Here is a 144,179-nt window from a genome sequence, read left to right as displayed (position 1 = left end):
TTGTGACTTTGTCCTTACCCATAACTATTTCACATTTGGGGACAATGTATACCTTCAGATCAGCGGCACTGCTATGGGTACCCGCATGGCCCCACAGTATGCCAACATTTTTATGGCTGATTTAGAACAACGCTTCCTCAGCTCTCGTCCCCTAAAGCCCCTACTCTACTTGCGCTATATTGATGACATCTTCATCATCTGGACCCATGGAAAAGAAGCCCTTGAGGAATTCCACCATGATTTCAACAATTTCCATCCCACCACCAACCTCAGCCTGGTCCAGTCCACACAAGAGATCCACTTCCTGGACACTACAGTGCTAATAAACAATGGTCACATAAACACCACCCTATACCGGAAACCTACTGACCGCTATTCCTACCTGCATGCCTCCAGCTTTCACCCTGACCACACCACACGATCCATCGTCTACAGTCAAGCTCTGCGATACAACCGCATTTGCTCCAACCCCTCAGACAGAGACAAACACCTACAAGATCTCTGTCAAGCTTTCTTACAACTACAATACCCACCTGCGGAAGTAAAGAAACAGATTGATAGAGCCAGAAGAGTTCCCAGAAGTTACCTACTACAGGACAGGCCTAACAAAGAAAATAACAGAACGCCACTAGCCGTCACCTTCAGCCCCCAACTAAAACCCCTCCAACGCATTATTAAGGATCTACAACCTATCCTAAAGGATGACCCAACACTCTCACAAATCTTGGGAGACAGGCCAGTCCTTGCCTACAGACAGCCCCGCAACCTGAAGCAAATACTCACCAACAACCACATACCACACAACAGAACCACTAACCCAGGAACTTATCCTTGCAACAAAGCTCGTTGCCAATTGTGCCCACATATCTATTCAGGGGACACCATCACAGGGCCTAATAACATCAGCCACACTATCAGAGGCTCATTCACCTGCGCATCCACCAATGTGATTTATGCCATCATGTGCCAGCAATGCCCCTCTGCCATGTACATTGGTCAAACTGGACAGTCTCTACGTAAAAGAATAAATGGACACAAATCAGATGTCAAGAATTATAACATTCATAAACCAGTCGGAGAACACTTCAATCTCTCTGGTCACACAATCACAGACGTGAAGGTCGCTATCTTAAAACAAAAAAACTTCAAATCCAGACTCCAGCGAGAAACTGCTGAATTGGAATTCATTTGCAAATTGGATACTATTAATTTAGGCTTAAATAGAGACTGGGAGTGGCTAAGTCATTATGCAAGGTAGCCTATTTCCTCTTGTTTTTTCCTACCCCCGCCCCCCCAGATGTTCTGGTTTAACTTGGATTTAAACTTGGAGAGTGGTCAGTTTGGATGAGCTATTACCAGCAGGAGAGTGAGTTTGTGTGTGTATGGGGGTGGGTTTTTGGAGGGGGGTGAGGGAGTGAGAGAACCTGGATTTGTGCAGGAAATGGCCTAACTTGATTATCATGCACATTGTGTAAAGAGTTGTCACTTTGGAAGGGCTATCACCAGCAGGAGAGTGAATTTGTGTGGGGGGGTGGAGGGTGAGAAAACCTGCATTCGTGCTGGAAATGGCCTAACCTGATGACTACTTTAGATAAGCTATTACCAGCAGGACAGTGGGGTGGGAGGAGGTATTGTTTCATATTCTCTGTGTATATGTAAAGTCTGCTGCAGTTTCCACGGTATGCATCTGATGAAGTGAGCTGTAGCTCACGAAAGCTCATGCTCAAATAAATTGGTTAGTCTCTAAGGTGCCACAAGTACTCCTTTTCTTTTTGCGAATACAGACTAACACGGCTGTTACTCTGAAACCTATCAATACCTATATTGATTATTCACAATGTTTTTATCTTTGTTGTACTGTTCCTTTTGAGAAATAAGAAAATAGAGTCAAAGTAAAATGTACTTTTTCTCCCAAATCTATGTGCCATTCCTGATCTTGATTGAACAGGGGAGAGCGTCTTTCCTCTGGATTAAGAATCCAGCTGAGACAACTACCCCAGCCCCACACATTCTACAAGGGAATCCAAAGTCAGAGCAGTGGCGTTCAGTCAAGGGTAGCTGCTCTCTTTGAACATCCTGATAGATGAAATAAAGGACTGGGGGTCATCATTAAAAGTACCTTAAATGGGAGCTCAATCCCCAAAGCTATGATTGCCGAATCAGGAAAAAACAAGAAAGTATGTCGTCTCAGGGATTGGCATATTCAAGTTTACAAGAGAGACGATAAAGACTGGCCATGATGTAGAAAAATCAAAATTCAAGTTTGCCAGTAAGAAAAGAGCCTGAGTAATAGTCAGCTAAAGAATGGAAGGGACCAGTTTACCCAGGAAGTTACAAGAGCCTTTATTAAAATGGAGAGCTACTTTTGTCCTTCTGTCTGCTTGCTTCTGGCAAAGGTTGACTCAGGAATAGAGGGGGAATCTCTTGGGGTCCAGCAGCTCTGCTGGCTTGGGAAAGTGTGCACTGCATCACCCACTCCTCCCTGTGTGAGACAATCTCTGTGCCTCTGTTTCGACAGTTCAAAACCCTTAAAAATATCTTTCTTTACAGCTCAATACAGAAATTGCCAGAACCTAGTCCTCTACTTTTTTCTTTAAAAACAAACAATGAAATGGGGATGTTTGCACGACAATGATATGAACCGATGTCTGTATTTTTATATCTTTAGACGCCCAACAAATACATAAAAATCTGCATGAAAATAACAATTAGTAAGTTTGCAAAACTGAGCAATGGAAAGTTCGGAAATGCCAGGATTCAGGGAGTCTGAGTACTGTGCACGTGCATTTTGACACAGTCTTGAATTGCACAATGGTAGTATTTTTTTCCACAGGCCCCTCATTCAGTGACCATTGAAGTGTTGTTTGTTGTTTGCCTTCCGACACTGTGTACATACTTCTGCAACGTGAACACATCAAGTCAGGTTCCAGGTCGCAGTCCTTCTCTTCCAGGGGCTCAGTGGCCAGGGCCCAGTATATCTAAAATATCAGGTAAATCCCTGGGATTCGGGGTGTGGCTGACAGGGCCTATTTCTCAGGCACCATGAAGTGTTCTACTCTAAGGATGAGGCTTGTCTGTGCAGTAGATAGAGCTTTCTCAGGGGACAGTCTGTGACAGGAGAACAAACTCCCATGTCATTCCGAGGCTATTAGAGAGACAAGGTGGGTGAGGGATAGGGTGACCAGATAGTGAGTATGAAAAATCGTGATGGGGGTGGGGTGGGATTGATAGGCGCCTAAACCCCGAATATCTGGACTGTCCCTATAAACTTAGGACATCTGGTCACCCTAGCTGAGGTAATATCTTCTGTTGGACCAACTTCTGTTGGTGAAAGAAATAACCTTTCAAGGACCTGAAGGAGAACTCTGTGCACTCCTTTCACCAACAGAAGTTAGTCCAATAAAAGATATTACCATGGCAGATGTGCGTCATATTATTAATGTACTAGAGCAAGCTACTCAGATACTTCATTGATGAGAACAGTAGAAAAACCTAGATAGAATAAAGTGAAGGAGAAAGAGAGAGCCTCTTTCTGAGATTATCCTTTTCCTTCTCCCTAATGATCCTATTTGCTAACAAAGATATATATTCTTAGTGCTGTTGTGGCTTTGTGCAGAAGTGTGAATTGTCTCAGTAGATTCGGATGTATTTTATCTTTTAGGCAAAGATATCGAAAATAGGGAATACAAACAACACATGTTATGCAAACCCGCACCACTAGGTGGAAGCAGATATTTTGAGTTGTCATTAATTGAGAAACCGTTTCAAAAAGTGAAGTAATGTTCTTGGAATTCTGCTTTAAGCCACAAGGCACACAGCTAAGCAGAGTCATCTTTTGAGTGCTGGATCTTTAATTTTTTTTCCATACGAGAACCTGCTTAAAATCCCATTAATAAACTGTGTTCTCTTCACTCTCCTATTTGTCTGTGCTGTGACGGAAAAATATAATTGTCTGTCAATAATGGCTTTTATTTGAAGCAGAGAGTTAGAAAACATGTGTGTAAAATGCTTTGAAGAAGAAAATCTCTCTAGAAATGCAAATTATTATTATTGTTGTTATTGGGTCAAATTCTACAGTAGGTATTTAGGCTCCTAGCTTCCACTGATTTCAGACAGACAGAGACAGACACAGACCCTTTGTTTTTTCTCCCTCCTCCCAGCTTTTGAAAGTATCTTGTCCCCTCATTGGTCATTTTGGTCAAGTGCCAAGGAGGTTACCTTGAGCTTCTAAACCCTTTACAGGTGAGAGGATTTTTCCTCTGGCCAGGAGGGATTTTAAAGGGGTTTACCCTTCCCTTTATATTTATGACAAATGCATTTTCTGTATTTACCAGCTTTGTTTTCTTGCATCCTCAGTCATTTTGGGCCTTGTACATAATGTGTATAAATGGAATATTTATCATCCTCTCTGACTGTAATGTGTTTTAAGTGATGGTATATTGTCAAGCTGCATTCAGTATGGGTTAATCTGTTGATCCTCATTAGTGAGAGAAGTGTATGAATTACGAGCCCAAGCAGGATCCCGCTGCTCATTGCTGCAGCTCAACTTGCACTGCTGCAGAACACTATTTGTGTGTGTGCACAAGGCTTGTGTTGTGAAAACCTTGCCCCCTGTAAATACACTCAAAGTCAACCTCTGATCCAGCTCTTGTCAAATGCAGCCAGTTAACATCACAGTGACCACGGGTGTAAAGCTGTGGCCTCCTCCTTTTGAGGGTCTACTGTTGCCCAAGTTCTAAGTCAAGCTGTGGCAGTGTTTGGGTGATGATGTGCTAATTTATGAGCTCCTTGATGCCTGCACAGTGTTTGTCATGGTTTTGCCACACATACTCTTGTTCTGTTCTTGATCTTAATTTGTTCTGTGGCATGACATAGTTCATGGTGTTACTTGTCACATGCATGAACACTCTTCCCATCACTGGTCCATCCATAGTGGACTTATATGTGGATGCCTTGCCCGGATGTTAACAGCTGCAATGAGCAAGCATTCTTACAATTACTTGTGCTCCTACCTGATGCTGCATTTTTGAAAGGCCCGACTTTATGGAGCCAGGTGTAGACTGTGAGGGGTGCAGAACACCAGCACAGAGACAGGCAAACTCTCTGTGCTGACCATGCCCTTAGCTTCTTGCAGAGCGACCTGCTGTTTATGTACTAAAAATGGAGTAGGCCTCAACTGTGTGCCGCTGGATACTTTCCATCTTGTGCAAATGTACGAGTCCCCAGTTTACACAATGGCATGGAACAGGGGCTGAGTCACATCAGACCCTGACTCAGGAAGAAAGTTCCCGAAATAGGTAGCACTATATTAGTTATCTGCTGGTACCTGGTCAAAGGGGGCTTTTTGCTTGCTTTATTATTCTCTTGTCTGTTTGTTGTGCTGTTAAGATGTGTTAATTAATTAATGACAGTTAAGGACCATCTTGTTCTCTGTTTGTACAGGTCCTAGCGCAATGGGATCCTGCTCTGTGACTGGGACTGTGGGGCAGTACTGCAATACAAATAATCACATGCTGATCTCCAGAAATATTTTTATAGCGTGGCCATCCCCACTAGCTTAAGAGATTAGTCACGGAAAATGGAAGTATGTGAACCTGACATCTGCAGTTTAACTCAGTCCCCTTGTCTCCTGCACTGAGTGTTCTTTCTGCTCAATACACACTCAATGGTAGGCATGCCCACAGAATAGGGTTATGAAGATGGGTCTCTGGGAGGCTTTGACTTCCTCTACCATGGGATGCTATTGCAGGAAGGAGGTTTGCTGGGAAGAGATGGGGTCCGTCTGACCAAGAAGGAGAAGAACATCTTCATGCACTGACTCACCAACCTTAGGAGAAGAGCTTAAAACTAAGTTCAGAGGGGGCAGGTGAAAAAAGCCACCAGGTAAAAAAAGGTGGCCTTAATAGAGAACTAGCTGTGTGGGGAGAAGTAGATGTGGAAAATTGCAGTAGAATTACAGGAGAAACAAGAGGGAAATCCATGGGGGCATCCGCTTAACATCTTAGATGTCTGTACAAACAAGCAAGGAGTAATAATAATGGGGAATAAACAGTAAGAACTGGGAGTTTTAGTACATGAATCTTAACTGAGCTTAACTGCATCACAGATACTTGATGGGATAAATCTCATGACTGGACTATTGGTATAGAGGGCTATAGCTTGTTGAGGAAGGACAGGCAGGAAAAAAAAGAGAGGACATATTGCATTGTAAACCTGTTCTGAGGTCCAGAAGGAGGTGAGAAGCAGACCAGTTGAAAGTCTCTGAGTAAAGATAAAAGAGGGAATAAACAGGGGTGAGGTCCTGGTAGGGGGTCTATTACAGACCACCAAATCAGGAAGAGGAGGGAGACGAGGCATTTCTAGAACAAACAACAGAAATATGCAAAACACAAATCCTGATCGTAATGGGGGACTTTACCTACCCAGACATCTGCTGAAAAAGGAATATGGTAAAACCCAAAATTACCCAATAAGTTCCTGGAATGTACTGGGGACAATGCTTTGTTTCAGAAAATGGAGGAAGTAAGCGGGGGGACAGCCATTTTAGACTTGATTCTGACCAGCAGAGAGGAGCTGGTGGTGAATGTGAAGGTGGAAGGTGATTTGGGTGAAAGGGATCAGGAAGGATAGATTTCATGATTCTAAGGAAAGGAAGGAGTGAGAATGACAGGAGAAGGACTGCCAAAAGCAGACTTTAACATCCTCAGAGAATTGGTAGGTAGCGACCCATGGGGAAAAAGTCTAAGGCATAAAGGAGTTCAGGAAAGCTGGCAGTTTAACCTCCAGGAGACAATATTAAAGGCACAACTGCCAATGCAAAGGAAAGACAGGAAGAATAGTAAGAGGCCAATGGCTCCATCAGAAGTTTTCTAATGACCTGAAAATCAAAAAGAAATCCTACAAAATGGGGAAACATGGACGAATTACTAAGGAGGAGTACAAAAGAATAGCATGTCCGTGTAAGGGCAAAATCAGAAAGGGTAAGGCACCAAATCACTTATACATAGCAAAGGACACATGTCATTGGAATTCTTTTTCCATATGGTTTACTGCAAAGAGTGTCATCACTCTGAATGCTTTGAAGGCAACATCATCTCCAAAATCAAGTGTGGCCTCTACATATGGCCATACAGATGACACCACACTGTATTAAACACAACAAAAAATAATTGAGTTGATTTGTTTGGCGGGACATGGAAATGAAGAATAAATTTCAATTCATTGTAAAACAGTATAAAATCAATATTTGTAATACAGTCCAATAAGATTTCATCAAGCTTTTTAATCAACCGAATTAAAAAGCAAAGGAAACCAACCACCCACACTCAAGTGTCACTGTGCATTCCAACCAACCAACCACACTCAAGTGAGAGTGGGACGGAGAGAGGGACGGAACCAAAATTCAAAATGATTTCGAGCGAATGAGAAATTCTACACTGGAGCAAATTTAGCCACCTATTGGACTGCGTACATGGATGGGCCCAGATATTGAAATGTATTTAGGTTCCTCACATCTATTGATTTCAGTGCGAGTTAGGAGCCTAAATCCCTTTGAGGCTCTTGTCCATGTCATCACAGCACCTACCTGGTCAGCAGCAGTTTATGTGCTATGTCACAGTCACAGCGATGTCATAATAGTGCTTGCATAATCTGATCTGGCTATCCTGGACAGGACAGGACAGGACAGCCTGAGAGGCCAGCTGCCTATCAGTACTGGAGCTCTTTGGAGAAAGGACTGGAGGAAGTGTTGAGGAAAGATTAAAACATGAATAAATTTGTGAGTGAGCAGGAGGTAACCGACAGAGGTAAGGGTCAGCATTGTATTCTCTATATCCATTCTATATTCACACACACATTTAGAAAGCATAGGCATACAGATTAGCTGTAATGTTCTCCTTTTGTATGAGCAGAACCTCAGCTGCTGGAAACCAGTGTCCCTCTGTTGACTTCCTTGTAGCTGTGTTGATTTACACCAGTTGAGGAGTTGGCCTGCAGCCTCTGGACCTGGAAACTTTCCTGAGAATCTGAGTTTCTAGGGAATGTTATGGGGGAGGTCTTCCTTCTTTTCTCCCCGTTGTTTTATGTTTGTTATGGGCCCTCATTTTGTGTCTTCTGCATCCATGAAGCCAACTCCATCAGAGAGAGGGGAAATTAGAACAAAAAAGGCAGAAGGACTTCTCCTCTAGCTGTCTAAATGAAGCTCTGCTCTTATCTTAAATGCAAGAGAACAAAGCATGGGGTCACATTTCTTAGCAACACGAGTGCTCCTCATCCCACACGGATGGGCAGTGTAGGTTACAGTTATGATTCCGTTTGCATCTGGGTGTTACAACTGAAGGATGCAATTTGCATAACGGATGGGCAATCACCTAACCTCAAGCAGTCTTTCCTGGGAAAGGGAAATCTTGTTAGTTCCTCCTTCATGCTTGGAATGCTGTTACAATGGAGACAGATAAATACGGCATTTCAGATTTCTTGTGAAATATTAAGTCTCCTGGAGAATTTCTGCCCAGAGCGAAGAGATACATGGGAGATCAAATCCTGATTTTTTTCATACAGCAGCTATTTCATTGTTTCCTAGAGTTTAAGGCCAGAAGGGACCATTAGATCATCTAGTCTGACTTCCTGTATTTCACAGGCCACTAAATTTCACCTAGCAACCCTACCCTGAACCCCAAAACTTGTCTTGGACGAAAACATTTCAGTCTTTAGGAGACAAAACTGTTGTGTGCCATCGGCAGAGGACAGGAGAGACTGAGGTTCCACCAATGCCTGAGGCCCTTGCAATGGTCAAGAATTGATTAGGTCAGATATACTCAGATTATCCTAGCAGGTGATCAGTGCCCCATCCTCCCACACAAAGGTCCCTGCCAATCCGACCAGGGGGAAATTCCTTCCCACCCACAACTCTGGAGATCAGTTGGACCCTGAGCATGTGAGCAGGACAGCTAAGGAAACAGATTCTCTGAACCATCTTAGAGCACTGGTCCACCCTACCAGGTGTCCCATCTCCTGCTATGGTCAATCCCTGACGCTTCAGATGAAGGTTGGAGGGACTCACCCCACCCCACCCCACTCACAGCGTACACCTCGCCAATTGTGCAGGGGGGGGGGGGGGGAATTCCTTTATGACCTCTACAGGCAACTGTACAGGGGGGAGGGATAGCTCAGTGGTTTGAACATTGGCCTGCTAAACCCAGGGTTGTGAGTTCAATCCTTGAGGGGGCCATTTAGGGATCTGGGGCAAAAGTTGGGGATTGGTCCTGCTTTGAGCAGGGGGTCGGACTAGATGACCTCCTGAGGTCCCTTCCAACCCTGATATTCTATGAACTGGATGAACTCCGTTCCATGAGTCTTCTCTGCAAGTATTTAAACTACCATAAAAGAAGATTGAAGGCTTTCTTCAAAACAAGGGGCCTAAAGTTAGGCTTCTAAATTCATACTGAGCTCTCCAACAGTGGCCTGAATTTCAAGAGATACCGAGCCCCAAAAGTTCCCAGCATAGCCAATAGGTACATCTGGGTGCTCAGGATTTTTGAAAATGGGCCCTGACTCAGCAAAACTCTTAAGCATGTGCTTAACTTTAGCTCTATTTCTTGGCTTAGAGTTAAATTATTACTCTGTATGCTATCAAAACTCATCAATTGACAGTAAAGAGGGAAAGGAAGATTATTTTACGGGGGGATCTACTTGAAAGGAGCATATTTGCTTCATTATGATTTCCCCCCAAGCACACTGGGTAGTTCAGCAAACAAACCTGGTCATCAGGAGGAAGGAAGAGGATTTCCAGGATTCCCAGGTCTACTTCTCACAGTGTTGGGGCTCCTGCAGAATCTTTACTGGATAGTGAATTCAAGAGGCCGGCACCAATTTCTGCTATCCTTTTGTCTAATTTCAGGTGTTTATAATGAGGTTGTCTCCCTCCTGGCACATATGGATGATCAAGATAAGGGCAAAATTGCCCTCAGGATTGCCTTTATAGCCGAGACCAAGCTGGCTATCGTTCTGACAGTTCTGCTCGAGAAACTGCAAAAGGATGAGGTAGGGCAGTTTCATGAAATTACATCCGCTTTCCAGGTGTCCACACCAAATTCTGCCTGACTTCATGGGGGTACAGGGGACTGCACGGGGATAATTCAGTGTAGAACTTGGCCTGGCGCACCATCAGGAGAATCAGTATTCGCCCTTCTGTCCTCAGGCGTAAACTCATCATGCAAAATGCTGTTCTTACAGATCAGGATGATATAATGCTCTATAAAGAGAGCATTGTCCTTTTACACACAGTGGAGTACATGGGCTGTAGACAGTAAAAGTACACCATCGGACTAGCAGTAATCTCTTCTAATAATATTTTGCCCTTCTTTCGCATCTTCATCCAAAAATCTCAAAGCACTTCCCAAATACTAATGAATTAAGACTCACAGCACCCTTGTGAGAATGGGAAGCATTATCCTCATGTACGGATGACTTGTGTCACAGGGAATTAAGTAACTTGCTCAACACCACTTAGCAAGTTAGTCAAAGAATGTGAATAAAACCCAAGTGAACTGACTCCCTGCTCTAAATCCTAGCCAACACTCCTTTATTATGATGACATATTATTGAGATTATAGCATTGAAGGGACCCTTATCTATATATTTTCTACGGGGGGAATTCTGCAAGAAAAAGATAAAAATGATGCGTACAATATTTTAGAAGTTCTGCAAAATTCTGCATATTTTGTTTGTCAAAATAATACAATATAATTACACCCGTTAAAATTATTTTTGGTTATTTATTTCAAAATACCTATCAGCAAGTATGTCTGTATGAATACAGACAACAAAAAGGATTCAGGAAATGTTTTTTGACAAACTGATTCCTTACTATGCCTGTTAATACAGAACTCAGAGTAATAATTCATTTAAACTCAATACAGAACCATATTTCTTGCACCCCTTAGGCGCCGTGCAAAGGCTTGGTAGAGTCAGGGGTAATGGAGGAGCTGAGGGAGAGGGAAGTAAATTGCTGGGAAGGAGCCTGGGTGTGAACTTGGAGCATTGCTGGGTATGGGTGGGAAAAGTCTGGAAGAGTTTTTTTGGGAGGGGCGGGGAGGAATTGTTAGGCAGCTCCCCCCATGCAGACCCTGTCTGACCCCTAACCTCTCCTATTCAGTAAGGCACATCTGCCCCTGTCTCCATGTGTTCCTGCACACCCATGGGTCCTGGCACGCCCTGTCCACATGTGTCCCTCCACCCCCACTCAGAAACCCACTCCCGTGTAGATCTAACGGCTGAGCTCATTGCCCCTGGGAGCGGCTGAGGACTTACTGCAGGAGTTGGGTATTTTATCTTCCACATTTACAAATTCTGCCTGGAGTGGCTAGAGCAAGGGCAAGGTGCTCATTTTTATTGTTTGTTCTGAAGAAATGAAACTAGAGAAGGGGGCAGTGAAGGGCGCGTCCTCTGGCTCTTTTCTCTCCAGGAAGATTAAACGATGTCAGTTGCTCGGCTGCTTCTGAAGCGCTGCTCAGTGCGGTGCTTGTGGAGGGCCGGGCACGTTTTACACCAATTAAGCCACCAATTAGGGCAGGGGCTTATTAGCCACATTCCTGTCTGGTCGGCAAGAAAGAGTTTTCCCAATTCTTCTCTTTTATGTTTTGTCCCCAGCAAAACAGAGTAGACATTTACTGTGTCCTGGAGAAAGTCTTACAGCAGGACACCCAGGGCCTGGAGAGAAGGCTTGCGAAGAAAATAATAACACTAGCCTCAAACCACATGAGAGAGACTCAGGTAAGTTAGTTCTCCCGAGATACCAATCAAAGGTTCCAAAGCTTTAACTCATTCAAACTCTCTTTTGGGGGGATAAACTACATACTGAAATGAAAATGTATTCTTCTGTTAGAGGCCCACACCTTCCTCCAGACCAAAGCCCAGGTCCTAGACAGCACTTGTGCACATGCATAAGATGGGACAACTCACATGCTGAAAGTTACACATGTGCTGAAGTGCTTTGCAGGATCAGGACCTGAGACACATGATCTCAGACCCAGAGACAGGCCTATGGTGTCTTAAGGAGCAAGTCTTTCCCGAAGTCTACTCAGGATTTCATTATTGAGACTGATTTTATGGGGAAGGCGCTCTGATACTGTAGCGATAAGTGGCAGTATAAAGCCCCAAGACAGACAGAATCTGAGCTATCTCCAAAAGAAGCAGCATTGGATTTAGAATATAGTTTGCCAGCAGGAAAACCCATGGAAAAATCCCTCTCTTGTTCCAAAGGAAGTCAGTCTCCTTTTGGGGGACAGTTTATTCCAGGAAAGCTCTCGGAATATCTTGAAGCTGCCCAGTCTGTGTCTCACTTACCGCCTCAGGGAAGGGCAGGGAAAATATCATGTGACTATGGTGACCAGTCACCCACCACAAGTAGCTAACAGTGAATAGGCTAACGAAGCAGCTTGCAAGCAACTCGAAGGCTGAAAACTGTTTAGCCAAGTGACTCAAGGAATATTTATGACGAATGACTCTACCCTCAGAAAGTTGGGTTGGTTCATTCACAACTTGTGCACAGAAATAAGGACTTGACTCATGTAAACAACTCTGGCTAGTGCAACCGGCTTCAGTCACCTCAGTCTCTCTCTTTTGGTTTTTGTTTTTAGGAAGCAAGAAATGAACTAAAAGTGGCAGCTAGCAACACCTTAGTGACTCTGGCACGCTGCTATTTCAGTGATGTCATGTTAGAGCTGATGTATCATCTGGAGCTGCCTGAGGAGTTTATTTTCATTACGTTGGGCAACCTGTCATCCGCCTATGGTATGGTCACTTCCCTCTTTTCTTTCAAAGTGATTGTTTTTCATTTAAGGACAGGGGATTATCTCTCTCCCTAAAAATGTTACCGCTAAACAGAGCTCTGTTTGAGTGTGTGTGTAGAAACACAAGATTAACTGCTGTTGCTAGTTGTGGCCTCCAGATCATGAGCGATCCAGCCGGAGGTGAAAGCTCTAACTTATGCCCCTGAGTGAAGTACCTGAAGGATGGGAATGAGTGGAAGATCAGGTCTAGTGGAGCTCTTCTCCACCCCACTTCCCATCCCGCCCCAGTGCTCTCTCCCCTTACTCTGGGAGTGAGTTGGGCATTGGGCACAGCTGTACACTTGTGGAGGATTCCCCTCTTCAGGGTGACTCCCCCACTGGCTTTCAATGGCTGCTTTAAAGCCATTCTGCTCTGCTTACGCAGCGCCAATGGCCTCGGAACCCAGAGCATCCTGCCCCACAGTGTTTCTACGTGTGTTGTAAGAAGGCAGAGAGCAGCTGATTGTCTGTCTTCCTTCTCTTCTGGCCTTTCTCTGCAGCACTTAAGTGTATCCCTTTTGTGGGAATGATCCTGAACGTCATGATCTCCATGTTGGAGTTAGTCGAGGACAGCAGGATGAGACAAGCATTTTGTGGTGGTAAGTGCCAGCACTTCCTGTAGGTGCCCCAAATGGATCATAGAATAGAATATCAGGGTTGGAAGGGACCCCAGAAGGTCATCTAGTCCAACCCGCTGCTCGAAGCAGGACCAATTCCCAGTTAAATCATCCCAGCCAGGATATTTAGGGGGTCTTGGTACAGATTTAAGTGACTGACCAAGTCTGCAAACAGGCCCTGAACTCTGCTCCCTTCCCTGGATTGCACCAGGTGCTGCGTTCCTTGGCTCCCGTGGCACTCAGTGAAGTTGAGAATGCTCCTTACTTTGCAGGAGGTGCTGAGCATTTGTAAGTTCAGGCTCTTTGTGACTCACGCATATCGTTTAAAATAAACAGACACAAAGGCTGAAGCTGCCCCTCTGCCAGGAGGCTTCTGCGGGAGGAGGTGAAGGGAGCAGATTTCATTACTGTACATTTAAAAATCCCCTGTTTCCCACTCCTCCACCCATTCTCTCTCCTTAGTTTCTTCATCATCATCATCATCTCCTTTCACCCTCTTTCTCTGTCTTCTCTTCTTCTCCACTTCTCTCTTCCTTTGCTTTTCAGGTGATGCTCAGTAAGGGGTTAATCCTGTGCCCTTGAGGGAAATGGGAATTTTGCCATCCACTTCATAGAGAACAGGACTGGGCCCTAATTCGTCTTAGCAAGGACACTAGATACACCTACTTTTAGGGCAAAGTGCTCCCCACTACCTTCAAATCCCACTAAAGCCAATGGCAGTTAGGGGCACTGAACATCTTTCAAACAAACTGTAACTCAAGATGAAATCATACAGTGTTCGGGTTGAATAAACAACAACTGCAGAGGACGCGAGTCTTCAAATGATGGTAATTGAAAAAAGATGGAGAGATTTACAAAGAAAAAAGCCTTTTAAGAAACAAGAAATGGAATGGGGGAAAGAGAAATAGCTCCAAATTGATATGGGATTTCAGCATCTAGTCCTGATAAGAGCTGCCATGGAATTGGAGTAAACGATAGGCCTGGGTGTCTTCTCTGAGAAAGCAACTTCTCCTCATTATTGCTATGTCCTTTTCACATTGCCTGTCTTCTCTCCTTCCGTGCAGTTCTGGAAAAATGCTCAAGGGCAGTGAATGGATATTTTATGAACTGGGAAAAGTGCTCATTCCCCAGAATGGGTGAATCACGATTCTGCAATCAAATTCTTCCCTTATATTGTCATGTGACCAGCAACTGGCTGACCTGTGAGGAGCTGGAGGTGAGAATTGCTGACTTTCTAAACCTTTAGCGGAAATTGTGATGTTACATTCTGTGTGTCTGGCACTCTTTGTGATGATGGCATTTAATGGTAGGTCCTTTTGGATGGAACAGAGTGTCATGTAAAACATCGAAAACCCATACGTTTCTAATGTCACCACATCATGGAAATTCGGTCTGTACCTAGTGTACATGGATTCTAGTTTTGTGCACCTAATGTGCAGATGAACCCGGGATAGTGGGCTAAATTAATTCCTGGTCTAAGTCCATTCAGCCCCAGTGGAGTTACAGCAGGGATGAGTTGGCCTAGAATGCATATTAATCTGGGGAAATATTTTACCTGGTCTAGTTGTGAGGTGCATTAGAATATAATCCTGACACCAACCCTACGAGTCCTGGTTCTTTACCAGGAAATATTGGGATAGGACCGTTCCGACAGTGGAACAAGGGAAATTGCACTCATTAGAGGTAGAAAAGGTGTGCCTATTGGAAGAGATTGAATGAATTCGTAGGAACATAAATTCTGTGTCTCATCTATGCAGCTCAAGCAGGCCATCATCAAAGCCCTTGGTCCCATGATGGGCATCCTACTACACAAAAAGGAGCCACCAAATCCGATATTTAAGGAGATCTCATGGCTCCTTGAGCAATATAAGGAGGAAATTGATGTTTTTCACGTCACCAAGGTGAGGTACCACTCATTAAGGTAACTGTCTCTGTGTGTGCATGTGTGAACTGCAGGAGGAATTTGCTACCAGTGGGGTTTCCTGGTCTAGATAGTGACTTGTTAGATAATAAAGATGCACACAAGTTCTGGCTTTATACACATGGTGACCCAGGCAACAAGATTTGTAGGTAACTGCCTCTGATGAAAAGCATCCTCTGTTTCCTGGGGAGGAGGAGAAGGAGATAAAAAAACAAAACACCTGCACAACAAGATACTCTCTCCTTGTGATTTCCCAAAACATCCTGTCAACTCTGTGTCTCTCTTTTAGATCATAAGCTCCTCAGAGCAGGGGCTACCATCTGTTGTCTCTGGTCGGTACCAAGTCAACTGTCAACGGTTGAAAATTAATAACAAGGAGGCTTGAGGGTCATTGCTTTGCACTGCATAACTAGATAGATATAAAATCATTGCCTGTCTGTTTCATCTACCGTTCTATGCAGTGCTGTTGTAGCCATGTTGGTCCAAGATATTGGAGCGACAAGGTGGGTGTGATAATCTAATTGAAGATATTGTCTCACTCGCCTTGTCTCTCTATTTCATCCACCCTCAGTAGCACATGAGCGAGAAGTAAGGGGCCATATTCTGTCTTCAGTGGGGCTACACAGTTGTAAATGAAGTCATGAGACAGCTCTAACTTCTTGGTAGTGATATTTACTCACCGTCTATGTTGGTTGAAGCTTTCTAGTACAGAGTATGTGGTCACTTTGGGGGTTGAAATACCCATGATTTGGAGGGAACCAGTGTATCATGGACTTGTTTGATAGCATCAGGGCACTACACAACTGTGTAAACATAGTAAAGTATGTAGATGGCATCCGAGACATTCTGGAAGCTTCAAGCAGCAACAGAGAAAAGTGTGTTAGATGCAGGAAGGAATTAGATTTTCACCATTTTTTAATCAATAACCTGGCAGAGGACATAAAATCATCATCGATAAAGTTGGCAGATGAGATAAAAATGGGGGAGTGGTAAATAATGGAGAGGACAGCTCACGGATTCAGAGTGATCTAGATCACTTAGCAAACGGGGCGCAAAGAAACAATATGCCTTTAAATATGGCTGAATGTAAATGTATGCGTCTAGGCACAAGGGATTTAGGCCAGACATACATGATGGGGGATGCTGTCCTGGGAAGCAGTGACTCTGAAAAAGATTTTGGGGGTCATGGGGCATAATCAGCTGAACATGAACTCATGCTGTGGCCAAAAAAGCTAAAGCTGGGATGCATCAAAAGGGGAATCTCAAGGAGGAGCACAGTGGTTATTTTACCTTTAAATCTGGCACTTGTCTGATGACTGTTGGAATCCTGTGTCCAGTTCTAGTGCCCACAATTCAAAAAGGGTGTCGCTAAATTGACAGACGAGCCACAGTGAGGAAAGGATTAGAACATATGCCTTACAGAGGGAGAATCAAGGAAGTCAATCTATTTAGTTTAATACACAGAAAGTAAAAGGGTGTGTGATGGGGTTTACCTACCCCGCATTGGTTCAGCAGGGGTTAATCATGCTTTGTGGGCCGAGGAGGTCATGCCCCCTCATCTCTGCTCGGCATGCTTCAGCTGGACCCAGGATACAAAAGAGAGCCGCTCAGCTCAGGCTGGGATGGCTGCCAAAGGGAGCAGAGGCGCATTGAAGGCTCCTGCAGAGAGACTGCCAGTGCTCCAGGATTCAGAGGCCAGCCGGACTGTGGCTGCAGCTGACCCCCAGCCACCCAATGCCAGAGATGGAGGAGAGACCCCAGAATCCCTGAGACTCCCAGCTGCGGAAGAACGGGTGGGAAGTAGCCTAGGTGGACGAAGCATTGATCCACTTGAGGTAGCAGGCTTGACTCAGCATGCTTTGGAAGGATCCCCGCTGAGTTGGTGGCAGATACCCCTGCGCCCTGGGCTGGGACCCTGTGGAATAGGTAGGACCCAGTGGAGAAGGGCTCACCACTAGGCAACACTAACCTGCCGCAAAAGGTGGTTCTATCGACTCTGGCCACTAGGCCGCATTGCCCTGCAGCCAAGGGTGGGTCTACTGACTTTGGCCACTAGGCCGCACTGCCATCCCGAGAAGGGCAGCCCAAGTGACTCAGGCTGTTGGGCCGCGGTCCCTCACCCAAGGGCTGCTGCACTGATCCCGACCATGAGGCGATGCTGCCCTAGGAGCCCGGACTGCTGTGGTGGCTAGGGAGACTAGGCCAGTTGGGCCGCTCCAGATCTACTTCAATTCCTCCTCAACCTGATACCACCCTGACGGGGTGGACCTATCCTGTGACAGGGTGACTTAATTACACTCTATAATATCTTACATGAGGGACTCCTATTATCTAATGGGCTCTTCCGGCTAGCAGAGAAAGGTGTCACTTGATCCAATGGCTAGAAACTGAAGCTAGACACTTTCAGACTGGAAATACGGCGTACATTTTTAATGGTGAGATAATTAACCATTAGAGCCATTTCCCAAGGGCCGAGGCGGATTCTGACGATTTTTCAATCAGGATTGGTATGTTTTTCTAAAAGCTCTGCTCTGGGAATTATTCTGGGCAAGGTCTCTGGCCTGTGTCATACCGACCGGAGGTCAGACTAGATGATGGCAAGAATCCGGTCTGGCCTTGGAATCTAGGAATCCCCTGAATCTGCTTCAGTCACTACATATGGCTCCTTTGTGTGCCCACCATCTGACTTTCGCCCTCTGTTGCAGAGTCTGAGCCAGCTCTTGGAGGTCTCTGTTGAATATAAGATCCCTCTACCTAAAGGGAAGTTTCAAGCCATCTGCAGTGCTCTGCACAACCAGGTGAGGGGTGGTTTTGCTTGGATCCCTTCAGCTTAGGCACAGCAGATCTGAAGCATATTAACACTAAAAAATCAATGGAATGATCGTGCAGAGCCTGGGGACCTCCTCATGCCTTACTGATTTCTGCAGGCTCAAGAGTAAGCAGGGAGCGGTCTCATTTTCTTAGCTACTATCCAGCTCAGTTTGTAAAGCGATTTCACCATAAGCCGATTACCAGGGGGAGTCAGAGTTGTAAAGTAAAAACTGTGGCTGTGTCTTGATTAGGTCAGCTCTGCTGCTCAAAACACTTTAGCTTCTCTTATCTAATGTATTGGTCATTGTCTTTGAGTCTTGCTGTGCATGCAGGACCATCTCCCTGGGGTTCAGACCTCTAGTTGGACAAGCAGGACGTGGAAGCTTAGAAATGAATTGAACATTTTTCTTTTCCATTGCTTCTGATTAGTTTTTCTTTCACCATTTCCCTTCTTCCCACAGATCTGTTCTCCAGCTAAGCAGCTCAGCACAGAAAACCACAAAGAGCTGTTCCATTGTGTACTTCTGCTAGGTAAGGGGAAGAGACTCTGAGTTACACAGTGGTTTCTTTGTAACTTCCTTACCTTTGTGAGGTACGGTAAGAATAAGAGTTCTGCAGACAGTGAGGATGTGATTTCTTCCCTTGCAGCCCGTTCTTCTCCTGATGATCTGCTAGCATTTCTACACAAGCAGCTGGAGATTGAGCATGAGGCCGTTCGTGTGGCGTCTTTAGATTTCCTGAGAGCTATTGTTGGTGCTGACTGTAAGTAACACAGGAGCAACTGTGCCAGCTGCCCTCTTGGCCGACATACTGAGGGTTGAGTTGAGGACATCCAGAGCTAAAAGCTTGAGCTACTAGAGATTGAGCTAAAGAACCAAGGCTTTGTAGGCACGGCAGGGCTGCAGCAGACTCATCACCTCTGCAACTGGGGCACAGAGGCTCTAGAACACACAGTCACCAGTGGTTTGGAGATCCCCTAAGGGACCAAATGCTGCCCTAAGTTACTCCCATATGGCCACACAGAAATCAACAGGTTCAACTAAGTGCTGAATGTAGCCCAAGATATTTGTCAAGGTCTTTTTCAACTTCAAATACAGAAGTTAACTTGGGGCTAATGCATGTTAACAATAATCAGATAAAAATAGAATAATACTCCTGACTCGAGAATCCTAAGTATTTTACACTCTAGACTAGATTCTGAGTTCTGTTATGCCGGTGTAAACACAGATTAACTTCAGTCACCCCAGTCTATCAAACTCCTTTATAATATTTCCATCATGGTAGTAGGATGGCACTATTTAGAGAAATGGAATTACTTTAGATTTATACTGGTGCAACTGAGACCAGAATCTGGTCCTATGTCTTCCCCACTGATTCTGTAGAGGAGAGAAGCTTGATGCTCTTCTTAACTAGGGCCCTTTGAAATCCAGGATTAATTCCAATGTGGAAAGTGAGTGTGTGTGGAACAAAGAAGCACTGTTCACCTCTCCTTATCTTTCAGTGCCTGAGACAAGAGTTAAAAAGCTTCTGATTGTGAAGGCAGTGAAATCCACTCTCAGTGATCAGAATGCTATGGTAAGATTGTGTGTGGAACAGTGAACTATTTCAACTTTTTCAGTGTTATGGGATGAATGGATATCTGGGTGGAGCTTTCATTCCGATCCAGATGAGAGACTGCAGAATAGAGAAGGCATGTCATTCTCCTGCCGGTGTTAAATATATCCATGTTTCTAATCCAAGGAGACAAAATCAAAAGCATAAGGACTCTCATATCATATCCTAGCTCCTATTTCAGGCAGAAGGGCTAACAAGAAGTGCTGTGTGTAATCTCTACCCTTGCAGGTGAGGAAGGCAGCTCTTCATTTCATCAGGACGCTGCTCAGTTCAGGAAGTGTGGAGAATTGTGCAGCATGGGATCTGGTAGCATATGTTTTCAGCGAGTTCAGTGTGTCCTCCAGCAAACTGGTAAGGAGAGTTCTTAACACTTAGGACTCGGTCCTACCATTCTTGCATGCTGATTGCTCCCCTTGACTTCAGTGGGAGTTTTGACTCCAGGACAGCTGGACTGAATGAATAGAGCCAGAATCGGATCCGTTATATTGGTGTAAAGTCAAGGTAACTCCACTGACTTGAGTGGTGTTACTCTGGATTTATACTAGTGTAACAGAGACCAGAATCTCACACTGGGTATTTCCATCTAACAGAGTTATCTATGCTGCTCCAACCTCTGATGAGTCATTGAACATTCAGAAAACACCATTTTTCAGTGAAATGTTCCTGTACAAGGAAGCACATCTTTTTGTTTTAAATAGACTCTCCAAAAAACGGAACGATGCCCCGTTCTGTGGGTGTCAAAGCAGACCTAAACTATCAGCAAAACACTCAGGTTATGCAGGTTGCATAAAAATATCTTCAATCCGTATTTCTATCCATGGACACAGCCCCGGGACCCAGACACTTTGTGCTCCATGACTGAATCCGTGATATGTATGAACATAAACAGTTCAACTTGACAGTAAGTTGTTGAAGATCTTAGCTCTGCCTGGCCCCTTTTCGACAACGTTGGAGCTTGTGGCAATACACACTCACACATATATCTTAAAGAAGGCTGCTTTTTCTCATCAGGCCTGTTTTGGTCCCATTGATAGAATCACACTCACTACACACAGAATGACCAAGCTGGTTGGGGCATCAGAACAAAGAGATTGGATCCCCCTGGTTCTGCAAATTTATTTCCCCTGGGCAGAAGCGGAATGGTTTTCCTCAGAGATCAAAAGATGAAACAGTTTTTCAAATTTTAAAAAATTGAACACTGTTGGGGGAACTCTTTTGTGTTCAGTGAATCCTTCCCTTCATTTTCGGGTTTTCCTAAGCCTGGGATCTGACCCACCAGTTCGGAGTTTCTATTATTCTCTTCCCTTCAGACGTTTGTGCACTTCCAGTGCAGTATAAAAGCAGGCAGAGGTCAATGCTCAAGATGGCTTTGTAAGAGAAGGACACTGGTTCTATTGCCAGTGTCTTACTACTAGCGAATAAGTTCTCTGTAGCTATCTCACAGCAGGGTACAACACTTCTCACCCAGGATGTTGAGGAAGAAAGCACGATCCAAACCCTGTGCATTGACATCCTGCAATGTCTGGACACCTCAGTCAATGGAATGACCCAAGTAAGTGACCTCTTGCTACTGCTTCTTGAAATAGGGACGTTCTTCCTTACGTTCCTTGTACCCCTCCACAAGGAAGCCTTCTGCACAGTCAGCATAATGGAGGATCAGCATGTCAAATTCATGTCAGGGATGATGTGACCCCTTCATCATGGAGTAAGCGGTTCACAGTAGAGAAAAGATATAAAGCAACTTAACTGGAAGGAATCATGTTGCAGAGATCGTCTCTTAATTCTTTCCACTGTCTGAGTGCAACTTCCCCTTAGATCCCCCATGAATACTTCTGAAATGTAGAGTTGGTGATCCTAGATTTGAAGAGATATTGGGGCTGGGACTGTGCCTTAGATAGGTCTGTCAAGTTCTGAGTAAGCTTATGTTACTATCTAAATATCTCCATAATGCTCTAATGCTGGGAAAGAGGCTTCATCTCTGGGTGAGAACCCAATTGCTCACTGTTAGGGGGCTTATTCCTTCACCCACTCACTTCCCTGGTCCTTCTCTCATGAACAGAGAGCAACAATACCCGAAGTCCAAAGGTGCAAACAATTCGATGTTTATTGGGGTGAACTTTCAGCAAGCATGATTCCAGTTTCCTTCCTTAGTATCCTCCTTCCCAGCTCTGACACCACAGAGCCTTACACCTGTGTCCCTGTTCCCATTCCTGCCCTTAGCCAAACATGATTCCAATTTCCTTACCCCCATTCCCTGTTCCCATTTCCCCCACCCCCCTACTTCCTGATTGACTGCAGACTATATAGTAAAACTTGACTTCTGCTTTGCTATACCTTAACCAATCATGTTCCTGAAATTTAACTAACCAATCCTAACATATTGTAACATGATTATGTAACCAATTATATCCCACCACCTTCATTAGTTTACAGCCAGCAAAATTAATTATACAGCAGACAGGAACAAGCACAGAACCAGACAGAGATTATACAGACAAACAATAGCAAAGTGGGAACTATAATGGGGGGAGGGATAGCTCAGTGGTTTGAGCATTGGCCTGCTAAACCCAGGGTTGTGAGTTCAATCCTTGAGGGGGCCATTTAGGGATCTGGGCCAAAAATTGGGGATTGGTCCTGCTTTGAGCAGGGGGTTGGACTAGATGACCTCCTGAGGTCTCTTCCAACCCTGATATTCTATGATAATGACAAGACAATACAGAAGTGAGGATTTCACATCCCAGTATTGATAAGTGAGTTCTTGCCACACAGGATGCTATCAAACTAAGTTTCCTTTTACATCTTCTAGGCCCTTCCCTTTCTCTGGAGGTGATAGGCACTATCAGGACAGGATTGTATTCCTAACAGCCCAATAGCACCTGATTTCAGTGTGACTAGTTTGGAATGTGAGGATGTGACTGTTCGCTTCCTAGCTTATGGCTGCCTCTGCTGCTTAGCCAAAGGCCTTAGCCTAAGAAGAGGGCCTCGGACTGTCACAGTAAGAGAAGGCTCTTACACCAGCAGACAGTGATTTTGATTCTTTCTTTTATACCTCTATAACTAGCCAAGTGATAAGAATACACCTAAATTCTTAAAGTACAGGCCTTTGCAGACAGGCCTGAATATCTATATCCTAACACTCACCAAACAAGATAGTGTCTTTAAAAGACAGAGTGAGGGGGCACCAGACAGGTAGAGTGAGCTAATGGGGAGAGAGAGATGAGGTGATAGGTTAGGGAAGGGTCCGTGAGGAATCAAAGGAGAAGCTACATGACAGGGAGGGATTCAGGCAGCAGGATACTGGAGGTGGGGGAACGGAAATAGCTCAGTACTGAACAGTCTCGCTCTTCTCTGCAGGTGTTATGGCCAAGGCTGCTGGAGTATGTGGTGCCAGCTCAGTACACGGGTACTTTGAAGCCTCTTTGCAGATGCCTGAGGGAACTGGCTGAGAAAAAGCAGCAGGAAGGAGAAGCAGCTGCTTGCCTCGACTACAGTGGACGAGGTTTATAAGAGAAACTCTTTCATTTCTTCTCTCCAGGCACTATGAAATGAACAGGTTCAGTCTGCTCCAGTTCTCTCATCTGCAATCAGGAGGCTAAAATGAATGAGGGATGGTCTTGGGATTACAACACGGCCATGGGAGGGAGCTAGAAAATGTGGGTTCTGTTCCTAGCTCGCCACCAAAATTCGGATGTGACCTTGGGGAAATCACTTGATCTTTCTCTCTCAGCTTCCCCACTTGTGAAATGAAGGAGTAATTCATGCCAACCTCACAGAGGCGCTATGAGGTGGAATTCATACATGTTTGTAGAGCATTCTGAGATGCTCAGACTGAAAGCACTATGGAAATGCAAATTATTATCAGCTGTATTCAACATTGGTGGGCATGTTGGAAATGGATAGGTGAAGAACATCAGTAGGACTCTCTGCAAAGCCTGGCATAATTAACGCTATTCTGTTTCTTTCCCTAGTGCAACTCCCTACACCCCAGGGGCTGCTGGCGCGACTCCTGGTGAGTAGACCATGAGAATAGGTTTTCTGTGGAATGGGACAGTTAACTATACAAATTGGTTTTGTAGCTAGATGCTAGACTTAGGCTGAGGAATGTGTATGACTGGGTCTCTCTCTCTCTCCGGCCTCTCCTGAGACACACTGTCCTGCATCCTCCTACTAGCTAGGATGCTTTCTTCTTCAGGAAGGCACTGCAGTAGAAGCAACAACTCTCTTGGATTGTCTCCACAATGAGAGTCTCTGAACTATTCCCTCCCTCAGGAACAAACTGGTATTGTGCTGACAAAACTTAGCCTGTTCTTTCTCTCTCATTGACAGGTAGTAGCCTCATCCCCTTATGAAAGAGAAGGACACGGATGTGCTGCCTTGCAGTTACTAAAGGCCCTGCACCAAACCGTCCATGCAGCAGTGGGTGAGATGTGGGTAGTAAAGATCCCATCTCTGCTGCAGTACATTGAAGGTAAAGTGTTAGCTAGGAGGAGTGTGGTCCATGGAGAATAGAAGGGAAGCCAGAAAATGCAGCTTCGTATTGACATGTGTTGTGCCATTCCTGTTGCAGTACGGGAATTGAAATGGGGCTTCTAGGCCCACACTTTTCCTTCCTCTGGATAACTGTGAACCACTGAGGCCAATTCAAACAGGGCAGAATTAGGCCAGGAAGGTTTCAGCTGAATGGAAATTTCATAGCACTTTCCCCCACACCTTTGCTAGGTTATTTTTTGGGAAGGTCAATACGCATGAAGCTGGAGGTTAGTGAAAGATTTTGGGGTTACATATAGAGTCTGATTTTGCAAACGGACTTTTTCTGAAAATTAAACCCCACGTTTACTTTCAAGGGGGATTCAATTAAAAAACCCATAAGAAACCTGCGCCATAAAAACTAGGTTGGCCAAGTGGGTGCCCTAGGGAGAATCTAGGTATTGTGGGCCTAATAGTGTCTTTCACCAATTTTACAGTGGTATGACTCTATTGACCTCCATGGAGAAAACCCTTCAGTCAGTGCAGGCTGCGTCTACACGATGGCGTTATGCCAGCAGAGCTCCAGTGACGTAGCTGCGCCTGTCTAGTCTCTGTGGAGCAGGACAGACCCTAAGTGCAGCACAAGCCCGCTATGTTTCTCATGAACATCGAACCCCCCCATGGACAAGCGGGTTTGATATTCCAAAAAAGATTTTAAAAAATGAGCTGTATCTTCCCTCCTGGCTGCGGCTGTACAGAGTCCCCAGCACGACACTGTGCCGACATTAAAGAAGGCTAGGTTAGAGCTGGACACTCAGAAACAGGGCCAGATTCTCAGCTGATGTAAATCAGTATAATTCCATTGACTTCAGTGAAGCTACACCGATTTACATCCAGTTCGGATCAAGTCCGGAATCTCTGATTCTGCAGGAAAAGTTTGTATTCCTACTAAACCCAGTCTTCTGATGTGCTGAAGAGTTTTGTGAGGTGCTCAGCACCCTCAGCTCCCATTCAAGTCAAGAGGAATTGGGAGTGCTCAGCATCTCACTCCTGGTGGGTTGACGGACCCTGAATAAAAATGCCAGCAGGGTACGTAACATCTGACGAAGTGAGCTGTAGCTCACGAAAGCTTACGCTCAAATAAATTTCTTAGTCTCTAAGGTGCCACAAGTCCTCCTTTTCTTTTTGCGGATACAGGCTGAGACGGCTGCTACTCTGAAACAGGACATTTTCTGTTGGTCCAACAAAGAACGTTGGCGCAGGTCCCTGTGACGGCGCAACGACTCACCCCTGCAGCGCCTCCTGCTGGCCATCTGGGAATTAGCTCTTTCCAGCACAGAGCACCCTCTGCAGGCCCGTGTCCCTCTCAGACCCCGGTGCCCTTTTTACCCAGGGTGCTGTGCCCTGGCAGTACCCCCTCAGTCTCTATGGGTCTCCCTTCTCTGGGGAACGCCCAACCCTCTAATCCCCACCTTGCCTCAGTCTGGGCTACTGCGCATCATCATTATCAAGGCCCTGCACCTTGGGGCAGATTGCAGCGTAAGAGCCAGTCACCACAGGCAAGGGGGTTTGGGTCTGCTGCCTTTCCCTGCAACCCAGTACCCCTATGGGCCTTGGACCAGGCCCGATAGCCTGGGGAGTTGCCAGCCTAGAGCTTCCCTGCTCCTCTGGCCTTTCCCCAGCCCACCCTCATTCCCAGTAACCTTTCTGCAGACAGGCCCTACTCCCTTCAAAACTAGAGAGAAAGACCTTCTCCTACTGGCCCACGGCCCTCTTATAAGGGCCAGCTGGGCCCTGATTACCCTGGCTACAGCTGTAGCTGCTTTCCCTGTCAGCCCAGCTCTTGTTAATCCCTTTCATAGATTCATAGATATCAAGGTCAGAAGGGACCATTATAATCATCTAGTCTGACCTCCTGCACAATGCAGGCCACAGAATCTCACCCACCCACTCCTGCGAAAAACCTCTCACCTCTTTCCCTCCTACAGCCCTTGCCCAGGGCTGTTTTAAGCCCCTCAGGACAGGAGTGGGGTGACTCTCCCAGAACCCAATAGGTACAGTCCCATTTCGCCTTGAAAGCCCAGGTATGTTACAGCTTGGCAGACCAGGAGTTTTAGAAGGACTGATTGCAAAGGAGATACCTGGGATGACTCTTCTTGCTAATCTGGGTGACATTATTGTTTTGCCTCCTGCTTTATAGGAAACACAGAGAATTCCCTGGACCATGCACGGTGGGAGCACATGCTGCTTCAGGTAGAGGATGGCTTTCAGATGTATTGTCACAGTCCTCTCTTCCCCCTCCAAATATATCAGCTGGGGAAAAAATTAATGATAAATTATTCATTATAAGCAGAGCTGGTCAAACCATTTCATTTGCAACTTTTGTTCAATTAAAAATGGCCTTTTTATTTTCGTGGGACATTTTCAAATTTTTCAGGGTTTTTTTTTTTTTTTTTAAACACACACACAAAAAAACCCCAAAACAAAATAACCCCAACCCAAATAGAAAATGTTTAGTTTTTTGAAACTGAAGCTGATTTTTTTTCCAGTTGCTTTGCTGTTTGTCTCCTTCCCCCCCTCCCTCCCCCCACCCCGCTGTTCAATCACAAAGTGGAAGAGGGGGAAAAAAGCATGGGGATGAGGGATAAAGGGAAGGAAATGGGGAAAACAAAGAATTGAATAATGGTCATTTTTGATTTTGAAAAGCAAAATATTTTTGTGTTTTCACTTTTCATTTGTATGTTGAAAAATCAAGAAAACAAAAAAATCCCACTTGTTTTGTGAAATGGCCTTACTATTGTTCAAGCAGCTCTAGTTATAAATCCCTCTGTATTACCCCTGGGAACAACACAAAACTTAACCAGAAACCCAGCATGCTAATGGTGCTAATGCATCACTGGGGGACGTCTAAAGGATTTTTTTTTCTATTTGCCACTCAAAAGAAAACTTGCTCTGAGAAACCCAAAAAGGAAAAGAGACAAGACAAGGTTTGGTGTCTGTATCTCATGGAGAAGCCTTTGTGGTCAGAAAGAGCTCTTTACAGCCTCATGTAAATCCAGACAAGGAAGATTTTTATGGCGAGGGCTGAAAATGAAAGGAAAGGACCTAGTGACAAAGAAGCCCCAGAAGGTTTGGAGTTCCATTTGGGGTTGGATTACACTCTAGAATTTCCCATTCCAGATCCAGCCTCGTTTGAAATTCTTTGGGCTCCAAAATCAACTAAGATTAGGTTCTCTTGTGAGGTTTCTGATATTTCCTGGCTGCTGTTCAAAAGTCGGGCCTGAAACAGCAAAGTGCTGAGAGTTACTAATCTCTGGCTGACTTTAATGGGAGTTGAGCGTGTGAGCCCGGGTCCTTTGGGTACCCACAGGCAGAGGCCACAGGAGTGCATAGAGTTCCCAGGATTCCCTGGATCTGATCTCTATATCATCAAAGGGTGTCATGTAAAGCCTTTCCTGGATGCCTGTGCCACACTGCATAATCCTCATAATCGTTGCACAGTGACTGGATGGATAATATCTCAGGCGTCATGGTTGTCTACTGAAATTGATGCTTTGAAGGTCTGTGCGTTGGGGCTGGTCACCAGAAGGTGATAAAGAAGTTTCTTTCAGGCAGAAGATTCTTAGCTGCTTGAATGGCTGTATGTAGACTGAGTAATTATTCACAGTGGATGCTAATCAATAGAGCAAAATTCTAATCAAGTGATTGCAAAGTCTCCAGAGGAGATTCGAGACAAGAAAAACAAACAAACAATAGGGGGTACCCTGTTTACAAGCGGACAATGGATGCTTGGAACTATATCTGGAGGTCCAGAGGTATCCTGCACCAGGTATCCTTCACCTATTGGACAAATTGCCAACTGGCTTGTCTTATGAATGGAGGATCACATTTGGTCTGGGTGTTTCCTGCTGGGAGAGAGATTTGGGGGAGCTATCCCTTGTGAGACAGGGGACTGTTTGGTTCTTTAAGTTGAAGCTCTAGAAGTGTGTTAGGATTTTATTTTTATGTAACCATTTGTTTACATTAATTTTTCTTGCTGCTTCTCAAATCTCTGATCTTGGTGAATTAAACTCTACTTCTTTTCACTGTCAATGTATTGAAGTGTGTGAAATGGAGCGGTGATGCTGAGGTGAAACTGGTAAGGTGGTGTGTAGCAAACCTCTGAATTCTGTGAGCGTCCAGTGGACACTCAATAGGGAAATAATCTTCCCAGGACACCTGAATATTGGAAAGTTTACAACAGAACAAGGAAGCAAAAACCAAACAAACAAACAAAACCCCAAACCCCACAACAGCCCCCACGTTCTTGCAATTAACCATCTGCTTTAACTCTGGTTTTACACTCAGTTCCTAAGAACATCTCTGGAGATGATAGACGACAGTGCCTGGAGCAGCCAGATATCCCTTGAGTTGAGCTGGCAGATGGCCGGCTATGCCAGCCCCTCCAAAGAGAAGGTTTGTTCTCTGTTAAGGTTTAGTTTCTAGTTACTTTCCCCTGAAATTCTGATTGGAGGGCTGCATAAGGCTTCTCTCAAGGTTTCATTATTTGATATTTTATTCTGCGTCTAAAATTTGTTTGTACTTATTCCCTGCTCTCTTGCCCCCCTGCCCTTCCAATATTTGCTTGGACAGGCTGCTTGTCTGTCCTGCATTGTTGGTTCTCTGGCTGGGCTAGACGATGGGATGTTTCTGCAGCATGGGTGCTTGGACTTGGCTGTCTTGTTCCTTCCTGAGTGTTGCTGAGCTGGGTCTGTACTGACAGGCACGTTGTGTTGCTGATATCCCAGGGCTGGTCTCTTTCTTTCAGAGTTTCCTGTATAAGGCGCTAGGAACGTCCTTAGCAGCTTGTCAGGACCTGGTCCATGTTAAATCACAGATTCATACACTTCTGACGACAGCAGATTATATGGAAGCCCCTGAGAGACAGGTGAGGCCTCTGTCCCTCTCCCCATTTTACCAAGTAATCCCTGAATGCTCCCTGTGGGGCTCAGCTCTGAGTTGGCCTGGGACAGATGCCATTTTGCTTCCTATCCTCTTGATTGCTATTTCACTCAGCGCCCGCTCCCCATGTGTCTCAGGCCTGATTGGCACTTTACACCACTTTGGGTGAAAGGAATGGACTCGTGGGCTCTATCAGACACCTGGTTCGATCCTAACCTGTATTTCTCTTGGGTGACAGGGAGTCGTCTCCATCCTCGCAGTCTGTGCTGCGAGCCACTTGGACCTCACCTTGAAGGCACTTCAGGAGTTTGGGGCTGCAATGAGCCAGGTTAAGATTTCTGGGTTCGTCAGCCGCCTGAAGGTAAAGGAGCCAGGGGGTTCTCTCAGACTTCCTCCCCCTCTGAAGCAGGGGCAGCAGCCCCGCGGTAGTGTCTGCTCCGGTCAGCTAGCATTGTCCCCCAATGTCTGCGTTCTACGTGATGCCGGCCGTTAAGCAGACAGGAGCACAATGTGGAGCTGGGGTTCTCTCAAATGATTTTTACCGTCTGATGACTCATGGCTTGAGCGCCCCTCCCATGCACAATGTGTGGGAACTACATCAGTTGCTTGCATGGAAAAGCATTGAAGTTATTTTTAGCTGTTTTTTATCCCAGGTTAGTAGCTGGAAATGAGGAGGTGTTGCAAGCAACATGTGGCTTACCAACCCGCTTTAGGTAGACCACCAGTGGTCTACGGATGACAATTAGGGAACCTCTGATTTAGAGCAGTGGTTCTCAACCTTTCCAGATTAGTGTCCCCCTTTCAGGAGTCTGATTTGTCTTGTGTCCCCCAAATTTCACCTCACTTAAAAACTACTTGCTTACAAAATCAGGCATAAAATTATAAAAGTGTCCTAGCACATTATTCCTGAAAAAAAGACTGCTTATTTTCCCATTTTTGCCCTAGAATTAGAAAATACATCAACTGGAATCTAAGTATTGTACCTGCATTTCAGCAGGCAGTATATAGAGTAGTCTAAAGAAGCCATTGTATGGAATTTGAGTTAGTAACTTTGCAAGTGCTTTCTTTGTCGTCTGCTGTAAAACTAGGCAAATATAAAGATGAGTTGATATACCCCCTGGAAGACCCCTGCAGACCCTCAGGGGTACAGAAGTCCCCCTGGTTGAACACCACTGATCTAGAGGATAGAGCAGGAGACTAGGCCTCTGGGCTCCCATTGCTGGCTCTGCCATTTACTCACTGTGCAGCCTTAGGCAAGACATTTAGCGCCTGATCTTGTACCCACCAGTGTCAATGACTAAGCTCCCGTGTACTCCACTGCTGTCGGTTCATCCTTTTCGGCTCTCTGGGTCAGAGTTACCCAGTGGGAATGAGGGCGACGGGGCGGCAAGTTCTATGGGCTCATGGTGCCCGGGCTCCAGCAGTATTCAAGGCTCGGGGGCCCGGCTCCACCAATGTTTGATTCATTCCAAGGCCAAATGAATCAGAAGAACTTGTCTCTAGTGATGTTTCCTATTGTCTAGGATTACCACCATGGGACAAGAGGCAAGACTCGCCGCACCCTGATGCTGACATACAGCAACGTGGCTGTCCATGCTCCAAAAGAGCAGCTTCTCTCCCGAGTAGAGGCAGACATCACAAGGAACGTCCTTCACCATTACAGAACCAGTTGTCAGGTAAGAGCCTTTGCATGACAACTGTGAGGGGCATTACCCTGAAGTTATAGAATTGCCTCTGAGTTTATAGAGAGAGGGCTTGTATTTTCTAAAACTCTCCTTTGAGCAATAATTTGTCACAGAACTGAAATTTAAAACTGTAATGGATGGAGCGTGAGCTGTCACATGTTGTATCACTTTTGTTGCTCTTCTTTGTATTTTCTCTAGTTTTTCTATAGTCTTCTGAAATTCTGTCGAGCACAGCTACACAGTAATTCACATGGAGTCACATTCAGGCTATTCAGAATAACACTCTAACTCCCCTAATATGTATGTGTATCTAGCTCTATCTTTTGCTAGCCAAGAGAGAATGGTGCTAACTTGTATTTAGTTTCTTTGCTGTCACTCTGTTTCTTGGACTCACTACTTCCCTTCCCTCTTCTCTGTCGTCTTGTTTGTCTGTGTGCTCGTTATTTCTGTTCCCTAGGTGTCTGACTGCTGGTACTGACTCTCCTCTCAGTGCAACCTCGCCACGTCACTTTGCCATTCAATTCTGCCCTGTCTAAGTGAGAATCTCATTTAGCCTTTGTCAAAAAAGTTGATCACAGTTGAACCAAACGGATATCTTCCAGAAGTTCACAAATGCAAATATTCCATAGGATGGCCCCTGATCTTGACCTCTGCAAAACAGCCCCTCTGGATACATTTCCTGCCTTTTGGAAGATTTAACAATCATGATTTCTCTCTGCTCCATATTCACCAGCCAGGCCATTTTGAGGATGTGTGTTATGTGGGACTATAGACATTGCTAATAGCTGTTTTGCATTTTGTTTTTCAGGTGCTGGGCATCGCTCTTACAAACAAGGTAAATTCTAAATAATCTGCCCTCAGCTCTTGCCTTTTCTATCCACAAGTTGCTTGTTTAAATTGCACAGAGCTTGATTTCCTTGCTACATCAAGCAGGAGTCCTGGCTGCTCTGGTGTAAGTGGCCCTGGATTTCTTTCATGAACCTGGGTTTTCTCTTCTTCTGAGGTGGGTGCAGAGCCAGGGTCCTCTGCCTTCTGGGGTCTGTGGACACCTCTCTCCTCTCCTGTGGCTAGATTTAATTCCTGATCTTTATCTTCTGGACTCTGGTTCTTCTCTCCGTTTCTCATCCACATCCTCTTGTTTCTCTTTCTGGATTATGTAGGACATGCACCTAAAATTAACCCTCATCCAGAATGTCACGGAGATTAGCTGTGCCATTTTGGAGACCAGAGACTCCCAGGAGTTCGAATTCTCTTACAAACCGGAGCTCCTTGGCTACATGCTGGTGAGTGATGAGGAGCTTTGAGGACTGAAGTACAAAGGAGTTTGTTGTAATGTCATCAGACTGGGTTTCCAGGTAGATGTTGTTTTATCCATTGGCTGTGACTGTACCACTGCAGTCTCATGAGCTACCTGCACGGCACCCAGAATGCTGCTGGGTCCAGTCTGAGCTTGGCAGGGATGCCGACCTATTGTGGGCTGTAAGTGGCAGGAATGGCTTGTGTCTGGGGAGTTATCTTTCTGTCCTCTGTATAGCCTGCAGATGGCCCTACGGTCCATTTCTGAGGCAGAGAGCCTGCCGAGCACGGTGTCTGTTTATTACACGTCTGGCATATGGCCCTGTTTCAGGGTGTGAGAGGAAAGCCTCTCTGCCTTTCAAATCCATTTCCCATTTTTTTTAATTTCCCTATTCGTGCATTTCAGGACTTCATTAAAAAGGAACCACTGGATTCCCTGGCATCTCCAGTTCGCTACAAGGCAATTCTTGCCATTAGACATCTGAGGTAGGCTATTTTCTGCCATATTTCCTGGCCCTGTGACGTCGTCTTTGTTAGTTCATGAGTGCCAGGTTGGGAGCAGTTTGATGCCTGCCGGGTTTGGCTCACCAGCAGAACTTTAGTTCTTGAGGGTTTGAATGTGTCCATTTGGAGGTTTGTGCTTGAAAGACACAAACTTGGAGGTTGTGGGGCATGCAGTCCAATGCAGGAGAGTTCAGATGGGGAGGGAGGTGTCTGGCTTGCTGGCAGGGGGAAGGAAGCTTGTGGGTTTCTCTAAAAGGGGACTTGAAGCTTTAGCTTTACTTCTCAATGAGCCAATACTTAATAGAGGTGCAAAGAGGTGCTCAGCTGCAAAGTGAAGGGTTGTTTGCATTTGGGGTTTTAGATTGAGACAATCTCCAGTCATTGGACCCATTTCTTTTACTTGGAGGTGGTACTGAGTCTAATGCATGACTTTTCTCTCTCTCTCTCTTTCTTCTGCCAGCAAACTCAAACCATCTTTGACCTTGAAGGAAAACCGTGAGCTCCTTCATCAGTGTTTCAAAAGCTTGTTTCCCCTCCCTCCCCTGGAGAAGATGATGAAAGAGGAAGGTGAGACAGCAAAGGATGCTCTGCCTATACAGGTACGTGACAACAATTCTCCTCAGGCACCATCCACTGTATTTCTGCCCAGCAGGCACTGGGTGATGGCAGTCACACATGGCCTCCCTGGCAAGGTTATGGTTAGCTTTCCCCAGCCCCCAGTCGTCGTCTCCCCCCCCCCCTCCCCCCCCCCCCACACACAAATTATCTGTGCTGAGCCTCACTCCTTCTCTTCTGGTTTCAGTCACTGTACGTAGAGTCCTTGGAAGCCCTTAGCAAGCTAATGAAGACTTTGCTGGAGGAAGAACCAACCGCACACTGGTTCCAGGAAATGTTTCAAGTGAGTAGACCATTGAACCATGGTGAAGATTGTTTGTTTGTTTGTTTGTTGTGTTACTGCAGGGAAGAGTCAGAGATTTAGGGGGTCAAGCTTCAGTTGTGGAGGAATTTTCCACAATGGAGTGAATTGTCGGGGGAAAAAGCACCAAATTCTTCCTGGGATAAGCAGGCATGTGCCCTGCTGAAATCCACAGAAGCTATGCCATTTTATGCCAGGGCTGGATTGGGACCAACTTCTTACAATGTAGTTGACACTACTTGGACCGGCAAGAAAATCACCACTGCAGTAGCCAAATCCAAGAGAACCAGTTGAAACTGATCACTTCTTCAAAGAGGAATTCATTCATATTGAGTTAAGCCCTGTGTATGGAAACTCATCCAGAGGAGACTTCCTGTTCCTCAGACATGAACAGAATATCTTGAAGAGCTGAGGGGTGGGGAGTTTGATGCACCTTCAGTATAAAAATGAAGTTCTAAAAGGAGCTGGGCTTCGGGGGGGACTTCTCTGCTCTTTTTCAAATTAATAAAAAGAAATGCTCCTCTCTGTCATTTGGCCACTCAATGTGGGAGAAGTTGCCCAGGAAACAGAACACAGCAGCAGACATCAAACAGCATGCAATGTGGTAGACAGCTCCCATCAGACAGTCTACAGGAGACATCACGTACACAGGCCCAGGTTCATTTCTCATGTAACTCCTTTGTCTTCAATCACTCAGAGGTGAATCTGGTCCCTGGCACTTCCATTAGACATGTAATTCCTTCGCTCCATGGAGGTCGGGTACTTTGGAGAGGGATTTTAGTGACAATTAAACCTGTTTAAGAGGAACTTTTGGGAGGGATTTTCTGGTACTAACTCTGTCCATTCCCCTGCTCTACCAACAGCTACTAGAGACATGGCTCCATTCAGAGAAGGAGTGGGAGAGAGAAAGGGCCTTGCAGGCCACCATCCAGCTGCTGACTGCCTATCAAGAGACAGTTCATAGCACAGTGAGTATAGCCTTCCTCTTCCTTGAGCTGACTTCCCTGCTTATATCCGATCTGACACTCAACGCAAATGCATGAAAAAAGCTTCCAGGGCAGCAGCTGGGATCTCAAAGTGACCAAGATCCCTCTGCTTCCATAAGAGAGAGGTTTACACAACAATGCTGTGACCACACTCCGGGCAGACTGCAAGAAGTAGAGGGCAGACGATCCCCCAAACTGATGGCTTATTCTAGAATTACATGCACCAAGTCAACAGCAAAAGAGCTTCCAGCCTAGTTAACAAAATGCCAAACACGGTCCCCTTTTGGCATTCCAGACCTAGGCTCCCATCTAAACAGCCCAGTCTAATATAGTAAGGGGTTACTGAAAACCTGATTCACCATATGTGAGGTTCACCCATCATAAAGGACCAGATGCTTATCCCCAGGTCAAGGTGAATCTCAGGTCTTTCCCAAATAGCATACTGCCAGCCAATCCTTAATAACGAAATTGAAGATTTCTTCTTAAAAGAAAGAAGAGAGTTACAAATGGTTAAAAGATCAATATCCATACAAGTGACTGTCAATGTTCATAGTTCAGGATCACAACAGTGATGGAATAAACTGCTGGCTTGTACAAGTCTCTCTGGAATCATCCCAACAGATCTGAATCCAAAGGCAGCTTAGATGTAAAGACTGTTAGTTTTTCCATGCATTTTCCAGGTTCTTTCAAATGATGATTTGGAAGCTCTCTGTCCTATGGCTTACACTTTCCCTGTTCAAAGTTTCAGCAGACTAGAGATGACAGGATGAGGCCCGAGCCTTCTCTTTTCTAGCTATTCTAGCAGGCTGACAAGCCTACCTCAAAAATGGTTACAGCAGGACCTTCCCCCGAGAAAGACTAGGCAATGCAGATCGCCTCCTGTACTTTGCTTTGAAGCTAATCTTCTATTTCCTGTGCATACACAGTAAACTAGTTACTCATTCGCATAAGGTGATTAGCCGTTCTTCCATTATAACACAGAGAGTTAAGCTGAAGACAATGTAGAAATTATTAGTTTCCTGCAGTATCTTACATCTTTGATTTTAAGGTTAACTGAACACCTTGCACACATAATGAAGACCTGAAAGGGAATGAGCATCGACAAGCTAATTTGGTTACATTGTGAAACTTCTAACCGCGTATAGATCAACACAGACAAATAGACTTAGCATCTATTGTTCGTTTTTGAATGAGTTGAGGATTGCTAGTCTAATCCATCTCTTTGAAATTCACATGCAAGTGAACTGTCTTGATACAGTGGAAGTGCCTCTTGTTAAGTTATTATGGGTCATACACAGGTTGCCTGGTCTGCCAGTGTCACAAATGCATTCTTGGTTCTTATGCTCCCAGGGTGGTAAAGGAAAATTTCTATTTAACCAGCTAAGAACATAAAACATAAGAATGGCTAACCTGCCTCCCGCAAAAGAATGGTTCATCTGGCCCAGTATCCTGTCTTCTGACTGCATTGTGTGAAGATATGCTTCCTTTAGTTTGTTTTAAACCTGCTGCCTATTAATTTCATTGGGGGACCCCTTGGTCTTGTGTTAGGTGAAGGGCTAAATAACACTTCCTTATTGACTTTCTCTACACCAGTCATGATTTTATAGACCTCTAGCATATTCCCTCTGAGTCGTCTCTTTTCCAAGCTGAAACGTCGCTCTTTTTTTAATCTCCCTTGGGTGAGAAGTTATCCCATAGGCCTAATTTTTGTTGCTCTTCTCCGTATTTCTTTTTTGAGATGAGATGACCAAAACTGCACGCAGTATTCAAGGTGTGGGGGTCCTGTAGATTCCTATCGTGGCATAATGATATTTGCTGTCTTCTTATCGATCCCTTTCCTAAGGGTTCCTAACATGTTGTTAGCTTTTTTGACTGCATGTTGAGCGGATGCTTTCAGAGAACTGTACACAATGACTCTGAGGTCTCTTTCTTGAGTGATAACAGCTAATTTAGACCCCATCCATTTCTATGTACAATTGGGATTATGTTTTCCAATGTGCATTACCCAGTACAGTACAGGAATCAGGGGCACAATGTTACCAGATGTGCCTGTTACTTTGGGGTAGGCTCATTGATTAGGGTTACTCTTCTTGGGGGAGGGGGGGTCTGTAATTCTATTAATGTGCTGCTTATGTCACTTGTGTGTTCATAGGGAGCTCTACTCCTTCCTTCTGCAAGTGCCCTCCCAGTGGAGCTACCCTGCAGGACCTCGGTTCCCCAGGGCTGGGTTCCTCCAGCCTAGAACTAGATGAACACGCTCACACGTATGCTCACACTAGCAGAGCGAGTCTGAGCGGACCAGGTCCATCAGCCCTCTCCAGCTGATCCTCTCATATGGCCCTGGACTCAATGGGCTGGGTTAAGCAGCACTTTCAGCTGCTCCCCTCTTATGTGCCCCAAGTTTAACACATCCCTATCCCACTTCCACATTACAATTGTACTGGTAGTAACCCACTTCATGAGCAAACCCCACAGTATTTTTGGGCGCTACCGGGACCTTTAGCTTAGGTAAAAGAATGGTTGCTGCAGAGTAAATGGGGGAAGCAGAAAATACAGAGTAAAATTTGGAGAGGGAGAGAGAAGCAACCAGCTGAACCATAAAAGTTATTTATTGAATAATAGTGATAACTACACAAGGAGGGCTAAACAAACATAATGGTTACATTTGAAAGGTTAATACCTGAGGAAGAAAAGAAAACGGAGGGGCGGGGGGGGGGGGCGGGGAATCTCATCCACTCCATGAAGCTTGAACTGGGCGGGGTTCCCAGGTAATGGTGGTAGCTCAGGGTCCTGAGTGCTGGAGACAGGCAGAGCCCCCAGCACAATCAGTCAGGAGATGGAATCCCAGTGGAACTGATGCAGAGTTTGGGTCTATACATCAGAACCCTTCCTTGGGCATAGGTAGGGGGTTTTGTAGAGAAAATACAATGGTTCAAGGGAGAACACTAGATTTGTTTATGGGTAAACTAATGGGTTTTCAAGGGTTTTCTTTAGGCTAGACAATAGGAGCTGATCACTCTTGGCTATGGGTGGTGGTTTTTTTCCAGGGAGCTCACAAGGCAACTAGGCTGCTTCAGTATTTTAGGATAATAAAGATTTATTACTAGAATTGGTCTGATAATTGCTGAGCTAGGTGTGTGCAGGCATAGGTTCATTAGCATCTGGAGCAGGGATTCCCATGATGCAATGCGTCCCTGCTTTTCTGGTCCCAGAGTTCAGTGCGGTTCTCTGTTCCTCATTCTTCATGCTAATTCCTATCCCATCTTTCATGCAGATGAGGCTAGGGGAGTTGTCTCTGTTCTTCATTCTGTATGCAAATGGTCACCCTTCTCAGGAGGGGTGTAGGTGTGTCTCCCAACACCCTTCATTGTTCTCTGCAAGCCTTTTCTCTGATGGGTTTTGGTTCAAACAGAGACTGGTGGGGGCGGGGGGTGTCTTTCATGAGTCAGACAGGCTAGATACTGTGCCCTGGTTCCCCAAAAAACACAGAGCTGACTGGTCTGAACAATAAGGATGGCAAGTGAAGTCTAGTCCAACTGGAGACCATTCATTCTTTGTTCTTCGTTCTTTTTTCATTAGACTCAGGGAACTTTTGATCAGTTTGGATCTCTGATTGGACTAATAGCACCATACAGCTGTGATTCGCTGGCCACGTCCCGTCAGTGGGTGGTTGACTGTATCAGCTGCCTTCTCTGTATACAAGGTGAGGAGACCATTAGCAGGTATAAGGAATTCTTCACCTTCTTTCACTGTTGTAATGTCCATTTGTCTGCCTATCTAGTTCTTTCTGTCCTGTCTGTTGTTGCTTAGATAACAGAATGGTGGGCATCTTGTAAATAGCTCATTAGAAGAGAAGATTCTGATGTGTAAAGAGCCTAGCACACTTTTGGGAACTGTACAACTAATAAATGGTCTGCATACAGGTAGATAAGGGCTAAATTCCTTAGGGCTTGTCTACACAGGGACAGTAAGGAAAGTTAATCCAAATGAACTAAAGGTGTACATTTCAAATGCATGAGGTAAATGGCATTAAACACATGTGTGGATGCTCTGATTCTGAATTAAAATGGGCCTTATTAATTGTAGTGAATTCCATGAATGAAACTAACCTGAATGAAGGCCACTTTAATTCTAAATAAGTGTGTCCCCACAGGTGTTGAATGAAGTTTAACTAATGCATTTTGAAAATGAATGGGGATTAGCTTTCTTGAATATCTCCATGGAGACAAGCCCTTGGTACTAAACATTTTCATTCTCTTTACCCTGCCACTGGCTGGATTGGAGGGGTTTCCTGGAATAATTCTGTAAACAAAAAGTTCTTCCAGCAGCCCTCTGTCATGAGCATTCTGAGCTACTGGAGTAAGTAGAGGCCATTTTTCCCCTTTGTGAAAGAGTAGGATATTCTTTTCACCTAATGGTTAGATGTTAAGGGATAGAGCTTGGTTATCGTTTAAGGCCATTTCCAATGAGGGTGACCAGACAGCAAATGTGAAACCTCGGGACGGGGGTGGGGGGTAAGAGGAGTCTATCTAAGAAAAAGACCCCAAAATGGGGACTGTCCCTATAAAATCGGGACCCCTGGTCATCCTATTTCCAATGATTCTTAATCAGTCCTAAAAACAGTGTTGGTGATTCAGAAACAGAATAAGGGACTCCAACCTTTGAATGTACAACATAGTAATCCCAGCATTGTTTAGAAGTGACTGATGATGAGCCTGGGTTTCTTGCCAAAGTTTTTTGTCTATCCCCGTCTCTTTTACAAGGAGAGTTTGGTGGAGGGATTCACCTCTAAACTGGACCCTCTGATCTACCTGCATGAGTTGTACTTGAATAGGAGCTTAGATGTAAATAGTGAGAGCAGAGAGACTACTGAAACCAGACACACACAGAAAGCTGCTCCAAGCTGAATACAGTGCTTGTTCAATCCTGGATCATTCACAATAACATACCACTACTGTTAACGTTCAGACATTTTAGGGTGTAATCCCGACTCCATTCCAGTCAACAGGAGTTTTGCCATTGACTTCAGTGGGGCCAAGATTTTACACTATGCTGATGACAACATAGCACATGGATCCTCCCGTATGAAGATCCATGCAGTAGGGGTTCAGTTTCCTTAATCGTTACAGTACTTTTTCTCCTTTTCTCCACTCCAGGCCAGTCCATAAACCTGGGCTCAGCAGAGGAAGAGCTGAGATGTCTCCGTGAAGCACTAACAGCTCCAGACCCCGAGGCTCTGTTTCAGGCATCTTCCAAAATGGCCAGGGTAACTGACTCAAAAAGCTTGTGCGGATGTGCGAGTGACCGGGCACCGTTCATTTGACATTTGCTCTTTCATGATGCCTTTCCGTACTCGGAGCGAGCTGTGGGAGCGGGGCGTTGGCTGCTAGTAACGAGCAAGATGCTTTTCATAGATGTGTGCTCTGAATGCCACGTAAAAACCAGATTCCACAGAACGTTGCACGCCCATGAAAATGCGCACGCGGATGCACACGCATGTACCTATCCAGCAGGGCCGGCTCTTGCTTTCTCACTGATCCAGAGCAGTGAAGCACAAAAAATAATGAAATAAAAGAGCCCCCATGCCGCCCTAAGATTGGCCGGAACACCGCCCCTTGCAATCTGCCGCCCCAAGCACGAGCTTCCTCGGCGGGTGCCTGGAGCCGGCCCTGCCATCCAGCCATCCAGGAGAAAAACTGTGTTAGTGGAACATCAAGCTGAGAAACCACCCAGGATTCATTCCGTCACCTTGTGGGTTTGCCTTCGCCGATATTTGTGTGCACGCCTCTCTTGACTGACTTCTATATGCTGTAAAAAGATGCAGTGTATGTAAGAGACTACAAAGGGAAACTTACCTCCTGCATATCCAGTACAATGTTGTGCTAACTATGCAACAGAGTCTTTGCCTCTAACCTGATATCATTAGTGTAGAAGACAAAAATGTAGTCTATAGACTAGAGAGAGAATTGTAATCCCAAATGGCAAGCTAGACAGGAGGCTAATTCACCATTTGCTGATGCAGGTATATCTTTTTTTCCATTTTTAAAAGTGCTGGAGCCAAACATCATTGCGGTCTCTCCTGTTTTTGATTTGTTCCCAGGTTGTTAGTGAGTACTTTCCCTCCGAACAGGCCACAGACTTTATTGCGGCCACATTGGGTGGTCTGCTGTCTGCTAGCCCCACCTGTGCCACGGCAGCTGGACTATGGATGAAGATCATCCTGAAGGAGCGTGGAGATGCCATGCTGGACAAGGTAAAACTGGGAACTGGAGAATTTTTCTGCCTAAACTCCAGGCTTTTTGATCTTTGCCCTCATGTGTAAGGAAGAAAAATCTTGCTGTTTCTCCCCCTCGGACATAGAGTCGATTCCATCTCTGTTCCTACCCTAAGATAGGCAATGGCAGAATCAATAGCAGTAGACCGAGATAATCCAAGGGAAAAGGAAGATGGTTGGTTCTTTATTGGTCTAGCTTGTTGCCACAGTATTCAGCCAAGAAAGGCTTGAGAAAACAGACTCTGGGGAAAAGACAAGAAGACAGAATGACTGGCACTTGGAGGCCTCCAGGTATTAGGAGGCCTATGGCTAAGGGCTACATGGATTAAAAAGAGCACTGGGCTATTGCCACCCTCTTGCCAGGTTTCTGAGCCTGGCCTCCAGCCCGAGCAGGAACAGCTCCACTTTTAGCCCCATCGTGCAAGCCCCACAGGCCCAGGTTGACCTGAGCTCTGAAACTCACTGCTGTGGGATTTTTTTGCTGTGTAGACCTACTCTTTAAGAAGAGAAGGAAGGAGGGAGAAAACTCTAGTGTCTTTGGGATCCACTATTTATATGCCTTATTCTGGAGTCCAGTCCATCAGGGCTAGATGAAAGGAGCACTCCACAAATCTTCTAACAAGGCTGGTGAAAGGCCTCAGGACAGGGAACCCTCGCAGCAGAACTGCCATGTTTGCACAGTGTTTTGAAGATGTGAAGGGCTAGGAATGAATATGAGAGGTAGTCCCCTGTTCATAGTCCCAGGCATTTACACACTGTCTTTAAAGCACTTGCATATTTTGTACTTGTGGTTGTTGATGAGCTCTGCATTCTTTGAGGCAAATGGTCAGATTTGGCTGCTTAAATCACAGCTGCAAAATCTGGGCAAGCAAAGCTGCCTTTTGTGCATGTGAACTGGTTTATGTAATGCATAGCTGGGCACCACCACATTAAATTACCTGGTATGTCTATGTGTGTGTCAGTGTTAATTTTTACAGCCATGTGTGGGCACTTTGTGTGGGCTCAAGTTACGCAGACGTATTTGAACATTTGCTTCTTGAAGTGAGGCATTTCTAAAAAAGCAGCAAATGGCTAAATAAAGGTTTTGATTCTGTAGACTGAATGGAGAGAAAGAAAAAGGGACATTTCTTTCTGGTTTTGTTCCTTCCAGGTGCCAGATATCCTGGCTATACTATATCGCCACATGCCTACTATCCAGGAGGGCAGCTTGAGGCAGTTCCTGGTGGAGGCAGTGTCCATTCTAGCTCACCATCACCAAGAGGCAGTGATCTCCAGCCTCCTCAGCAAACGTCTGCCGATGGACAGGTATATACCGCTACCTATTGCATTCATCTTGGTAAAACATGGATCCCACAGCTTTACTAGGAGATGTAGGGCTTCATTTAAGCCGCAAACAGTTTGGGATCATTCCTAAGGGTTAATAGCCTGGCTCTTTCTGCAGGAAGGTCCAAGAACATGTTAAGGTGGGGTGCGGAGAGAAATTAAGTGTCATTCTGTTTCCATTCATGAATAGCTGCTTTGACATCCTAAAGATGTATCTTTACTGGTATAACTGGAGTGTATTGTTGGAAACATCTACCTCTCTAGACGCCTGAACTGAGCTCACTCTGGAAATGAGCAGTGGCTGTTGGTTTCCTGGTAGCATGACAGCTTCAGGTGCAAATCCCTGGCTGATTGCAAAGACTAGGGCCAATATTATCATCAGACCTCTGCTTGGTATCAGTGAGGGTGTGGCTGCTAGAGCAGAGTTGCCATCCTTGGTACTTACAAGTGGACTGGAAGCAGATCCATCATTTCATTTCAAGATCCCTAACTGAGGTATCAGTTATCAGTGCTGGAATCTAAGACCATAAGAACAGCCATACTGGGTCAGACCAAAAGGCCATCTAGCCCAGTAGTCTGTCTTGCGACCGTGACCAGTGCCACATGCCCCAGAGGAAATGAACCCAACAGGTCATTGTCAAGTGATCCATCCCCTGTTGCCCAGTCCCAGCTTCTGGCAAACAGAGGGTAGGGACGCCATTTGTGAAGGGGACCTAGGATGGCCATGAACATTCGTTCTCATAGTTGTATGTCCATCTAGTAGGAATCTGGCTTTTCTTTCATCCACTTGCCTTCCAAACCCTAGATCTTTGGGAGCCACATGCTCATGATTCCATATTGACTGGGAAGTGGAGAAAACAGGAAGTGAGGTTGGCGCTCTGTGTCCTGTCCTTCTGAAGTCTAGTATTAATGGTTAGGCTGCAGGAGGACTAGGTCACTTAACTTAGTTCTGTAACTGGAAACTCAATGTTTAAACATGAGGAGCATTAAAGGAGGACAGGACTCCTAACTCTCTCATCATAGGCAAGGAGAACATTTGGTCTTTGCTAAAATATGACACATTCAGGGTGAGCCACAAAAGCGTCCAGGGCTCACCTGTAACTTCTGTTAAACTGCAGTGACACCGCTGAGCAGTGGAGATCTCTGGGGGGAGATCCCTTGCTTGCCACTCAAGTCCTACGAGCCCTAATAGAGAAGATAAAGACTCCAACAAGAACAGAAGGCAGCATCACCTCAGAGACCGAAATTGACAGGCATTTGGCAGCTGCTGAACCTCTCTTAGTAAGTTAGATGGCAGACACGTCTTTCAGGCTTTCCTGTGCCCTGCGATAATCCTGCTGATGGAAAGCTGGAAGTGTGGTATAATATTGCTGTGTGGGCACTTCTCCTCTGATGGACTGTTTCCCTGAGTCCAGCTCTGCTGCCTGTGGAACAAATACGGCAGTTTTAGATACGTTACTGATTTACTTAATACTATCTGGCCATTAGAAAGTCTTGGGAGCAGGTTTCTTTGCAAATCTTCCTTTGGACTCACAGCATGCCTTGGGAGGTCATACACATTTGTACAGATGTGGGAAAGTGAGCCACGAGTTAAGCAAGTTGCTCACTGTCATTCAAGTTACTGGCAGAAGGGAGAATTTCGTACAGCAGATATCAGATGGGGAGAGAGGGTGTGATGGTGTTGGGAAGAGATCTCCTTTTTTACCATGCTCTCCTTTCAGGCAACATGTGCCATCTCTGAGGTGGTGTCAGCCCTGCAGTCGAGCAAAGCTGTGCGGGAACTGCTCCCAGAGTTGTTTCCTCTTCTCCTGCAGCAGGTCAGCCAAACCCTCGGACAAAAGCTGCCTTTGCCAACGAGAAGCAGCCCGAGAGAAATCCGAAAAGGGCTACAACTTACTGAGGGCAACCCTTGCCGGTAATTAGAAGGAAGGGAGAGAAACCAAGAGAATTCCAGGAGAGTTGTGTGACGCTCCCGAGGAGTTCCCAGGGTTACGAGGCACCTTACCACCACGTGCCCTTCGAGTGAGGAAGTCTTGTCTGTGCCTGCTGTGGGTCAGTTCCCTGAAACTACCAGGCTCTGGCAAAACAAACACTGCCACCCAGGCCTCCTCAGACCTCAGTCTCTTTGTACAGGTTAATGACAGGCACACACCCACCCCCGAGTCTTCTGACCATTCCGTATAGTGTCCAGCCCAGTTTATTACTTCTACTTTAGACTCTGTACTCGATACTTAGACTCTGTACTGCAAAACACACAGCACTTAGATATATTTCTAGTGAAAACAAGAAGGGAGATTATCAAAGAACAGAGATTCCAGTGACCGTCAGTAAGAATGCAAGCAAAAAATGGTTACATGTCAAATGAAATCATAACCTGCTCCTAGAAACTAAACTTAACCAACAGGTTAACCTCCTGTCTAAAGATGTTTCCCACCCAAAGTTCTCAACCAAGCCTGATCACGACCCCTCTTTCATGAAGCAAACTCGCGGTCCATCTACTTCCTAAGTGAAAGATGTCCCCCAAATAGACTAGAGCAAACCTTTGATGTGTACCCCAAAATTGGGTCCCCACCCCCTGTCTACTTCCTGCTACTTTTCTTTCTTTAAAGTTCTCACAGTCCTTCTCAACTGAATGTACATGAAGCATGTACATTCAGCATGTAGGGTTGAATGTACTGAATGTACATGAAGCATGTAGGGTTCACATGTAAACAAACAGATGGATAAACATTTCTTGCCTGAAAGAAAACCATTTTGTCACCTTTCCTGGTGACTAGTCCCGAGACACAGATCCTAAGAATGTAATTTTCAATGCATATCCATGACTCTTTACACAGCATCTGTACATGCGTTTCACAATGATCTTGGTGACATGGGCTTTTATTTGAGACTCATGGGGCAATCTTTTAGTGAACTAGAATGTACGTACCAGGCCCCTCGGGACCCACTCTGTGCCCCTCGCCAGTTAACACTAAGATTCCTGAGTCCTCAGTTGACTTCAGCTCTGGTAGCACATTAATGTACATTTCCCACCAATCTCACAACATGATTAGTTTCTCTTCTTGTTGTGTTTCTTTATTCCATGCCAACAAGGTGCTCAAATTACAGACTTCATGGTTTTATAATGTCTCTGAATTTTCCTAGGAAACCAGGATCTCAGCTCTGTTCACGGATGGGCAGCAGGTATCAAATAAACATAAGGAAGTACTACTTCACACAACACACGGTCAACCTGTGGAACTCATTGCCAAGGGATGTTGTGAAGGCCAAAAGTATAACTGGGCTTTTTAAAAAAAAAGAATTAGATAAGTTCATGGAGAACAGGTCCATCAATGGCTATTAGGCAAGATGGTGAGGGATGCAACCCCAAGCTCTGGGTGTCCCTAGGCCTCTGACCGCCAGAAACTGAGACTGGACAACAGGGATTGGATCATTTCATGATTGCCCTGTTCTGTTCATTCCTGCTGAAGAAGCTGGCATTGACCACTGTTGGAAGAGAGTGTACTGGACTAGATGGACCATTGGACTGGCCCAGTAAGGCTGATCTTAGGTAGTGGCCACAGTGGGTCAGGTTTTCAAGATGGGTGCCTCAGTTTTGTCCACAAAACTTGAATTTGTTCAGATGGATGGGTACCTAGCTATGTGATTGCAGGCGCTGCAGACACGAGTATATATTCTGTTGGCCCATGTGCAGGCCCATTTTAGGTACCTATATGTGACGGGGTGGTAGGCTGTGCCCCGGCCTCTTCCATGGACACACACTGCTCCAAGTCCCTCCAAAGTGTTCTAGGGATGCCTGCTCCTGAGATCCTGGTGGTAAGGGCTCTGATGACTCTTTGACCGCAATGGATGATCTTAAGTCACCTTTACGCTTGACCTTTGTTTTCTTTCTCCTCCCTCTTGTCTATACTTTCGTGTCTAGGTTTCTCCAGCCCCTTTACATATATTTCCTCTTTACCTGGCCCTTCAGGTTTTATTTCCACCCTTCTGGGCCTCCATACCTGCCTTGGTGTCCCTGTTAGAAAGGGATTCCAGTCCATGCCCAGTAGAAGGCAGTGGGGCAATCCATCCACTACCGCTACAGGTTTCTGCCTAAACTTCCCCTTAATATTCAGAGTCCTTAAAATTGGGCAGAATTTATCGTCCCCATGGACACTGGGCAGAATTTATTGTCCCCATGGACCTGGTATTCAGTTTTGATCCTACCTCTGGGAAGTATCCAGTGGGGTTTCACTAACTCCTGCCTGATTAGCAAACAGGATGAAGCTGTGTCCATTAGTCCCTTTGCTGGCTCCTCCCTACCCAGACCGATACGGTAGGTACTTTCTTTTTTCTTTCCTGCCTGGGAGTCTTGTCCCAACCACAAAACTGGGCAAACCCACAGTCCATTTTAGGACAGTCTCTTTTTAGATGTCCTTCACGTCCATGGCGGAAGCACACCGTAGGCCAAGCTCCCACTACAGTTCCTTGAGGCTCCTCCCTCTTCTTCTTGCTGCCCTTCCCAGCTGTAGGCACTCTGCTCCTTCTCAGATCTAGTCCCTTAAACCACTGACTCACTCTGGGAATGTCCGCCTCTGCAAATTCCTCTCACTTTAACTGTGGGGTCCAGATGAACTGGCTGGCGCCACAGAACCCATCCTCGGGTATGCTCAGGGAGACTCTGAAGAAACTTCTAGAATCATGCAGTCCATGATCTCCCCCACAGTCTGAGTATCTGGCCTTACCAATGAGTGGCCCAATCTTTTAATTCCTGTCCAAATGCACAGAGGCATAATCCCTCAATCCATCTTTCAACTCTACATTTCTGGCAGTACTTTTCTGTGGACAGGCCCCACCTCGTCCAGCATGGCTGCCTTAATCATGTCATAATCTCTTGCCTGCTCATCACTAAAAGCCCTGTATGTGCTTCCCCGGTGAAATAGGGTGTCAGTTGAAGGGCCCACATTGTTCTGTCCCTAGGAGGTCTCATTGCTGCTCCTTGAAGAGTAACCAAAACCACATCGGGGTTGTTCGCAGGTCCCATTTTACAGTCTGATCTCCTGTGCCTGGTTTCCATTTCCTGTCACAGGACTCACCAAACTTTGGAGGAGTTGTTGCCAGACCTGGGCTTGCTCCCGTATAAATTCCTGATGGCTCTTTTGCTGTTAAACCTACCAGGCAAGGAAAGGCTGTTTTTCTGCCTGGTGGGATTGTTGGAAGGTCTGTCGGGTCTTCTACACCAGTGGTCTCCAAACTGGGGTGCGCGGGATGATCCCGGGGGGTGCGTGGCAGCAGAAGCGCCGCCAGACAGCACTCCGCCGTTTTTTTCCTTCGGCGGCAGCTCTGCACGTCCACGGCTGGTGCTCCCCTCTGGCGGCCCACCTGCGGCAGGTCTTCCATCGGTGGCGCGTCTGCGGCAGGTCACTCTGGGGGTGCGTGAGCCAAAATGTTTGGAGACCACTGTTCTACACCAGCAGTTCTCAACCGGGCCGGTTTTAGGGGGTCTGCCAAGCAGGGTTGGCTTTAGACTAGCTGGGGCTCAGGGCAGAAAGCTGAAGCTTTGAGCCCAGCCGGGCTGGAGCCCTGAGGCCCAGCACCTGCACTAAAGCCCCGAGCCCCTGCACCCTGTGGGGTTAAAATCCGGAGCCAGGAGCCCCAAACGCTGATGCCTGGCAGGGCAGAGGCCTGGAACTGGGCCATGGAGTATTTCTAGCATGTTGAGGGTGGGGGGAGGCTCAGAAACAGAAAGGTTGAGAACCCCTGTTCCACACTTCTCTTTGCTGCTTCATCACCCGTTTCAGTGTTCCCTCCATCACCGGACTGCCAAATCTCTACACCGGCTTCTCCAACAGGCTCTCCATTTGTATAGATAACAGGGAAATCCCTGATGAGCCCCCAGCTGTGACAGAGAGGGGTGTTGCACCCCCACATCTTCCACAAACACAGACCGCATTGAGACTCTTTTCCTTCTAAGCACCAACATATAGTCTATTTAATCCCCCTACCAATACATAGCACCTTTATATTGTATCTCAACTTTCTAAACTCTTCTCCAAAAGTCAGGTGGGGAGTAAGGTGTTTCCACTCAGAGACCTCACTTTGTCAGGCTCTCCTAGCTTTTTGTCTTTCTGTTTCTCTTAGGGTGACCAGACAGCAAGTGTGAAAAATCAGGACGGGGGTAGGGGTGTGGGGCGGGGGGGAGGGAATAGGCACCTGTATAAGATAAAGCCCCAAATATCAGGACATCTGGTCACCCAAGTTTCTTTCTCTGTCTGTTCTCCTCAAAGATTGAACAGCAGACCTGAGAAGTAACCGGGGCTTCCTGACTCTCTGTTCAAGCTGCACCTTCCTCCTGATTGCTGCAGTTCTGTGCCTCTCTTTCCCCAGGCTTTCTATCAAAGCATTCGAGTCTGTGCTTTTCAAGGGTGGGAACGAGAGACTGGTGAGAGCGCTCAGGAAGCAGAGGACTTGGACTCTTGTGGAAAACCCCAAGACACACCATGAGGGAGTGTGTCTGCTGGTGAGGTAAGAGATCTAGGAGGCATCATTTTATCCTTGGGAATGAGTAGCCAATAGAGTGGCTGAGAGGGAACCTCCCGTTTATAGCTTTGTGGGCGGGGGGTGCGGGGGTGTCCTGGGTGGAAACACACAGCTCCCACTCCTAGATATCAGAGCTGTCTGCTCAGAGCAGCTGAGTTTTTTTGAAGTGTGCAATCTAGCCCATGAGCGGTTTCTTTTGTCTTCCAGGCTTCTGCTAAGATCTGGACTCATAACACCTGAGATCATACAGAGCCTCCTCCCCTGGGTGAATTCCCCCACAGAAAACCACCGAGTCACCAGCACAGCTTTCCTTGCCCAGGTAAGACACAGGGCTCTGAAGAGTAGTTTCACCATTAGACTGTTGTCTGCCTTTCTTTCGGGAGTTGTACAGTTCTGTTCGTAGGAGTAATTGTCATTTTAGACAGTAGAATAGGTCCTCCTTTATATGGAAACCTCACCAGGAACTTCACGATACCTTTCGGAGTCCTTCTCTCTCTGTGGTTTTTATTGCCGTCATTGCCTATACTAGCTACACAACCACAGGTGCTGGCTGAGAGAGACACGGACAGAGTTTGGCTGACTGGACCTCTTCTGCCAAGTCCTAGTGCTGATCCTAACCAACAGCTCCTGATTTTGGTTTCGCTCAGCAGATCTTCTGAATGAACCTAGTGTCCTAGTACTACCAACCAAGCAACCTACAACTACATTAATGTCTATCTTAGGTTCTCATTACTCTAGTATCTGAGTACCTCCAAACTCTTTAATGTCTGTATCCCCACCACACTCCTGCGAGGTAGGGAAGCACTATGTTTCCAATTTTACAGGCAGGGAACTGATGCACAGAAGGGCTAAGTGACTTGCCCAAGGTCACACAGGAAGTCTTTGAGGGAGCAGGAAATGGAACCTGGGTCTCCTAAGTCCTAGGCTAGTGTGATACCTGCCACAGCATCCTCCCTTTCCACAGCCTTCCTCCAACATCTGCATCATATTTCCCACTTATGCTAAGCAACTATCTTCGGGGCTCATCCGCTTCTAAGAAAAACAACCTCTCTGTGCCTGTGATGGGCTGTACCTGAGCTTTGAGGCTCCTTACAAGAGGCCCCGTGGTCCTACTACACCCTGCCCCAGGAAAAGAGCCCCCAGTCTGGGTCTGTCTAGAGAGGCTTCATGAAAGCAGCCAATCCGAGCCCATGAGGCTCGGCTAAAAGGAGCTGAAGGGCCTTAGCAGGTCAGTTCCTGGCAGGAACTGGAGGGGCAAGAAAGGGCGCTGCTCTCTGGCCACAGAAATTCAGGGGACAGCCAGAGTTTGATTCTGGCAGCCTTTACTTAAGCTGGGTTTTCAGGAAGAGAGTCCCGAAGAACTTTAACCCTGAGGTGAGGGTGAAGCTAAAAATGGCCGGTAGGAAGAAGCGGCAATGAACTGAAATCAAGCAGTGCCTAGCTCCTGTTGATAGGATCCATGGTTTGGAACCCAGAGTTAGGGGCAGGCCCAGGTTCCCCTACCACCAACAGTGGCATAAGCCCCATGGAGGGGACAATGCTAATGGAGAGCTTGAACAAAGGGCAGAATGTAAAGGACCCAGAGTTGGGGCTGGAGACCCAAGTGAGGGCAATGGGATTGTTCTGGACTACCCCAGAAGGGGTTCGTTTGGACTTTGGGACTCAGCCAGAGGCCTGAGCCACAGAAGGCTCACTGAGGACGGCTGGCAGGGTGCACCAGGGGTGAGAAAAGGACTGTGATACCATACCCAGCCACTAAGAGGCTCTCAAGAGGTGAGTGGATCCCTATTCTAGTGCCCAAAAGGAAAGCTCCATGTTTTGTAGACCTTTCTCATTTGTGTGGAATACTAAAGTTACAGTGTATTATGTGCCAAGTATCAGAGGGGTAGCCATATTTGTGTGTATCCTCAAGACTGGGGCTGTAGGAGGACTCCTTGTTGTTTTTAGCGTATGACATGTCTGCTCAAATTCTATTCCCAATCTTAATGATCCTATTGGGGCTAATGGACAGGTTGATTTTCTTTCAGCTAATGAGTGATCCCATGCTCAGGGAGAAGAAGTTCCTGAAGCCAGTCTTACACATCTTGGAAGAAAGGTCACATGATAGGAACAGCATTGTCCGGCAGATGGCTGTAAGAGGCCTGGGAAATTTAGTCTATGGGGCACCTGAGAAGGTAAGAGAGAATCCTGACTAGAATGCAGCATAACTAGAGAAACCAAGAGAAATAGTTCTTCGGAGTTTACAGAGGCTGCACACAATGCACTAGGCCAAATTCTGCTCTCTCACATACCCGAGTAACCTCTTTGCAGTCAATACAGGGCAAGCTAGATCCTTTGCTAAGCTGGGCATAAGCAAACAATCTGTGCACTTTAATATGACCATGTGTAAATGTCTCCATCTAGGAATAAAAAATGCAGGCCTTACTTACAGGATGAGAGACTCTATCCCAAGAAGCAATGATGCTGAAAACCACTTGAGTCATGGCAGAGAATCAGTTGAACATAAGGTGTCCCAATGCGAAGTTGTGGCCAAAAGGGCTGAAATGATCCTTAGAGGCATAAAGAGAGGAATCTTGAATAAGAGTAAAGAAGTTCTTTTCCCTCTGAATATGACGCTCATGTGAGCACTGCTGGAATGCTGTGTCCAGATCAGGTCTCCACAATTCAAGAAGGATGCTGATAAATTAGAGAGGATTGAGAGGAGTCACAAGAATTCTCAAAGGATTGGAAAAGATACCTCTAGTGATAGACTCAAGGAGCTCAATCTATTTTGCCTTACAAAGAGAAGGTTAAGGAGTGACTTGAGGACAGTCTATAACTACTCACATGGGGAACACATTTTGAGAATGGGTTCTTCCCATTAGCAAACAAAGGTATAAGAAGATTCAATGGGGGAAAATGAAACTAGACTAATTCAGACTGGTAATAAGGCATTGATTTTTAATGGTAATTTTAATTAACCATTGGAAGAATTTACCAAGGGTTGTAGTGGATTCTCTGTCACTAGCAATTTTAAAATCAAGATTGAACGTTTTTCTAAAAGATACACTCTAGTTCCAACAGAGACTATTTCGGGGAAGTTCAGTGTTATGCAGGAGGTCAGGCCGGATAATCACAAGGGTTCCTTTTGGCCTTGGAATCTAAGTAACTAGGAATCTAATGTTAGGATGACACAGGTGTATTATGGCACCAAGTTTGGCTCATTGTAGCTCGAACCTGGTCTGAAATATAGCTATAGGTCTCCGGGGGTGGGAGGGGGAGATGAAATTCCCACAGCTTCATAACTGCTAAAGAAAATGTATTAGAAGTGTGATCAGTGATCAGTGTTCTTTAATGTCATATTTTTGTCCAGGTGAAAAAGCACAAGAAGTTTCTTATGGTCATACTGATCAGGGCCTTAAGTGACCCTTTCAGTTCTGAAGTCATTGGCGAGAGCATGAAAGCAGTGGCCAAAGTCCTGAAGGAGCTGAAAGAGAAGGACATAGGTTCTTCCTTCAGAGACCTCACCCAACAGATCCGGACCTACTTTGACAACGTATGTGACCAGAACTCTCCAGCCGCAGTTCAAGCGATCTTGATTAGACTCCATTTACTCCCTGGGCATTGCTCATGTCAGAGTGAAGAGATGTTTGGGCCCCAGGGAAGAGAGGTGTTTTACGGAGGAGGAGAACATTAGGAGGATGGGGATGACATCCCTGCTCCCACAGTCTCCCCGTTCTGTTCTTCTTTCTTGCCACTGAGAACCTCAAAGAAAGTCTGAATACTAGATTAGATAGCTAGATAACCATGAAAAGGGGGTTCCAAGGTACAATAGAGAGTGTTGGGCCTGCTCTATACCATTTTTATGTGAGAGGGTTGGAATGATTCCGTTTTTGCAGAGAATTTTGAGATTTCAAATTTTGGTTTTGTTCCTATTTGTGGGACTCCCTCTCCCCAAACTTCAAAACTCTTTGTGAAACGGAATTACTATTCTCAACCGAGCTCTATTGAAAGCCTTGGGTCCGGGCAGTCTGCTCTCGGTGCTGGGAACCCAGGTGCTGGGAACCCAGGAAACTGTGGGAGCTAGAAGTGCCAGGGAGTTGCAAATTTGAGAGCCAGGGTCCCAGACGCTGTGGGTTTGGAAGCCCACGATCCCAGTCAGCCTGCTAGATCGGCTTCCAAGGAGCTGAATGGGTGCACTGTCAAGACAGCAGGCAGGTTTCTAAGGACCCCTGCCTGGCTTCTGGAGGAATTTCATGAAAATGGAACTGTCGCTAAAATAGTTTGATGAATCAGCAAATTCAAATCAAAAATTCGTTCATGAAAGTGTTTCCGATTAGCTGTAGTTGGAATCCCTCAACTTTAGCGTAGAAGAGATGGCTGTGCGAGGTACGTGATGTGATTGTCCCTTAGTTACTAACTTGTGGGGCTTTCTTGGCTGTAGGAGGACGATGCTCTTCGTTTATTGTCCTTTGTCCTATTTGGCATCCTGGCCCGCCTGACCAAAAGAAAATGGAAGGGCTATTTCGCCGAGCAGGTTCGACAGAGCTGGGTCACACTTCTGCTGCACCTGCAAGACCCGAACCCCAGGGTTTCAGTGGTAAGACCGAGAGTGACTTATTTACTAAGCCAAAGGAATCTTCCTCCCAATGCCAGGGGAGCTCTGCTATTCCTGCCTGCTGTGGAGGCCCAAATTCTCCCCTCAGTTCATTGCCCTCCTGCTGAGTCAGTTCCCGCCAGGTTGCTCCATGGCTGCCTCACCAGAATCCAGGATAGGTCATGGGTCTGAGCCCGACAGCTCTCTCTTCCTGTCTGTCTCTGCACCCCAGGCCCCTGCCTCCCCAGAACAGAAGAGAGACCTGTGAAGCAGCTTTCATAGGTAGATCTGTTCCAAAAAGACATTGATGCTACCTCTAGGTTGCAGTGGAAGCTCTCCCCTCTATTAGTCATTCCTGCATGTTTTCTGCCAATTACATCCAGATGAATCCCTTTTTATCCTGGAATAGATGAGCAGGCAAGCAGACGAGTTCCCTTTGAATGACCATAGCACTCAGTAGGGAACAATTAAATGGTGTGACACGCTTTCTTTTTTTCAGGAATGCAGAGCTACGTTTCACCTCTGTGTCCCGTTTTTGGGACTGAAGAGGCTCCAAACTACAGTGAATGAACACCTTGATAGCACAGCTGAGCTGAAGCCTGAGGAGCTCCAGGTGGACATTTGCAGACACCTTGTGAGTGAGCTGTTGACGTGTCTGAGATTCTTGACTGGAGTGGCGTGTGGTGGTGTAGAGGTGTGCGGGAGATGTGTGACGGTAATGGAAATAAGGGTCAGAGTGGGATATATGACTGAGGGTGATGGAAAATGTAAATCTGCCACAGATCCCCATTTTTCCCACGTCCACCCAGTCACCTGTTCTTTCTCTGATTTACTTGTGGCTCGTAAAAGCATGTGCTGGCAGTCAAAGGGCACTTCTAGCCAGAGAGAGCTCATGTGTCCCTGATTTCCTCTAGGCCAAAGAGAATGCCGAGCTGCTGGAGAACTTGTACAAAAGCACCATCACGTACTTCTGTAGCAGCTGGGAAGAGATCCGGGCAGTTGCAGCCAAGTTAGCTGGTGAGAGATGATGCCTAGTGTCCCTTTTGGTATTCCCATTGAGGGAGAGAGAAAAAAATCCCACCGTGCAGCCATTAATCTCTCTGTGCCTCAGCTTCCCATACATAAATGGGGATGTTAATATCCCTACCTCTCCAGTGTGGTGGTCGGAGGAAATCATGACTTGCTATAAAGTGCTTTGGGATTGTTGCAGGGAAAGCATGGTGCAGTCATTTAGTAGTAAAGGCTGGGACACTGTCTCGTAGGGCATGTTTACACTTGGAGCTGGGGGTCTAATTCCCAGCTTGATGAGACATACCCGCACTAGCCCTGAGTGCTAAAAATAGAGAGTAGCTGCGATGGCAGGAGCAGCAGGAAGTTTAAGCACCCCAAGTATGATCCCATCCAAACCTCAAAGTCGATTCTCAAGGTGGCTAGCTCCTCCCACTGCTCGTGCTGCTTTACCTTCTTTCTAATTTTAGCATGCGAGCGCTGTCCGAGCTAGAGTGGGCCTGTCCCATTGAACTGGGAGTGATCTCCCTCGCTCAAAGTGCAGACCCACCCACTACTCAGTGTTGTGTTGCTCAGTGCTCTTCACTACTACTTCATCATTGGGAGGCATGCAGCCCACCTGCCCTCAGCGCCTGCTGTTTCAGGTTCCTGGCCACACCACCTTGTCAAGGAGGCAAAAGGTTCCTCCGCTTTGGCCCTGTGCCCTCTTCTCCCAAGCATACCCAGGTGAGACAGGCAGGCGTTGTGCCCTAAGTCTCACCTATCAGTCACCTTGTGGGATCCCTGCTTAGAACTCACTTATTCCTGGCCCCAGTCCTTTGCTCAGACCACTGGACCAAGACACTAGCTTAGTATGTCTCCAATAACTGACAGCAGTGGCAAGAGGAACACAGACTCTTTAAAGCAAATGGGTTTTGTGTAAACATTCTTAAAAAAAAAAAGTCTTTCTCATTCTCTTCAGTGTGGACTCTAAACTGCACTAGCATCCTCTTGCCCACAGCTCACCCTTAGGCCCACAGTAGGAGAGGCCAAAGACCTGTCTAGGGGCTGCTAATATCACTTTGCACTCAACAAGGGAAGATTTTATTGTTGTTGTTTGTTTTCCATTGTGTATTTAGGCATCATCCTGGAACACACAGACAGGCAGCGTATGAAATGGCTGGACCTGGAACATCTGCTGATGTGTAAGTAATAAATGCAGCCGAAGTTCTGCTCATCCGTGAGTTCTAAAGGAATTTAGCTGACAAGCAGCTGTAACCGATAGCACTGGTGCAAAGTGCATCAGCCATACGTCAAAGGACAAATTCACTCTTGCCCAGTAGAAAGTCAGCTTTAATTTCCCCTGAAGGAGGAAGCTGCAGAGGGTGTGATGTGAGTCCGTGCATCTCCTGGTTGTCCTGGCAAGGCCCCCTCCGCAGCCAGTGCTATCCACTCTTTGGGCTTTATTGGCTCTCTGTGGACTCCCCAGGTGAGGAGAAATTATAGCCACTTTCTGCTCCCCCAAATTTCCCACCAGCAATTTTTCTTCCAGTAGGTGCCCTGCATCCTGCACAAAGCAGCTTGGACCTGGCCTCTGTTCAATTCCAGGGTTATTGGAGCTCAGACAGTGGCTCCTGAATAGAGATGGAAAATAAACTTAAAAGTGGAAGCCATTGAAACAATGGACCTTCTTCCATTTACAGCAGAGTGGATGACTTTCTGGTCGAGTCAGGGTCTCCCCGCTTGTTGGGAGCATGGAAGGGAGCCAATGGAGGAAGCTAAAGCTTTCTTTGTATTGGAGAGCTTCTGTAGCGTGGTATTCAGAGGTAGTAAGTCTCCAGCTATTTCCAGCACAGGTGACAATATGAAAAGTGAGGCATATTCATCTCTCATGTCTTTTCCACCCCAATAGAAGGACTGAGCCTAGTTTCACATTTTACCATGTGATCATTCTGCTCTGGTACTTCAAGATTCTGTGATCACGCTTAGCTGTGATTTGACAGTCTGTATACTAACATGTTGTCCTGTGTCATTTCAGCTCTCCAGGTCCTCAAGAAAGACCCAAGTCCCTCTGTCCAGCTGGTGGCAACGGAGGTCATAAGTGACATCTGTCCTGGCCGAGTGCTTGGGGACTGAAGCGGAACGGAGACAAACAGAAGAAGGCGCTCCAGTAGTATAAGGGCACTACCGTCAATCAAACGTTAACCCCACCCTTGGCCCTCGTAAGCCTTGCCCACCGGTCACTGGAAGTCCCAAGCCATGAGGTATTACTTCCAGGGTCAAGGCGGACAAATGACCGGAAGCAAGGTGTGTCATGTGACCCCCTCTAAGAACTCCTCCCATTGTCCTCTACCAATCGGGATGGGTTTCGCCCTGATAGGAACGCCCCAAGAGAAGATTTGACCAATCAGGGGGAGTTCCGGGGCAGGATGACCTGTCTGGAAGTGGTTCGTGTGACCCCTCTAAGAATTCCTCCCACCACCCTCTACCAATCAGGAGGGGTTTCAGCCACTGGAAACCACCCCGAGAGAAGGTTTGACCAATCATGGGGAGTTCCGGGGTGGGGTGATCTGTCTGGAAGTGGTTTGTGTGACCCCTCTAAGAATTCCTCCCACCACCCTCTACCAGTCAGGAGGGGTTTCAGCCACTGGAAACCACCCCGAGAGGAGGTTTGACCAATCATGGGGAGTTCCGGGGTGGGGTGATCTGTCTGGGAGTGGTTTGTGTGACCCCTCTAAGAATTCCTCCCACCGCCCTCTACCAATCAGGAGGGGTTTCAGCCACTGGGGACCACCCCGAGAGGAGATTTGACCAACTGGGGGGAGTTCCGGGGTGGGGTGACCCGTCTGGAAGTGCTTCGTGTGACCCCTCTAAGAACTCCTCCCACCACCTTCTACCAATCGCGATGGGTTTTGGCTGCAGAGGACCACCCCGAGAAGAGATTTGACCAAAATGGGGCAGGTTCTCGGATTGGGTGAACCGTCCAGAAGAGGGTCATGTGACCCCTCTAAGAACTCCTCCCAACGCCCTCTGCCAATCAGAGTGCAGCACCATCACCCCATAAGTCCCAGCGCTGGGCAGAGGAAGCCATCTCTTACCAAGAAGACATGTTTTAGAAATTGTGGAAAGGCTGAGAGGAAACATGGACTCCTTTACCACCCCCGTGAGACCTTCAGATTTTGTTTTAGCTCCGAGGACCTTTGGAGTTGTGTGGAGAAAGCGCTACAGCAGTGACAGTTCCGAGGAGGGCCCTTTGACTCAACCGTTGATGGCTACGTCGGAACCTGACCCCAAAATCCAAACCTTTGTGAGGCACCCCAGTGAGTGTGACAGCCTCTCATTGTCCATGCCCTAAAGTTGGAAGGCGATTGTGGCTTGGGGGAGTCACAAGGTGAACGGGAAAGATGGCGCTCAGGTAAATGAATGATTAAGAAGCGACTGTCGATCATGGGGGTGTAATGGGGTTCGGAATCGACCTGGCATTGCATAAATCTAAAAACAGGCAGTGGGGTGCTTACACTGTTTTTTTCTGAAAATCTCTCAACAGCTCGACGATCCCTTTCTAGAGGCCTTTGAGAAGTTGCACATCGGTAGCCCTGTGGGAGTAAATCCATCGCGCATCAGCTGTTTTTGCTCCTGTCTGAGACCCAGATCTCAAGAGGAAAATCCAGAAAAGGACAAAAATGGAAGAATGAACCAGCTCAGACTCCCTTATGGTAGGGGTCATGGCGTCCTTTGTTTCAGGCAGCTGTAAAAGATTGTGTTAAACCAGGCGATTAATAAAACTTATTTAAATGTGTGAGAATGAACGTGTCCCCCTCCATACTTGTGTTCACAAAAGACGGTCCCAGGAAGAGTCATGTCTCCACAGATGGCTCTGTTAAAGAAAATCTGTTAAACCCCCAGGAAAGTTGGGGGCTTTGATGGGGTCAATCTTCTTTTTCAAGTGGCCAAAAAGCATCATAAAACTTTAAATAGAAGACAGGTAGGAGCTTGGCTTTCACACCAGGATGCTTACACTTTACACAAACCAGCTCGAATACGTTTTAAAAGAACCAAGACCGTTCTTTCAGATGTGGACGCGCAATGGCAGGCAGATTTGGTCCGTATGCACTGGTTCTCCAAACACAACAGCGGTTTTAAGTACTTCTTAACAGTGATAGATGTTCTATCCAAATATGCCTGGGCCTTAGGCCTAAAAGACAAGATGAGTGGTGAGGTATCCAAGGCCTTTAAAGCTATTTTTAGCCAAGGTCGCGTGCCTCAAAAATGACAAACTAATCGGTGGAAAGAATTTTGAAACAGACCTTTTAGCAGATTGTTGAAACGGCACAGCGTTAACGCTTTTTGTTACTGATAATGAAGTCAAAGCAGGGGTTGTGGAGCGATTTAACAGAACTTGAAAAAGATGCGGAGGATGTGGCGATATTTTACAGCCCATAACGCCTTTCGCCACCTTGACCTGTTACCTGACTTTATGAAGAGTTACAACCAGAGCTTTTACTGAACTCTACGTACCAGACCCGCTGATGTTAACCCTTCCAATTCTCTGAAGATATGGAAACTGGTTGATAGAGATGGTTTTAAAATAAAACCGGTTGTTGCCCCTTTTAGAAAAGGCGACCACGTGAGACTCTCTAAAACCAAAGGAGCTTTTGAAGAAGGTTGTGAACAGACGTTTACCAATGAGATATTTATAGTGGATGAAGCCTTAACCAGGAGCCAGAGACCTGTATACTGATTAAAAGATTACGAGGGTGAGACAGTTACTGGATCTTTTTACCCTGAAGATTTACAAAAAGTAAACCCCAAAGGAGACAGGATTTGCTGGATCGAAAAAGTTCTAGCGGAGAAAGGAAAAGGGAGAAAAAAGCAGCTACTGGTGAAATGGTTTGCCGGGGGGACGGGGACGATAAGTTTACCAGCTGGGTGGAAGCTTCTCAATTCTGACGTTTAGACATGAACAAACAAAAAGATTCCTCCTGCAAAGACTGAGGGAGAGAAAAATGAGCGACGGCAGGTGTTACATGACTTTGCCCAGCAATGCCAGCTCTGCAGTTTTTCCTCAAAACACCAGCTCGAACTTTACAATACAGCTAATTATGCCCTTGGGTCTCCCGGGTGCCTGGAAGGTGGGGTTAGTGGAAATACAACACCCACACAGCTGGAACACTATCCGCGAGGACACCCCTTTTGAAATCACCTTGGAAGATATGGCATAGAGTTTTATCCTACGACGAGGTTATTACTCGTCCATACCCGAATGATTGGATCATATGAACAGTACCGTGGCTCGTCCTCCCCCACCGCCTGAGGTGGTCATGAACTATGACCCTGTGGGTAGAAAAGTTAGCCTTAAATCCGCTGATTTTACTTTTATGTTTTCTACCAGCAGGGAGCTAGCTAACATTCTAGGTTTGGGCCCCAAGCGCAGCGTCCAAAAAATTCCCCTTCTGGGCAGACATCACAGGGGGGGTTAAGTGCTTGTATCTGCACACAGTTATTGTAGAACACCAGTTTGTGAGGGACTTTTCTGTTCCCCTGTTACGCTGTGTCCCTGTCTGAGGAAGGAACAATGAGTTTGTCACCATCACCTACGATAAACCTCATCACGTTCCTGTCAGAAAACTCCACATCGATACCATTACCATTGAAATAAAGACAGATCAGAGCAGATACGTCTCATTTGTTGAACGGAGTGGATGTGAAAATTAAACTGACGCACAGTAAAGATGCTTTCTGTTTAATGGGCAGTGCAGCCAAAGGCTTTAAATTGCGCATTGTATCAGCATCGCTTTTTGTGAAGAAAGTACGGATGGCCCTGAGCGTTCGTCTGGGGCACACGGAGTCCCTGCTTACCACAAATGCTAAATATCCCGTGGACCGTGTGGGAATGAAAGTGTTCAGCATCCCCGTGGGCAGCAGGGTCAATAACCAGGAGAACCTGTTTTTTGGGACAGTTACCCAAAATGCTTGTCCCAGGATTTGTCCTATGCCTTGAGTGGAAGTTACACTAAAAATCCCTTTCATTTTAAACATTATGGTATTAATTTTGTGGCCTTGTATGTGGATGGTGAACAGATACCAACCAAGCCTCTGCAACCAGACTTGGAGGCAGGATGCTGCGTGAGAGAATACATGAATCTGGTACAGACGCTGGTAAACACATGACAGATCGTTCTCTGTTAATCGACCGTGAGAAGTTTCCACAGGGTTACATCTTGTTTGCCTTTGACCTGTCTCCCCACCAGGAATGCGCCGATGGCTATTCCCTGATTAAAACCGGGAACCTGAGAGCAGAAATACGTTTTGGGAAGGCTTTAACCATCACCGTCAATCTGATCGTGCATGGGGTTTTTGACAACATCATAGAGAGAAATCAGAGGAGAGATGTTCTGCTTGACTATGTGTGAACATGGACACCGTGCAGCTCTCGTGTGTCTTATCAAGGTGCCTTACACAAAAAAGAATTTCTTAGATGTGTTCCCTTGTGATTTGGCTCCCTGGCGACAAGCTGTCTCAGAGAGCCCTAGGTTTGTATTGCACATCCACACAACCAACCTGGTGAACACTAGCTTGCCTTGTGTCTGGTGGAGCGTAACGTGGAGAGCTTTTAGACCCATACGGGCACCCCCCAAAGAGCATGTTGTTTCCTAAAAGCATTATGAAATTTTTAAACAAAAATGCCACAGGCATTGTGTTTCACAATAGACAATTACAAGACCCCCGCTCTGTCACCTGCGACTATCACCGAGTGTTTTTCTTACATCATCGGAGCAAGTGTTTATCTTTTGACCGGATTTTAAAATTGTATTCTAACGACTTAGTGCAAAACGACCGGATGGTGATGAATTTTGTAAAAAATACAATTAAATTCTTGGGCATGCCTAGCCTTGCTCAAAATGTGTTTCAACAAGCCCAGACATGTGTATCTTGCAATGCTTTTTATAGCCAGGTTATCCAATATTCTCAGGCATAACAGACAATGTTTTGTTTGGCATTATCCAACACATTTTTTATAAAGTAACTTTTCCCACAGTTGCTAGGCCCCACGAGAATTGCAGAAAAGGGGTGTTTCCACCTCGTATCCATTTTAAAATCCGTAGGGCAGGGTTTTAAACCCTTCTCCTAGGACCCTCTTGTTATAAATGACTTTCTGTGTTTTCTTAAGGGTTTTGGTCTCTATTTACCACTGATTTTTGTTCCTTATGATAGAGGGCTGCTGCACCTCTCTCTTTTTTGAGGTGTTTTCTCGCAGGCCCGTGCAATAGTCCAGGACTAGATCTTTCAAACTGTCAAAGTTGATCTTTTGACAGTTTGCCAAGTTCAGGGTAATACCTTTGACTTTCATACAGGCCTTTCCTCCCGACAGCTTATACCCGTATGTTTTCGGGCCTGCCGACACAAACTCGGTGATGTGTTGATCTGGCGGGATCTCACTCGTGAGGGAATTTAGAAAGAGTTTAGCGATTTGGCATTTAGCGGGGTTAAACCTGATCTCGTGTTGGCACAAACGCACGCCTTCTTCCTGGTAGAAATCGTTCATGTCCTTATTTTGTTTTTCTTCGTCTGTGCACCAGCTGGGGTACCCTGAAGCCTCTTGTTTCTGGTGGAGGTGTCATTTGATGAAGTCTTTTCAGAGTACATCAGATTTTTCATTAGAAAGCCAGATTTCATATATTTTTGCCACCGCGTACCCCTTCGCTATGGCCGTGTTCAATTCCACCGTGCACCAAGTCCCCAGGATGGCCCTCTCCTCGTCAGTATGGATGCACATCTCCCACTGCTCGGTTTCCGCACAGGTTCGGCATAGCGGGAAGATAAGCTTGCCACCCACTCTGACAGGTAACAATGGGAAAAAGAAGCCTTGTGTGGGGTACACTTTAACTTTTGCAATTCCAAAATAATTTGCAAGGGGTCCAAATTTGTCATAAACTATATCAGAGTGTTCGAGAGGGTATTCTTTGGTTTTCTTTACAAAAGGGTAGAAGCTGGTAAAATCATAAGAGTGGATTTCTTCCTGGAGTTAAGTTTGTAATATAGGTGCATAGCGTTTGTCCTTCCCCCAAAAAGAGCATCCCTAGGCATGAGAGGCTTGGGCAACTGGGCTCAGTTTAAAAAACCTGCAAGCTCCCTGTCTGTTTCTTTCATCACTTCCCACTCTTGCTCCCAAAGAGTCCTCACTACAAAACCAAGTTGTTTCAGATAGTCGGTCTTGAGCTGCGTCTTGTAATAAAGAAACCCAAAAGTTGTCCCCGTCATAGGGTTTTGTGCTTTTTCACAATGACAGGTGGCACAAGCATGGAAAAGAACACCCGTTAAACTCTAAGGCTGTGTGTACCCTGTCAACACTGCATGCCCTATTTGTATAGTTTCTTTGTGAGAGGTATACAACAGCCACTGAACAGATGGGATCGAATATCTTTTTCCTGCCTGTGATCATTGTCTGGAGGGAGAAGAGCTACCGTGTTAGGCTCCAAAAACATAAACCTGTACATAGCCATGCAGACAGATGCCAGTGTTATGTACCAGAATGGATCTATACACAGTTTTATCTCGGTGAATTTACCAGGTTCTCTCTCTACTAGATCTCCCTTCTCCATCTTTTTCATAATCTCTTTTCTGTAGAGGATACAAGGCTGTCTCAAAATTTTGACATCCTGCTGACAGTAATACACGAGCTCTTTCTGCAAATCAAACGTCTCCTACCTGTGGGCCTGCTACCAGTCGAGAAACTCTGCTTTTTCCCTGGGCATCATGCTTTCTACACCATAGTGCTCCACACCGGGTATAGGCCCCACGTCATTTTGATTTTCTAAAGTGTTCAAAAAATGTGGAAAATACCCTTTGCACCCTTCAAACCCCATCACCTGCGGGAGCTTACCAAGCTTCATGGGCAAGAAGTTTAGAGAGTCTATAAAACGAATGCCCAGGACCTTACACACTTTACTTTACTGCCCTGAGTGATCAGTTCTAGGCACATCTTTTCCTTCAGTAACTGTCTAATGATGAAGTATGCATCGTAACCTTTGGAATTGTGCGCCTGGAACGTGTAGACCCAGAACTCTTTGCCAATAAAGGTCTGAACAAACATAGAAAGACACTCATCACCCTTAAATTCCCAGGACTTTTCCGGCTTGAGGGACATAGCAAAAATGTAATTGGAAGTGTGCAACCAAGTCTCCTATGTGTATTCAGAATCCTAACAAATACACTTTTCTGAGGATTCGGGCTTTCTAAGGCTGTCCATAAAACCGAGGTGACCGTCTACATCACCAGCGATCAAAGCCTGACCCCGCTTATAGCGCCTCCCTTTACACCTGTGCCGCTTGTCCACGTAAGACTGACCCTTATCGCACAACGTTTTAGACAGGCATTCAACTTGTTCTGTCGACGCCAGTCGATGTCTGTCTAAACGCTCTCTGGACTGACAATACAGTCTAAAGCGAGTAGACCTCAGCTGCACGTCCACGCTGTCTGAGCATGTTATGCTCAAGCAGAGGCAGCAGCTGGACCTGCAAGAGCGGCCGTGACTGTGCACCGTGGGGCAAAACTCACCGTAATTTTTTGCTCCAAACAACTTTTTCACAACCAGAACCCCCTAGTAATGCTCATCGTGCAACAGGATGAAATAAGTCTTGGGGTAAACTCCCCCCCCCCCCGTTTTAAAAAAGCCCCTTTCGCCGCATACACCACCACCTGTATGTTGACTCCTAAATGCTGTTCAGACATTGCTACATCGCTGAGCATAATCTTTTTTTCATCTGACCAGCCCAGTTTCTCATGCAACTTTCTCGCCCCCGCTAACGATTCCGCGTCCGTAGGTTTATGGTCGGACATGATAGCCAAGAGTCCACGCGCAAAACGCAGATGGGTACCCGTGTAAGTCAGGTCTACTAAACATTGTCTCTTTTTTATGGATGATTTGACTACTGAGGATAGAATTTAAAACTCTATGAGCGGTCCCCACCTCTGTTTTTTTTACAAGTGTCACAACGAGGTGCAATGTCCCATTGACATGCAACTCTATTGCTCTGTGGCAGCTTTGAGGTCTGATTGAAGAAATCCTCAGCAGACAGCTCATCCCTAGTTCTTCAGACCAAAAACAACGGCTTAGTTAAATTACAGCTCTCTAAATGTAACTGAACATAATCATCAGGGCCTACCCTACCATTAACGTCATCGAGAACTAACTGTATCCCCCTGTGTATGGCTTCAACAACCTGCTGAGCTGAATTTATTCGCTCAAGATTGACAAAATGAAATTCCTCACAATACACCGACCCCCCAAATCTAGGTAATTCACGTTGCCAACTTCTCACTCTCTCCATACACACCTCTGCATTTTCAGGGTTACTTGGGGGTTCCTCTACGGGACCATCAGCGGCATCTTCTACATCAGATGCTATTTGAGAGTCAGTCTCCGAGGCGCCTCCGTGAGGGTCATCGGGAGAAGATGGGGACCCATCATTCTAGAGAGCCCTCTGGGGAATTTTCTAAACCAGACTCTGTGTGAGAGTCTGATTTCACCTCCCCATTTTCAGACATGCCAGTTTGAGAGCCTCCAGTCGAGGGCATCTCTTTTTGTCCCCCCTCCCCATTACCTCTTTAGCTCTTTTTAAAATTTTTACAGTGATCCTGGCCTGGAACTTTTTGGCAGCCATTTGTTTGTCCACCAAGTGCTATCCCCCCTTTTGTTTACACCTGAGCTGATGTGTATCCTTGCGGGTGCCCCTTTCCACGACTAGTCACGCCTGCGCAGAGCCAAAAATTGAAATATTTTTCAAAAAGTCACCCACCAAAGCTTTTGCTTTGTTGATGTGCTTTCCAGCCCTCTGTTCTTTTAGACCCCCTGAAGATACACCATTCACCGGTATTCTGAACGAAGCATCATATTTTCCCAAAACCTTTTTTAGAATACCGTTCTTTTAGAACCCCCGAGGATACAACGTCCCTCAGTCTTCTGAACGAAGCATCGTAGGTGGGCGTTTTCACTCACGGTTTTCTCAGGGCTTGGTGTGGAGGTGGCCGCTGAGGAACTGGCGTTGTGTTTGCGTGGTTGGTTTTCACCAGAGTTTTTTGTTTTGTCCTTGGCTTTGACATAATTGAGGTTTGGACTGCCCTGATGCTTCATCTGCACTCTTGTGCTGTTTTGAGTTGTTAAAGGTCTCAAAGCAGATTTCTGGTTCTTTGGCTGGTCTGGTGGAGCTGTCCCTGTAGCTTTGACTACAGCATTGTCAGGAGAACTGCACATACCCGATTAGGGGGGAAGGGACATATTACAAAACTTAACTTTACCATCTTTCTCACCCACACCGATGTATTTCCTTAAAATACAAAACCTCATAACCTCACAAACACAATATATTTACTGGGCTTCATCCATCCATCTGGGGAATTTTTCTTTTCAGCTGTCTCTTTTCTTTTTCTTTTAAGCTTGTTTACCCTCTGGTCTAAGGGTCTCTCATGTTTTCACCGTACGGTGGAGCAGACAATATTATGATGATGATGATGATGATGATGATTATTATTATAAATCACATGAAACTGTCTTGTAAAGTTAAAAATAAAATATTCATTAGGGTGTTTTTCTATTTAAAAAGTCAGAGCTTTCAAACAAAATAATCCATTTCAGGCTGCACAACAAACAGGAGTTTTGAGTTTATTTCTACCACTTTAAAACAAAAAACAACAAACCCGCAAACATTTTTTTTAAATACACCTCATTTTGCAAAATAAAAACCAAACTGCTTTTAAAATCAACTTTTAAAATCCAGTTTAAAACACATTTTGCACAGTAAAAAAACACCCTGTTAGTTTGAAACACACCATTACTATCAGTTTGCAGCCATATACTTTAAAAAAAACACCTATGTTTTTTTTACACAGAGAGAGAGAGAGAGAGAGTTTAAAACACAAAAAGAAAAGGAGTACTTGTGGCACCTTAGCGACTAACCAATTTATTTGAGCATAAGCTTTCGTGAGCTACAGCTCACTTCATCGGATGCATACTGTGGAAAATACAGAAGATGTTTTTATACACACAAACCATGAAAAAATGAGTGTTTATCACTACAAAGGGTTTTCTCTCCCCACACCCTACTCTCCTGCTGGTAATAGCTTATCTAAAGTGATCACTCTCCTTACAATGTGTATGATAATCAAGGTGGGCCATTTCCAGCACAAATCCAGGCTTTCTCCCTCCCCCCCCAAAGAAAAACAAACCCACTCTCCTGTTGGTAATAGCTTATCTAAAGTGATCACTTACATTGTAAGGAAACCTGGATTTGTGCTGGAAATGGCCCACCTTGATTATTAATGTGTGTGGTGGGGTTTTTTGGTTGGTTGTTTTGGGTTTTTTTGGTAAATATAGTATTTTAAACTTTTAATGGCTTTGAATTGCTAGAAAGAGTGACCCATAGCATTCAAAACCACTCCTGGGTCATATTTAAACTGTCCAGTAGAGTTCTGACAGTTCCTGGGTCCTTTAAACTGTCCAGTAGAGTTCTGCCAACTCCAGGGATTATATTTAAACTGCCCAATAGCATCTGCGAATTCCTGAGGTTTTATTTCATTTCATATTAATCTGAACTCACCCACCCACCTCCCTTACTATGGGTGCACACCCATCAAATTTATCCCTATAGCAACAAGGGTAAGGAATCACAGTTACCTTCACTATTCAGTGGGGGTGTGGTTAAAACCATTCAGTTCAACAGGATGAGTCAACTCTGTTGTACTCAAACACATGTCTGAACCATCCCTGTTTTGTTTTCGTGTTGTAAGCAGAGGCGGGATGAGCTCTACCCTGACATCTGGTGGTGAGTTGTGGAAAAGGACTTCAGGAGCTGATCTCGTTTGCACAGGCACACCCACCCCGCCTAGCATGAGCCCACAGGAGCCCAAACGGTCACTTTGGCGGCTGTGGGATCCCCAGTGTCTCTGTTATTGGGGCAGGAAGGATAAAGTGTCGTTATCCTGATTATGTGAATCAAGGACAGTGGAACTGTACTTGGCCTTTTATGACGGAGGGACTCGCCATCAACTAAGTAGCACTCGCTAGGCAAGGGACAAGGATTCCAAAACCCAGTGAATTGAGAGAGTTTGAGGATGGAGGTTTCTGCCTAGTGGTGTGAGCCCCCTTCTGAGGGCCCTAAACACCAATTGCACCTTCTCTCCATTATGTAATATCAGAGAGAATTTTGATTCTATTAGGAGTTTGGTTGCAGACTGCAGAGCTGAATTCACTTTGGGTTCACGGTGCCCCAGCTCTGAGCCCCACTACTATTTAACACAGTATTCAGTGATTTCAACTTGTCATAGGGGAGCTTCAGTGCCCCACTGGTGGGGGCTTGACCTGGTTTTGCATTGTGTTACTGGAATAGAACTCCTAGATACTGAACCTAGACCCTGTTGTTGCCAACTCTGATGGGCAGAAGGGTTACACACCGTAAACACATTTTTAGGATTTGTTCCCCTCCCACTTCACAGCTTGTTGCTATAAATGGATCTCTTTTACACAAAGACACAAGAGCTAGGTTCTCACAAACCATTTTTTTTCAATTTAAAAGTCATACAGCTTCTTGAAAACAAACCCAGATCGCCATTAAAACTTTAAGCTCACTTAAGGGCCAGAGACCTTCTAACAGAAACACAGATAATCACAAAGCCCTTTTCATTCGATTTTTTAAAATGTACAGTGACCAAGTTTGATATTGCATGTTTGTCCCCTCATCATTCTCTCAATTAATCCTTTTAGATTTCTTACAAATAGTCTTTTTCTTAAGCAGAGTTCTGTCAGTTTTTGTGTGGACCAGACGGTCAATGTAATGCTGTAAGCAGGCATCTTCCGGTTTGGACATTTTCTTTAAAACAGGGTCAGGGTCTCCACTGAATTGCACAGCATTTCTCAAGGTCACCGCTTGCGCTAAATGTTCTTGGGTTAGGCACAGACGTTGCATAACATAACCTATGGCAATAATAGTGTTCAATAAGCTTTCCAAACACAGCTCAGCACACAGGCCCCAGAGCTTGCAGTTTCTATCCATTGAAGTCCAAGTCACACAGGCATGGTGCCATTGGGCTGGGGCATCTATGACACAGCCCTCACCATTTTCAAAAAGCTTTTCCCTAAGACAGTGATGAAGAACAGCATAAACAGCAACGTGTACAATAGTCCGCATAACAGTTTTACGCTCGTGACGTGGCACTGACTCAGCGAGTTCCATGCCAAGCCTCTCCTAAACTCCTCATAGCCGTCCTCCTCGGAGTCATCTTCAACAATTTCTAGCGGTGTTGAGCAAAAACAAGGCGGGCCTGGTTCACCTTCGCTGTTTGATGCAACGCCGTCCAGGGCCTCCGGGTCCTCTAGAAAGGCATCGTCAAGCTGTCGAGAGATTTTCAGACAAGAAACAAGCGTAAGTTCCCACTGCTTGTTTTTAGATTTACACAACCCCTGGTTCCTAACCCCATTACACCCAATCATCGACCGTCGCTTCTTAATCATTCATTTACCTGAGCTACGTCTTTTCCATTCACCTTGTCTGCCAGTGCCTCCCCCACGCCATGATGGCCTTCCTCCTCCAGGGTGGCGGATGACGAGAGGCCACCATGCTCATGGGGGTGTCTCATGAGCAGTTGGGCTTCAGGGTCGGATTCTGGCATATCCATCAATGGCTGGGCCAAAGGAATCCCCTTGGCTTCTCTCTCATCCTCTTCAGAACTGTCGCTGCTGTAGCGCTTTCTCCACACAACTCCAAAGGTCCTCGGGGCTAAAACAAAGTCTGAAGGTCTCACAGGGGTGGTAAAGGAGTCCACGTTTCCTCTCAGCCTTTCCACAATTTCTAAAACACGTCTTCTTGGTAAGAGATGGCCTCCTCTTCCCAGCGCTGGGACTTATGAGGTGATGGTGCTGCACTCTGATTGGCAGAGGACGTTGGAAGGGGTCCTTAGAGGGGTCACACGACCCTCTTCTGGGTGGTTGACCCCGTCCCAGAACCCACCCTATTTTGGTCGAATCTCCTTTTGGGGCTGTCCTCTGTGGCCAAAACCCATCGCGATTGGTAGAGGGTGGTGGGAGGAGTTCTTAGAGGGGTCACACGAGCCACTTCCTGACGGGTCACCCCACCCCAGAATTCCCCCCAATTGGACAAATCTCCTCTCGGGGTGGTCCCCAGCGGCTGAAACCCTTCCTGATTGGTAGAGGGCAGTGGGAGGAGTTCTTAGAGGGGTCACACAAACCCCGGAACTCCCCCTGATTGGTCAAATCTTCTCTCGAGTCGTTCCTGTCAGGGCAAAATCCATCCTGATCAGCAGAGGACAGTGGGAGGAGTTCTTACAGGGGTCACATGACACACCTTGCTTCCGGACATGTGTCCGCCTTGACCCTGGAAGTAATACTCCCATGAGGTGGGACTTCCAGTGACCTGTGTGCAGGGCTTACAGGGTCAAGGGGTGGGGTTAACGTTTGATTGATGGTAGGGCCTTTATACTACTCGCTCCTGCGACCCAAAATTGGAACAAGAGAGACTATAATACTGGAGAGAAAGAAAGGAATGTTTTGAATGTTTTAAATCCTTGTACTGTGCTGTAAATTCTTTTCCCCAAATTCATTCAAAACATTCATTTGTATTTTTTATTTTTCTATTTATTTTGTTGTTTTATAGCACGATACAGCAACTATAATACTGGCCAGTATTATACTTTTATAAATAGAATACAACAACCATAATACTGGCCTGTATTAGCCATTCTCCTACTGCTCAGATGCTGGAAGGGAGAGAAGGATCAGGCCCTGTAAAGTAGGCTGGGTTGATTTTTTATGACTCGAAGTGTTTTTATTACACATCAGGACATCTAGTCATTCTGATTTAATTGGGGATTGGTCCTGCTTTTGAGCAGGGGGTTGGACTAGATGACCTCCTGAGGTCCCTTCCAACCCTGATATTCTATGATTCTATGCAGCCTCTGGACAAGCTCAGTGATAAGCATGTACATTACACTGCTTGCTCAGGGGTCATTACTATAGAAACAGCCAAGTACTGGCCCAGATCCTCAAATACACCTGAGCTTTAGACTCTGGGTTGTTCTAACCTACTCTGTCTTGTAACAGCCATTGCTGTACGGGAAATTGCTGTAGCACCGGGGTCGGTAACGTTTGGCACGCAGCCCCCCAGGGTAAGCCCCCTGGTGGGCCGGGCCAGTTTCTTTACCGGCCGCGTCCGCAGGTTTGGCCGACCGCGGATCCCACTGGCCGCGGTTCCCCACTGCAGGCCAACGGGGGCTGCAGGAAGCCGTGGCCAGCACATCCCTCGCCCCGCGCTGCTTCTCGCAGTAAAACAGAAGGTTTATTAGATGACAGGAACATGGTCTAATACAGAGCTTGTAGAGGCAAAGAACTGGACCCGTCAGCTGGGGGGTCCATTTTGGGGGGCAGTGAGCCAGACAACCACGTCTGCCCTTCACTCCGTGTCCCAGCCAGCCCCAAACTGAAACTCCCTCCAGCCCCTCCTCCTCTGGGCTTTGTCCCTTTACCCGGCCAGGAGGGCACCTGATTCCTTTGTTCTCCAACCCCTTTAGCTCTCACCTTGCAGGGGGGAAGGGCCCAGGTCATCAGTTGCCAGGAAACAGGGTGTCGGCCATTCTCTGTGTCCAGACCCCTGCACACACCTGCCCTCTAGGGATCTGCAACGATCATACACCCTTACCCCACCACCTAGATACTTAAGAACTGCCTAGGGGAAACCGAGCAACCACGCACTATTCAGAGGAAACATTAAGAACAGTCCCCCTTCGTCACACTGGGTATGAGATCTTGCTGTTTGTGCAGGGAGCTGGGAGCCCCAGGGTGCCCTGTTTAACCCTGGGACTTGGTGCCTCTCCAAGAGGCCCTGCAATGAGTGTTGGACTGAAACCCAGCCAGCTTGGTTTACATCCGGCCCACAACAGCGTCAGATGGAGCGAACGGGCCAAAGTGAAAGCAGAGCCTCTCCCCAAGCCTCTGGGAAAGACCGACCTGCCTTGCGGGGCAGGTGTGCAATTCCTAGCTTCTCCCTCCCTCCCGCCTGCTGTTAACGGGAGGCAAACAGAGACGGCAATAAACCCCTCTGGTAGGAACGAGCCTGCGCCGCTGGGGAACGGAGCCACCCGGAGCAGATTAAAAGCCCTAGTCCCAGAGCCAGGGCAAGCGCTCTCCTCTGGACAGCGGTTGGGGACGTCATACAGGGCGGCTTTCGGGCCCAGGGTTCTCATCCTGGCGCTTCAGCTGCTAGTTACCTAGGGCCTCCTCTTCTGCAGCGCTGAGTCCCACAGCTGCACTGAAGTCACTGGGGCAGATCCACTGCTCGTGTCAGTGACCACGGCTCCAGGAACGGGGCTGGAGAATGTGCTGTGCCCCTGAACAGGGCTGGGAAAAACTGCCCCAGCCGAGGTCTGCCCCGGTGGGAGCTGTGGGGAGCCCAGTGTACTGGAAGCTGCTGCTGCCCCGCGGTTTGTGATGGAGAATGTGGGGTTACGGGGTGGGGGGGACAATTCAGCACAAACAGCTCCTTTCGATTTCCTCCCAGCCACCCCAGCATGCCTGGGGACTCCCCTCCCCAATCAATCAAAGCCCAAGACAGGGATCTGAAGCTCGACATGAAGTTACTCCTCCGCCAGCTGATGTAACCCACGCACCTTCTGGGTGTGGTGTTGTGTCCCATCGAGTGGCACCAAGACCATTCGAGAGAGAGATAAGATGAGTCTGCTCTGCAGCTGTCGCTACCAGCCAGGGGGCTTTTAGCTCATGCAATAGAGTCATGCACTAAGCTCCAGAGGCCCCAGGTTTGATCCCCACCCGCCGACGACCAGGGTCTGTGGGAGTGACGCTGGCGTGGCTGGCAAGGGGCAGCAGGAAGGGTTTCCACTGAGCGTTAAGGGAAAGGAACTTGCTGGCTGTGGCACGGTGCAGCCGGCTGGTTGGCACACTGGGAAAGGAAGATGGAGAAGAGCTCCAGCCCTGGCTGCGTCCCCAGCTCTTGTCTTGGCCTTGTAAAAGGCTGACAGACGTAGTGCGAGCTTTGAAAGCGAACACACCGTGTTCTGGGCCTGGAGCAGCGGCTGGGAAGCGTTCCCAATCAACAACCGCCCCGGGATCCCTGTAATCCGCACCAGAGTGCAGGGGGAGGGGAGGGAGCTGGAGGGCCTTTGAAAACACAGACAGCTTGATGTCAGCCTTCCCTGGCTGCATGAAGCTATTCCTCCAGAACCATGCCACCAAGGGCCCAGTCCTGCAGCGGGACAGCCGGAGGGTTGGTGTCGCTATCCTCCTGTTCTACAGAGGGGGAAACTGAGGCACAGAGCTGGGCCACGTCAGGGCGCGGCTGGGGATGGAGCCCGTCAGATCCTCACGAGCTGCTGTGCGGCGCTAGCCCTTGTGTCTGTGCCAGGTATAAACCCAGGCCCCTTGTGCAGGCCCAGCCGTCCGTCCCCTGGCGGGCAGCAGGGCCCATGCGGGAGACCCCACGCAGCCCCCCACCTCCCTCGGCTGCAAAGCAGCCCCAGCCCCACGGCTGGCCCAAAGGAAACACCTCCACGGTCTTTCCAGGTGCCACCCAGTCCCCCGGCGCCTGCAGGAAGGTTTGGGGTAATCACACACACGCTGGGTCTCCCAGTCACCAACGCTTTGCCCGGAGCCTGGCTCGGAGGAAAGCGCAGACCCAGTCCAGCCAGCCTTGACGTCCCTCTCCGCGGAGCTGGGAACGCGCCTGGAGCTGCCAGCCCGGTCCTGTCTACTCAGCGAACGGCTTGCTGCTGCTCTTTCCCGGGTCTCCTCCTCCCTCCCCAGCCCTGGAGCCAGACCAACACCCACACACAGGCCTACTGTGCCCATGGCTGTACAGCGGCTGCAGGGCTGCAGCCATCGCGTCCTGGACATATTCAAGGGGAGCCCGATGGGATTGGCCAGGCCAGGAGGGCATGAGCCCTGCCCAGCTAGGATGGGGCACCGTCCCCAGGCTGCTGCATCAAAGCCAGCCCTGGCTAGGAGCGATTCTGCAACCCAGGAGAGATTCTGCAACCATCCGCCTGCTGGAGAAAGACATCAAGGTGAACTTGTCCCAGCTTGGAACTCCCTGTAGCCAATGGGATACATTTGGGTTAGGAAAAAGAAAAGGAGTCCTTGTGGCACCTTAGAGACTAACCAATTTATTTGAGCATAAGCTAAAGCTCCCTTCATCGGACGCTTATACTCAAATAAATTGGTTAGTCTCTAAGGTGCCACAAGTCCTCCTTTTCTTTTGGCGAATACAGACTAACACAGCTGCTACTCTGAAACCTGTCATTATTTGGTTTAGGGTGAATATATGTCAAGAAGACAAAACCACTCCTTGAGAGGGGCATGGCAGTGAGCTAGGCCCAGCCTGAGGGCCTCAGAGACCCCCTTGTCCCACCCTCTCTGCCTAGCTTCGGAACAGTCTAGCGGGTTCTCTGTGTATGAAATTCCTCTCACTCTGCCTTCATTACCGGGGCTGGAGGGGTGCTGGAATATTTAGCTGCATGCAGCACATTGGCTTCTTGGGGTGAAGTCCCATCACAGAGAGGTGCACACAGGGCTAGGGAATGGGCAGCTCCATCAGACAGTCATAGTAGTCCCTGAATCACACATGCAACATGAAGGGCCCATGAGAGTGCTGAATCCTGAGAGCACCACAGCTCCAGCTGGACTGGATCTCCTAGCTCTCCCCCTTCCCCCAGAAGGTGGGGGTGAGCAGCTCTCAGATCACAATGGATGCTTTGCCAGCTTATACAAGGCTATTGGAATGCATTGTTTATTGGTGGGAGAAAAGGACCTAGAGAGGTGAGGTTTATGGGCCAACAGGCTTTGCAGTCTGCACTGGGTTGGAGTGCTGATGCACACCGTCAGTGAGACCAGGGACAGCACACGCACAGGGCTGTGGACAGCTCTGGCCCACGGGCTGGGCTGGGCTCAGAAGCATCCAGTGGAAGGAAGGCTTTGGTATTTCACCAGAACGGGGGATAGGTCAGAGGCGAATTGCCGATTGGAGCTGGCTCGCTCGTGTTGGCAGGCCCCACCCTTTACAGACACGCGACTCCATCCTCGTGTCCATGCTCCCTGAGCCCTTTAAAACAAGGGTAGCCAAAGGCAATGTTTCCTTGGCTGCCCCAAGGAGCTTGGCTGCTGGAGGTTACAGGTCACAGGCAGCGATGCTCTACCTTGAACCAAGCAGCTAGGCCAGGAGCACGACATGCCAGAGACCCAAGGTCTCCACCAGCCACACCACCTACTAAAGATGATGCAGCTGGATTCTTTGCAAACTGAGCAAGGCCCTCAGGTCCTCTCACCCATCCCCTCCTGCTCCCCAGGCCTCCCCGCAGATGCTGCTGACTCTGCATTCCAGTGCTGGGGAATGGCAATGCTGGATGGAGACTCCCCTACTGGGGCTGTGCAGGAAGGTCTAGCAGTATGGGGGCATTTATCATGGGTCAGTGCTCCTGCTCTGTGGCTGATTATCAGCTTCAGTGACCAATTTCTTGCTCTAACAGCACCCAGAGAGCACAGGATTTGTTGTGCTAGCTCACTGCAGCGCCCAAAAGCCAGGTATCCTGTCTCCATAATCACAGGCTTCAAGGAAGGTACCAGAGACCCTGCAGTGTGTAATTATGGAAGAACCTTCTCTTTGGGGAATGTGCCCCCCTGTAGTCAGTGGCTGGCTCCTGCCCTGTGGAGATGGTTTTATAGTCCTGTGTCTCCTGCCCTCTCTAGCTGGTGATATTTGGATTATCCCTAGCTATGTCTCATCCTTTTTTGAATCCCACTAGACATTTGGCCCCCTCAATATCCTGTGGCAGTAAGTTCCGCTGGTGAATTATGTGTTGTTAAGAAAGCCTTTCATTGGTAAGTCCTGAAAGCCCAAGGTGCCAAGGTGGCTGTGACTGGCTCATGGCTGCTGTGTTCCCTGTTGGAGGGTCAGTGGGGCATCATTCAGGCTGCCTGCCCGCACCCCCGGGTAGAAGTATGGCCGCAGGGACTCCAAGAAGATGCCACTGAAGGTGTAGATGTGACAGCTGCCAGTCACGTTGTAGAAGGACACCTCTCCAGCCTCAAAGTCCAGGAGGATGCCAATCTGCCGAGGCTTCACTCTCAGCATAAGCTCGGGCAGGGGGGAAGTGAGCGCTGCATACTCATCCCCATTGTGCAGCCACACCGTCCCGAAACCAGTCGCTGGTGAGGCCGTGAATATTCCCTGCCTGCTCACACACTCCTCACAGACCCCCCGTGTCCAACATGGCTTGTCCCCCACTTCCACCTCCCAGTAGTGCATCCGGGCTGTGAACCGCTGCCGGCCCAGGATGCAGCTGCACATGTCAAACCGCTTGGGGTTACTGGGGACGTCCCGCCTCTTGTTGCCCACCCTCACGCTCCGCTGATCCCGGGACAGGAGCAGGTAGGCATTGGCTGTGTTGGGGTCCACAGTCACACGCGCTAGGGACAGAAAGAGAATCACATGGTGCATCCCATTAGTGTCTGTTGGTTACTTATGTCCTGCCCTTTCCTAGCACCTCCCTCAGAGGTGCTGTATAGACTGGAATGAATCCAGCCCCAACCCCCAGGAGCTGGGTTGGTGTCATTATCCCCGTATGACTGAGGCACGGGGAGGTGGGGGGAATTGCCCTCAGTCACACAGGGAGTCAGCTGCAAAGCCAGGAGGAGTCCTGACTCTCCATCTCCTGATCTAAACAGTAGACAACCCTCCCTCACAGATCCAGGAATAGAACCCAGGAGTGCTGACTCCCACCCCCACCCCCTCCACTCATACCCACTAGACCTCGAAGTGTAACTTACGAATGCAGATTTTTTTTTTGGTTACCTAACCTACTTCTTATTCTGCCAATCGCTCAGACAAACAAGTTTGTTTACACTGACGGGAGATACTGCTGCCTGCTTCTTAGTTACAATGTCACCTGAAAGTGAGAATGCATGGAACTTTTGTAGCCAGCGTTGCAAGGTATTTACATGCTAAATATGCTAAACATTCATATTCCCCTTCATGCTTCAGCCACCATTCCAGAGGACATGCTTCCATGCTGATGATGCTCATTAAAAAAATAATGCATCAATTACATTTGTGACTGGACTCCTTGGGGGGAGAATTGTATGTTTCCTACTCTGTTTTACCCACATTCTGCACATATTTCATGTTATAGCAGTCTCGGGTGATGATCCAGCACATGTTCGTTTTAAGAACATTTTCACTGCAGATTTGACAAAACGCAAAGAAGGTACCGATGTGAGATTTCTAAAAATAGCTATAGCACTCGACCCAAGGTTTAAAAATCTGAAGTGCCTTCCAAAATCTGAGAGGGACAAGGTATGGAGCATGCTTTTAGAAGCCTTAAAAGAGCAACACTCTGATACGGAAACTACAGAACCCAAACCACCAAAAAAGAAGATCAACCTCCTGGTGGCATCTGACTCAGATGATGAAAATGAACATGCGTCAGTCCACGCTGCTTTGGATTGTTATCAAAAGCAGAGCCCATCATCAGCATGTCCTCTGGAATGGTGATTGCAGCATGAAGGGACATATAAATCTTTAGCATATCTGGCACAAAAATATCTTTCAACGCCAGCGACAACAGTGCCCTGCGATCGCCTGTTCTCACTTTCGGGTGTCATTGTAAACAAGAAGCAGGCAGCATTATTTTCTGCAAATTGTAACCACCCTTGTTTGTCTGAGCGATTGGCTGACCAAGAAGTAGGACTGAGTGGACTTGTAAGCTCTAAAGTTTTACATTGTTTTATTTTTGAATGCAGTTTTTTATATATATATATATATAATTCTACATTTGTAAGCTCAACTTTCATGGTAAAGAGACTGCACTACAGTACTTGTATGAGGTGAACTGAAAAATAATTTTTTGTTTGTTTTTTACAGTGCAATTATTTGTAATCAAAAATAAATATACAGTGAGCACTGTACACTCTTTATTCTGTGTTGTAATTGAAATTAATAGATTTGAAAATGTAGTAAACATCCAAAAGTATTTAAAAGAAATGGTATTCTATTGTTGTTTAACAGCACAATTAATCGCGTAATTCCTTTTGGAATCGCGCGGTTAATTTTTTGAATCGCGCAGTTAATCGCAATTAATTTTTTTAATTGCTTGACAGCCCTAATTTTAATATGGCTAATGTAAACGTATACATCCAGGAACAAAACCTGTAGGCCTTTGTTAGAGGATGGGGGACTCTATCCTGGGAAGCAGTGACTCTGAAAAAGATTTGGGGGTGGAAGTGAATAAGCAGCTGAACATGAGCTCCAAGTGTGATACAGTGATCAAAATAGCTCGAGTGATCCTGGGATGCATAAATAGGGGAATTTTGAGTAGGAGTAAAGAGGTTACTGTACCTCAATAGTGGCACCGGTGTGATCCCTACTGTGTCCAGTTGCGGTATCCACAATTCAAAAAGGATGTTAATAAATTGGAGGCTTCAGAAAAGAGCCACAAGCGTGATTAAAGGACTGGAAAACATGACTTATAGTGATACAGGCAAGGAGCTCAATCTATTTATCTTAACAAAGAGAAGGTTAAGGGGTGATTTGATTACAGTCTCCAAGTACCTACATGGGGAACAAATATTTAATAATGGGCTCTTCAATCTACCGGCGATTGGTATAACATGGAAGTTGAAGCTAAACAAATTCAGACTGCAAAAAGGTGTAAATGATTGACAGTGAGGGTAATTAACCATTGGAATAATTTACCAAGGATTGTGATGGATTCTCCATCACTGACCATTTTAAAATCCAGATTGGGTGTTTTCCTACAAGATCTGCTCTAGGGATTATTTTTGGGAAGCTCTCTGGCCTGTGCTATACAGAAGACCAGACTAGATGATCCCTTCTGTCACTGGAATCTAGGAATCTATGATTTGCCTGATTTTGAGATAAAGATAGAGCCAGTAGCCCTGGGGATGATGGAGAAAGGAAGGGAGAATTGAGGCTGTGCAGCTCAAGCCAACAATCCTAATCCGATGACTGCTTCATCTTGAGCAGATACTTTTGAATAACAAATTCCCTTCCAAACTGAGGTGGCATCCCCTCTTCTCTCCCCCAGCTGTTACACTGGAAAGGGCCCAGGATGTCTGGCTGCGACAGGCCCGAGGATCGCAGCCCTTCAACAGCTGCGCCAGGACCGGGGCTCGCAGCCCTTCAGCCTCTAGGCTGGGCCCGGGACACGCAGCCCTTCACCCTCTAGTCTGGGCCCGGGGCTCGCAACCCTTCAGCCTCTAGGCTGGGCCCAGGGCTCGCAGCCCTTCAGCGTCTGCGCCAAGCCTGGGGCTCGCAGCCCTTCAGCATTTCCACCTGCCTGCAACTCACAGCCCTTCTGCTCAGCTCTTTGGGACTCAGCCCCAGCCACTGAAAAGTTGGAATTCTTTTTTAAGCAGAAAGTGGATTTGTGCCCATGACTCAAAAGTTGCAGGACAGATTCTGTCCCAGCCTGGCCCCGAGCACAGATTCCCCTGGGATTTGGCTGAGATGGGCGAGGAGGAACATCAAGGTCTGAGGGGATCTGGAGAGCAGCGCAGGACGGGGTTGAGAGAGATGCTCTCTCTCAGCTTTGCTGCCAGGACTCTGAGTTGTCTGTAGCTCATATCTGGAGGCTGGGCACTGCCTGACTGCGGGACAGGCTGATGGCACTGCTCTACTCACCCGAGACAGGCTGTGTTCTTGGAGCAGGGCTCTTCCCTGCACAGGTTCAGACCCTGCCTCACAGTGTCCTTACCTTTCCTGAGTTGGCGTTTATATTCCCTAGCTCTGGGCATGTTTCACTGGCCCTCATTTTCCCTAATAAGGGAGGGGTTTGCTCCTTCCTCTCTTCCCGAAGCCCTGAGGATCCTCCAGCCCTGCTGAGCTCTCGATGGTTCCCTTGGCCTTGGCCTCACAGCCTATCACGTTTCCCACTTCTGGTTTGGAAGAAACGTGCCTGCGAACATACAGCTGGCCTGGGCTTGGCGAGATGCCGGGTGAGGCCAGTGCAGCATCTCAGGAAGGGCCATTTTCCAGTTACATAATTTCACAGAATTTAATGGGACATTGGACCATCAAGTCTGACTTCCTGTATAACACAGGCTAGACAAAAAGAAAAGGAGTACTTGTGGCACCTTAGAGACTAACCAATTTATTTGAGCATGAGCTTTCGTGAGCTACAGCTCACTTCATCAGATGCATACCGTGGAAACTGCAACAGACTTTATATATACACAGAGAATATGAAACAATACCTCCTCCCACCCCACTGTCCTGCTGGTAATAGCTTATCTAAAGTAATCATCAGGTTAGGCCATTTCCAGCACAAATCCAGGTTTTATCACCCTCCACCCCCCCACACAAATTCACTCTCCTGCTGGTGATAGCCCATCCAAAGTGACAACTCTTTACACAATGTGCATGATAATCAAGTTAGGCCATTTCCTGCACAAATCCAGGTTCTCTCACTCCCTCACCCCCCTCCAAAAACCCACCCCCATACACACACAAACTCACTCTCCTGCTGGTAATAGCTCATCCAAACTGACCACTCTCCAAGTTTAAATCCAAGTTAAACCAGAACATCTTGGGGGGGCGGGGGTAGGAAAAAACAAGAGGAAATAGGCTACCTTGCATAATGACTTAGCCACTCCCAGTCTCTATTTAAGCCTAAATTAATAGTATCCAATTTGCAAATGAATTCCAATTCAGCAGTTTCTCGCTGGAGTCTGGATTTGAAGTTTTTTTGTTTTAAGATAGCGACCTTCACGTCTGTGATTGCGTGACCAGAGAGATTGAAGTGTTCTCCGACTGGTTTATGAATGTTATAATTCTTGACATCTGATTTGTGTCCATTTATTCTTTTACGTAGAGACTGTCCAGTTTGACCAATGTACATGGCAGAGGGGCATTGCTGGCACATGATGGCATAAATCACATTGGTGGATGTGCAGGTGAACGAGCCTCTGATAGTGTGGCTGATGTTATTAGGCCCTGTGATGGTGTCCCCTGAATAGATATGTGGGCACAATTGGCAACGGGCTTTGTTGCAAGGATAAGTTCCTGGGTTAGTGGTTCTGTTGTGTGGTATGTGGTTGTTGGTGAGTATTTGCTTCAGGTTGCGGGGCTGTCTGTAGGCAAGGACTGGCCTGTCTCCCAAGATTTGTGAGAGTGTTGGGTCAGGGAAAGATTAAGAATGAGCTCTCAAAAATGGATACTCTCATAAAAAACCAACCTTCCACACAAACTTCCTCGTGGCTGGATTTTACTAAAACTAGACAAGCCATTTACAAATTACACTTTGCTTCTCTACAAAAGAAAAAGGACACTAAACTTTCTAAACTACTACATGCTACAAGGGGCCACAGCAATGGTTCCCTCAACCCACCTAGCAATATTGTTAACCTATCCAACTATACTCTCAGCCCAGCAGAAGCAGCTGTTCTATCTCGGGGCCTCTCCTTCTGCCCCTCCACCCCCACGAACATGATACAGTTCTGTGGTGACCTAGAATCCTATTTTGAACGTCTCCGACTCAAGGAATATTTCCAAAATACCTCTGAACAACATACTAATCCACAGAGGTCTCCCTACCAACACTACAGAAAGAAGGATTCTAGGTGGACTCCTCCTGAAGGTCGAAACAGCAGACTGGACTTCTACATAGAGTGCTTCCGCCGACGTGCACGGGCTGAAATTGTGGAAAAGCAGCATCACTTGCCCCATAACCTCAGCCATGCGGAACGCAATGCCATCCACAGCCTCAGAAACAACTCTGACATCATAATCAAAAAGGCTGACAAAGGAGGTGCTGTTGTCATCATGAATAGGTCGGAATATGAACAAGAGGCTGCTCGGCAGCTCTGCAACACGAGTTTCTACAAGCCATTACCCTATGATCCCACTGAGAGTTACCAAAAGCAACTACAGCATTTGCTCAAGAAACTTCCTGAAAAAGCACAAGATCAAATCCGCACAGACACACCCCTGGAACCCCGACCTGGGATATTCTATCTACTACCCAAGATCCATAAACCTGGAACTCCTGGGCGCCCCATCATTTCAGGCATTGGCACCCTGACAGCAGGATTGTCTGGCTATGTAGACTCCCTCCTCAGGCCCTACGCTACCAGCACTCCCAGCTACCTTCGAGACACCACTGACTTCCTGAGGAAACTTCAATCCATCGGTGATCTTCCTGGTAACACCATCCTGGCCACTATGGATGTAGAAGCCCTGTACACCAACATTCCACACAAAGATGGACTACAAGCCGTCAGGAACACTATCCCCGATAATGTCACGGCTAACCTGGTGGCTGAACTTTGTGACTTTGTCCTTACCCATAACTATTTCACATTTGGGGACAATGTATACCTTCAGATCAGCGGCACTGCTATGGGTACCCGCATGGCCCCACAGTATGCCAACATTTTTATGGCTGATTTAGAACAACGCTTCCTCAGCTCTCGTCCCCTAAAGCCCCTACTCTACTTGCGCTATATTGATGACATCTTCATCATCTGGACCCATGGAAAAGAAGCCCTTGAGGAATTCCACCATGATTTCAACAATTTCCATCCCACCACCAACCTCAGCCTGGTCCAGTCCACACAAGAGATCCACTTCCTGGACACTACAGTGCTAATAAACAATGGTCACATAAACACCACCCTATACCGGAAACCTACTGACCGCTATTCCTACCTGCATGCCTCCAGCTTTCACCCTGACCACACCACACGATCCATCGTCTACAGCCAAGCTCTGCGATACAACCGCATTTGCTCCAACCCCTCAGACAGAGACAAACACCTACAAGATCTCTGTCAAGCTTTCTTACAACTACAATACCCACCTGCGGAAGTAAAGAAACAGATTGATAGAGCCAGAAGAGTTCCCAGAAGTTACCTACTACAGGACAGGCCTAACAAAGAAAATAACAGAACGCCACTAGCCGTCACCTTCAGCCCCCAACTAAAACCCCTCCAACGCATTATTAAGGATCTACAACCTATCCTAAAGGATGACCCAACACTCTCACAAATCTTGGGAGACAGGCCAGTCCTTGCCTACAGACAGCCCCGCAACCTGAAGCAAATACTCACCAACAACCACATACCACACAACAGAACCACTAACCCAGGAACTTATCCTTGCAACAAAGCTCGTTGCCAATTGTGCCCACATATCTATTCAGGGGACACCATCACAGGGCCTAATAACATCAGCCACACTATCAGAGGCTCGTTCACCTGCGCATCCACCAATGTGATTTATGCCATCATGTGCCAGCAATGCCCCTCTGCCATGTACATTGGTCAAACTGGACAGTCTCTACGTAAAAGAATAAATGGACACAAATCAGATGTCAAGAATTATAACATTCATAAACCAGTCGGAGAACACTTCAATCTCTCTGGTCACACAATCACAGACGTGAAGGTCGCTATCTTAAAACAAAAAAACTTCAAATCCAGACTCCAGCGAGAAACTGCTGAATTGGAATTCATTTGCAAATTGGATACTATTAATTTAGGCTTAAATAGAGACTGGGAGTGGCTAAGTCATTATGCAAGGTAGCCTATTTCCTCTTGTTTTTTCCTACCCCCGCCCCCCCAGATGTTCTGGTTTAACTTGGATTTAAACTTGGAGAGTGGTCAGTTTGGATGAGCTATTACCAGCAGGAGAGTGAGTTTGTGTGTGTATGGGGGTGGGTTTTTGGAGGGGGGTGAGGGAGTGAGAGAACCTGGATTTGTGCAGGAAATGGCCTAACTTGATTATCATGCACATTGTGTAAAGAGTTGTCACTTTGGAAGGGCTATCACCAGCAGGAGAGTGAATTTGTGTGGGGGGGTGGAGGGTGAGAAAACCTGGATTTGTGCTGGAAATGGCCTAACCTGATGATTACTTTAGATAAGCTATTACCAGCAGGACAGTGGGGTGGGAGGAGGTATTGTTTCATATTCTCTGTGTATATATAAAGTCTGCTGCAGTTTCCACGGTATGCATCTGATGAAGTGAGCTGTAGCTCACGAAAGCTCATGCTCAAATAAATTGGTTAGTCTCTAAGGTGCCACAAGTACTCCTTTTCTTTTTGCGAATACAGACTAACACGGCTGTTACTCTGAAACCTATCAATACCTATATTGATTATTCACAATGTTTTTATCTTTGTTGTACTGTTCCTTTTGAGAAATAAGAAAATAGAGTCAAAGTAAAATGTACTTTTTCTCCCAAATCTATGTGCCATTCCTGATCTTGATTGAACAGGGGAGAGCGTCTTTCCTCTGGATTAAGAATCCAGCTGAGACAACTACCCCAGCCCCACACATTCTACAAGGGAATCCAAAGTCAGAGCAGTGGCGTTCAGTCAAGGGTAGCTGCTCTCTTTGAACATCCTGATAGATGAAATAAAGGACTGGGGGTCATCATTAAAAGTACCTTTCAATCCCCAAAGCTATGATTGCCGAATCAGGAAAAAACAAGAAAGTATGTCGTCTCAGGGATTGGCATATTCAAATTTACAAGAGAGACGATAAAGACTGGCCATGACGTAGAAAAATCAAAATTCAAGTTTGCCAGTAAGAAAAGAGCCTGAATAATAGTCAGCTAAAGAATGGAAGGGACCAGTTTACCCAGGAAGTTACAAGAGCCTTTATTAAAATGGAGAGCTACTTTTGTCCTTCTGTCTGCTTGCTTCTGACAAAGGTTGACTCAGGAATAGAGGGGGAATCTCTTGGGGTCCAGCAGCTCTGCTGGCTTGGGAAAGTGTGCACTGCATCACCCACTCCTCCCTGTGTGAGACAATCTCTGTGCCTCTGTTTCGACAGTTCAAAACCCTTAAAATATCTTTCTTAACAGCTCAATACAGAAATTGCCAGAACCTAGTCCTCTACTTTTTTCTTTAAAAACAAACAATAAAATGGGGATGTTTGCACGACAATGATATGAACCGATGTCTGTATTTTTATATCTTTAGACGCCCAACAAATACATAAAAATCTGCATGAAAATAACAATTAGTAAGTTTGCAAAACTGAGCAATGGAAAGTTCGGAAATGCCAGGATTCAGGGAGTCTGAGTACTGTGCACGTGCATTTTGACACAGTCTTGAATTGCACAATGGTAGTATTTTTTTCCACAGGCCCCTCATTCAGTGACCATTGAAGTGTTGTTTGTTGTTTGCCTTCCGACACTGTGTACATACTTCTGCAACGTGAACACATCAAGTCAGGTTCCAGGTCGCAGTCCTTCTCTTCCAGCGGCTCAGTGGCCAGGGCCCAGTATATCTAAAATATCAGGTAAATCCCTGGGATTAGGGTTGTGGCTGACAGGGCCTATTTCTCAGGCACCATGAAGTGTTCTACTCTAAGGATGAGGCTTGTCTGTGCAGTAGATAGAGCTTTCTCAGGGGACAGTCTGTGACAGGAGAACAAACTCCCATGTCATTCCGAGGCTATTAGAGAGACAAGGTGGGTGATGGATAGGGTGACCAGATAGTGAGTATGAAAAATCGTGATGGGGGTGGGGTGGGATTGATAGGCGCCTAAACCCCGAATATCTGGACTGTCCCTATAAACTTAGGACATCTGGTCACCCTAGCTGAGGTAATATCTTCTGTTGGACCAACTTCTGTTGGTGAAAGAAATAACCTTTCAAGGACCTGAAGGAGAACTCTGTGCACTCCTTTCACCAACAGAAGTTAGTCCAATAAAAGATATTACCATGACAGATGTGAGTCATATTATTAATGTACTAGAGGAAGCTACTCAGATACTTCATTGATGAGAACAGTAGAAAAACCTAGATAGAATAAAGTGAAGGAGAAAGAGAGAGCCTCTTTCTGAGATTATCCTTTTCCTTCTCCCTAATGATCCTATTTGCTAACAAAGATATATATTCTTAGTGCTGTTGTGGCTTTGTGCAGAAGTGTGAATTGTCTCAGTAGATTCGGATGTATTTTATCTTTTAGGCAAAGATATCGAAAACAGGGAATACAAACAACACATGTTATGCAAACCCGCACCACTAGGTGGAAGCAGATATTTTGAGTTGTCATTAATTGAGAAACCATTTCAAAAAGCGAAGTAATGTTCTTGGAATTCTGCTTTAAGCCACAAGGCACACAGCTAAGCAGAGTCATCTTTTGAGTGCTGGATCTTTAATTTTTTTTCCATACGAGAACCTGCTTAAAATCCCATTAATAAACTGTGTTCTCTTCACTCTCCTATTTGTCTGTGCTGTGACGGAAAAATATAATTGTCTGTCAATAATGGCTTTTATTTGAAGCAGAGAGTTAGAAAACATGTGTGTAAAATGCTTTGAAGAAGAAAATCTCTCTAGAAATGCAAATTATTATTATTGTTGTTATTGGGTCAAATTCTACAGTAGGTATTTAGGCTCCTAGCTTCCACTGATTTCAGACAGACAGACACAGACCCTTTGTTTTTTCTCCCTCCTCCCAGCTTTTGAAAGTATCTTGTCCCCTCATTGGTCATTTTGGTCAAGTGCCAAGGAGGTTACCTTGAGCTTCTAAACCCTTTACAGGTGAGAGGATTTTTCCTCTGGCCAGGAGGGATTTTAAAGGGGTTTACCCTTCCCTTTATATTTATGACAAATGCATTTTCTGTATTTACCAGCTTTGTTTTCTTGCATCCTCAGTCATTTTGGGCCTTGTACATAATGTGTATAAATGGAATATTTATCATCCTCTCTGACTGTAATGTGTTTTAAGTGATGGTATATTGTCAAGCTGCATTCAGTATGGGTTAATCTGTTGATCCTCATTAGTGAGAGAAGTGTATGAATTACGAGCCCAAGCAGGATCCCGCTGCTCATTGCTGTAGCTCAACTTGCACTGCTGCAGAACACTATTTGTGTGTGTGCACAAGGCTTGTGTTGTGAAAACCTTGCCCCCTGTAAATACACTCAAAGTCAACCTCTGATCCAGCTCTTGTCAAATGCAGCCAGTTAACATCACAGTGACCACGGGTGTAAAGCTGTGGCCTCCTCCTTTTGAGGGTCTACTGTTGCCCAAGTTCTAAGTCAAGCTGTGGCAGTGTTTGGGTGATGATGTGCTAATTTATGAGCTCCTTGATGCCTGCACAGTGTTTGTCATGGTTTTGCCACACATACTCTTGTTCTGTTCTTGATCTTAATTTGTTCTGTGGCATGACATAGTTCATGGTGTTACTTGTCACATGCATGAACACTCTTCCCATCACTGGTCCATCCGTAGTGGACTTATATGTGGATGCCTTGCCCGGATGTTAACAGCTGCAATGAGCAAGCATTCTTACAATTACTTGTGCTCCTACCTGATGCTGCATTTTTGAAAGGCCCGACTTTATGGAGCCAGGTGTAGACTGTGAGGGGTGCAGAACACCAGCACAGAGACAGGCAAACTCTCTGTGCTGACCATGCCCTTAGCTTCTTGCAGAGCGGCCTGCTGTTTATGTACTAAAAATGGAGTAGGCCTCAACTGTGTGCCACTGGATACTTTCCATCTTGTGCAAATGTACGAGTCCCCAGTTTACACAATGGCATGGAACAGGGGCTGAGTCACATCAGACCCTGACTCAGGAAGAAAGTTCCCGAAATAGGTAGCACTATATTAGTTATCTGCTGGTACCTGGTCAAAGGGGGCTTTTTGCTTGCTTTATTATCCTCTTGTCTGTTTGTTGTGCTGTTAAGATGTGTTAATTAATTAATGACAGTTAAGGACCATCTTGTTCTCTGTTTGTTCAGGTCCTAGCGCAATGGGATCCTGCTCTGTGACTGGGACTGCGAGGCAGTACTGCAATAGAAATAATCACATGCTGATCTCCAGAAATATTTTTATAGCGTGGCCATCCCCACTAGCTTAAGAGATTAGTCACAGTAAATGGAAGTATGTGAACCCGACATCTGCAGTTTAACTCAGTCCCCTTCTCTCCTGCACTGAGTGTTCTTTCTGCTCAATACACACTCAATGGTAGGCATGCCCACAGAATAGGGTTATGAAGATGGGTCTCTGGGAGGCTTTGACTTCCTCTACCATGGGATGCTATTGCAGGAAGGAGGTTTGCTGGGAAGAGATGGGGTCCGTCTGACCAAGAAGGAGAAGAACATCTTCATGCACTGACTCACCAACCTTAGGAGAAGAGCTTAAAACTAAGTTCAGAGGGGACAGGTGAAAAAAGCCACCAGGTAAAAAAAGGTGACCTTAATAGAGAACTAGCTGTGTGGGGAGAAGTAGATGTGGAAAATTGCAGTAGAATTACAGGAGAAACAAGAGGGAAATCCATGGGGGCATCCGCTTAACATCTTAGATGTCTGTACAAACAAGCAAGGAGTAATAATAATGGGGAATAAACAGTAAGAACTGGGAGTTTTAGTACATGAATCTTAACTGAGCTTAACTGCATCACAGATACTTGATGGGATAAATCTCATGACTGGACTATTGGTATAGAGGGCTATAGCTTGTTGAGGAAGGACAGGCAGGAAAAAAAAGAGAGGACATATTGCATTGTAAACCTGTTCTGAGGTCCAGAAGGAGGTGAGAAGCAAACCAGTTGAAAGTCTCTGAGTAAAGATAAAAGAGGGAATAAACAGGGGTGAGGTCCTGGTAGGGGGTCTATTACAGCCCACCAAATCAGGAAGAGGAGGGCGACGAGGCATTTCTAGAACAAACAACAGAAATATGCAAAACACAAATCCTGATCGTAATGGGGGACTTTACCTACCCAGACATCTGCTGAAAACGGAATATGGTAAAACCCAAAATTACCCAATAAGTTCCTGGAATGTACTGGGGACAATGCTTTGTTTCAGAAAATGGAAGAAGTAAGTGGGGGGACAGCCATTTTAGACTTGATTCTGACCAGCAGAGAGGAGCTGGTGGTGAATGTGAAGGTGGAAGGTGATTTGGGTGAAAGGGATCAGGAAGGATAGATTTCATGATTCTAAGGAAAGGAAGGAGTGAGAATGACAGGAGAAGGACTGCCAAAAGCAGACTTTAACATCCTCAGAGAATTGGTAGGTAGCGACCCATGGGGAAAAAGTCTAAGGCATAAAGGAGTTCAGGAAAGCTGGCAGTTTAACCTCCAGGAGACAATATTAAAGGCACAACTGCCAATGCAAAGGAAAGACAGGAAGAATAGTAAGAGGCCAATGGCTCCATCAGAAGTTTTGTAATGACCTGAAAATCAAAAAGAAATCCTACAAAATGGGGAAACATGGACGAATTACTAGGGAGGAGTACAAAAGAATAGCATGTCCGTGTAAGGGCAAAATCAGAAAGGGTAAGGCACAAAATCACTTATACATAGCAAAGGACACATGTCATTGGAATTCTTTTTCCATATGGTTTACTGCAAAGAGTGTCATCACTCTGAATGCTTTGAAGGCAACATCATCTCCAAAATCAAGTGTGGCCTCTACATATGGCCATACAGATGACACCACACTGTATTAAACACAACAAAAAATAATTCAGTTGATTTGTTTGGCGGGACATGGAAATGAAGAATAAATTTCAATTCATTGTAAAACAATATAAAATCAATATTTGTAATACAGTCCAATAAGATTTCATTAAGCTTTTTAATCAACCGAATTAAAAAGCAAAGGAAACCAACCACCCACACTCAAGTGTCACTGTGCATTCCAACCAACCAACCACACTCAAGTGTCACTGTGCATTCTCCAAGGCAGTTTCTTCTCTTTCTTTGTTTGGTGCTTTTATTTTCTATCCATTCAACCAGGAGCAGATTTTCCAATAAAACCAATATTGGAAAGTGTGGCAAACTGAGAGAGGGACGGAACCAAAATTCAAAATGATTTCGAGCGAATGAGAAATTCTACACTGGAGCAAATTTAGCCACCTATTGGACTGCGTACATGGATGGGCCCAGATATTGAAATGTATTTAGGTTCCTTACATCTATTGATTTCAGTGCGAGTTAGGAGCCTAAATCCCTTTGAGGCTCTTGTCCATGTCATCACAGCACCTACCTGGTCAGCAGCAGTTTATGTGCTATGTCACAGTCACAGCGATGTCATAATAGTGCTTGCATAATCTGATCTGGCTATCCTGGACAGGACAGGACAGGACAGCCTGAGAGGCCAGCTGCCTATCAGTACTGGAGCTCTTTGGAGAAAGGACTGGAGGAAGTGTTGAGGAAAGATTAAAACATGAATAAATTTGTGAGTGAGCAGGAGGTAACTGACAGAGGTAAGGGTCAGCATTGTATTCTCTATATCCATTCTATATTCACACACACATTTAGAAAGCATAGGCATACAGATTAGCTGTAATGTTCTCCTTTTGTATGAGCAGAACCTCAGCTGCTGGAAACCAGTGTCCCTCTGTTGACTTCCTTGTAGCTGTGTTGATTTACACCAGTTGAGGAGTTGGCCTACAGCCTCTGGACCTGGAAACTTTCCTGAGAATCTGAGTTTCTAGGGAATGTTATGGGGGAGGTCTTCCTTCTTTTCTCCCCGTTGTTTTATGTTTGTTATGGGCCCTCATTTTGTGTCTTCTGCATCCATGAAGCCAACTCCATCAGAGAGAGGGGAAATTAGAACAAAAAAGGCAGAAGGACTTCTCCTCTAGCTGTCTAAATGAAGCTCTGCTCTTATCTTAAATGCAAGAGAACAAAGCATGGGGTCACATTTCTTAGCAACACTAGTGCTCCTCATCCCACACGGATGGGCAGTGTAGGTTACAGTTATGATTCCGTTTGCATCTGGGTGTTACAACTGAAGGATGCAATTTGCGTAACGGATGGGCAATCACCTAACCTCAAGCAGTCTTTCCTGGGAAAGGGAAATCTTGTTAGTTCCTCCTTCATGCTTGGAATGCTGTTACAATGGAGACAGATAAATACGGCATTTCAGATTTCTTGTGAAATATTAAGTCTCCTGGAGAATTTCTGCCCAGAGCGAAGAGATACATGGGAGATCAAATCCTGATTTTTTTCATACACCAGCTATTTCATTGTTTCCTAGAGTTTAAGGCCAGAAGGGACCATTAGATCATCTAGTCTGACTTCCTGTATTTCACAGGCCACTAAATTTCACCTAGCAACCCTACCCTGAACCCCAAAACTTGTCTTGGACGAAAACATTTCAGTCTTTAGGAGACAAAACTGTTGTGTGCCATCGGCAGAGGACAGGAGAGACTGAGGTTCCACCAATGCCTGAGGCCCTTGCAATGGTCAAGAATTGATTAGGTCAGATATACTCAGATTATCCTAGCAGGTGATCAGTGCCCCATCCTCCCACACAAAGGTCCCTGCCAATCCGACCAGGGGGAAATCCTTCCCACCCACAACTCTGGAGATCAGTTGGACCCTGAGCATGTGAGCAGGACAGCTAAGGAAACAGATTCTCTGAACCATCTTAGAGCACTGGTCCACCCTACCAGGTGTCCCATCTCCTGCTATGGTCAATCCCTGACGCTTCAGATGAAGGTTGGAGGGACTCACCCCACCCCACCCCACTCACAGCGTACACCTCGCCAATTGTGCATGCGGGGGGGGGGGGAATTCCTTTATGACCTCTACAGGCAACTGTACAGGGGGGAGGGATAGCTCAGTGGTTTGAACATTGGCCTGCTAAACCCAGGGTTGTGAGTTCAATCCTTGAGGGGGCCATTTAGGGATCTGGGGCAAAAGTTGGGGATTGGTCCTGCTTTGAGCAGGGGGTCGGACTAGATGACCTCCTGAGGTCCCTTCCAACCCTGATATTCTATGAACTGGATGAACTCCGTTCCATGAGTCTTCTCTGCAAGTATTTAAACTACCATAAAAGAAGATTGAAGGCTTTCTTCAAAACAAGGGGCCTAAAGTTAGGCTTCTAAATTCATACTGAGCTCTCCAACAGTGGCCTGATTTTCAAGAGATACTGAGCCCCAAAAGTTCCCAGCATAGCCAATAGGTACATCTGGGTGCTCAGGATTTTTGAAAATGGGGCCCTGACTAAGCAAAACTCTTAAGCATGTGCTTAACTTTAGCTCTATTTCTTGGCTTAGAGTTAAATTATTACTCTGTATGCTATCAAAACTCATCAATTGACAGTAAAGAGGGAAAGGAAGATTATTTTACGGGGGGATCTACTTGAAAGGAGCATATTTGCTTCATTATGATTTCCCCCCAAGCACACTGGGTAGTTCAGCAAACAAACCTGGTCATGAGGAGGAAGGAAGAGGATTTCCAGGATTCCCAGGTCTACTTCTCACAGTGTTGGGGCTCCTGCAGAATCTTTACTGGATAGTGAATTAAAGAGGCCAGCACCAATTTCTGCTATCCTTTTATCTAATTTCAGGTGTTTATAATGAGGTTGTCTCCCTCCTGGCACATATGGATGATCAAGATAAGGGCAAAATTGCCCTCAGGATTGCCTTTATAGCCGAGACCAAGCTGGCTATCGTTCTGACAGTTCTGCTCGAGAAACTGCAAAAGGATGAGGTAGGGCAGTTTCATGAAATTACATCCGCTTTCCAGGTGTCCACACCAAATTCTGCCTGACTTCATGGGGGTACAGGGGACTGCATGGGGATAATTCATTGTAGAACTTGGCCTGGCGCACCATCAGGAGAATCAGTATTCGCCCTTCTGTCCTCAGGCGTAAACTCATCATGCAAAATGCTGTTCTTACAGATCAGGATGATATAATGCTCTATAAAGAGAGCATTGTCCTTTTACACACAGTGGAGTACATGGGCTGTAGACAGTAAAAGTACACCATCGGACTAGCAGTAATCTCTTCTAATAATATTTTGCCCTTCTTTCTCATCTTCATCCAAAAATCTCAAAGCACTTCCCAAATACTAATGAATTAAGACTCACAGCACCCTTGTGAGAATGGGAAGCATTATCCTCATTTACGGATGACTTGTGTCACAGGGAATTAAGTAACTTGCTCAACACCACTTAGCAAGTTAGTCAAAGAATGTGAATAAAACCCAAGTGAACTGACTCCCTGCTCTAAATCCTAGCCAACACTCCTTTATTATGATGACATATTATTGAGATTATAGCATTGAAGGGACCCTTATCTATATATTTTCTACGGGGGGAATTCTGCAAGAAAAAGATAAAAATGATGCGTACAATATTTTAGAAGTTCTGCAAAATTCTGCATATTTTGTTTGTCAAAATAATACAATATAATTACACCCGTTAAAATTATTTTTGGTTATTTATTTCAAAATACCTATCAGCAAGTATGTCTGTATGAATACAGACAACAAAAAGGATTCAGGAAATGTTTTTTGACAAACTGATTCCTTACTATGCCTGTTAATACAGAACTCAGAGTAATAATTCATTTAAACTCAATACAGAACCATATTTCTTGCACCCCTTAGGCGCCGTGCAAAGGCTTGGTAGAGTCAGGGGTAATGGAGGAGCTGAGGGAGAGGGAAGTAAATTGCTGGGAAGGAGCCTGGGTGTGAACTTGGAGCGTTGCTGGGTATGGGTGGGAAAAGTCTGGAAGAGTTTTTTTGGGAGGGGCGGGGAGGAATTGTTAGGCAGCTCCCCCCATGCAGACCCTGTCTGACCCCTAACCTCTCCCATTCAGTAAGGCACATCTGCCCCTGTCTCCATGTGTTCCTGCACACCCGTGGGTCCTGGCACGCCCTGTCCACATGTGTCCCTCCACCCCCACTCAGAAACCCACTCCCGTGTAGATCTAACGGCTGAGCTCATTGCCCCTGGGAGCGGCTGAGGACTTACTGCAGGAGTTGGGTATTTTATCTTCCACATTTACAAATTCTGCCTGGAGTGGCTAGAGCAAGGGCAAGGTGCTCATTTTTATTGTTTGTTCTGAAGAAATGAAACTAGAGAAGGGGGCAGTGAAGGGCGCGTCCTCTGGCTCTTTTCTCTCCAGGAAGATTAAACGATGTCAGTTGCTCGGCTGCTTCTGAAGCGCTGCTCAGTGCGGTGCTTGTGGAGGGCCGGGCACGTTTTACACCAATTAAGCCACCAATTAGGGCAGGGGCTTATTAGCCACATTCCTGTCTGGTCGGCAAGAAAGAGTTTTCCCAATTCTTCTCTTTTATGTTTTGTCCCCAGCCAAACAGAGTAGACATTTACTGTGTCCTGGAGAAAGTCTTACAGCAGGACACCCAGGGCCTGGAGAGAAGGCTTGCGAAGAAAATAATAACACTAGCCTCAAACCACATGAGAGAGACTCAGGTAAGTTAGTTCTCCCGAGATACCAATCAAAGGTTCCAAAGCTTTAACTCATTCAAACTCTCTTTTGGGGGGATAAACTATATACTGAAATGAAAATGTATTCTTCTGTTAGAGGCCCACACCTTCCTCCAGACCAAAGCCCAGGTCCTAGACAGCACTTGTGCACATGCATAAGATGGGACAACTCACATGCTGAAAGTTACACATGTGCTGAAGTGCTTTGCAGGATCAGGACCTGAGACACATGATCTCAGACCCAGAGACAGGCCTATGGTGTCTTAAGGACCAAGTCTTTCCCGAAGTCTACTCAGGATTTCATTATTGAGACTGATTTTATGGGGAAGGCGCTCTGATACTGTAGCGATAAGTGGCAGTATAAAGCCCCAAGACAGACAGAATCTGAGCTATCTCCAAAAGAAGCAGCATTGGATTTAGAATATAGTTTGCCAGCAGGAAACCCCATGGAAAAATCCCTCTCTTGTTCCAAAGGAAGTCAGTCTCCTTTTGGGGGACAGTTTATTCCAGGAAAGCTCTCGGAATATCTTGAAGCTGCCCAGTCTGTGTCTCACTTACCGCCTCAGGGAAGGGCAGGGAAAATATCATGTGACTATGGTGACCAGTCACCCACCACAAGTAGCTAACAGTGAATAGGCTAACGAATCAGCTTGCAAGCAACTCGAAGGCTGAAAACTGTTTAGCCAAGTGACTCAAGGAATATTTATGACGAATGACTCTACCCTCAGAAAGTTGGGTTGGTTCATTCACAACTTGTGCACAGAAATAAGGACTTGACTCATGTAAACAACTCTGGCTAGTGCAACCGGCTTCAGTCACCTCAGTCTCTCTCTTTTGGTTTTTGTTTTTAGGAAGCAAGAAATGAACTAAAAGTGGCAGCTAGCAACACCTTAGTGACTCTGGCACGCTGCTATTTCAGTGATGTCATGTTAGAGCTGATGTATCATCTGGAGCTGCCTGAGGAGTTTATTTTCATTACGTTGGGCAACCTGTCATCCGCCTATGGTATGGTCACTTCCCTCTTTTCTTTCAAAGTGATTGTTTTTCATTTAAGGACAGGGGATTATCTCTCTCCCTAAAAATGTTACCGCTAAACAGAGCTCTGTTTGAGTGTGTGTGTAGAAACACAAGATTAACTGCTGTTGCTAGTTCTGGCCTCCAGATCATGAGCGATCCAGCCGGAGGTGCAACCTCTAACTTATGCCCCTGAGTGAAGTACCTGAAGGATGGGAATGAGTGGAAGATCAGGTCTAGTGGAGCTCTTCTCCACCCCACTTCCCATCCCGCCCCAGTGCTCTCTCCCCTTACTCTGGGAGTGAGTTGGGCATTGGGCACAGCTGTACACTTGTGGAGGATTCCCCTCTTCAGGGTGACTCCCCCACTGGCTTTCAATGGCTGCTTTAAAGCCATTCTGCTCTGCTTACGCAGCGCCAATGGCCTCGGAACCCAGAGCATCCTGCCCCACAGTGTTTCTACGTGTGTTGTAAGAAGGCAGAGAGCAGCTGATTGTCTGTCTTCCTTCTCTTCTGGCCTTTCTCTGCAGCACTTAAGTGTATCCCTTTTGTGGGAATGATCCTGAACGTCATGATCTCCATGTTGGAGTTAGTCGAGGACAGCAGGATGAGACAAGCATTTTGTGGTGGTAAGTGCCAGCACTTCCTGTAGGTGCCCCAAATGGATCATAGAATAGAATATCAGGGTTGGAAGGGACCCCAGAAGGTCATCTAGTCCAACCCCCTGCTCGAAGCAGGACCAATTCCCAGTTAAATCATCCCAGCCAGGATATTTAGGGGGTCTTGGTACAGATTTAAGTGACTGACCAAGTCTGCAAACAGGCCCTGAACTCTGCTCCCTTCCCTGGATTGCACCAGGTGCTGCGTTCCTTGGCTCCCGTGGCACTCAGTGAAGTTGAGAATGCTCCTTACTTTGCAGGAGGTGCTGAGCATTTGTAAGTTCAGGCTCTTTGTGACTCACGCATATCGTTTAAAATAAACAGACACAAAGGCTGAAGCTGCCCCTCTGCCAGGAGGCTCCTGGGGGAGGAGGTGAAGGGAGCAGATTTCATTACTGTACATTTAAAAATCCCCTGTTTCCCACTCCTCCACCCATTCTCTCTCCTTAGTTTCTTCATCATCATCATCATCTCCTTTCACCCTCTTTCTCTGTCTTCTCTTCTTCTCCACTTCTCTCTTCCTTTGCTTTTCAGGTGATGCTCAGTAAGGGGTTAATCCTGTGCCCTTGAGGGAAATGGGAATTTTGCCATCCACTTCATAGAGAATAGGACTGGGCCCTAATTCGTCTTAGCAAGGACACTAGATACACCTACTTTTAGGGCAAAGTGCTCCCCACTACCTTCAAATCCCACTAAAGCCAATGGCAGTTAGGGGCACTGAACATCTTTCAAACAAACTGTAACTCAAGATGAAATCATACAGTGTTCGGGTTGAATAAACAACAACTGCAGAGGACGCGAGTCTTCAAATGATGGTAATTGAAAAAAGATGGAGAGATTTACAAAGAAAAAAGCCTTTTAAGAAACAAGAAATGGAATGGGGGAAAGAGAAATAGCTCCAAATTGATATGGGATTTCAGCATCTAGTCCTGATAAGAGCTGCCATGGAATTGGAGTAAACGATAGGCCTGGGTGTCTTCTCTGAGAAAGCAACTTCTCCTCATTATTGCTATGTCCTTTTCACATTGCCTGTCTTCTCTCCTTCCGTGCAGTTCTGGAAAAATGCTCAAGGGCAGTGAATGGATATTTTATGAACTGGGAAAAGTGCTCATTCCCCAGAATGGGTGAATCACGATTCTGCAATCAAATTCTTCCCTTATATTGTCATGTGACCAGCAACTGGCTGACCTGTGAGGAGCTGGAGGTGAGAATTGCTGACTTTCTAAACCTTTAGCGGAAATTGTGATGTTACATTCTGTGTGTCTGGCACTCTTTGTGATGATGGCATTTAATGGTAGGTCCTTTTGGATGGAACAGAGTGTCATGTAAAACATCGAAAACCCATACGTTTATAATGTCACCACATCATGGAAATTCGGTCTGTACCTAGTGTACATGGATTCTAGTTTTGTGCACCTAATGTGCAGATGAACCCGGGATAGTGGGCTAAATTAATTCCTGGTCTAAGTCCATTCAGCCCCAGTGGAGTTACAGCAGGGATGAGTTGGCCTAGAATGCATATTAATCTGGGGAAATATTTTACCTAGTCTAGTTGTGAGGTGCATTAGAATATAATCCTGACACCAACCCTACGAGTCCTGGTTCTTTACCAGGAAATATTGGGATAGGACCGTTCCGACAGTGGAACAAGGGAAATTGCACTCATTAGAGGCAGAAAAGGTGTGCCTATTGGAAGAGATTGAATGAATTCGTAGGAACATAAATTCTGTGTCTCATCTATGCAGCTCAAGCAGGCCATCATCAAAGCCCTTGGTCCCATGATGGGCATCCTACTACACAAAAAGGAGCCACCAAATCCGATATTTAAGGAGATCTCATGGCTCCTTGAGCAATATAAGGAGGAAATTGATGTTTTTCACGTCACCAAGGTGAGGTACCACTCATTAAGGTAACTGTCTCTGTGTGTGCATGTGTGAACTGCAGGAGGAATTTGCTACCAGTGGGGTTTCCTGGTCTAGATAGTGACTTGTTAGATAATAAAGATGCACACAAGTTCTGGCTTTATACACATGGTGACCCAGGCAACAAGATTTGTAGGTAACTGCCTCTGATGAAAAGCATCCTCTGTTTCCTGGGGAGGAGGAGAAGGAGATAAAAAAACAAAACACCTGCACAACAAGATACTCTCTCCTTGTGATTTCCCAAAACATCCTGTCAACTCTGTGTCTCTCTTTTAGATCATAAGCTCCTCAGAGCAGGGGCTACCATCTGTTGTCTCTGGTCGGTACCAAGTCAACTGTCAACGGTTGAAAATTAATAACAAGGAGGCTTGAGGGTCATTGCTTTGCACTGCATAACTAGATAGATATAAAATCATTGCCTGTCTGTTTCATCTACCGTTCTATGCAGTGCTGTTGTAGCCATGTTGGTCCAAGATATTGGAGCGACAAGGTGGGTGTGATAATCTAATTGAAGATATTGTCTCACTCGCCTTGTCTCTCTATTTCATCCACCCTCAGTACCACATGAGCGAGAAGTAAGGGGCCATATTCTGTCTTCAGTGAGGCTACACAGTTGTAAATGAAGTCATGAGACAGCTCTAACTTCTTGGTAGTGATATTTACTCACCGTCTATGTTGGTTGAAGCTTTGTAGTAGAGAGTATGTGGTCACTTTGGGGGTTGAAATACCCATGATTTGGAGGGAACCAGTGTATCATGGACTTGTTTGATAGCATCAGGGCACTACACAACTGTGTAAACATAGTGAAGTATGTAGATGGCATCCGAGACATTCTGGAAGCTTCAAGCAGCAACAGAGAAAAGTGTGTTAGATGCAGGAAGGAATTAGATTTTCACCATTTTTTAATCAATAACCTGGCAGAGGACATAAAATCATCATCGATAAAGTTGGCAGATGAGATAAAAATGGGGGAGTGGTAAATAATGGAGAGGACAGCTCACGGATTCAGAGTGATCTAGATCACTTAGCAAACGGGGCGCAAAGAAACAATATGCCTTTAAATATGGCTGAATGTAAATGTATGCGTCTAGGCACAAGGGATTTAGGCCAGACATACATGATGGGGGATGCTGTCCTGGGAAGCAGTGACTCTGAAAAAGATTTTGGGGGTCATGGGGCATAATCAGCTGAACATGAACTCATGCTGTGGCCAAAAAAGCTAAAGCTGGGATGCATCAAAAGGGGAATCTCAAGGAGGAGCACAGTGGTTATTTTACCTTTAAATCTGGCACTTGTCTGATGACTGTTGGAATCCTGTGTCCAGTTCTAGTGCCCACAATTCAAAAAGGGTGTCGCTAAATTGACAGACGAGCCACAGTGAGGAAAGGATTAGAACATATGCCTTACAGAGGGAGAATCAAGGAAGTCAATCTATTTAGTTTAATACACAGAAAGTAAAAGGGTGTGTGATGGGGTTTACCTACCCCGCATTGGTTCAGCAGGGGTTAATCATGCTTTGTGGGCCGAGGAGGTCATGCCCCCTCATCTCTGCTCGGCATGCTTCAGCTGGACCCAGGATACAAAAGAGAGCCGCTCAGCTCAGGCTGGGATGGCTGCCAAAGGGAGCAGAGGCGCATTGAAGGCTCCTGCAGAGAGACTGCCAGTGCTCCAGGATTCAGAGGCCAGCCGGACTGTGGCTGCAGCTGACCCCCAGCCACCCAATGCCAGAGATGGAGGAGAGACCCCAGAATCCCTGAGACTCCCAGCTGCGGAAGAACGGGTGGGAAGTAGCCTAGGTGGACGAAGCATTGATCCACTTGAGGTAGCAGGCTTGACTCAGCATGCTTTGGAAGGATCCCCGCTGAGTTGGTGGCAGATACCCCTGCGCCCTGGGCTGGGACCCTGTGGAATAGGTAGGACCCAGTGGAGAAGGGCTCACCACTAGGCAACACTACCCTGCCGCAAAAGGTGGTTCTATCGACTCTGGCCACTAGGCCGCATTGCCCTGCAGCCAAGGGTGGGTCTACTGACTTTGGCCACTAGGCCGCACTGCCATCCCGAGAAGGGCAGCCCAAGTGACTCAGGCTGTTGGGCCGCGGTCCCTCACCCAAGGGCTGCTGCACTGATCCCGACCATGAGGCGATGCTGCCCTAGGAGCCCGGACTGCGGTGGTGGCTAGGGAGACTAGGCCAGTTGGGCCGCTCCAGATCTACTTCAATTCCTCCTCAACCTGATACCACCCTGACGGGGTGGACCTATCCTGTGACAGGGTGACTTAATTACACTCTATAATATCTTACATGAGGGACTCCTATTATCTAATGGGCTCTTCCGGCTAGCAGAGAAAGGTGTCACTTGATCCAATGGCTAGAAACTGAAGCTAGACACTTTCAGACTGGAAATACGGCGTACATTTTTAATGGTGAGATAATTAACCATTAGAGCCATTTCCCAAGGGCCGAGGCGGATTCTGACGATTTTTCAATCAGGATTGGTATGTTTTTCTAAAAGCTCTGCTCTGGGAATTATTCTGGGCAAGGTCTCTGGCCTGTGTCATACCGACCGGAGGTCAGACTAGATGATGGCAAGAATCCGGTCTGGCCTTGGAATCTAGGAATCCCCTGAATCTGCTTCAGTCACTACATATGGCTCCTTTGTGTGCCCACCATCTGACTTTCGCCCTCTGTTGCAGAGTCTGAGCCAGCTCTTGGAGGTCTCTGTTGAATATAAGATCCCTCTACCTAAAGGGAAGTTTCAAGCCATCTGCAGTGCTCTGCACAACCAGGTGAGGGGTGGTTTTGCTTGGATCCCTTCAGCTTAGGCACAGCAGATCTGAAGCATATTAACACTAAAAAATCAATGGAATGATCGTGCAGAGCCTGGGGACCTCCTCATGCCTTACTGATTTCTGCAGGCTCAAGAGTAAGCAGGGAGCGGTCTCATTTTCTTAGCTACTATCCAGCTCAGTTTGTAAAGCGATTTCACCATAAGCCGATTACCAGGGGGAGTCAGAGTTGTAAAGTAAAAACTGTGGCTGTGTCTTGATTAGGTCAGCTCTGCTGCTCAAAACACTTTAGCTTCTCTTATCTAATGTATTGGTCATTGTCTTTGAGTCTTGCTGTGCATGCAGGACCATCTCCCTGGGGTTCAGACCTCTAGTTGGACAAGCAGGACGTGGAAGCTTAGAAATGAATTGAACATTTTTCTTTTCCATTGCTTCTGATTAGTTTTTCTTTCACCATTTCCCTTCTTCCCACAGATCTGTTCTCCAGCTAAGCAGCTCAGCACAGAAAACCACAAAGAGCTGTTCCATTGTGTACTTCTGCTAGGTAAGGGGAAGAGACTCTGAGTTACACAGTGGTTTCTTTGTAACTTCCTTACCTTTGTGAGGTACGGTAAGAATAAGAGTTCTGCAGACAGTGAGGATGTGATTTCTTCCCTTGCAGCCCGTTCTTCTCCTGATGATCTGCTAGCATTTCTACACAAGCAGCTGGAGATTGAGCATGAGGCCGTTCGTGTGGCGTCTTTAGATTTCCTGAGAGCTATTGTTGGTGCTGACTGTAAGTAACACAGGAGCAACTGTGCCAGCTGCCCTCTTGGCCGACATACTGAGGGTTGAGTTGAGGACATCCAGAGCTAAAAGCTTGAGCTACTAGAGATTGAGCTAAAGAACCAAGGCTTTGTAGGCACGGCAGGGCTGCAGCAGACTCATCACCTCTGCAACTGGGGCACAGAGGCTCTAGAACACACAGTCACCAGTGGTTTGGAGATCCCCTAAGGGACCAAATGCTGCCCTAAGTTACTCCCATATGGCCACACAGAAATCAACAGGTTCAACTAAGTGCTGAATGTAGCCCAAGATATTTGTCAAGGTCTTTTTCAACTTCAAATACAGAAGTTAACTTGGGGCTAATGCATGTTAACAATAATCAGATAAAAATAGAATAATACTCCTGACTCGAGAATCCTAAGTATTATACACTCTAGACTAGATTCTGAGTTCTGTTATGCCGGTGTAAACACAGATTAACTTCAGTCACCTCAGTCTATCAAACTCCTTTATAATATTTCCATCATGGTAGTAGGATGGCACTATTTAGAGAAATGGAATTACTTTAGATTTATACTGGTGCAACTGAGACCAGAATCTGGTCCTATGTCTTCCCCACTGATTCTGTAGAGGAGAGAAGCTTGATGCTCTTCTTAACTAGGGCCCTTTGAAATCCAGGATTAATTCCAATGTGGAAAGTGAGTGTGTGTGGAACAAAGAAGCACTGTACACCTCTCCTTATCTTTCAGTGCCTGAGACAAGAGTTAAAAAGCTTCTGATTGTGAAGGCAGTGAAATCCACTCTCAGTGATCAGAATGCTACGGTAAGATTGTGTGTGGAACAGTGAACTATTTCAACTTTTTCAGTGTTATGGGATGAATGGATATCTGGGTGGAGCTTTCATTCCGATCCAGATGAGAGACTGCAGAATAGAGAAGGCATGTCATTCTCCTGCCGGTGTTAAATGTATCCATGTTTCTAATCCAAGGAGACAAAATCAAAAGCATAAGGACTCTCATATCATATCCTAGCTCCTATTTCAGGCAGAAGGGCTAACAAGAAGTGCTGTGTGTAATCTCTACCCTTGCAGGTGAGGAAGGCAGCTCTTCATTTCATCAGGACGCTGCTCAGTTCAGGAAGTGTGGAGAATTGTGCAGCATGGGATCTGGTAGCATATGTTTTCAGCGAGTTCAGTGTGTCCTCCAGCAAACTGGTAAGGAGAGTTCTTAACACTTAGGACTCGGTCCTACCATTCTTGCATGCTGATTGCTCCCCTTGACTTCAGTGGGAGTTTTGACTCCAGGACAGCTGGACTGAATGAATAGAGCCAGAATTGGATCCGTTATATTGGTGTAAAGTCAAGGTAACTCCACTGACTTGAGTGGTGTTACTCTGGATTTATACTAGTGTAACAGAGACCAGAATCTCACACTGGGTATTTCCATCTAACAGAGTTATCTATGCTGCTCCAACCTCTGATGAGTCATTGAACATTCAGAAAACACCATTTTTCAGTGAAATGTTCCTGTACAAGGAAGCACATCTTTTTGTTTTAAATAGACTCTCCAAAAAACGGAACGATGCCCCGTTCTGTGGCTGTCAAAGCAGACCTAAACTATCAGCAAAACACTCAGGTTATGCAGGTTGCATAAAAATATCTTCAATCCGTATTTCTATCCATGGACACAGCCCCGGGCCCCAGACACTTTGTGCTCCATGACTGAATCCGTGATATGTATGAACATAAACAGTTCAACTTGACAGTAAGTTGTTGAAGATCTTAGCTCTGCCTGGCCCCTTTTCGACAACGTTGGAGCTTGTGGCAATACACACCCACACATATATCTTAAAGAAGTCTGCTTTTTCTCATCAGGCCCGTTTTGGTCCCATTGATAGAATCACACTCACTACACACAGAATGACCAAGCTGGTTGGGGCATCAGAACAAAGAGATTGGATCCCCCTGGTTCTGCAAATTTATTTCCCCTGGGCAGAAGCGGAATGGTTTTCCTCAGAGATCAAAAGATGAAACAGTTTTTCAAATTTTAAAAAATTGAACACTGTTGGGGGAACTCTTTTGTGTTCAGTGAATCCTTCCCTTCATTTTTGGGTTTTCCTAAGCCTGGGATCTGACCCACCAGTTCGGAGTTTCTATTATTCTCTTCCCTTCAGACGTTTGTGCACTTCCAGTGCAGTATAAAAGCAGGCATAGGTCAATGCTCAAGATGGCTTTGTAAGAGAAGGACACTGGTTCTATTGCCAGTGTCTTACTACTAGCGAATAAGTTCTCTGTAGCTATCTCACAGCAGGGTACAACACTTCTCACCCAGGATGTTGAGGAAGAAAGCACGATCCAAACCCTGTGCATTGACATCCTGCAATGTCTGGACACCTCAGTCAATGGAATGACCCAAGTAAGTGACCTCTTGCTACTGCTTCTTGAAATAGGGACGTTCTTCCTTACGTTCCTTGTACCCCTCCACAAGGAAGCCTTCTGCACAGTCAGCATAATGGAGGATCAGCATGTCAAATTCATGTCAGGGATGATGTGACCCCTTCATCATGGAGTAAGCGGTTCACAGTAGAGAAAAGATATAAAGCAACTTAACTGGAAGGAATCATGTTGCAGAGATCGTCTCTTAATTCTTTCCACTGTCTGAGTGCAACTTCCCCTTAGATCCCCCATGAATACTTCTGAAATGTAGAGTTGGTGATCCTAGATTTGAAGAGATATTGGGGCTGGGACTGTGCCTTAGATAGGTCTGTCAAGTTCTGAGTAAGCTTATGTTACTATCTAAATATCTCCATAATGCTCTAATGCTGGGAAAGAGGCTTCATCTCTGGGTGAGAACCCAATTGCTCACTGTTAGGGGGCTTATTCCTTCACCCACTCACTTCCCTGGTCCTTCTCTCATGAACAGAGAGCAACAATACCCGAAGTCCAAAGGGGCAAACAATTCGATGTTTATTGGGGTGAACTTTCAGCAAGCATGATTCCAGTTTCCTTCCTTAGTATCCTCCTTCCCAGCTCTGACACCACAGAGCCTTACACCTGTGTCCCTGTTCCCATTCCTGCCCTTAGCCAAACATGATTCCAATTTCCTTACCCCCATTCCCTGTTCCCATTTCCCCCACCCCCCTACTTCCTGATTGACTGCAGACTATATAGTAAAACTTGACTTCTGCTTTGCTATACCTTAACCAATCATGTTCCTGAAATTTAACTAACCAATCCTAACATATTGTAACATGATTATGTAACCAATTATATCCCACCACCTTCATTAGTTTACAGCCAGCAAAATTAATTATACAGCAGACAGGAACAAGCACAGAACCAGACAGAGATTATACAGACAAACAATAGCAAAGTGGGAACTATAATGGGGGGAGGGATAGCTCAGTGGTTTGAGCATTGGCCTGCTAAACCCAGGGTTGTGAGTTCAATCCTTGAGGGGGCCATTTAGGGATCTGGGCCAAAAATTGGGGATTGGTCCTGCTTTGAGCAGGGAGTTGGACTAGATGACCTCCTGAGGTCTCTTCCAACCCTGATATTCTATGATAATGACAAGACAATACAGAAGTGAGGATTTCACATCCCAGTATTGATAAGTGAGTTCTTGCCACACAGGATGCTATCAAACTAAGCTTCCTTTTACATCTTCTAGGCCCTTCCCTTTCTCTGGAGGTGATAGGCACTATCAGGACAGGATTGTGTTCCTAACAGCCCAATAGCACCTGATTTCAGTGTGACTAGTTTGGAATGTGAGGATGTGACTGTTCGCTTCCTAGCTTATGGCTGCCTCTGCTGCTTAGCCAAAGGCCTTAGCCTAAGAAGAGGGCCTCAGACTGTCACAGTAAGAGAAGGCTCTTACACCAGCAGACAGTGATTTTGATTCTTTCTTTTATACCTCTATAACTAGCCAAGTGATAAGAATACACCTAAATTCTTAAAGTACAGGCCTTTGCAGACAGGCCTGAATATCTATATCCTAACACTCACCAAACAAGATAGTGTCTTTAAAAGACAGAGTGAGGGGGCACCAGACAGGTAGAGTGAGCTAATGGGGAGAGAGAGATGAGGTGATAGGTTAGGGAAGGGTCCGTGAGGAATCAAAGGAGAAGCTACATGACAGGGAGGGATTCAGGCAGCAGGATACTGGAGGTGGGGGAATGGAAATAGCTCCGTACTGAACAGTCTCGCTCTTCTCTGCAGGTGTTATGGCCAAGACTGCTGGAGTATGTGGTGCCAGCTCAGTACACGGGTACTTTGAAGCCTCTTTGCAGATGCCTGAGGGAACTGGCTGAGAAAAAGCAGCGGGAAGGAGAAGCAGCTGCTTGCCTTGACTACAGTGGACGAGGTTTATAAGAGAAACTCTTTCATTTCTTCTCTCCAGGCACTATGAAATGAACAGGTTCAGTCTGCTCCAGTTCTCTCATCTGCAATCAGGAGGCTAAAATGAATGAGGGATGGTCTTGGGATTACAACACGGCCATGAGAGGGAGCTAGGAAATGTGGGTTCTGTTCCCAGCTCGCCACCAAAATTCGGATGTGACCTTGGGGAAATCACTTGATCTTTCTCTCTCAGCTTCCCCACTTGTGAAATGAAGGAGTAATTCATGCCAACCTCACAGAGGTGCTATGAGGTGGAATTCATACATGTTTGTAGAGCATTCTGAGATGCTCAGACTGAAAGCACTATGGAAATGCAAATTATTATCAGCTGTATTCAACATTGGTGGGCATGTTGGAAATGGATAGGTGAAGAACATCAGCAGGACTCTCTGCAAAGCCTGGCATAATTAACGCTATTCTGTTTCTTTCCCTAGCGCAACTCCCTACATCTCAGGGGCTGCTGGCGCGACTCCTGGTGAGTAGACCATGAGAATAGGTTTTCTGTGGAATGGGACAGTTAACTATACAAATTGGTTTTGTAGCTAGATGCTTGACTTAGGCTGAGGAATGTGTATGACTGGGTCTCTCTCTCTCTCCGGCCTCTCCTGAGACACACTGTCCTGCATCCTCCTACTAGCTAGGATGCTTTCTTCTTCAGGAAGGCACTGCAGTAGAAGCAACAACTCTCTTGGATTGTCTCCACAATGAGAGTCTCTGAACTATTCCCTCCCTCAGGAACAAACTGGTATTGTGCTGACAAAACTTAGCCTGTTCTTTCTCTCTCATTGACAGGTAGTAGCCTCATCCCCTTATGAAAGAGAAGGACACGGATGTGCTGCCTTGCAGTTACTAAAGGCCCTGCACCAAACCGTCCATGCAGCAGTGGGTGAGATGTGGGTAGTAAAGATCCCATCTCTGCTGCAGTACATTGAAGGTAAAGTGTTAGTTAGGAGGAGCGTGGTCCATGGAGAATAGAAGGGAAGCCAGAAAATGCAGCTTCGTATTGACGTGTGTTGTGCCATTCCTGTTGCAGTACGTGGGAACAGTGGGGAATTGAAATGGGGCTTCTAGGCCCACACTTTTCCTTCCTCTGGATAACTGTGAACCACTGAGGCCAATTCAAACAGGGCAGAATTAGGCCAGGAAGGTTTCAGCTGAATGGAAATTTCACAGCACTTTCCCCCACGCCTTTGCTAGGTTATTTTTTGGGAAGGTCAATACGCATGAAGCTGGAGGTTAGTGAAAGATTTTGGGGTTATATATAGAGTCTGATTTTGCAAACGGACTTTTTCTGAAAATTAAACCCCACGTTTACTTTCAAGGGGGATTCAATTAAAAAACCCATAAGAAACCTGTGCCATAAAAGCTAGGTTGGCCAAGTGGGTGCCCTAGGGAGAATCTAGGTATTGTGGGCCTAATAATGTCTTTCACCAATTTTACAGTGGTATGACTCTATTGACCTCCATGGAGAAAACCCTTCAGTCAGTGCAGGCTGCGTCTACACGATGGCGTTATGCCAGCAGAGCTCCAGTGACGTAGCTGCGCCTGTCTAGTCTCTGTGGAGCAGGACAGACCCTAAGTGCAGCACAAGCCCGCTATGTTTCTCATGAACATCGAACCCCCCCATGGACAAGCGGGTTTGATATTCCAAAAAAGAATTTAAAAAATGAGCTGTATCTTCCCTCCTGGCTGCGGCTGTACAGAGTCCCCAGCACTACACTGTGCCGACATTAAAGAAGGCTAGGTTAGAGCTGGACACTCAGAAACAGGGCCAGATTCTCAGCTGATGTAAATCAGTATAATTCCATTGACTTCAGTGAAGCTACACCGATTTACATCCAGTTCGGATCAAGTCCGGAATCTCTGATTCTGCAGGAAAAGTTTGTATTCCTACTAAACCCAGTCTTCTGATGTGCTGAAGAGTTTTGTGAGGTGCTCAGCACCCTCAGCTCCCACTCAAGTCAAGAGGAATTGGGAGTGCTCAGCATCTCACTCCTGGTGGGTTGACGGACCCTGAATAAAAATGCCAGCAGGGTACGTAACATCTGACGAAGTGAGCTGTAGCTCACGAAAGCTTACGCTCAAATAAATTTCTTAGTCTCTAAGGTGCCACAAGTCCTCCTTTTCTTTTTGCGGATACAGGCTGAGACGGCTGCTACTCTGAAACAGGACATTTTCTGTTGGTCCAACAAAGAACGTTGGCGCAGGTCCCTGTGACGGCGCAACGACTCACCCCTGCAGCGCCTCCTGCTGGCCATCTGGGAATTAGCTCTTTCCAGCACAGAGCACCCTCTGCAGGCCCATGTCCCTCTCAGACCCCGGTGCCCTTTTTACCCAGGGTGCTGTGCCCTGGCAGTACCCCCTCAGTCTCTATGGGTCTCCCTTCTCTGGGGAACGCCCAACCCTCTAATCCCCACCTTGCCTCAGTCTGGGCTACTGCGCATCATCATTATCAAGCCCCTGCACCTTGGGGCAGATTGCAGTGTAAGAGCCAGTCACCACAGGCAAGGGGGTTTGGGTCTGCTGCCTTTCCCTGCAACCCAGTACCCCTATGGGCCTTGGGCCAGGCCCGATAGCCTGGGGAGTTGCCAGCCTAGAGCTTCCCTGCTCCTCTGGCCTTTCCCCAGCCCAGCCCAGCCCACCCTCCCCTCATTCCCAGTACCCTTTCTGCAGGCAGACAGGCCCTACTCCCTTCAAAACTAGAGAGAAAGAGCTTCTCCTACTGGCCCATGGCCCTCTTATAAGGGCCAGCTGGGCCCTGATTACCCTGGCTACAGCTGTAGCTGCTTTCCCTGTCAGCCCAGCTCTTGTTAATCCCTTTCATAGATTCATAGATATCAAGGTCAGAAGGGACCATTATAATCATCTAGTCTGACCTCCTGCACAATGCAGGCCACAGAATCTCACCCACCCACTCCTGCGAAAAACCTCTCACCTCTTTCCCTCCTACAGCCCTTGCCCAGGGCTGTTTTAAGCCCCTCAGGACAGGAGTGGGGTGACTCTCCCAGAACCCAATAGGTTCAGTCCCATTTCGCCTTGAAAGCCCAGGTATGTTACAGCTTGGCAGACCAGGAGTTTTAGAAGGACTGATTGCAAAGGAGATACCTGGAATGACTCTTCTTGTAATCTAGGTGACATTATTGTTTTGCCTCCTGCTTTATAGGAAACACAGAGAATTCCCTGGACCATGCACGGTGGGAGCACATGCTGCTTCAGGTAGAGGATGGCTTTCAGATGTATTGTCACAGTCCTCTCTTCCCCCTCCAAATATATCAGCTGGGGAAAAAATTAATGATAAATTATTCATTATAAGCAGAGCTGGTCAAACCATTTCATTTGCAACTTTTGTTCAATTAAAAATGGCCTTTTTATTTTCATGGGACATTTTCAAATTTTTCAGGGTTCTTTTTTTTTTTTTTTAAACACATACACAAAAAAACCCCAAAACAAAATAACCCCAACCCAAATAGAAAATGTTTAGTTTTTTGAAACTGAAGCTGATTTTTTTTTCCAGTTGCTTTGCTGTTTGTCTCCTTCCCCCTTCCACCCCCCCTCCCCCGCTTTTCAATCACAAAGTGGAAGAGGGGGAAAAAAGCACGGGGATGAGGGATAAAGGGAAGGAAATGGGGAAAACAAAGAATTGATAATGGTCATTTTTGATTTTGAAAAGCAAAATATTTTTGTGTTTTCACTTTTCATTTGTATGTTGAAAAATCAAGAAAACAAAAAAATCCCACTTGTTTTATGAAATGGCCTTACTATTGTTCAACCAGCTCTAGTTATAAATCCCTCTGTATTACCCCTGGGAACAACACAAAACTTAACCAGAAACCCAGCATGCTAATGGTGCTAATGCATCACTGGGGGACGTCTAAAGGATTTTTTTTTCTATTTGCCACTCAAAAGAAAACTTGCTCTGAGAAACCCAAAAAGGAAAAGAGACAAGACAAGGTTTGGTGTCTGTATCTCATGGAGAAGCCTTTGTGGTCAGAAAGAGCTCTTTACAGCCTCATGTAAATCCAGACAAGGAAGATTTTTATGGCGAGGGCTGAAAATGAAAGGAAAGGACCTAGTGACAAAGAAGCCCCAGAAGGTTTGGAGTTCCATTTGGGGTTGGATTACACTCTAGAATTTCCCATTCCAGATCCAGCCTCATTTGAAATTCTTTGGGCTCCAAAATCAACTAAGATTAGGTTCTCTTGTGAGGTTTCTGATATTTCCTGGCTGCTGTTCAAAAGTCGGGCCTGAAACAGCAAAGTGCTGAGAGTTACTAACCTCTGGCTGACTTCAATGGGAGTTGAGGGTGTGACCCCTGGTCCTTTGGGTACCCACTGGCAGAGGCCACAGGAGTGCATAGGGTTCCCAGGATTCCCTGGATCTGATCTCTATATCATCAAAGGGTGTCATGTAAAGCCTTTCCTGGATGCCTGTGCCACACTGCATAATCCTCATAATCGTTGCACAGTGACTGGATGGATAATATCTCAGGCGTCATGGTTGTCTACTGAAATTGATGCTTTGAAGGTCTGTGCGTTGGGGCTGGTCACCAGAAGGTGATAAAGAAGTTTCTTTCAGGCAGAAGATTCTTAGCTGCTTGAATGGCTGTATGTAGACTGAGTAATTATTCACAGTGGATGCTAATCAATAGAGCAAAATTCTAATCAAGTGATTGCAAAGTCTCCAGAGGAGATTCGAGACAAGAAAAACAAACAAACAATAGGGGGTACCCTGTTTACAAGCGGACAATGGATGCTTGGAACTATATCTGGAGGTCCAGAGGTATCCTGCACCAGGTATCCTTCACCTATTGGACAAATTGCCAACTGGCTTGTCTTATGAATGGAGGATCACATTTGGTCTGGGTGTTTCCTGCTGGGAGAGAGATTTGGGGGAGCTATCCCTTGTGAGACAGGGGACTGTTTGGTTCTTTAAGTTGAAGCTCTAGAAGTGTGTTAGGATTTTATTTTTATGTAACCATTTGTTTACATTAATTTTTCTTGCTGCTTCTCAAATCTCTGATCTTGGTGAATTAAACTCTACTTCTTTTCACTGTCAATGTATTGAAGTGTGTGAAATGGAGCGGTGATGCTGAGGTGAAACTGGTAAGGTGGTGTGTAGCAAACCTCTGAATTCTGTGAGCGTCCAGTGGACACTCAATAGGGAAATAATCTTCCCAGGACACCTGAATATTGGAAAGTTTACAACAGAACAAGGAAGCAAAAACCAACCAAACAAACAAAACCCCACAACAGCCCCCACATTCTTGCAATTAACCATCTGCTTTAACTCTGGTTTTACACTCAGTTCCTAAGAACATCTCTGGAGATGATAGACGACAGTGCCTGGAGCAGCCAGATATCCCTTGAGTTGAGCTGGCAGATGGCCGGCTATGCCAGCCCCTCCAAAGAGAAGGTTTGTTCTCTGTTAAGGTTTAGTTTCTAGTTACTTTCCCCTGAAATTCTGATTGGAGGGCTGCATAAGGCTTCTCTCAAGGTTTCATTATTTGATATTTTATTCTGCGTCTAAAATTTGTTTGTACTTATTCCCTGCTCTCTTGCCCCCCTGCCCTTCCAATATTTGCTTGGACAGGCTGCTTGTCTGTCCTGCATTGTTGGTTCTCTGGCTGGGCTAGACGATGGGATGTTTCTGCAGCATGGGTGCTTGGACTTGGCTGTCTTGTTCCTTCCTGAGTGTTGCTGAGCTGGGTCTGTACTGACAGGCACGTTGTGTTCCTGATATCCCAGGGCTGGTCTCTTTCTTTCAGAGTTTCCTGTATAAGGCGCTAGGAACGTCCTTAGCAGCTTGTCAGGACCTGGTCCATGTTAAATCACAGATTCATACACTTCTGACGACAGCAGATTATATGGAAGCCCCTGAGAGACAGGTGAGGCCTCTGTCCCTCTCCCCATTTTACCAAGTAATCCCTGAATGCTCCCTGTGGGGCTCAGCTCTGAGTTGGCCTGGGACAGATGCCATTTTGCTTCCTAGCCTCTTGATTGCTATTTCACTCAGCGCCCGCTCCCCATGTGTCTCAGGCCTGATTGGCACTTTACACCACTTTGGGTGAAAGGAATGGACTCGTGGGCTCTATCAGACACCTGGTTCGATCCTAACCTGTATTTCTCTTGGGTGACAGGGAGTCGTCTCCATCCTCGCAGTCTGTGCTGCGAGCCACTTGGACCTCACCTTGAAGGCACTTCAGGAGTTTGGGGCTGCAATGAGCCAGGTTAAGATTTCTGGGTTCGTCAGCCGCCTGAAGGTAAAGGAGCCAGGGGGTTCTCTCAGACTTCCTCTCCCTCTGAAGCAGGGGCAGCAGCCCCGCGGTAGTGTCTGCTCCGCTCAGCTAGCGTTGTCCCCCAATGTCTGCGTTCTACGTGATGCCGGCCGTTAAGCAGACAGGAGCACAATGTGGAGCTGGGGTTCTCTCAAATGATTTTTACCGTCTGATGACTCATGGCTTGAGCGCCCCTCCCATGCACAATGTGTGGGAACTACATCAGTTGCTTGCATGGAAAAGCATTGAAGGTATTTTTAACTGTTTTTTATCCCAGGTTAGTAGCTGGAAATGAGGAGGTGTTGCAAGCAACATGTGGCTTACCAACCCGCTTTAGGTAGACCACCAGTGGTCTACGGATGACAATTAGGGAACCTCTGATTTAGAGCAGTGGTTCTCAACCTTTCCAGATTAGTGTCCCCCTTTCAGGAGTCTGATTTGTCTTGTGTCCCCCAAATTTCACCTCACTTAAAAACTACTTGCTTACAAAATCAGGCATAAAATTATAAAAGTGTCCTAGCACATTATTCCTGAAAAAAAGACTGCTTATTTTCCCATTTTTGCCCTAGAATTAGAAAATACATCAACTGGAATCTAAGTATTGTACCTGCATTTCAGAGGGCAGTATATAGAGTAGTCTAAAGAAGCCATTGTATGAAATTTGAGTTAGTAACTTTGCAAGTGCTTTCTTTGTCGTCTGCTGTAAAACTAGGCAAATATCTAGATGAGTTGATATACCCCCTGGAAGACCCCTGCAGACCCTCAGGGGTACAGAAGTCCCCCTGGTTGAACACCACTGATCTAGAGGATAGAGCAGGAGACTAGGCCTCTGGGCTCCCATTGCTGGCTCTGCCATTTACTCACTGTGCAGCCTTAGGCAAGACATTTAGCGCCTGATCTTGTACCCACCAGTGTCAATGACTAAGCTCCCGTGTACTCCACTGCTGTCGGTTCATCCTTTTCGGCTCTCTGGGTCAGAGTTACCCAGTGGGAATGAGGGCGACGGGGCGGCGAGTTCTATGGGCTCATGGTGCCCGGTCTCCAGCAGTATTCAAGGCTCGGGGGCCCGGCTCCACCAATGTTTGATTCATTCCAAGGCCAAATGAATCACAAGAACTTGTCTCTAGTGATGTTTCCTATTGTCTAGGATTACCACCATGGGACAAGAGGCAAGACTCACCGCACCCTGATGCTGACATACAGCAACGTGGCTGTCCATGCTCCAAAAGAGCAGCTTCTCTCCCGAGTAGAGGCAGACATCACAGGGAACGTCCTTCACCATTACAGAACCAGTTGTCAGGTAAGAGCTTTTGCGTGACAACTGTGAGGAGCATTACCCTGAAGCTATAGCATTGCCTCTGAGTTTATAGAGAGAGGGCTTGTATTTTCTAAAACTCTCCTTTGAGCAATAATTTGTCACATGTCTCAAATTTAAAACTGTAATGGATGGAGCGTGAGCTGTCACATGTTGTATCACTTTTGTTGCTCTTCTTTGTATTTTCTCTAGTTTTTCTATATTCTTCTGAAATTCTGTCGAGCACAGCTGCACAGTAATTCAGATGCAGTCACACTCAGGCTATTCAGAATAACACTCTAACTCCCCTAATATGTATGTGTATCTAGCTCTATCTTTTGCAAGCCAAGAGAGAATGGTGCTAATTTGTATTTAGTTTCTTTGCTGTCACTCTGTTTCTTGGACTCACTACTTCCCTTCCCTCTTCTCTGTCGTCTTGTTTGTCTGTGTGCTCGTTATTTCTGTTCCCTAGGTGTCTGACTGCTGGTACTGACTCTCCTCTCAGTGCAACCTCGCCACGTCACTTTGCCATTCAATTCTGCCCTGTCTCAGTGAGAATCTCATTTAGCCTTTGTCAAAAAAGTTGATCACAGTTGAACCAAACAGATATCCTCCAGAAGTTCACAAATGCAAATATTCCATAGGATGGCCCCTGATCTTGACCTCTGCAAAACACCCCCTCTGGATACATTTCCTGCCTTTTGGAAGATTTAACAATCATGGTTTCTCTCTGCTCCATATTCACCAGCCAGGCCATTTTGAGGATGTGTGTTATATGGGACTATAGACATTGCTAATAACTGTTTTGCATTTCGTTTTTCAGGTGCTGGGCATCACTCTTACAAACAAGGTAAATTCTAAATAATCTGCCCTCAGCTCTTGCCTTTTCTATCCACAAGTTGCTTGTTTAAATTGCACAGAGCTTGATTTCCTTGCTACATCAAGCAGGAGTCCTGGCTGCTCTGGTGTAAGTGGCCCTGGATTTCTTTCATGAACCTGGGTTTTCTCTTCTTCTGAGGTGGGTGCAGAGCCAGGGTCCTCTGCCTTCTGGGGTCTGTGGACACCTCTCTCCTCTCCTGTGGCTAGATTTAATTCCTGATCTTTATCTTCTGGACTCTGGTTCTTCTCTCCGTTTCTCATCCACATCCTCTTGTTTCTCTTTCTGGATTATGTAGGACATGCACCTAAAATTAACCCTCATCCAGAATGTCACGGAGATTAGCTGTGCCATTTTGGAGACCAGAGACTCCCAGGAGTTCGAATTCTCTTACAAACTGGAGCTCCTTGGCTACATGCTGGTGAGTGATGAGGAGCTTTGAGGACTGAAGTACAAAGGAGTTTGTTGTAATGTCATCAGACTGGGTTTCCAGGTAGATGTTGTTTTATCCATTGGCTGTGACTGTACCACTGCAGTCTCATGAGCTACCTGCACGGCACCCAGAATGCTGCTGGGTCCACTCTGAGCTTGGCAGGGATGCCGACCTATTGTGGGCTGTAAGTGGCAGGAATGGCTTGTGTCTGGGGAGTTATCTTTCTGTCCTCTGTATAGCCTGCAGATGGCCCTACGGTCCATTTCTGAGGCAGAGAGCCTGCCGAGCACGGTGTCTGTTTATTACAGGTCTGGCATATGGCCCTGTTTCAGGGTGTGAGAGGAAAGCCTCTCTGCCTTTCAAATCCATTTCCCATTTTTTTTAATTTCCCTGTTCGTGCATTTCAGGACTTCATTAAAAAGGAACCACTGGATTCCCTGGCATCTCCAGTTCGCTACAAGGCAATTCTTGCCATTAGACATCTGAGGTAGGCTATTTTCTGCCATATTTCCTGGCCCTGTGACGTCGTCTTTGTTAGTTCATGAGTGCCAGGTTGGGAGCAGTTTGATGCCTGCCGGGTTTGGCTCACATGCTGCTCACCAGCAGAACTTTAGTTCTTGAGGGTTTGAATGTGTCCATTTGGAGGTTTGTGCTTGAAAGACACAAACTTGGAGGTTGTGGGGCATGCAGTCCAATGCAGGAGAGTTCAGATGGGGAGGGAGGTGTCTGGCTTGCTGGCAGGGGGAAGGAAGCTTGTGGGTTTCTCTAAAAAGGGGACTTGAAGCTTTAGCTTTACTTCTCAATGAGCCAATACTTAATAGAGGTGCAAAGAGGTGCTCAGCTGCAAAGTGAAGGGTTGTTTGCATTTGGGGTTTTAGATTGAGACAATCTCCAGTCATTGGACCCATTTCTTTTACTTGGAGGTGGTACTGAGTCTAATGCATGACTTTTCTCTCTCTCTCTTTCTTCTGCCAGCAAACTCAAACCATCTTTGACCTTGAAGGAAAACCGTGAGCTTCTTCATCAGTGTTTCAAAAGTTTGTTTCCCCTCCCTCCCCTGGAGAAGATGATGAAAGAGGAAGGTGAGACAGCAAAGGATGCTCCGCCTATACAGGTACGTGACAACAATTCTCCTCAGGCACCATCCACTGTATTTCTGCCCAGCAGGCACTGGGTGATGGCAGTCACACATGGCCTCCCTGGCAAGGTTATGGTTAGCTTTCCCCAGCCCCCAGTCGTCCTCTCCCCCCCCCCAACACACACAAATTATCTGTGCTGAGCCTCACTCCTTCTCTTCTGGTTTCAGTCACTGTACATAGAGTCCTTGGAAGCCCTTGGCAAGCTAATGAAGACTTTGCTGGAGGAAGAACCAACCGCACACTGGTTCCAGGAAATGTTTCAAGTGAGTAGACCATTGAACCATGGTGAAGATTGTTTGTTTGTTGTGTTACTGCAGGGAAGAGTCAGAGATTTAGGGGGTCAAGCTTCAGTTGTGGAGGAATTTTCCACAATGGAGTGAATTGTCGGGGGAAAAAGCACCAAATTCTTCCTGGGATAAGCAGGCATGTGCCCCGCTGAAATCCACAGAAGCTATGCCATTTTATGCCAGGGCTGGATTGGGACCAACTTCTTACAATGTAGTTGACACTACTTGGACCGGCAAGAAAATCACCACTGCAGTAGCCAAATCCAAGAGAACCAGTTGAAACTGATCACTTCTTCAAAGAGGAATTCATTCATATTGAGTTAAGCCCTGTGTATGGAAACTCATCCAGAGGAGACTTCCTGTTCTTCAGACATGAACAGAATATCTTGAAGAGCTGAGGGGTGGGGAGTTTGATGCACCTTCAGTATAAAAATGAAGTTCTAAAAGGAGCTGGGCTTCGGGGGGGACTTCTCTGCTCTTTTTCAAATTAATAAAAAGAAATGCTCCTCTCTGTCATTTGGCCACTCAACGTGGGAGAAGTTGCCCAGGAAACAGAACACAGCAGCAGACATCAAACAGCATGCAATGTGGTAGACAGCTCCCATCAGACAGTCTACAGGAGACATCACGTACACAGGCCCAGGTTCATCTCTCATGTAACTCCTTTGTCTTCAATCACTCAGAGGTGAATCTGGTCCCTGGCACTTCCATTAGACATGTAATTCCTTCGCTCCATGGAGGTCGGGTACTTTGGAGAGGGATTTTAGTGACAATTAAACCTGTTTAAGAGGAACTTTTGGGAGGGATTTTCTGGTACTAACTCTGTCCATTCCCCTGCTCTACCAACAGCTACTAGAGACATGGCTCCATTCAGAGAAGGAGTGGGAGAGAGAAAGGGCCTTGCAGGCCACCATCCAGCTGCTGACTGCCTATCAAGAGACAGTTCATAGCACAGTGAGTATAGCCTTCCTCTTCCTTGGGCTGACTTCCCTGCTTATATCCGATCTGACACTCAACGCAAATGCATGAAAAAAGCTTCCAGGGCAGCAGCTGGGATCTCAAAGTGACTAAGATCCCTCTGCTTCCATAAGAGAGAGGTTTACACAACAATGCTGTGACCACACTCTGGGCAGACTGCAAGAAGTAGAGGGCAGACGATCCCCCAAACTGATGGCTTATTCTAGAATTACATGCACCAAGTCAACAGCAAAAGAGCTTCCAGCCTAGTTAACAAAATGCCAAACACGGTCCCCTTTTGGCATTCCAGACCTAGGCTCCCATCTAAACAGCCCAGTCTAGTATAGTGAGGGGTTACTGAAAACCTGATTCACCATATGTGAGGTTCACCCATCATAAAGGACCAGATGCTTATCCCCAGGTCAAGGTGAATCTCAGGTCTTTCCCAAATAGCATACTGCCAGCCAATCCTTAATAACGAAATTGAAGATTTCTTCTTAAAAGAAAGAAGAGAGTTACAAATGGTTAAAAGATCAGTATCCATACAAGTGACTGTCAATGTTCATAGTTCAGGATCACAACAGTGATGGAATAAACTGCTGGCTTGTACAAGTCTCTCTGGAATCATCCCAACAGATCAGAATCCAAAGGCAGCTTAGATGTAAAGACTGTTAGTTTTTCCATGCATTTTCCAGGTTCTTTCAAATGATGATTTGGAAGCTCTCTGTCCTATGGCTTACACTTTCCCTGTTCAAAGTTTCAGCAGACTAGAGATGACAGGATGAGGCCTGAGCCTTCTCTTTTCTAGCTATTCTAGCAGGCTGACAAGCCTACCTCACAAAAATGGTTACAGCAGGACCTTCCCCCGAGAAAGACTAGGCAATGCAGATCGCCTCCTGTACTTTGCTTTGAAGCTAATCTTCTATTTCCTGTGCATACACAGTAAACTAGTTACTCATTCGCATAAGGTGATTAGCCGTTCTTCCATTATAACACAGAGAGTTAAGCTGAAGACAATGTAGAAATTATTAGTTTCCTGCAGTATCTTACATCTTTGATTTTAAGGTTAACTGAACACCTTGCACACATAATGAAGACCTGAAAGGGAATGAGCATCGACAAGCTAATTTGGTTACATTGTGAAACTTCTAACCGCGTATAGATCAACACAGACAAATAGACTTAGCATCTATTGTTCGTTTTTGAATGAGTTGAGGATTGCTAGTCTAATCCATCTCTTTGAAATTCACATGCAAGTGAACTGTCTTGATACAGTGGAAGTGCCTCTTGTTAAGTTATTATGGGTCATACACAGGTTGCCTGGTCTGCCAGTGTCACAAATGCATTCTTGGTTCTTATGCTCCCAGGGTGGTAAAGGAAAATTTCTATTTAACCAGCTAAGAACATAAAACATAAGAATGGCTAACCTGCCTCCCGCAAAAGAATGGTTCATCTGGCCCAGTATCCTGTCTTCTGACTGCATTGTGTGAAGATATGCTTCCTTTAGTTTGTTTTAAACCTGCTGCCTATTAATTTCATTGGGGGACCCCTTGGTCTTGTGTTAGGTGAAGGGCTAAATAACACTTCCTTATTGACTTTCTCTACACCAGTCATGATTTTATAGACCTCTAGCATATTCCCTCTGAGTCGTCTCTTTTCCAAGCTGAAACGTCGCTCTTTTTTTAATCTCCCTTGGGTGAGAAGTTATCCCATAGGCCTAATTTTTGTTGCTCTTCTCCGTATTTCTTCCCATTCTAACACATCTTTTTTGAGATGAGATGACCAAAACTGCACGCAGTATTCAAGGTGTGGGGGTCCTGTAGATTCCTATTGTGGCATAATGATATTTGCTGTCTTCTTATCGATCCCTTTCCTAAGGGTTCCTAACATGTTGTTAGCTTTTTTGACTGCATGTTGAGCGGATGCTTTCAGAGAACTGTACACAATGACTCTGAGGTCTCTTTCTTGAGTGATAACAGCTAATTTAGACCCCATCCATTTCTATGTACAATTGGGATTATGTTTTCCAATGTGCATTACCCAGTACAGTACAGGAATCAGGGGCACAATGTTACCAGATGTGCCTGTTACTTTGGGGTAGGCTCATTGATTAGGGTTACTCTTCTTGGGGGAGGGGGGGTCTGTAATTCTATTAATGTGCTGCTTATGTCACTTGTGTGTTCATAGGGAGCTCTACTCCTTCCTTCTGCAAGTGCCCTCCCAGTGGAGCTACCCTGCAGGACCTCGGTTCCCCAGGGCTGGGTTCCTCCAGCCCTAGAACTAGATGAACACGCTCACACGTACGCTCACACTAGCAGAGCAAGTCTGAGCGGACCAGGTCCATCAGCCCTCTCCAGCTGATCCTCTCATATGGCCCTGGACTCAATGGGCTGGGTTAAGCAGCACTTTCAGCTGCTCCCCTCTTATGTGCCCCAAGTTTAACACATCCCTATCCCACTTGTTACGAATTACACCTTGTAGGACACGCACACAACTGCTGCAAATTACACCTGGTAGGACACGCACACAAGTGCTACGAATTATACCTGATAGCTCACGCACAGTTCGAATTTAGGCTGAGGCACAGAAACAAAGTCCACAACTGCAGAGTTCCCAAAAGACACTAAGTTTATTACGCTCGAGCGTGGTGCCCCCCTGCTAGCCAGGAGGGGACCCTGAATGCAGATTATACAAAGGTTATATACCTTTTAGCAAAGCATGTTGCCCTCGTGCATCGGAAACCTTAGCCAATAAACAAACCCTTGTCTTATTTACCACCTATTCCTGCTTGGTGCATTCCTCGTGCTATACCAGTATGTTAATTACACAGCATGGTTCTAAAGCCATGCATCAGTAACTTTTATTATCAGGATGGGAGGCCTTACATCAAGGCCAAGAGACAGGGAGTTAAAGACTGACAAAAACCAGATACTGGGAGTCAAGGCAGGCTGGAGACAAGGAGGAGGATTTTCACAGGGATTCAATATCTAAGGATTACTTTTCCTGGTGTATGATGTGCTGGCATTTAAACAATGGTGGGCCCTAAACCAAAATGGAGTCACATGTGCTAACTTTTCCTTAACACACTTCCACATTACAATTGTACTGGTAGTAACCCACTTCATGAGCAAACCCCACTGTATTTTTGGGCGCTACCAGGACCTTTAGCTTAGGTAAAAGAAGGGTTGCTGCAGAGTAAATGGGGGAAGCGGAAAATACAGAGTAAAATTTGGAGAGGGAGAGAGAAGCAACCAGCTGAACCATAAATGTTATTTATTGAATAATAGTGATAACTACACAAGGAGGGCAAAACAAACATAATGGTTACATTTGAAAGGTTAATACCTGAGGAAGAAAAGATAACGGAGGGGCGAGGGGGGGGGAGAATCTCATCCACTCCATGAGGCTTGAACTGGGCGGGGTTCCCAGGTAATGGTGGTAGCTCAGGGTCCTGAGTGCTGGAGACAGGCAGAGCCCCCAGCACAATCAGTCAGGAGATGGAATCCCAGTGGAACTGATGCAGAGTTTGGGTCTATACATCAGAACCCTTCCTTGGGCATAGGTAGGGGGTTTTGTAGAGAAAATACAATGGTTCAAGGGAGAACACTAGATTTGTTTATGGGTAAACTAATGGGTTTTCAAGGGTTTTCTTTAGGCTAGACAATAGGAGCTGATCACTCTTGGCTATGGGTGGTGGTTTTTTTCCAGGGAGCTCACAAGGCAACTAGGCTGCTTCAGTATTTTAGGATAATAAAGATTTATTACTAGAATTGGTCTGATAATTGCTGAGCTAGGTGTGTGCAGGCATAGGTTCATTAGCATCTGGAGCAGGGATTCCCATGATGCAATGCGTCCCTGCTTTTCTGGTCCCAGAGTTCAGTGCGGTTCTCTGTTCCTCATTCTTCATGCTAATTCCTATCCCATCTTTCATGCAGATGAGGCTAGGGGAGTTGTCTCTGTTCTTCATTCTGTATGCAAATGGTCACCCTTCTCAGGAGGGGTGTAGGTGTGTCTCCCAACACCCTTCATTGTTCTCTGCAAGCCTTTTCTCTGGTGGGTTTTGGTTCAAACAGAGACTGGTGGGGGCGGGGGGTGTCTTTCATGAGTCAGACAGGCTAGATACTGTGCCCTGGTTCCCCAAAAAACACAGAGCTGACTGGTCTGAACAATAAGGATGGCAAGTGAAGTCTAGTCCAACTGGAGACCATTCATTCTTTGTTCTTCGTTCTTTTTTCATTAGACTCAGGGAACTTTTGATCAGTTTGGATCTCTGATTGGACTAATAGCACCATACAGCTGTGATTCGCTGGCCACGTCCCGTCAGTGGGTGGTTGACTGTATCAGCTGCCTTCTCTGTATACAAGGTGAGGAGACCATTAGCAGGTATAAGGAATTCTTCACCTTCTTTCACTGTTGTAATGTCCATTTGTCTGCCTATCTAGTTCTTTCTGTCCTGTCTGTTGTTGCTTAGATAACAGAATGGTGGGCATCTTGTAAATAGCTCATTAGAAGAGAAGATTCTGATGTGTAAAGAGCCTAGCACACTTTTGGGAACTGTACAACTAATAAATGGTCTGCATACAGGTAGATAAGGGCTAAATTCCTTAGGGCTTGTCTACACAGGGACAGTAAGGAAAGTTAATCCAAATGAACTAAAGGTGTACATTTCAAGTGCATGAGGTAAATGGCATTAAACACATGTGTGGATGCTCTGATTCTGAATTAAAATGGGCCTTATTAATTGTAGTGAATTCCATGAATGAAACTAACCTGAATGAAGGCCACTTTAATTCTAAATAAGTGTGTCCCCACAGGTGTTGAATGAAGTTTAACTAATGCATTTTGAAAATGAATGGGGATTAGCTTTCTTGAATATCTCCATGGAGACAAGCCCTTGGTACTAAACATTTTCATTCTCTTTACCCTGCCACTGGCTGGATTGGAGGGGTTTCCTGGAATAATTCTGTAAACAAAAAGTTCTTCCAGCAGCCCTCTGTCATGAGCATTCTGAGCTACTGGAGTAAGTAGAGGCCATTTTTCCCCTTTGTGACCTAATGGTTAGATGTTAAGGGATAGAGCTTGGTTATCGTTTAAGGCCATTTCCAATGAGGGTGACCAGACAGCAAATGTGAAACCTCGGGACGGGGGTGGGGGGTAAGAGGAGTCTATCTAAGAAAAAGACCCCAAAATGGGGACTGTCCCTATAAAATCGGGACCCCTGGTCATCCTATTTCCAATGATTCTTAATCAGTCCTAAAAACAGTGTTGGTGATTCAGAAACAGAATAAGGGACTCCAACCTTTGAATGTACAACATAGTAATCCCAGCATTGTTTAGAAGTGACTGATGATGAGCCTGGGTTTCTTGCCAAAGTTTTTTGTCTATCCCCATCTCTTTTACAAGGAGAGTTTGGTGGAGGGATTCACCTCTAAACTGGACCCTCTGATCTACCTGCATGAGTTGTACTTGAATAGGAGCTTAGATGTAAATAGTGAGAGCAGAGAGACTACTGAAACCAGACACACACAGAAAGCTGCTCCAAGCTGAATACAGTGCTTGTTCAATCCTGGATCATTCACAATAACATACCACTACTGTTAACGTTCAGACATTTTAGGGTGTAATCCCGACTCCATTCCAGTCAACAGGAGTTTTGCCATTGACTTCAGTGGGGCCAAGATTTTACACTATGCTGATGACAACATAGCACATGGATCCTCCCGTATGAAGATCCATGCAGTAGGGGTTCAGTTTCCTTAATGGTTACAGTACTTTTTCTCCTTTTCTCCACTCCAGGCCAGTCCATAAACCTGGGCTCAGCAGAGGAGGAGCTGAGATGTCTCCGTGAAGCACTAACAGCTCCAGACCCCGAGGCTCTGTTTCAGGCATCTTCCAAAATGGCCAGGGTAACTGACTCAAAAAGCTTGTGCGGATCTGCGAGTGACCGGGCACCGTTCATTTGACATTTGCTCTTTCATGATGCCTTTCCGTACTCAGAGCGAGGTGTGGGAGCGGGGCGTTGGCTGCTAGTAACCAGCAAGATGCTTTTCATAGATGTGTGCTCTGAATGCCACGTAAAAACCAGATTCCACAGAACGTTGCACGCCCATGAAAATGCGCACGCGGATGCACACGCATGTACCTATCCAGCAGGGCCGGCTCTTGCTTTCTCACTGATCCAGAGCAGTGAAGCACAAAAAATAATGAAATAAAAGAGCCCCCATGCCGCCCTAAGATTGGCCGGAACACCGCCCCTTGCAATCTGCCGCCCCAAGCACAAGCTTCCTCGGCGGGTGCCTGGAGCCGGCCCTGCCATCCAGCCATCCAGGAGAAAAACTGTGTTAGTGGAACATCAAGCTGAGAAACCACCCAGGATTCATTCCGTCACCTTGTGGGTTTGCCTTCGCCGATATCTGTGTGCACGCCTCTCTTGACTGACTTCTATATGCTGTAAAAAGATGCAGTGTATGTAAGAGACTACAAAGGGAAACTTACCTCCTGCATATCCAGTACAATGTTGTGCTAACTATGCAACAGAGTCTTTGCCTCTAACCTGATATCATTAGTGTAGAAGACAAAAATGTAGTCTATAGACTAGAGAGAGAATTGTAATCCCAAATGGCGAGCTAGACAGGAGGCTAATTCACCATTTGCTGATGCAGGTATATCTTTTTTTCCATTTTTAAAAGTGCTGGAGCCAAACATCATTGCGGTCTCTCCTGTTTTTGATTTGTTCCCAGGTTGTTAGTGAGTACTTTCCCTCCGAACAGGCCACAGACTTTATTGCGGCCACATTGGGTGGTCTGCTGTCTGCTAGCCCCACCTGTGCCACGGCAGCTGGACTATGGATGAAGATCATCCTGAAGGAGCGTGGAGATGCCATGCTGGACAAGGTAAAACTGGGAACTGGAGAGTTTTTCTGCCTAAACTCCAGGCTTTTTGATCTTTGCCCTCATGTGTAAGGAAGAAAAATCTTGCTGTTTCTCCCCCTCGGACATAGAGTCGATTCCATCTCTGTTCCTACCCTAAGATAGGCAATGGCAGAATCAATAGCAGTAGACCGAGATAATCCAAGGGAAAAGGAAGATGGTTGGTTCTTTATTGGTCTAGCTTGTTGCCACAGTATTCAGCCAAGAAAGGCTTGAGAAAACAGACTCTGGGGAAAAGACAAGAAGACAGAATGACTGGCACTTGGAGGCCTCCAGGTATTAGGAGGCCTATGGCTAAGGGCTACATGGATTAAAAAGAGCACTGGGCTATTGCCACCCTCTTGCCAGGTTTCTGAGCCTGGCCTCCAGCCCGAGCAGGAACAGCTCCACTTTTAGCCCCATCGTGCAAGCCCCACAGGCCCAGGTTGACCTGAGCTCTGAAACTCACTGCTGTGGGATTTTTTTGCTGTGTAGACCTACTCTTTAAGAAGAGAAGGAAGGAGGGAGAAAACTCTAGTGTCTTTGGGATCCACTATTTATATGCCTTATTCTGGAGCCCAGTCCATCAGGGCTAGATGAAAGGAGCACTCCACAAATCTTCTAACAAGGCTGGTGAAAGGCCTCAGGACAGGGAACCCTCGCAGCAGAACTGCCATGTTTGCACAGTGTTTTGAAGATGTGAAGGGCTAGGAATGAATATGAGAGGTAGTCCCCTGTTCATAGTCCCAGGCATTTACACACTGTCTTTAAAGCACTTGCATATTTTGTACTTGTGGTTGTTGATGAGCTCTGCATTCTTTGAGGCAAATGGTCAGATTTGGCTGCTTAAATCACAGCTGCAAAATCTGGGCAAGCAAAGCTGCCTTTTGTGCATGTGAACTGGTTTATGTAATGCATAGCTGGGCACCACCACATTAAATTACCTGGTATGTCTATGTGTGTGTCAGTGTTAATTTTTACAGCCGTGTGTGGGCACTTTGTGTGGGCTCAAGTTACGCAGACGTATTTGAACATTTGCTTCTTGAAGTGAGGCATTTCTAAAAAAGCAGCAAATGGCTAAATAAAGGTTTTGATTCTGTAGACTGAATGGAGAGAAAGAAAAAGGGACATTTCTTTCTGGTTTTGTTCCTTCCAGGTGCCAGATATCCTGGCTATACTATATCGCCACATGCCTACTATCCAGGAGGGCAGCTTGAGGCAGTTCCTGGTGGAGGCAGTGTCCATTCTAGCTCACCATCACCAAGAGGCAGTGATCTCCAGCCTCCTCAGCAAACGTCTGCCGATGGACAGGTATATACCGCTACCTATTGCATTCATCTTGGTAAAACATGGATCCCACAGCTTTACTAGGAGATGTAGGGCTTCATTTAAGCCGCAAACAGTTTGGGATCATTCCTAAGGGTTAATAGCCTGGCTCTTTCTGCAGGAAGGTCCAAGAACATGTTAAGGTGGGGTGCGGAGAGAAATTAAGTGTCATTCTGTTTCCATTCATGGATAGCTGCTTTGACATCCTAAAGATGTATCTTTACTGGTATAACTGGAGTGTATTGTTGGAAACATCTACCTCTCTAGACGCCTGAACTGAGCTCACTCTGGAAATGAGCAGTGGCTGTTGGTTTCCTGGTAGCATGACAGCTTCAGGTGCAAATCCCTGGCTGATTGCAAAGACTAGGGCCAATATTATCATCAGACCTCTGCTTGGTATCAGTGAGGGTGTGGCTGCTAGAGCAGAGTTGCCATCCTTGGTACTTACAAGTGGACTGGAAGCAGATCCATCATTTCATTTCAAGATCCCTAACTGAGGTATCAGTTATCAGTGCTGGAATCTAAGACCATAAGAACAGCCATACTGGGTCAGACCAAAAGGCCATCTAGCCCAGTAGTCTGTCTTGCGACCGTGACCAGTGCCACATGCCCCAGAGGAAATGAACCCAACAGGTCATTGTCAAGTGATCCATCCCCTGTTGCCCAGTCCCAGCTTCTGGCAAACAGAGGGTAGGGACGCCATTTGTGAAGGGGACCTAGGATGGCCATGAACATTCGTTCTCATAGTTGTATGTCCATCTAGTAGGAATCTGGCTTTTCTTTCATCCACTTGCCTTCCAAACCCTAGATCTTTGGGAGCCACATGCTCATGATTCCATATTGACTGGGAAGTGGAGAAAACAGGAAGTGAGGTTGGCGCTCTGTGTCCTGTCCTTCTGAAGTCTAGTATTAATGGTTAGGCTGCAGGAGGACTAGGTCACTTAACTTAGTTCTGTAACTGGAAACTCAATATTTAAACATGAGGAGCACTAAAGGAGGACAGGACTCCTAACTCTCTCATCATAGGCAAGGAGAACATTTGGTCTTTGCTAAAATATGACACATTCAGGGTGAGCCACAAAAGCGTCCAGGGCTCACCTGTAACTTCTGTTAAACTGCAGTGACACCGCTGAGCAGTGGAGATCTCTGGGGGGAGATCCCTTGCTTGCCACTCAAGTCCTACGAGCCCTAATAGAGAAGATAAAGACTCCAACAAGAACAGAAGGCAGCATCACCTCAGAGACCGAAATTGACAGGCATTTGGCAGCTGCTGAACCTCTCTTAGTAAGTTAGATGGCAGACCCGTCTTTCAGGCTTTCCTGTGCCCTGCGATAATCCTGCTGATGGAAAGCTGGAAGTGTGGTATAATATTGCTGTGTGGGCACTTCTCCTCTGATGGACTGTTTCCCTGAGTCCAGCTCTGCTGCCTGTGGAACAAATACGGCAGTTTTAGATACGTTACTGATTTACTTAATACTATCTGGCCATTAGAAAGCCTTGGGAGCAGGTTTCTTTGCAAATCTTCCTTTGGACTCACAGCATGCCTTGGGAGGTCATACACATTTGTACAGATGTGGGAAAGTGAGCCATGAGTTAAGCAAGTTGCTCGCTGTCATTCAAGTTACTGGCAGAAGGGAGAATTTCGTACAGCAGATATCAGACGGGGAGAGAGGGTGTGATGGTGTTGGGAAGAGATCTCCTTTTTTACCATGCTCTCCTTTCAGGCAACATGTGCCATCTTTGAGGTGGTGTCAGCCCTGCAGTCGAGCAAAGCTGTGCGGGAACTGCTCCCAGAGTTGTTTCCTCTTCTCCTGCAGCAGGTCAGCCAAACCCTCGGACAAAAGCTGCCTTTGCCAACGAGAAGCAGCCCGAGAGAAATCCGAAAAGGGCTACAACTTACTGAGGGCAACCCTTGCCGGTAATTAGAAGGAAGGGAGAGAAACCAAGAGAATTCCAGGAGAGTTGTGTGACGCTCCCGAGGAGTTCCCAGGGTTACGAGGCACCTTACCACCACGTGCCCTTCGAGTGAGGAAGTCTTGTCTGTGCCTGCTGTGGGTCAGTTCCCTGAAACTACCAGGCTCTGGCAAAACAAACACTGCCACCCAGGCCTCCTCAGACCTCAGTCTCTTTGTACAGGTTAATGACAGGCACACACCCACCCCCGAGTCTTCTGACCATTCCGTATAGTGTCCAGCCCAGTTTATTACTTCTACTTTAGACTCTGTACTCGATACTTAGACTCTGTACTGCAAAACACACAGCACTTAGATATATTTCTAGTGAAAACAAGAAGGGAGATTATCAAAGAACAGAGATTCCAGTGACCGTCAGTAAGAATGCAAGCAAAAAATGGTTACATGTCAAATGAAATCATAACCTGCTCCTAGAAACTAAACTTAACCAACAGGTTAACCTCCTGTCCAGAGATGTTTCCCACCCAAAGTTCTCAACCAAGCCTGATCACGACCCCTCTTTCATGAAGCAAACTCACGGTCCATCTACTTCCTTAGTGAAAGATGTCCCCCAAATAGACTAGAGCAAACCTTTGATGTGTACCCCAAAATTGGGTCCCCACCCCCTGTCTACTTCCTGCTACTTTTCTTTCTTTAAAGTTCTCACAGTCCTTCTCAACTGAATGTACATGAAGCATGTAGGGTTCACATGTAAACAAACAGATGGATAAACATTTCTTGCCTGAAAGAAAACCATTTTGTCACCTTTCCTGGTGACTAGTCCCGAGACACAGATCCTAAGAATGTAATTTTCAATGCATATCCATGACTCTTTACACAGCATCTGTACATGCGTTTCACAATGATCTTGGTGACATGGGCTTTTATTTGAGACTCATGGGGCAATCTTTTAGTGAACTAGAATGTACGTACCAGGCCCCTCGGGACCCACTCTGTGCCCCTCGCCAGTTAACACTAAGATTCCTGAGTCCTCAGTTGACTTCAGCTCTGGTAGCACATTAATGTACATTTCCCACCAATCTCACAACATGATTAGTTTCTCTTCTTGTTGTGTTTCTTTATTCCATGCCAACAAGGTGCTCAAATTACAGACTTCATGGTTTTATAATGTCTCTGAATTTTCCTAGGAAACCAGGATCTCAGCTCTGTTCACGGATGGGCAGCAGGTATCAAATAAACATAAGGAAGTACTACTTCACACAACACACGGTCAACCTGTGGAACTCATTGCCAAGGGATGTTGTGAAGGCCAAAAGTATAACTGGGTTTTTTTTAAAAAAAGAATTAGATAAGTTCATGGAGAACAGGTCCATCAATGGCTATTAGGCAAGATGGTCAGGGATGCAACCCCAAGCTCTGGGTGTCCCTAGGCCTCTGACCGCCAGAAACTGAGACTGGACAACAGGGATTGGATCATTTCATGATTGCCCTGTTCTGTTCATTCCTGCTGAAGAAGCTGGCATTGACCACTGTTGGAAGAGAGTGTACTGGACTAGATGGACCATTGGACTGGCCCAGTAAGGCTGATCTTAGGTAGTGGCCACAGTGGGTCAGGTTTTCAAGATGGGTGCCTCAGTTTTGTCCACAAAACTTGAATTTGTTCAGATGGATGGGTACCTAGGTATGTGATTGCAGGCGCTGCAGACACGAGTATATATTCTGCTCATGCTGTTGGCCCATGTGCAGGCCCATTTTAGGTACCTATATGTGACGGGGTGGTAGGCTGTGCCCCGGCCTCTTCCATGGACACAGACTGCTCCGAGTCCCTCCAAAGTGTTCTAGGGATGCCTGCTCCTGAGATCCTGGTGGTAAGGGCTCTGATGACTCTTTGACCCCAACGGATGATCTTAAGTCACCTTTACGCTTGACCTTTGTTTTCTTTCTCCTCCCTCTTGTCTATACTTTCGTGTCTAGGTTTCTCCAGCCCCTTTACATATATTTCCTCTTTACCTGGCCCTTCAGGTTTTATTTCCACCCTCCTGGGCCTCCATACCTGCCTTGGTGTCCCTGTTAGAAAGGGATTCCAGTCCATGCCCAGTAGAAGGCAGTGGGGCAATCCATCCACTACCGCTACATGTTTCTGCCTAAACTTCCCCTTAATATTCAGAGTCCTTAAAATTGGGCAGAATTTATCGTCCCCATGGACACTGGGCAGAATTTATTGTCCCCATGGACCTGGTATTCAGTTTTGATCCTACCTCTGGGAAGTATCCAGTGGGGTTTCACTAACTCCTGCCTGATTAGCAAACAGGATGAAGCTGTGTCCATTAGTCCCTTTGCTGGCTCCTCCCTACCCAGACCGATACGGTAGGTACTTTCTTTTTTCTTTCCTGCCTGGGAGTCTTGTCCCAACCACAAAACTGGGCAAACCCACAGTCCATTTTAGGACAGTCTCTTTTTAGATGTCCTTCACGTCCATGTCGGAAGCACACTGTAGGCCAAGCTCCCACTACAGTTCCTTGAGGCTCCTCCCTCTTCTTCTTGCTGCCCTTCCCAGCTGTAGGCACTCTGGTCCTTCTCAGATCTAGTCCCTTAGACCACTGACTCACTCTGGGAATGTCCGCCTCTGCAAATTCCTCTCACTTTAACTGTGGGGTCCAGATGAACTGGCTGGCGCCACAGAACCCGTCCTCGGATATGCTCAGGGAGACTCTGAAGAAAATTCTAGAATCATGCACTCCATGATCTCCCCCACAGTCTGAGTATCTGGCCTTACCAATGAGTGGCCCAATCTTTTAATTCCTGTCCAAATGCACAGAGGCATAATCCCTCAATCCATCTTTCAACTCTACATTTCTGGCAGTACTTTTCTGTGGACAGGCCCCACCTCGTCCAGCATGGCTGCCTTAATCATGTCATAATCTCTTGCCTGCTCATCACTAAAAGCCCTGTATGTGCTTCCCCGGTTAAATAGGGTGTCAGTTGAAGGGCCCACATTGTTCTGTCCCTAGGAAGTCTCACTGCTGCTCCTTGAAGAGTAACCAAAAACACATCGGGGTTGTTCGCAGGTCCCATTTTACAGTCTGATCTCCTGTGCCTGGTTTCCATTTCCTGTCACAGGACTCACCAAACTTTGGAGGAGTTGTTGGCAGACCTGGGCTTGCTCCCGTATAAATTCCTGACGGCTCTTTTGCTGTTAAACCTACCAGGCAAGGAAAGGCTGTTTTTCTGCCTGGTGGGATTCTTGGAAGGTCTGTCGGGTCTTCTACACCAGTGGTCTCCAAACTGGGGTGCGCGGGATGATCCCGGGGGGTGCGTGGCAGCAGAAGCGCCGCCGGACAGCACTCCGCCGTTTTTTTCCTTCGGCGGCAGCTCTGCATGTCCACGGCTGCTGCTCCCCTCTGGCGGCCCACCTGCGGCAGGTCTTCCATCGGTGGCGCGTCTGCGGCAGGTCACTCTGGGGGTGCGTGAGCCAAAACGTTTGGAGACCACTGTTCTACACCAGCAGTTCTCAACCGGGCCGGTTTTAGGGGGTCTGCCAAGCAGGGTTGGCTTTAGACTAGCTGGGGCTTAGGGCAGAAAGCTGAAGCTTTGAGCCCAGCCGGGCTGGAGCCCTGAGGCCCAGCACCTGCACTAAAGCCCCGAGCCCCTGCACCCTGTGGGGTTAAAATCCGGAGCCAGGAGCCCCAAACGCTGATGCCTGGCAGGGCAGAGGCCTGGAACTGGGCCATGGAGTATTTCTAGCATGTTGAGGGTGGGGGGAGGCTCAGAAACAGAAAGGTTGAGAACCCCTGTTCCACACTTCTCTTTGCTGCTTCATCACCCGTTTCAGTGTTCCCTCCATCACCGGACTGCCAAACCTCTACACCGGCTTCTCCAACAGGCTCTCCATTTGCATAGATAACAGGGAAATCCCTGATGAGCCCCCAGCTGTGACAGAGAGGGGTGTTGCACCCCCACATCTTCCACAAACACAGACCGCGTTGAGACTCTTTTCCTTCTAAGCACCAACATATAGTCTATTTAATCCCCCTACCAATACATAGCACCTTTATATTGTATCTCAACTTTCTAAACTCTTCTCCAAAAGTCAGGTGGGGAGTAAGGTGTTTCCACTCAGAGACCTCACTTTGTCAGGCTCTCCTAGCTTTTTGTCTTTCTGTTTCTCTTAGGGTGACCAGACAGCAAGTGTGAAAAATCAGGACGGGGGTAGGGGTGTGGGGCGGGGGGGAGGGAATAGGCACCTGTATAAGATAAAGCCCCAAATATCAGGACATCTGGTCACCCAAGTTTCTTTCTCTGTCTGTTCTCCTCAAAGGGCTCCTGCCCATGTCCTTTTACACAGTTTCCCTGTTAATGGAATGATTGGTTCCTTGACTCACTAGCCCCAATCTGACCTTGTAATCAGGTACACCTCTCTCCAATTAGGTCTTCTGTGAGGAACGGAATTAGTAGGAATAGTGACCAGAGTGCTGACTCAAGTGCAAACCCTCAGCACTCTGTCACCTCATATCTGCAGATATGACCCCAAAATGTCCATTAGTGATCACCACACTCGCTGCCCCCTGTTTCTGGGTCCTGATCATGTACCTTTTCCATATCACTTTACTCTGCTAGTGCCCATAGTCCTTGCAGAAAGAGAAAAAGGACTGCAAAATTTTGTCCCTAGCAAAACTAGTCCTATGAGATGTATGAGACTGAAACTTACCTCCCAGCATCAAGTCCTTCCAGGGACACTGGTGTCCAGGACATTGCCAATGGATGAACTGCCGATTGAACAGCAGACCTGAGAAGTAACCGGGGCTTCCTGACTCTCTGTTCAAGCTGCACCTTCCTCCTGATTGCTGCAGTTCTGTGCCTCTCTTTCCCCAGGCTTTCTATCAAAGCATTCGAGTCTGTGCTTTTCAAGGGTGGGAACGAGAGACTGGTGAGAGCGCTCAGGAAGCAGAGGACTTGGACTCTTGTGGAAAACCCCAAGACACACCATGAGGGAGTGTGTCTGCTGGTGAGGTAAGAGATCTAGGAGGCATCATTTTATCCTTGGGAATGAGTAGCCAATAGAGTGGCTGAGAGGGAACCTCCCGTTTATAGCTTTGTGGGCGGGGGGTGCGGGGGTGTCCTGGGTGGAAACACACAGCTCCCACTCCTAGATATCAGAGCTGTCTGCTCAGAGCAGCTGAGTTTTTTTGAAGTGTGCAATCTAGCCCATGAGCGGTTTCTTTTGTCTTCCAGGCTTCTGCTAAGATCTGGACTCATAACACCTGAGATCATACAGAGCCTCCTCCCCTGGGTGAATTCCCCCACAGAAAACCACCAAGTCACCAGCACAGCTTTCCTTGCCCAGGTAAGACACAGGGCTCTGAAGAGTAGTTTCACCATTAGACTGTTGTCTGCCTTTCTTTCGGGAGTTGTACAGTTCTGTTCGTAGGAGTAATTGTCATTTTAGACAGTAGAATAGGTCCTCCTTTATATGGAAACCTCACCAGGAACTTCACGATACCTTTCGGAGTCCTTCTCTCTCTGTGGTTTTTATTGCCGTCATTGCCTATACTAGCTACACAACCACAGGTGCTGGCTGAGAGAGATACGGACAGAGTTTGGCTGACTGGACCTCTTCTGCCAAGTCCTAGTGCTGATCCTAACCAACAGCTCCTGATTTTGGTTTCGCTCAGCAGATCTTCTGAATGAACCTAGTGTCCTAGTACTACCAACCAAGCAACCTACAACTACATTAATGTCTATCTTAGGTTCTCATTACTCTAGTATCTGAGTACCTCCAAACTCTTTAATGTCTGTATCCCCACCACACTCCTGCGAGGTAGGGAAGCACTATGTTTCCTATTTTACAGGCAGGGAACTGATGCACAGAAGGGCTAAGTGACTTGCCCAAGGTCACACAGGAAGTCTTTGAGGGAGCAGGAAATGGAACCTGGGTCTCCTAAGTCCTAGGCTAGTGTGATACCTGCCGCAGCATCCTCCCTTTCCACAGCCTTCCTCCAACATCTGCATCATATTTCCCACTTATGCTAAGCAACTATCTTCGGGGCTCATCCGCTTCTAAGAAAAACAACCTCTCTGTGCCTGTGATGGGCTGTACCTGAGCTTTGAGGCTCCTTACAAGAGGCCCCGTGGTCCTACTACACCCTGCCCCAGGAAAAGAGCCCCCAGTCTGGGTCTGTCTAGAGAGGCTTCATGAAAGCAGCCAATCCGAGCCCATGAGGCTCGGCTAAAAGGAGCTGAAGGGCCTTAGCAGGTCAGTTCCTGGCAGGAACTGGAGGGGCAAGAAAGGGCGCTGCTCTCTGGCCACAGAAATTCAGGGGACAGCCACAGTTTGATTCTGGCAGCCTTTACTTAAGCTGGGTTTTCAGGAAGAGAGTCCCGAAGAACTTTAACCCTGAGGTGAGGGTGAAGCTAAAAGTGGCCGGTAGGAAGAAGCGACAATGAACTGAAATCAAGCAGTGCCTAGCTCCTGTTGATAGGATCCATGGTTTGGAACCCAGAGTTAGGGGCAGGCCCAGGTTCCCCTACCACCAACAGTGGCATAAGCCCCATGGAGGGGACAATGCTAATGGAGAGCTTGAACAAAGGGCAGAATGTAAAGGACCCAGAGTTGGGGCTGGAGACCCAAGTGAGGGCAATGGGATTGTTCTGGACTACCCCAGAAGGGGTTCGTTTGGACTTTGGGACTCAGCCAGAGGCCTGAGCCACAGAAGGCTCACTGAGGACGGCTGGCAGGGTGCACCAGGGGTGAGAAAAGGACTGTGATACCATACCCAGCCACTAAGAGGCTCTCAAGAGGTGAGTGGATCCCTATTCTAGTGCCCAAAAGGAAAGCTCCATGTTTTGTAGACCTTTCTCATTTGTGTGGAATACTAAAGTTACAGTGTATTATGTGCCAAGTATCAGAGGGGTAGCCATATTTGTCTGTATCCTCAAGACTGGGGCTGTAGGAGGACTCCTTGTTGTTTTTAGCGTATGACATGTCTGCTCAAATTCTATTCCCAATCTTAATGATCCTATTGGGGCTAATGGACAGGTTGATTTTCTTTCAGCTAATGAGTGATCCCATGCTCAGGGAGAAGAAGTTCCTGAAGCCAGTCTTACACATCTTGGAAGAAAGGTCACATGATAGGAACAGCATTGTCCGGCAGATGGCTGTAAGAGGCCTGGGAAATTTAGTCTATGGGGCACCTGAGAAGGTAAGAGAGAATCCTGACTAGAATGCAGCATAACTAGAGAAACCAAGGGAAATAGTTCTTCGGAGTTTACAGAGGCTGCACACAATGCACTAGGCCAAATTCTGCTCTCTCACATACCCGAGTAACCTCTTTGCAGTCAATACAGGGCAAGCTAGATCCTTTGCTAAGCTGGGCATAAGCAAACAATCTGTGCACTTTAATATGACCATGTGTAAATGTCTCCATCTAGGAATAAAAAATGCAGGCCTTACTTACAGGATGAGAGACTCTATCCCAAGAAGCAATGATGCTGAAAACCACTTGAGTCATGGCAGAGAATCAGTTGAACATAAGGTGTCCCAATGCGAAGTTGTGGCCAAAAGGGCTGAAATGATCCTTAGAGGCATAAAGAGAGGAATCTTGAATAAGAGTAAAGAAGTTCTTTTCCCTCTGAATATGACGCTCATGTGAGCACTGCTGGAATGCTGTGTCCAGATCAGGTCTCCACAATTCAAGAAGGATGCTGATAAATTAGAGAGGATTGAGAGGAGTCACAAGAATTCTCAAAGGATTGGAAAAGATACCTCTAGTGATAGACTCAAGGAGCTCAATCTATTTAGCCTTACAAAGAGAAGGTTAAGGAGTGACTTGAGGACAGTCTATAACTACTCACATGGGGAACACATTTTGAGAATGGGTTCTTCCCATTAGCAAACAAAGGTATAAGAAGATTCAATGGGGGAAAATGAAACTAGACTAATTCAGACTGTAATAAGGCATTGATTTTTAATGGTAATTTTAATTAACCATTGGAAGAATTTACCAAGGGTTGTAGTGGATTCTCTGTCACTAGCAATTTTAAAATCAAGATTGAACGTTTTTCTAAAAGATACACTCTAGTTCCAACAGAGACTATTTCGGGGAAGTTCAGTGTTATGCAGGAGGTCAGGCCGGATAATCACAAGGGTTCCTTTTGGCCTTGGAATCTAAGTAACTAGGAATCTAATGTTAGGATGACACAGGTGTATTATGGCACCAAGTTTGGCTCATTGTAGCTCGAACCTGGTCTGAAATATAGCTATAGGTCTCCGGGGGTGGGAGGGGGAGATGAAATTCCCACAGCTTCATAACTGCTAAAGAAAATGTATTAGAAGTGTGATCAGTGATCAGTGTTCTTTAATGTCATATTTTTGTCCAGGTGAAAAAGCACAAGAAGTTTCTTATGGTCATACTGATCAGGGCCTTAAGTGACCCTTTCAGTTCTGAAGTCATTGGCGAGAGCATGAAAGCAGTGGCCAAAGTCCTGAAGGAGTTGAAAGAGAAGGACATAGGTTCTTCCTTCAGAGACCTCACCCAACAGATCCGGACCTACTTTGACAACGTATGTGACCAGAACTCTCCAGCCCCAGTTCAAGCGATCTTGATTAGACTCCATTTACTCCCTGGGCATTGCTCATGTCAGAGTGAAGAGATGTTTGGGCCCCAGGGAAGAGAGGTGTTTTACGGAGGAGGAGAACATTAGGAGGATGGGGATGACATCCCTGCTCCCACAGTCTCCCCGTTCTGTTCTTCTTTCTTGCCACTGAGAACCTCAAAGAAAGTCTGAATACTAGATTAGATAGCTAGATAACCATGAAAAGGGGGTTCCAAGGTACAATAGAGGGTGTTGGGCCTGCTCTATACCATTTTTATGTGAGAGGGTTGGAATGATTCCGTTTTTGCAGAGAATTTTGAGATTTCAAATTTTGGTTTTGTTCCTATTTGTGGGACTCCCTCTCCCCAAACTTCAAAACTCTTTGTGAAACGGAATTACTATTCTCAACCGAGCTCTATTGAAAGCCTTGGGTCCAGGCAGTCTGCTCTCGGTGCTGGGAACCCAGGAAACTGTGGGAGCTAGAAGTGCCAGGGAGTTGCAAATTTGAGAGCCAGGGTCCCAGACGCTGTGGGTTTGGAAGCCCACGATCCCAGTCAGCCTGCTAGATCGGCTTCCAAGGAGCTGAATGGGTGCACTGTCAAGACAGCAGGCAGGTTTCTAAGGACCCCTGCCTGGCTTCTGGAGGAATTTCATGAAAATGGAACTGTCGCTAAAATAGTTTGATGAATCAGCAAATTCAAATCAAAAATTCGTGCATGAAAGTGTTTCCGACTAGCTGTAGTTGGAATCCCTCAACTTTAGCGTAGAAGAGATGGCTGTGCGAGGTACGTGATGTGATTGTCCCTTAGTTACTAACTTGTGGGGCTTTCTTGGCTGTAGGAGGACGATGCTCTTCGTTTATTGTCCTTTGTCCTATTTGGCATCCTGGCCCGCCTGACCAAAAGAAAATGGAAGGGCTATTTCGCCGAGCAGGTTCGACAGAGCTGGGTCACACTTCTGCTGCACCTGCAAGACCCGAACCCCAGGGTTTCAGTGGTAAGACCGAGAGTGACTTATTTACTAAGCCAAAGGAATCTTCCTCCCAATGCCAGGGGAGCTCTGCTATTCCTGCTTGCTGTGGAGGCCCAAATTCTCCCCTCAGTTCATTGCCCTCCTGCTGAGTCAGTTCCCGCCAGGTTGCTCCATGGCTGCCTCACCAGAATCCAGGATAGGTCATGGGTCTGAGCCCGACAGCTCTCTATTCCTGTCTGTCTCTGCACCCCAGGCCCCTGCCTCCCCAGAACAGAAGAGAGACCTGTGAAGCAGCTTTCATAGGTAGATCTGTTCCAAAAAGACATTGATGCTACCTCTAGGTTGCAGTGGAAGCTCTCCCCTCTATTAGTCATTCCTGCATGTTTTCTGCCAATTACATCCAGATGAATCCCTTTTTATCCTGGAATAGATGAGCAGGCAAGCAGACGAGTTCCCTTTGAATGACCATAGCACTCAGTAGGGAACAATTAAATGGTGTGACACGCTTTCTTTTTTTCAGGAATGCAGAGCTACGTTTCACCTCTGTGTCCCGTTTTTGGGACTGAAGAGGCTCCAAACTGCAGTGAATGAACACCTTGATAGCACAGCTGAGCTGAAGCCTGAGGAGCTCCAGGTGGACATTTGCAGACACCTTGTGAGTGAGCTGTTGACGTGTCTGAGATTCTTGACTGGAGTGGCGTGTGGTGGTGTAGAGGTGTGCGGGAGATGTGTGACGGGTAATGGAAATAAGGGTCAGAGTGGGATATATGACTGAGGGTGATGGAAAATGTAAATCTGCCACAGATCCCCATTTTTCCCACGTCCACCCAGTCACCTGTTCTTTCTCTGATTTACTTGTGGCTCGTAAAAGCATGTGCTGGCAGTCAAAGGGCACTTCTAGCCAGAGAGAGCTCATGTGTCCCTGATTTCCTCTAGGCCAAAGAGAATGCCGAGCTGCTGGAGAACTTGTACAAAAGCACCATCACGTACTTCTGTAGCAGCTGGGAAGAGATCCGGGCAGTTGCAGCCAGGTTAACTGGTGAGAGATGATGCCTAGTGTCCCTTTTGGTATTCCCATTGAGGGAGAGAGAAAAAAATCCCACCGTGCAGCCATTAATCTCTCTGTGCCTCAGCTTCCCATACATAAATGGGGATGTTAATATCCCTACCTCTCCAGTGTGGTGGTCGGAGGAAATCATGACTTGCTATAAAGTGCTTTGGGATTGTTGCAGGGAAAGCATGGTGCAGTCATTTAGTAGTAAAGGCTGGGACACTGTCTCGCAGGGCATGTTTACACTTGGAGCTGGGGGTCTAATTCCCACTCGCACTAGCCCTGAGTGCTAAAAATAGAGAGTAGCTGCGATGGCAGGAGCAGCAGGAAGTTTAAGCACCCCAAGTATGATCCCATCCAAACCTCAAAGTCGATTCTCAAGGTGGCTAGCTCCTCCCACTGCTCGTGATGCTTTCTCTTCTTTCTAATTTTAGCATGCGAGCGCTGTCTGAGCTAGAGTGGGCCTGTCCCATTGAACTGGGAGTGATCTCCCTCGCTCAAAGTGCAGACCCACCCACAGTGTTGCTCAGTGCTCTTCACTACTACTTCATCATTGGGAGGCATGCAGCCCACCTGCCCTCAGCGCCTGCTGTTTCAGGTTCCTGGCCACACCACCTTGTCAAGGAGGCAAAAGGTTCCTCCGCTTTGGCCCTGTGCCCTCTTCTCCCAAGCATACCCAGGTGAGACAGGCAGGCGTTGTGCCCTAAGTCTCACCTATCAGTCACCTTGTGGGATCCCTGCTTAGAACTCACTTATTCCTGGCCCCAGTCCTTTGCTCAGACCACTGGACCAAGACACTAGCTTAGTATGTCTCCAATAACTGACAGCAGTGGCAAGAGGAACACAGACTCTTTAAAGCAAATGGGTTTTGTGTAAACATTCTTAAAAAAAAAAAAGTCTTTCTCATTCTCTTCAGTGTGGACTCTAAACTGCACTAGCATCCTCTTGCCCACAGCTCACCCTTAGGCCCACAGTAGGAGAGGCCAAAGACCTGTCTAGGGGCTGCTAATATCACTTTGCACTCAACAAGGGAAGGTTTTATTGTTGTTGTTTGTTTTCCATTGTGTATTTAGGCATCATCCTGGAACACACAGACAGGCAGCGTATGAAATGGCTGGACCTGGAACATCTGCTGATGTGTAAGTAATAAGTACAGCTGAAGTTCTGCTCATCCGTGAGTTCTAAAGGAATTTAGCTGACAAGCAGCTGTAACAGATAGCACTGGTGCAAAGTGCATCAGCCATACGTCAAAGGACAAATTCACTCTTGCCCAGTAGAAAGTCAGCTTTAATTTCCCCTGAAGGAGGAAGCTGCAGAGGGTGTGATGTGAGTCCGTGCATCTCCTGGTTGTCCTGGCAAGGCCCCCTCCGCAGCCAGTGCTATCCACTCTTTGGGCTTTATTGGCTCTCTGTGGACTCCCCAGGTGAGGAGAAATTGTAGCCACTTTCTGCTCCCCCAAATTTCCCACCAGCAATTTTTCTTCCAGTAGGTGCCCTGCATCCTGCACAAAGCAGCTTGGACCTGGCCTCTGTTCAATTCCAGGGTTATTGGAGCTCAGACAGTGGCTCCTGAATAGAGATGGAAAATAAACTTAAAAGTGGAAGCCATTGAAACAATGGACCTTCTTCCATTTACAGCAGAGTGGATGACTTTCTGGTCGAGTCAGGGTCTCCCCGCTTGTTGGGAGCATGGAAGGGAGCCAATGGAGGAAGCTAAAGCTTTCTTTGTATTGGAGAGCTTCTGTAGCGTGGTATTCAGAGGTAGTAAGTCTCCAGCTATTTCCAGCACAGGTGACAATATGAAAAGTGAGGCATATTCATCTCTCATGTCTTTTCCACCCCAATAGAAGGACTGAGCCTAGTTTCACATTTTACCATGTGATCATTCTGCTCTGGTACTTCAAGATTCTGTGATCACGCTTAGCTGTGATTTGACAGTCTGTATACTAACATGTTGTCCTGTGTCATTTCAGCTCTCCAGGTCCTCAAGAAAGACCCAAGTCCCTCTGTCCAGCTGGTGGCAACGGAGGTCATAAGTGACATCTGTCCTGGCCGAGTGCTTGGGGACTGAAGCGGAACGGAGACAAACAGAAGGCGCTCCAGTAGTATAAGGGCCCTACCGTCAATCAAACGTTAACCCCACCCTTGGCCCTCGTAAGCCTTGCCCACCGGTCACTGGAAGTCCCAAGCCATGAGGTATTACTTCCAGGGTCAAGGCGGACAAATGACCGGAAGCAAGGTGTGTCATGTGACCCCTCTAAGAACTCCTCCCATTGTCCTCTACCAATCGGGATGGGTTTCGCCCTGATAGGAACGCCCCAAGAGAAGATTTGACCAATCAGGGGGAGTTCCGGGGCAGGATGACCTGTCTGGAAGTGGTTCGTGTGACCCCTCTAAGAATTCCTCCCACCACCCTCTACCAATCAGGAGGGGTTTCAGCCACTGGAAACCACCCCGAGAGGAGGTTTGACCAATCATGGGGAGTTCCGGGGTGGGGTGATCTGTCTGGGAGTGGTTTGTGTGACCCCTCTAAGAATTCCTCCCACCGCCCTCTACCAGTCAGGAGGGGTTTCAGCCACTGGAAACCACCCCGAGAGGAGGTTTGACCAATCATGGGGAGTTCCAGGGTGGGGTGATCTGTCTGGGAGTGGTTTGTGTGACCCCTCTAAGAATTCCTCCCACCGCCCTCTACCAATCAGGAGGGGTTTCAGCCACTGGGGACCACCCCGAGAGGAGATTTGACCAACTGGGTGGAGTTCCGAGGTGGGGTGACCCGTCTGGAAGTGCTTCGTGTGACCCCTCTAAGAACTCCTCCCACCACCTTCTACCAATCACGATGGGTTTTGGCTGCAGAGGACCGCCCCGAGAAGAGATTTGACCAAAATGGGGCAGGTTCTCGGATTGGGTGAACCGTCCAGAAGAGGGTCATGTGACCCCTCTAAGAACTCCTCCCAACGCCCTCTGCCAATCAGAGTGCAGCACCATCACCCCATAAGTCCCGGCGCTGGGCAGAGGAAGCCATCTCTTACCAAGAAGACATGTTTTAGAAATTGTGGAAAGGCTGAGAGGAAACATGGACTCCTTTACCACCCCCGTGAGACCTTCAGATTTTGTTTTAGCTCCGAGGACCTTTGGAGTTGTGTGGAGAAAGCGCTACAGCAGTGACAGTTCCGAGGAGGGCCCTTTGACTCAACCGTTGATGGCTACGTCGGAACCTGACCCCAAAATCCAAACCTTTGTGAGGCACCCCAGTGAGTGTGATAGCCTCTCATTGTCCATGCCCTAAAGTTGGAAGGCGATTGTGGCTTGGGGGAGTCACAAGGTGAACGGGAAAGATGGCGCTCAGGTAAATGAATGATTAAGAAGCGACTGTCGATCATGGGGGTGTAATGGGGTTCGGAATCGACCTGGCATTGCATAAATCTAAAAACAGGCAGTGGGGTGCTTACACTGTTTTTTTCTGAAAATCTCTCAACAGCTCGACGATCCCTTTCTAGAGGCCTTTGAGAAGTTGCACATCGGTAGCCCTGTGGGAGTAAATCCATCGTGCATCAGCTGTTTGTGCTCCTGTCTGAGACCCAGATCTCAAGAGGAAAATCCAGAAAAGGACAAAAATGGAAGAATGAACCAGCTCAGACTCCCTTATGGTAGGGGTCATGGCGTCCTTTGTTTCAGGCAGCTGTAAAAGATTGTGTTAAACCAGGCGATTAATAAAACTTATTTAAATGTGTGAGAATGAACGTGTCCCCCTCCATACTTGTGTTCATAAAAGACGGTCCCAGGAAGAGTCATGTCTCCACAGACGACTCTGTTAAAGAAAATCTGTTAAACCCCCAGGAAAGTTGGGGGCTTTGACGGGGTCAATCTTCTTTTTCAAGTGGCCAAAAAGCATCATAAAACTTTAAATAGAAGACAGGTAGGAGCTTGGCTTTCACACCAGGATGCTTACACTTTACACAAACCAGCTCGAATACGTTTTAAAAGAACCAAGACCGTTCTTTCAGATGTGGACACGCAATGGCAGGCAGATTTGGTCCATATGCACTGGTTCTCCAAACACAACAGCGGTTTTAAGTACTTCTTAACAGTGATAGATGTTCTATCCAAATATGCCTGGGCCTTAGGCCTAAAAGACAAGATGAGTGGTGAGGTATCCAAGGCCTTTAAAGCTATTTTTAGCCAAGGTCGCGTGCCTCAAAAATGACAAACTAATCGGTGGAAAGAATTTTGAAACAGACCTTTTAGCAGATTGTTGAAACGGCACAGCGTTAACGCTTTTTGTTACTGATAATGAAGTCAAAGCAGGGGTTGTGGAGCGATTTAACAGAACTTGAAAAAGATGCGGAGGATGTGGCGATATTTTACAGCCCATAACGCCTTTCACCACCTTGACCTGTTACCTGACTTTATGAAGAGTTACAACCAGAGCTTTTACTGAACTCTACGTACCAGACCCGCTGATGTTAACCCTTCCAATTCTCTGAAGATATGGAAACTGGTTGATAGAGATGGTTTTAAAATAAAACCGGTTGTTGCCCCTTTTAGAAAAGGCGACCACGTGAGACTCTCTAAAACCAAAGGAGCTTTTGAAGAAGGTTGTGAACAGACGTTTACCAATGAGATATTTATAGTGGATGAAGCCTTAACCAGGAGCCAGAGACCTGTATACCGATTAAAAGATTACGAGGGTGAGACAGTTACTGATCTTGTTACCCTGAAGATTTACAAAAAGTAAACCCCAAAGGAGACAGGATTTGCCGGATCGAAAAAGTTCTAGCGGAGAAAGGAAAAGGGAGAAAAAAGCAGCTACTGGTGAAATGGTTTGCCGGGGGGACGGGGACGATAAGTTTACCAGCTGGGTGGAAGCTTCTCAATTCTGACGTTTAGACATGAACAAACAAAAAGATTCCTCCTGCAAAGACTGAGGGAGAGAAAAATGAGCGACGGCAGGTGTTAAATGACTTTGCCCAGCAATGCCAGCTCTGCAGTTTTTCCTCAAAACACCAGCTCGAACTTTACAATACAGCTAATTAAGCCCTTGGGTCTCCCGGGTGCCTGGAAGGTGGGGTTAGTGGAAATACAACACCCACACAGCTGGAACACTATCCGCGAGAACACCCCTTTTGAAATCACCTTGGAAGATATGGCATAGAGTTTTATCCTACGACGAGGTTATTACTCGTCCATACCCGAATGATTGGATCATATGAACAGTACCGTGGCTCGTCCTCCCCCACCGCCTGAGGTGGTCATGAACTATGACCCTGTGGGTAGAAAAGTTAGCCTTAAATCCGCTGATTTTACTTTTATGTTTTCTACCAGCAGGGAGCTAGCTAACATTCTAGGTTTGGGCCCCAAGCGCAGCGTCCAAAAAATTCCCCTTCTGGGCAGACATCACAGGGGGGGTTAAGTCCTTGTATCTGCACACAGTTATTGTAGAACATCAGTTTGTGAGGGACTTTTCTGTTCCCCTGTTACGCTGTGTCCCTGTCTGAGGAAGGAACAATGAGTTTGTCACCATCACCTACGATAAACCTCATCACGTTCCTGTCAGAAAACTCCACATCGATACCATTACCATTGAAATAAAGAAAGATCAGAGCAGATACGTCTCATTTGTTGAACGGAGTGGATGTGAAAATTAAACTGACGCGCAGTAAAGATGCTTTCTGTTTAATGGGCAGTGCAGCCAAAGGCTTTAAATTGCGCATTGTATCAGCATCGCTTTTTGTGAAGAAAGTACGGATGGCCCTGAGCGTTAGTCTGGGGCACACGGAGTCCCTGCTTACCACAAATGCTAAATATCCCGTGGACCGTGTGGGAATGAAAGTGTTCAGCATCCCCGTGGGCAGCAGGGTCAATAACCAGGAGAACCTGTTTTTTGGGACAGTTACCCAAAATGCTTGTCCTAGGGTTTGTCCTATGCCTTGAGTGGAAGTTACACTAAAAATCCCTTTCATTTTAAACATTATGATATTAATTTTGTGGCCTTGTATGTGGATGGTGAACAGATACCAACCAAGCCTCTGCAACCAGACTTGGAGGCAGGATGCTGCGTGAGAGAATACATGAATCTGGTACAGACGCTGGTAAACACATGACAGATCGTTCTCTGTTAATCGACCGTGAGAAGTTTCCACAGGGTTATATCTTGTTTGCCTTTGACCTGTCTCCCGACCAGGAATGCGCCGATGGCTATTCCCTGATTAAAACCGGGAACCTGAGAGCAGAAATACGTTTTGGGAAGGCTTTAACCATCACCGTCAATCTGATCGTGCCTGGGGTTTTTGACAACATCATAGAGAGAAATCAGAGGAGAGACGTTCTGCTTGACTATATGTGAACATGGACACCGTGCAGCTCTCGTGTGTCTTATCAAGGTGCCTTACACAAAAAAGAATTTCTTAGATGTGTTCCCTTGTGATTTGGCTCCCTGGCGACAAGCTGTCTCAGAGAGCCCTAGGTTTGTATTGCACATCCACACAACCAACCTGGTGAACACTGGCTTGCCTTGTGTCTGGCGGAGCGTAACGTGGAGAGCTTTTAGACTCATACGGGCACCCCCCGAAGAGCATGTTGTTTCCTAAAAGCATTATGAAATTTTTAAACAAAAATGCCACAGGCATTGTGTTTCACAATAGACAATTACAAGACCCCCGCTCTGTCGCCTGCGACTATCACCGAGTGTTTTTCTTACATCATCGGAGCAAGTGTTTATCTTTTGACCGGATTTTAAAATTGTATTCTAACGACTTAGTGCAAAACGACCGGATGGTGATGAATTTTGTAAAAAATACATTTAAATTCTTGGGCATGCCTAGCCTTGCTCAAAATGTGTTTCAACAAGCCCAGACATGTGTATCTTGCAATGCTTTTTATAGCCAGGTTATCCAATATTCTCAGGCATAACAGACAATGTTTTGTTTGGCATTATCCAACACATTTTTGATAAAGTAACTTTTCCCACAGTTGCTAGGCCCCACGAGAATTGCAGAAAAGGGGTGTTTCCACCTCGTATCCATTTTAAAATCCGTAGGGCAGGGTTTTAAACCCTTCTCCTAGGACCCTCTTGTTATAAATGACTTTCTGTGTTTTCTTAAGGGTTTTGGTCTCTATTT

This window comes from Eretmochelys imbricata, chromosome 20 (genome assembly GCF_965152235.1).
Source record: "Eretmochelys imbricata isolate rEreImb1 chromosome 20, rEreImb1.hap1, whole genome shotgun sequence".
NCBI lineage: Eukaryota > Metazoa > Chordata > Testudines > Cheloniidae > Eretmochelys > Eretmochelys imbricata.
Note: the sequence above shows the minus strand (reverse complement) of the source record.